Source organism: Melospiza georgiana, chromosome 9 (assembly GCF_028018845.1).
Source record: "Melospiza georgiana isolate bMelGeo1 chromosome 9, bMelGeo1.pri, whole genome shotgun sequence".
NCBI lineage: Eukaryota > Metazoa > Chordata > Aves > Passeriformes > Passerellidae > Melospiza > Melospiza georgiana.
This window is the reverse complement of record NC_080438.1, coordinates 30,213,451-30,355,148: the sequence shown is the minus strand read 5'-3', so window position 1 is coordinate 30,355,148 and position 141,698 is coordinate 30,213,451. Positions and strand designations below refer to the sequence as shown.

The 141,698-nt window shown below is 48.2% G+C and overlaps 4 protein-coding genes across 6 annotated transcripts in view; 1 reads left to right on the top strand and 3 right to left on the bottom strand.

The window, feature by feature from the left end:
• The window catches only part of DNAJC6 (DnaJ heat shock protein family (Hsp40) member C6), a 41,532-nt gene extending 18,235 nt beyond the window's left edge, over positions 1–23,297 (bottom strand). Inside the window, exons 1-4 of one of the 2 annotated variants that reach the window (XM_058029745.1) lie at positions 23,199–23,297; positions 3,886–4,036; positions 3,105–3,154; positions 2,866–3,014 (exon numbers count right to left, since the gene is read on the bottom strand). In XM_058029745.1, the coding sequence (XP_057885728.1) occupies positions 2,866–3,014; positions 3,105–3,154; positions 3,886–4,036; positions 23,199–23,220 (372 nt within the window). In that variant the 5' untranslated portion in view covers positions 23,221–23,297. Of the gene's footprint in view, positions 1–2,865; positions 3,015–3,104; positions 3,155–3,885; positions 4,037–14,378; positions 14,595–23,198 lie in introns of those variants that run through there. The other variant, XM_058029744.1, reaches the window with a different exon arrangement.
• A 2,178-nt stretch (positions 23,298–25,475) lies between these two features.
• AK4 (adenylate kinase 4) lies at positions 25,476–40,249 on the bottom strand. Of its 2 annotated transcripts, none has more exons than XM_058030109.1 (5): positions 39,889–40,249; positions 31,067–31,186; positions 29,723–29,895; positions 28,701–28,819; positions 25,476–27,957 (listed from the first exon to the last, which is right to left on the bottom strand). In XM_058030109.1, the coding sequence occupies exons 1-5, from the start codon at positions 40,046–40,048 to the stop codon at positions 27,843–27,845; spliced, it is 687 nt and encodes a 228-aa protein (XP_057886092.1). In that variant the 5' UTR covers positions 40,049–40,249; the 3' UTR covers positions 25,476–27,842. The 2 variants fall into 2 exon arrangements, with proteins under 2 accessions (XP_057886092.1, XP_057886093.1); XM_058030110.1 differs by lacking the exon at positions 39,889–40,249 and adding an exon at positions 39,233–39,427.
• A 14,342-nt stretch (positions 40,250–54,591) lies between these two features.
• Positions 54,592–108,811, top strand: JAK1 (Janus kinase 1). The gene is made up of 25 exons (XM_058030261.1): positions 54,592–54,671; positions 79,464–79,540; positions 80,314–80,512; positions 81,856–81,979; positions 85,674–85,824; positions 86,835–86,998; positions 87,124–87,457; positions 88,825–88,998; positions 91,575–91,732; positions 93,813–93,936; positions 95,088–95,274; positions 96,732–96,838; positions 98,845–98,991; positions 99,735–99,822; positions 100,805–100,932; positions 101,168–101,303; positions 101,598–101,749; positions 102,523–102,673; positions 102,968–103,062; positions 103,951–104,143; positions 104,347–104,471; positions 104,884–105,056; positions 105,404–105,521; positions 105,777–105,887; positions 107,733–108,811. Exons 2-25 carry the CDS (start codon positions 79,535–79,537, stop codon positions 107,832–107,834), a joined length of 3,447 nt encoding a protein of 1,148 aa, XP_057886244.1. The 5' UTR covers positions 54,592–54,671; positions 79,464–79,534; the 3' UTR covers positions 107,835–108,811.
• A 1,524-nt stretch (positions 108,812–110,335) lies between these two features.
• RAVER2 (ribonucleoprotein, PTB binding 2) lies at positions 110,336–140,971 on the bottom strand. The gene is given in 13 exon segments (XM_058029729.1): positions 110,336–111,681; positions 114,874–115,022; positions 115,334–115,445; positions 117,346–117,554; positions 118,744–118,855; positions 119,087–119,137; positions 119,139–119,192; positions 121,767–121,849; positions 122,712–122,838; positions 124,612–124,803; positions 128,852–129,321; positions 131,619–131,685; positions 140,816–140,971. Coding segments are annotated over 13 exon segments (1,899 nt in total). The 3' UTR covers positions 110,336–111,564.
• Positions 140,972–141,698: the final 727 nt, after the last annotated feature.

Here is a 141,698-nt window from a genome sequence, read left to right as displayed (position 1 = left end):
AAAAATGAATGGCTCCTTAGAGCAGAAACCCCACAAATCTTAAAGTCTGTCTGGTTCCTATTCCTCATTGTGCTGCTTCTGAGTCAGTCCTTGCAGTCCCAAGCAGCACATCAAATAGCCCTAAACTGACATCTCCCTTTCATCTGGTTATAATTGAAACATCTCTGTTTTAAAAGGCATTTCTGGCCAGAAGAAATTTAAGGGAGGAATGTCCTGAGGCCTGTCCTCAGCTGAAGAATTGGTTCTCTCTCTCAGCTGACATTTGGCTGCTGCTCAGTGGGAATGGGGAAGGAAGGAGATGATTTGCCCAGATGTTCTGAAACAGCCACATGATCCCCAGAACTGTTTCATCTCTCAGAGGAAGGAAATGCTCCAGGTTTTATAAAACTGGCACTGCAGGTTCTGTCTGACACCTGCACAACATCTTGGAGCAGAAACAGGCACCCAGATTCCAGCCAGAGCCCTGCCAGGCTGTGCTGTGTCCAGCAAGGATCCCAAAGGCTCCCATGGGATGCAGGGCCAGGCCAAGCTGGCCAACTCCATTTTTGTCTTACAGAAAGTTGGATATTTATCTGATTGTCTTTTAGATTTGTGAAAGTTTTGGCCTCCAGAATATCCAGATGTGGCTTTGTGTTGTAGAAATCACTGAACAGATCCAGCAGTGCTCAAAGTTTGGAGAGCAGGGAGTGACCATCCTATTTACCCTCTCACATTCTCCTATCTCCAGAGTTTCTTTCATTCCTTCTGTTGTACATCCTTGATTTTCCCTGTTAGAATTCCTACAGTGACCCTTCCACTGACAGTCCTCAGAGCAGCCCTCCCTGCCAAGCATCTGGAAAAGCCATTATCACTTCTCTAGTAAATAACACACATTTCCCCCCAGTCCATAATTACATATTTACATTGCCTCTAATTACACATCTGCCTGATGGTTCACAATTAGGAAATTAAATGTGTGCTTGGTGTTTCCATCAAACAGAACCTCACCAGCACTCAGCACAGACAACCTTGGGGAAAAGCAGCTGGGATTCTCCAGCTCTGGGAATCAGCACTCAGCACTTGTTTGACTTTAGCAGCAGGGACGTGACCCACGAGGGGCTGTGAGGTTTGGGTTTGGTTCATGCCAGGTTTGAGTTCTGTGGTTTGAAACTCCTCTCCTCTTGGGGACAGCCAGGTCTCTGCTCAGAGTCACACTCTGGGTGGATGGAAGGGATCCTGAAGATCATCTTGTTCACACCCTGCTGCCTCCCACTATCCCAGGGTGCTCCCAGCTCTGTCCTTGGACCCTTCCAGGTTTGGGGAGAACCTTTCCCAGTGGCTCAGCACCCTCCCAGTGCCCTCTCCTCCTCAACAGACTGGGCACCTGGGGCTTGCTGACCCACTCAGGCACAGCTGGGCAGGGAAATGGCCCAGCAGGACAGGAATTCACCTCCCTCCTGTGCCACCACGCAGCACAGGGACCCACTCGGATCTTAGGAGCAGAAAGCTTTAAAGAAAGCAGGGACTGAAAAGCTTTTCCTGTCAAAGAACCAGTGTGTATCTCAGTGCAGCTCAGCTGACATCCTCATCCCAGCAGGAAACTCACTGAGGTTTCACCTCCTTGAGAGCCCTTTAGTGTTTTTTATACAAAGCTCAGCCTGGTAATTATTTCATGTATTGTGTTGTTCACACTTTCTCATGAAAAATACTTGGAATCAGAATTTCCCAGCCCATAAACTGAAACCACAATATTTTATTAAAAGGTAATTTTATTTTCTTCCTATGTGAGTCAAAGTAATGGTTCCAAAGCACCAAGCTGTCCTTTGGGAGTATTATTAAAAGTCTCTTGTTAAAGTGTTGGGCAGGGTGGGAGATAATTCCAGGGATTCAGGAATTATGGCCAGCTCACACAGCAATAGATCTTTAATGCTGGGCTTTCAGAAGTAGATAAATTTTTCTCCGCCCACAAACAGCATCAGTGGTGCACCAAAATCAATCAAGACTGAAGATTCTGAGCTCTTAATATCTCTTAATTAGTCTTCCCTGTTCATTTACTCATGTTTGAAGTCTGGTTACTGATGGCCACAGAGAAATTTGCTTTAAGTGCCAGTGAGTGGTTTCTGGTGATCAGAATTACTGAAGGTAAATTCAGCTACACCTCAAATTAAAACTAAATTAGCCTTAGATTAGATTCATTTACCCTGACTGAGAGTTAAGCCTGCCTTTTGGGTTGAAGGCACCAAAAAGTTAGAAATTTTAAAAAAGCAGAACACAACACCAAAACACAGCACTCCCTCATGGGAGAGGGAAAGAACAGGAAGTTTTCAGAAAGATTAAATCTAATCTTGCATTTCAGCAGCAGTATTTCAGAGATTTCCTCTAAAAGCCATTAATGAAGCAGAGCCTCGCAGTGCTCCCTGATGCTGCTCTGGTTTTAGAGAGGGAAACTGGGCCAGGCCGTGCAGGTGGCTTTTTAAAGTCACAAGAGCCAAAATGCCCCTCAGATCCCCTTTCCATCCCGAGCTTTGCCTGCTTGATTAAAGCCCAACTGCAAGAAAATCATCTCCTTCCTTCTATTGGTAATTTCTTCCAAAGGCTTTTCATTTTATTCTTTCCCTGCAGCAGCTCCAACACTCTGTAGGAACAGAATAAACTCTGGTTTATCTTTATTTCCCTGCAGCCACTCCATGCAATGCCTTTCACTCTCCAGGCTCCTCACATGAGCATTATCCCTGAACTTTCCAGCTCTTTCATCCTAGCTAAAACTCCCAAACTCACCCCAGCAGCTTAAAAACACCTCTAGGTCCTAAATCCCCTCAAACTGTGGGTCCAAGAGGAGCTGCTGTCCCTTTCCCTGGGGAATCTGCCCCCGTGGAAGGCACTCACCCTGTTGTGGAACTTGGCACTGCGATAATATTTGGGTGACAAGTTGAACACGGTGTAGTGGTCGGGGTGCCTGGAGTCCAGGAACGTCCTGACATCCTCAATGTGGTTCCTGAATCCCAGCTCCACACCCTCAGCAGGAAAGGACATCACTGCCAAGGCAAGGAGAGGCCAGCATCATTGGGGTGCCTGCAATTCTGGGCTTTGGAATTCTGGGCATTGTGTTTCTCCATGGTGCTTACCTATGATCCTTGAGGTAATGTAGGAAATATCCAGCTCTCCCTTGGTGTAACTAAGAGACAAAGCAGGGGACAGAATTTAGGCACTTCAGCAGCACGTTAGGAGTGTTTGCCCAGAAAAAAATCTACTTATCACACAAGGAAAATTCATCTTAAAATTAATTCTTGAGATGCAGACAGTGACCCAGCCTCCCCCTCTCCACATGCAATTAACTGGATACAAAACCTGCAAGAAAGGTCCCTTTTCCCTTCTGTCATTAATTTTTAGTGCCAGTTTCCAAGAGAAATCTCCAGCAGTTTGCACTTTGCAGATCCCTCAAACCCTCTTGGGTCTTGCATTAAATTTCCTTAATTTCTTGTAGCCCTTGATTCCATGGAAGGGGTCAACACCAGGAGAGGCCCCAAAGCAAAGTCACCTCAGTCTGTCTTCCATGCCAAGGTGGATTTAGGGATGGGAACATCAGCAAGCACAGCAGAGAGAGACATCAACACCAGTGACAAAATAAATATTCAGGGGGTGTTTCACTGGAAGGATCCCACAGGGAATCCTCCGGGAGCTGGAAACCAGGTGCTCCATTTCACTGGCATTTCCCAGATTTCAGGGTGCTGATGCTCACTATGAGTTCACATGGTTTTACTTTGGTTTTCCTTGAGGCCAAACCCCAATTGTGAGACAGAACCAAAGAAATTTTTGGGGATTTCCCCCTTTCCTCAATCCCTGTGAGCTGAGCTCGTTCAGTGGGAGCAGCAGCTCCTGGTTTTTCCTGCTCCTGGTGCACTGTACCTGGCCACAGACTGCATGACCTTGGAGGAGGTGTCCTTCAGGGTGTCCTTCAGGTTGTCCTTCAGGTTGCTGAAGAGCCTCCCTGCTCCTCCCTTCACCATGTCCAGCAGGCCTCCCCCGTAGCTGGACTCCATGTCTGGTGACGAGGCACCTTCAACACAGCAAAACCAAAACTTACAACAAAACCAAAAATTACAACAGAGCAAAGCCAAAAATTACAGCACAACAAAAACAAAAAATTACAACACAACAAACCCAAAGCCAACGTCACTGGTTTGGAACAAACCCCAGCAATCCCCCTGCTCTGTCCACACCAAGCAGGTCCCCATGAGCTGCTGTGTGTCAGGCATGAGGAAAAGTGGTTTTCCTCCTCCAAGGGATGAGGGATGGCTCCTTCCTGCCTGCTGGGCTCACAGCTCACAGCACTGTGTGCAGGTTGTGTTCAGCCTCAGCACAGGGCAAAAGATCTAAATTGGCCACTTCTCCTCTACATTCTGTTTTAGAACACAAGATGGCTCCTCGAGGCACAGGAATATTTCTTTTGCCAAACTTCCTGTGAGCATGATTTAAAAAATAAATAAATAAAAGAGAGAAAGGAAAAAATCAAAGAAGCTTGTTGGCTTCCAAGCATGGTATCTGTTTGATCTCCCCTCAGAAAGTTTGTTTTCATGTTATTCTGTGCTGGGAGAGCCAGGGCTGGAAGGAGGAGATGTTCAAAAGGGGCTTTTAGTTCTGCAGGTCAGCTTTTAAAGGAAAGCAAGGCAGAAAAGTGGCAGCTTGGAACAGGGAAAAGGGGACAAAGGATCAGAGGTTCAACAGCACTGGGCAAATTCTTACATCTGGAAATGCTGTAGGAGAGCAACAGAAGGCTCTGAGAGAATGGAAAACTTAAAATCTTTAGAAATCAATCTGAAGATTTAGAAAGCGGAGAGGAGAAAGAGAGAGAAGGAGACTTTCACTGTATTTCCAGGAGAAGCAGCAGGAATCAATTCCAGGTTTCCTGTGTCCCCTAAAGCAGAGACTCAGAAAGGATGGCTGAGCAAGAAATGGCTCCCACTGCCACGGGGCTGGGGTGGATGGGATGTTGGGAAGGATTTGTCCCCTGGGAGGGTGGGCAGGCCCTGGAATAGAATTCCCAGAGCAGCTGGGGCTGCCCCTGGATCCCTGCAGTGTCCAATGCCAGGTTGGACCATTCTGTGTTTAGAATAAACCTCCAACAGTCACCAAGCCCAGAATCACAGAATCCCAAAAATCACCAGAATCCCAAAATCACTGGGTTGGAAGAGACCTTCAAGATCATCAAGTCCAACCCAGCCCCAACACCTCAATTATCCCATGGCACCAAGTGCCACATCCAGGCTTTTTTTAAACACCATTCCAGAACTTTACCACCCTTTCTGTAAAAAACTTTTTCCTAAATTCCAACCTAAATTCCCCTTGGTGCAGCTCGAGGCTGTGTGCTCTGGTTGTGTCAGTGCTGCTGGAGAAAGAGCCCAGCCCCAGCTGAGCACAGGCACCTTCCAGGAGCTGTGAGAGTGATAAGGAAATACCAAACAGAGCAACAACCTCCTTCCAAAGCTGAAACATGTCAGCTGGGAGCCTTCCTGCCATGGTCCACCCTCAGCAGTGAGAGTTCAGCTGAGGGAGCCCCTGCTGACAGCACCAGCCTGGTGTTGGACAGGATGGGAGCTGGACACTGTGGAAATCCTAATTAAAGCACTTAAGTGCTGATTTTACAGAGGATCAGGAGATGGATGTGCAGCAGAACTTCCACTTCCAAGGCAGAGAGAGCTTTGGAAGAGAACAGTGATCCAGGGGAGCTCAGAGGGATGTGCTCAGTACTGGAGTAGCTGAGGGTGGCAAAACCATCAATGTCTGGATTAGCCAGGCCAGGAAACTCATTCCTACCCAGGGAAAGGGAAAGAAACCACAAATCCAGAAGGGAAACACCCCCTCCCTATCCCCTGCAGTGCCCCGAGCAGTGTTTGTGCTTATTCTCAAAAACCAAACACATTCAGACCAATCCTGCTTTCAGTGTGGGGCTTTGGAGGCAGAAATGGGAGAGTGGGACAGGTGTGACCTGGAGTGATGGGGACATTTTGGCACGTGCAGCCAGAGGTGCCCCAGAGTGACCAGAGCAGAGGGTCACACCCCCTGAGGGAGGTGCTGTGGCTGGAATCCCAGATTTGGAATCTCTCCCAGCAAAATCTGCATGGCTGGAGGCCCTGTCTGCCTGGGGAGGCCCCTGAGCAGCCCCCCAGAACCCCCCCAAGCACAGGACTGAATTCCAGCTCTCCTGAGAGCCCAGGGGGAGCCAGCCGACATTGAGCAGGCATTTCAGACTCTGTCAGTCTGGCTATTTGTGCTGATGAAGCAACTCTGAGCCTCGGAGAGGGGAGGTGCAAGGAGGCTGCCTGGAAATTGAGGCTCAGCAGAGAAGTGCTGCCTTTCCCAGGTCACTTAGCAGGAGTGAACAGACCCTTTCTGCCTGGAAAGGGCAGACAGAAAGCAGACATGAAGCCATGGGAAAGGAAGCAGGTTTCCCTCAGGCTGCCCAGATTTTGTGTAACAATATCTTCAGTGTCAAATGAGGGGGTTTATTTTTGCTCAGGGAGCTGCTGCCTGTGCTTTTGTTAGAGGTGAAGTGAGGAAGGATCTAAATATTCCCTGTTCCTCATCATGGAATCACAGACTGCTTTGGGATCTGAAAGACCATCTCATTCCACATAGAAAAGCATTAAATCCTCATCTCCCATCTTCCCAAAAAAAGAGGTTTGGGAGTTTTAAATCTCCTCTGAATTCTCTTCCAATGGTACCACAAGAGCCTGGCACTACAATGGAAAAATTTTTGTTTGTTCCTGTGTTTGTATCCCAAAATCCCCATTTCTAGATTTTTTTTTCTGCTTGTTGCAGCCTTCTCCTTCCCCACAAGGTATTTTCTGGGGGAAAGAAAGGGTTTTTGCTTGTTTTATCCCCTAAGATAAAGGTGGTGGCTGTCCTGTGCCTGGGCAGAAACGGCCCTTTTAAAGTTCCCTGCACTGAAAGGAGTCAAGCCACTGTTGTTGTGGCTTCAGCAACAAAGCCTGGATTGTTTTTAAGGAACACTCAGCAAAAAAAAAAAAAAAAGCTGTTTTTTGTGCCTCTCCCCCCCAGCAGGCAGCAGAGCTCACGTTCCTCCCCCAGGCAGCTCTCCCAGCACAGCCTGCCTCGTGTGGGACGTGCTTTCCCACCAGGCTGCAGGGAGCAAAGCCAGGCTGCCACAACTCCAGCATCACTCTGACATGGTTCCCACTCTGGGGAGGGTCTGCAGGGCAGGAGGAGCAGCCCTGCAGCAGCAATTCCTGCTACAGCAGGGTTGGAGCATCCTTTGAAGGGTTTCCCATGGCTGGAGGGGTGTTGGGTGCAGAGCAGAGACTCCACATCCCTGGGTACCCTCAGCATCCCCAGCTCCTGCTGTTCTCCACATCTTGCAGAGGATTGCAAAGAGGAATTTCACCTTCCCTGCCTGGGGAAGGGTGACAGGAACTCCTAAAAGCAAATCTCTGGGCAGTGGCTCCTCTGCATCCAGTGATAATCAATAGCTGAAATATTATCAAAATCAATATCAGAGACCTGAGGGCTTCACCTGCCAGCTGGGCTTGGAACAACCTGGCGTGGTGGAATGTGGGCTTGGATTGAGATTGGCTTCACAGTCCCTCCAACCCAAACCATCTGTGATTCTGTGGTTCTAACTGTGTTTTAAGGGCACAAAATCACATCCTGATACCCAAAACTTCCTTCCAGCACTCATCCTTCATCTGGACAGCTGAGCTTGACCACATTTAAGCCAAGACTAAACCATGGATGCTGTTATGGGCACTTGCATCCTGTCTTGGATCAGACACAGCCCAAGTGTCAGAATTACACCAGCGTTTCAACAGTCACTGGGTGATGATTTGGGAGAGAAATCACCACCAGCAGAGGCAACTAAAACAGTGATAAAGGGGCATTCACAGGGAAAACCTGCAGAAATCACTTGGGAAGTTCCTCAGACCCACACAGATCCCAAACACTGATTATTTTTTACCTAATTTTTTGCTACCAGTCCCATCTGTCTCCTCCTCCTCCTCCACTGTCCCAGATTCCTGGTAGAGTTAGGTTCCCTATGAGGCTGAGCACACTTAAAGTGTTATTCCATAAAAATAAGCAGCAAAGCATATGCAGAGCAGAAGAGTCTCTGCTCATTTGATAAAATGAGTGCTGAAACCCCCACGCCCAGGTTTCACTCATCCTGACACTTCCATTGTCCCAGGCTGCTCCAAGCCCCATCCTGGGACACTGCCAGGGATCCAGGACAGCCACAGCTGCTCTGGGCACCCTGTGCCAGGGCCTGCCCACCCTCACAGCCAGGAATTCCTTCCCAAAATCCATCCAACCCTTCCCTCTGGGATTTTCCAGATATTCCCCCTTCTCCTGTCACTCCAGGCCCTCATCCAAAGGGTAGAACCATGATTCTCTCCTAAGCAGACAATCATGAGGCACAGAAGCATCCCCAGCACTAAGATATCTTCAATAATTTATTCAGCTGAGCAGGGAGTTGTTGCTTATGAGGTTGTTGTTTGGGGTTTTTTTACTGCAGCTCTCCAGCAGTTCCATCCAGGCCTTTTGCCTGGAGGAAATGGAAAATGCCTCAAACAGGGGGAGGTTTAGGTTGGATATTGGGAAAATTTCTTCCCCAAAACTGTTGTCCAGCCCTGGCAGGAGACATCCCTGGAAGGAGTTAAAAGACCATTTAAAAGATGGTCTAAGAGGGCTTTTCCAACCTGAGCAAGTCCATAATTCTGTGTTTCTGTTGGACAACAAAGGGTCCCCAGCCTCCTGTGGGAAGCACTCAGAGCCTCTGGCAGCAAACTTTGGGGTAGAGAAATCAAGAACCTCTTTTTTGTTTTGCTGGGATAAAACTCCAGAACTAACATTGCATGAACCCAAGGTTTTTTATCCAAAGGTTTATTTGAGGCTGCTTAAATGCAAGCTTAATGGAAATAATTAAGGTTCTTCATGGAAAGAATTAAGGTTCACTCTTTCTGCTTTTGCTCAAGAAACAGAAACTGAGGAGTGCAGCTGGTACCAAAAACATGGAGGATTTCCATAAAGAGGGGGTTTTACTCCGTGTTTTCTTAGCAGAATAGCAATATTGAGAGGGGAGCGGGGGATTACTACCCAGTGCTTGCTAGATTTGTTTAATTTGTTAAAAATTTCCCCTCATGAAAGTCATCTTCAGGAAGGCCCGACAGCGAGCCACCAGGCCGGAGCGTGAAATGTGTCTGTGGAGTTGAGGGACATTCTCCGTGCTTCTCCCCCCTGTCAAAACAACTGAGAAAAGACAAAACTCCTGCCAACACCCCATCGTTCAAGTGTCCAAAACACACCAAGCAAACAAAGGAGCCATTAAACAGAACCTCCCCATTTGAAAAGGCAGCGAGGGGGGAACACAGGCCAACATTGTCCGGCCAGGCCTTTGTCCCCGTGCCAGTGACATGGAGATGTCTCTCTTCTGACTCAGAGACAAGGAATCACCAGAGCACAAGACATTATGTTTGCAAGTGTAAAACAGCTCAAGAAATCTCAATTTCACCGCTTGCAGTTTCTTTCAGAGGCTTTTTCTTGGTGGTTATTCTGCCTGAGGAAGCACAGAGCACAAGCAAGTCCATGCCCCAACCCTTTAAAAGCTCTTTTCTATCTTATCTAGATCATAAACACCACAGAGCAGCACAGAAAGGGTTTTTTCCTTTCATAACAACTATCCTCACTGTTACTTTTGCATCTTATTTCCTAGAACCTCTTCTTTCAATGCTCAGCCAGCTGCTAAGAAAGCAGAATTGAATGCCACAGCAAAAACCCAAATAAATTGGCTTCTTCAAAATTCTGCCTGGTTCTCATCTTGAGAGCACTTGCAGCAACTTAAAAAAGGAAGAGACAGAAGCAGCTCTGGGTAGATGCCTTTCTTGGAATCTGGTTTTATAACTCGTGGTGTTTTGTGTCCTGTGAGGTTCAGCTCAGGTCTCTCTTTGAACCTCCTCTCATCCATTTCCAAACCTCTATCTCAAGTTGGGGAATTTGCAGGAGGGAATTGGGAATTGTTCCTGTGAGGGTGGGCAGGCCCTGGCACAGGCTGCCCAGAGAAATTAGAAGTGTCCAAGGCCAGGCTGGATGGGGTTTGGAGCACCCTGGGACAGTGGGAGGTGCCCCATGGCAGGGTGACACTGGATGAGTTTTAAGGTCCTTTCCATCCCAAACCATTCCAGGATTCTGTTCAGGACTCAGCTGACCCCTCTGTGCCAGCTCTCTGCCATCCATGAGGAGCTCCAGCCTTCCAGCAGCAACCCTGTGCTTCTGCCTCCTGGCTTTTGCTTCTTTTCACTCTGAGCAACACCAGTCCAAAAAAAAAAATATTAAGCCAATAATCAGGAGCACTTGGGAGTTGGAGCAAAGCTGCAGCCACTGATTATTTTCCTCGCAGAAGGTGTTTATGAGGCTGCAAATCTGCATTAGGAGAGGATGCTTGAAGATCTAATACTTTGCATTAGTCTAAGGAAATTAATAGAAAAACCAAACTGGAGCCCAGTTGCTCAGCTCATGGGAGTTGGTGACAGCAAACACAGACCTGTTAGTGAAACCAGCAGCAATTTGCCCCAGAAGTGCCAGTGCTTTGCCTCCAGCACAAATCCTCAGCCATCCAACATGTGGAATTGCTCACTGGTGACCCACACACAAATATTCCACAGAGCAAAGCGCATTTCCCTGTGCCCAGGTGCAGAAGAAATCCAATATGAGGGGAAAGAAAAGAAAGGTTTGATTGTTCAGCTTTTTAACTTGGTTGGAAAAGCTCTTTAACTGCAGCAGAGCTGTGGCAGCAGGAGCTGGGCAGTGCCTGTCCCAGTCCCCCTGTCCTGGGGGCAATTTGGGCCCCTCAGGATAAGGACATGGAGGGGCTGGAGAGTGTCCAGGGAAGGGAATAGAGCTGGGAAGGGTCTGGAGAACCAGGAGAGGCTGAGGGAGCTGGGCAGGGGCTGCAGAATCCCTGAGGGAGCTGGAAGGGGCTGCAGAATCCCTGAGGGAGCTGGAAGGGGCTGCAGAATCCCTGAGGAGCCGGGCAGGGGCTGCAGAATCCCTGAGGAGCTGGGCAGGGGCTGCAGAATCCCTGAGGAGCCGGGCAGGGGCTGCAGAATCCCTGAGGAGCTGGGCAGGGGCTGCAGAATCCCTGAGGAGCCGGGCAAGGGCTCAGCCTGGAGCAAAGGAGGCTCAGGGGCCCTTGTGGCTCTGCACAGCTCCTGACAGGAGGGGTTTGGGATCTGCTCCAGGGAACAGGGACAGGAGCAGAGGGAACGGCCTCAAGTTACACCAGAGAAGACTTAGGTTGGATATTTCGCAAAATTTCTTCATTGAAAGGTTCTCCAGCCCTGGCACAGCTGCCCAGGGCAGGGGTGGAATCCCCATCCCTGGAGGGATTTAAAATCCCTGTGGCTGTGGCACTTGGGGACATGGACAGTGCTGGCCTCAGTATGGTTGGACTGGGTGACCTGAGAGAACTTTTCCAGACCTAATGATTCCATGGTTGTCTGTTCTGCTCCCCACAAGACAGACAGACAGACAAACCAGTGTCCCAGTGTCCCCCATCACTGGTGGCACTGGGTTCTCCCCCAGACTGTTCCCCTCCCCACTGCAAACAGCAGCTGCTCTGCCCCACAGGAAACCGTCACTGAAAATCAGGGGAAAAAAGAAAAAAGGACATAACGAGCTTGGATATGGCCAAGGCAACTCAAAGGTTTCACCTTCAGGGTCTGACACTGAATTCCACAGACAAGAGATCCCCCTGTCCCACCAAAACCCAGCAGCACAGTCTTTTCCCTAAGATGGATTTTACCCCACCCTTCTCCTTCCTGAGGAATTCAGATCTCTTTTCCCACCTGAATTATTCTCAAGCACTGCCCACCTTGGGAGTTTCAACTCTGGCATCATTGGGAGGAGAGTGAAATATTTATATTACCAGTATTTTCTCTACTTAAACAAAAAAGAAATGCACAGAATGTGAGTGGTGTTTTTTCCTTGTTCCTATTAAGCCAAAATCCCAAGCACCTCATTCTCCTGTCTGTGTCTTACACTGCTCCCTAATCCTTGTCCCCAATTATCCATCTGCAGCCTGTGTGAAAGATAAATCATGTCCCCCAGTCCAGGAGCAACTTCAATCACCAAATCACTCAGAATCACAAGCACACCTGAGGGGTGGATTTGGTTCTTTAAGCTGCTGTAATTTCATAGTTGGCAAAGAAAAATGGCTTTGCAGCGAGCTGGGAGAAATTAGGAATTTATCAGCCTGAAGTGCTCAGATGAACAAGAGAGATACAAGTGTGGGGTTTGGGTTTGGAACAGAGCATCACAAGCAACACACAAAATTTTAAAATTTTGTTTTGGAAAAACCACCAAACAGTCCCTATTAAATAAAGAGGTTATTTAAAAAATAATCTATAAATGCAATTCAAGGGCTACATTAAGACCTGAGGCTTTTTGCTGCTCAAGTGCCAGGTGTGTTGTTCAGAGCACCTGTAAAATTGAGGCAGGGAGAGTGAACTGAAAGGAGAAAACTCTGGCTGAGACAGATCCCTTAAAAATCAGCTCCCAAATCCCAGAGCCAGCCCATGTGTTTGGGAAGAACATCCTGGAAACTGGTAGAGGCCATTAATACAATTTAATGCTCTGGGCTAGAATCAGAGGAGCTGCAGAGTGGAAATGGCTGAATATTGCAGAAAACCTGTAAATAAAGGCATTGTCTGGCTGCCCATGAGCAGGGGTTTTTTGTTTGGTTTTTTTTTTTTTTTTTTTTTTTTTTTTTTTGCTCAGCAAAAGCAGAGAACCAAATTGAGCTGCACTCAAATGACAGCCCAGGACGAGGCTGGAGAGGAGCCCCACACCTGCCTGGAAGCCACCACCACCTCCCACTGCCCCTCTGCCTCTGCTCCCTGGCCTGGCAGGAAATTCATCCAATTCATCCAGGCAAGGGCCTTGATGATAGACATTAACCTGCCTGCAGCATCTCACCATCCCAGCAGCTGCCAGGACCCAAATCACTCCAACACAGCAGCCCACTGTGAGTAAGGATCTGCTGGCACAGCCTGTGATTATGAGCAATTGCAGCAGAGATGTTGTAGCAGCAAATTCAGAGATGTTTCTGAAGTTTGGGAGTAAAGTAAGTTAGAGAAAAACAAACACCAGCCTTAAAGAAGGCTTGGAAGCAAATTCAGAAGGCAAAGGGGAAGAGGAAAACATGACTGAAAGTGTTCAAGGAGGTGGGGCAGGGCTGGAGCAACCTGGGACAGTGGGAGGTGTCCCTGCCCATGGCAGGGGTGGCACTTTAAGGTCCCTTTAACCCAAACCATTCTGGGATTTTATGATTCTTGTTACATCAGAAAAAATGGGGGGAAAAAATCAAGGATAAGGCTCTCCCTGCCCAAGCCCAGCCATGGCTCATTAGGGTTTTTTTCCCTCAAAAAGAGGTTACCAGGTTAAGAAAAGAGGCTGTATCTGAAGTGCTTGTGGGGTGCCTGTGGCCCAGCCCTGTCCCTCCTGGAACAGTGCAGGTGTTTTCCTTGGGAATTACAGTGATGGGCCAAGCAGTAAAGGGTTCAAATGGAAAGAGGGGAAATTTGGGTCAGATTTACAGAAGGAATTGTTCCAGTGAGGGTGGGCAGGCCCTGGCACTGGTGCCCAGAGCAGCTGTGGCTGCCCCTGGATCTCTGGCAGTGCCCAAGGCCAGGCTGGAGCACCCATGGCAGGGTTGGAATGGGATGAGATTTCAGGTCCTTCCAACTCAAACCATTCCATGACTCTGTGATTCCGTGCTGCAAGACCACCCTGTCATGGGTGGCCATGAACGTGGTCCCTCCCGAACACCCAGGGTGTTTCCCTGCACCACTCTGGGCTCCACAAGTTCCTGCAAAGGCTGTGGATGCTCCTGGAGGTGGGCACAGGTGAGGAACCAGAACCAGAGGCGTCCCTTCAAAGCACGGCCACTCTCCCCACTCCTGGTTAGCCAGGCAAATTTGAACCTTTTGAGGTGAAGAGCTCTCTATCCCATTACCAGCCATAAAGACCATCTGCTCCCTTACTCCCTGATTAAAATAAAATGGTGCGCGCCGCACATCATCCATCAGAATTAATCCAACTCACTTTGATGAGTGCCTTTTAGCGGGGTGGGGGGGAGGAAAAAACCCAAAACCTCAGGACAATTCCGGGCATCCAACCCGCGGTGGGGAGGGGGACAGATCCCAGAGAGCGCTCCATCCATTTTCCCTCACGCCTCGCACGCTTCATCCGCGGGCGCGGGGGGCTCAGGAGGCAGCCCCGAGCAGGCTGCGGCGCTGCCCGCCTCCATCCCGGCGCGCCCGGACAAAGGGCCGCTATTGTCCCCGCGGCCCCGGAGCCCCGCCGGCAGCGGCCCCGCGCCCGCCCCGCCGTACCTGAGCTGTCCATGGTGCTGCCGCCGCCGTCGGCGCGGGGCTGCGGCTGCTGCTGCTGCTGCTGCCGCCCGGGGCTCCGGCCGGGCCCCGCGCCGGCCCCGCCGCGCTCAGCGCCGCTGTCCACGAGCTGCAAGGATTCATAGCCGTCACTGCCGGGCTTTTTGCGGTAGCTCCCGAGCAGGCTCATGGGCGAGCCGGGCGGGCGAGCGGCTCCGGCGCCGCGGCCGGGAGGGAGGAGGGATGGAGGAGGGATGGAGGCACGGAGGGAGGGCACGGCGAGCGCTCCGGCCGCCCCGAGGGGAGGGGAAGGGAGGGGAAGGGAGGGGAAGGGCGGGCCCGCCGCCGCCGGAAGCGGGCGGGGAGGACGCGGCGGCGGGAGCGTCCCGGGGCTGCGAGCCCGGCGGCGGCTGCTGCCAGCCCCGAGCGCTGCCGCCGCGCCCGTTCCTCCTCCCGGCCCTGCCTGCTGGCTCGGAGCCCTCTCCTCCCGCCGCCCCGGGGCTGCGTGCGGGCTCCGGCAGCGCCGAGCGACGCCGAGATGTCGGTGGCACGGCTCGGCAAGGCGCGGTCCTGCCAAGGTCACCGCCTCCGGGGCTGAGGCTGCCCGCTCTGCAGCCCGCGGGAGGAGAGGTGGCACAGCACCTCTGCACCGAGCCCCAAAACCCTGAGGAGCATCCCTGGGCCGCTGGAGCGCCCGGCTGGGCGTGGGTGCCGCCCCAGCAGCTGATCCCGGTGGGATGATGGGCCGGCATCCCAAACCTGGCTTGTGCCACCGCTGCTCCGGCTCCCGGCAGTGCCACCGACTGCTAAAGCCGTTTTTGTTGTTGTCACCCGTCTATTTTTAGCTGTTCCCATGAAAACAGACTCGGGAGCAAGCAGAGCGTGGCCCTGAGCGAGTGATGAGCTGTGCCTTGCTCAGTTGCAGTTTTCAGCCAGGCCTTGAACATCCTAATTTCATTTTGCACGGAACAGAGGAACCCAGGGATGCTCCAAAGGAAATGAGCACTATTAAACTCTTCTAAGTGGATTTCTTTGTAATTTAAGGAAAACCAAAGGCAAAAGGAAGCCCTAACAAACAGGCACGAGCGTGCCTTTGATCTCCAGCAGAAAGGAAAGTTCTCTGCTCAGAAATTAGCCCAGCTTTGTTTCTAAAGCAAAGACATCAATAAGCAAGGCCAGGCTGGACAGGGCTTGGAGCCACCTGGGAAGGAGGAAGGTGACCCTGCCATGGCAAGGGGTGGGCCTGGATGAACCCTGAGTTCCCTCCCAACCCAAATAATTCTGGGATTCTCTGATTCCAATAATTTGTGTAGCAACACCCAAACCTTGAGGTATCGCTGGCACCTGGCTGAAATTTCCCTGCTGAACTTTCCTCTGGGGCAGCAGACATCTGCTCCAGCCCTACCTTGTCATGTGCTGTTGTTTATGTAACCCCTGAGATTTCACGGCACGGAGCAGACAAGGTACATCTGTGACCCAGAACTTCCCCAGAAAAACCCCGGCAGATTTACAAGCAGCAAACCAAAACTGAGCTGACCTGACACGAGCAGCTCCCTGCCAGCCGCAGGAACAGCCTGAACTCAGGGCTGGGGTTGTGGTTTCTACCCCCTCCATGCTTTGGTCTGTGTGGAGCAATTCGTGGATTGCAACACGGACCAGCAGGAATGGGCCCCTCCCTCTTGGCACCCACAAGCAGCAGGTTAATAAAATTAAAAATAAACATGTTTTCTGAGCCATTTTGTGTATTCTGAGCAGCCTGGGCTAGTGGGAGGTGTCCCTGCCCATGGCAGAGAGTTGGAACAAGGTGGTTTTGAAGGTTCTTTCCAACCCAAGCCATTCCAGGATTCCATGATCTTCGCTAGGGATCACATCTGTCAACCTCTCCTGCTCAGTCTAGGACAAAATGATTCCTGTGCTCTGGGATAAAAATGGGAAATCTGTGGAGGTGAATTTTCATTTGTTTTGCTTGCTCAGGTAAAGCCCAAACACATCAAAACAGGTGGAGGAGAAACCTGGCATGACACAAACCCTGCAGAGCCTAAAACCCATCACTGTGGTGTCCACCTGTGCCCATCAGCTCCAGAGGCTCAGCTTGGACAAAATTCCATGTTCTCAATAAAAATGAAAATTCCATATTCTCAATAATCCAGCAGCCACTCCCTCACTGCTGAGCAGCCAAGGTCTGGCTGCCTCAGCTATTTTTTTAGGGAAAAAAACCCAAAAATTGCTCCCTCTGGTTGAATCTGTTGTTAATTCCTTTCCTTGTCTGAGGTTTTGGGGGATCACAGAGGAATCACCACCACAGCCTGGAAAAGGGGGTTCTATAAAGCACAAAAGGACAGAGCAGCCACTCCAGGGAATCTTGGGGCACAGAGGGAGGAGGAAACAACCTCAAAGTCCCACCCTTGCTTGTACAAACTCAAGGATTAGGGAATCCTGTGGGTTCAGGTGAAGCTGCACTCTTCCAGCAGGAAGTTTAGCTGAAAAGAGCATATAAAATAATATTCTCCTCTCTCTCCCTTCTCCCTGTAAGCTGGGCTAAAGCAGGGCCATGTGGTTTCTCTGGATTTTGGAGAACTACAGTATAAAAATGCTATAACAACCAAAAAGCCAACCAAAATCGAATAATTTTGAATTGCACATTACTTTCAAAGCTGAAAAGGAAGGGAGTGAGCCCCTCAGAAATATTCATTTATTGAGCAGTGGCTGGTGACAGATCTGAGGGGCAAGGCTGGCAGGGGCCACGAGGGCTGGGGAGGTACTAAGGACATGCTAAGGAGGATTTCATGTTGCTCAAGCCTCAAGAGATACAAACCCTCCCTGTTCCTGACCTTGGGAAAAATTGATTTGCCAAACTCTGACTGTTTTTCTCTGTCTGGGTTTTTTGCAGCCTCTCCTGGATAAAGTCTCTCTTTGTGGCTGTAACCAAGCCCCCACCGTCCTGAGGTGCAATTCCATTTTCTGCCCCTCTCCTCCCATCAGCTGAGCAGCTCAGGTGAAATATTACACCCTGAATTCTCCAGGAGCACAATTCATCTGGGGAGTGCTGTTAGAATTGCAAATAGAGCTTGAAAATTAATTGAACACCTGGAGCGATACCTTTAAAACCCCCCGTACCAAACATTTGTTCTGGAGTTCTCTTCTGGGGATGCTGAATTCCCCCTGCACAAAGGGGAGTTGTGGCCATGCCCAGGTGTGGAGGCACAGAATCACAGGGTCATGGAATGGTTTGGGTTGGGAGGGACCTCAGAGTTCACCTGCCAGGGCAGGGACACTCCCAGCAGTGACCTGCAGAACAGGGATCACCTTTCCTGTCCTCTCACCTGGGCTCGTCCATGCCTTGGGCAGTGCCAGCAGCATCCATCCCTGCCTCAGGTTGGAAATGGGGCTGCGTGTTCTATCTGTCAGAGGTGGGGCAGTTATCTCTGTTCATTGGGCAGTTTTCTTTATTTCTTCCACAACCAATCCTCCCTCCAGGAGATCTCTGTTGTTCATGGGCCATTAATTATTAATTATCTTCTGTCCATGGCCAGTGAGTGTCCCTGCATGGCTGATCCAATCCCATCATCCCATGGGGAGATGCTCCACCCAGGGGAGGAGCCAAGCATTCCTACCTGGGTACAATCTGAGGTTTGGGACAACAGAAACAGCCTTTGCCCCCTGCATTCCCAGAGGAGCCCAGGCCCATCTCCAGCAGCCCTGGAGCTGCAGAGGAAAACTCCCCCCTTGTGCAGGATCCCTGCTGCAGCAGAGCCACAGCTGGCACTGCAGGAGGGCTGAGCCCCCATGGGATGGGACTGTGCCACCACCATGGCATGGGACTGTGCCACCACCATGGCATGGGACTGTGCCACCACCCTGACACAGGGGTCAGCTCCTGTTCTCACTCTGGCAGTGGTTTTTATTCTTTTCTTTTTGTACTATTGCATTTGTATTTTTAATTTTCCTGGTAAATAACTGTTATTCCCATTCCCACATCTTTACTTAAGAGCCCATTATTTTCAAAATCGTAATAATTTGGAGGGTGGGGATTTCCATTCTCCATTTCATGGGAGGCTCCTGCCCTCCTTAGCAGACACCTGTCTGGTCAAACCATGACAATCCCCCTGTGCTGCTCTGGGAATGTGGCAGCAGAACAGCCCCAGGATGTGGCTCCAGAGCCAGGAATTCCATCTCCAACAGTTTCCAGACCTGTGCTGGGATAAACCAGTGGGGTTTGGCCTGGAGCTGGGGATGGCCACGTGGTTCCTCCCTGTGGACCGGGGAATGGTGTCCCAGCCTTGTGACAGCAGAGCGCATTCCCAGGGTGGGATGTGATGTTCCAGGGAAAATCTGGGATGGTTTGTGGGGATCCAGGTGGAGAAAGGGGTATCAAATGATCCAACCCCTTCTTAACCCCCTCGACGTTCAGCAATTCCAAAGTGGCTCTGCCTGTCCCGTTCATCTCTAACAAAAAGCAAAGGGGGTTCTGAGATGGTCTGGGCTGGGTTTAAATGTTAAACTCGATTTAACCTTCAGCAAAGGAAGCCTTGAGCCTTTGCTGCAGTGAAAGCCAGCCCAGTTCTCAGGGCCTGGCTACAGCTGAGTGCTCCCTCTGAGGATGCTCTGGATGACACAGGATGTGACAAAATTTCAACCCTCAATATCTTTTTCCCCCTCCTTTCCTCCCTGTGAGAGCACACCCATTTACCACCCTGCTGTGTCAGCACATCTTTCATTCCTTGCCTTTCAGTCTTGTTAAAAAGCTGTCAGGGATGATCCACAATTTACTCATCCCAGCCCAGGACTTGGTTTGGGAGCGTTCAAGGCTTTGCCTGGCTCCTCAGGCATGCTGAGCTGCAGAGCTGCCTGCCAAGGGCTGCTGTAGCTGCTAAAAACATCCATGGCTCACAAAGGAAGAGGAGAAAGGGATGGGAAGTGGATCTATAAGAGGCCATTAAATAGGAAATGCTGGCTCAGGAAGTCCCCAGCCTGCAAAATGTTGGAAAATCAGAGGCAGCACAGCCATTCACCATCAGGTATTTTGGTAAAAATCAGATATTTTGTGGCCTAACTGTTGTTTGTTCATCATTTCCCATTCACTGTGAGGTAAGTGGTTAAACCCTGAGGAAAATCTGGGCACTGGGTGCTGTCTGCACTGGAAAATGGCTGGTGGGGAAAACAGGGAGGAAAATTATACAACCAAGTGTCATCCTGGGGTTGCATCAGCTGCAGCTGCTGAGCTCAGGGTCAGGCCCCAGCAGCAGAGAACTCCATGGGAATGGCCAGGACATGGTCTCAGGTAGCTCTGAGCCCTCAGGGAAATCAGATTTTCCATGAAAACTCAGGGAGATCACAGCTGGGGCTGCCATCCCTTCCCCAGGAGGGACAGGGTGAGGTTTTCCTGAGGGGGAATGGTGTGTTCTCACTCCAGGCATCACTGGGATGGATTTTCCTGGGTGGATATTTAAGAGAGGCCCTGGGCAGGAAGATACAGAAGGCTCTGGTAGCACAGGAAAGTTGGCCAGAAATAACACAACCCCATTGATGTGGTTCTACCTCCTGCCAGAATTTAGGTTTTTACCTAAAACTAACAGGAAAAATGATATTATTACAGCTTTGCTACTCTGGCTGATATCAAATATTCTGAAATTGTATTTGTCACAGCTTGTGGTGACTTACAGGTTCTGGCTGAGGCAGTTTGGGTTCAGGTTTGTAAATGAGCATCACTTCCAAAGGGTTCCTCCAGCAGACCCCACAGGGCTGCTCGTGCTCCCTGCCACATCCTGGTATTAATCCATGTGTGCTCTGAGCTTTGGGGTGTTGGTCAAGGCACAGACACCCAGTTTGGTGTGGGAATGGATTTCAACTGGCACAGGGTGCCCAGAGCAGCTGTGGCTGCCCCTGCATCACTGGAGTGTCCCAGGCCAGGCTGGAGCAGCCTGGGACAGTGGGAGGTGTCCCTGCCATGGCAGGGGTGGCACTGGGTGGGCTTTGAGCCCTTCCAACCCAAACCATTCCAGAATTCCATGGCTTTGGATGAAAATTCAGCCTGAGGGCATCCTTGGGGACACCCCAGCCAGGGATCAGGCTGGGATTGTCCCTCTCTCTTCTCCTGGGGTCCATTTCCACCAGGACAGGTGACAAACCCCCTCTGAGCACTGGGTGGGTTCCTCAGGGTCATCCCATTGGGAATGCTCTCCTGGCGTGTCCCCAAGACCCAAATCCATGGAAAACCCTGTGGGCACAGAGCTGGAGAGTGCTGACTCAGCTCTGAGCCACAAAACTCTGAAATAACGCACTGGGAGCTCTGTGGGGACCCAAACCCTTCCCAAAGCTGGCAGGGGGGGAAGGAATGCCAGGAGGGAATGGGGGAGAGCCTGGTGCACCCCACCCCTCACAGACACTGGGGAAACATCTGCTGCAGGAGAGCAACCTGCGCTTCCTGCAAAGTTTTCCATGAAAACTCTCACTTGGAAAAGGAACTCAAATGGTTTTTAGGATCTTTTCTTTTTTGCTTCCAATCATGATCTGGAGAAGTGAATAAATTCAAATTTTCCTGCATGGCAAAAGTTCCATTTCAGAGGATTTGGAACAAATCCTGCCCCTGGTCTCAGTCTCCCTGCCTGATTTTGCCCTGCACCCCCAATTTCTCCATCTCTCCCTTTCCCAGCCTTAATTCAGGGATCTAAATTCCCATCCTTATTATTTCTGGCTGCTGAGGACAAGGAGTTATTCAAGAGAAAGAAATCCATATGTTGTTTGTGTCCATCACGCAGGGCCTCATCCACTTTTGGGACTGTGGGAGCTCATAAAATACTGTTTCTAGCTTGGTATAATGATATTTAAAATTGTAATAAATACTAAACCCCTTGTAAAAACATTAACATCATAGAATTATTAGTGGGAACCATTAATTATTTATCATTTCATATAAATTATAAATTTATATTTTATATATAAATATATAATATAAGTATAATTATATTTCCCTATTTATGGCACTTTAATTGGAGAGTTTCCCACGGCTGCTTTATGCACCCCTGAAGAAGCATCTATAATCCCATTTTTATGGGATTTACATCATCTCTGCCTGCTACATCCACAGAAATCTGTATTTCCAGGCTGTGTTCCCAAAAATCTGGGAGCTGGGGGCAGCTCCAGTGGTTTTTAGAGGTTTCCTGATCCCTGGAGCTCGGGCAGGGCTGGATTAATGGTCGGACTCGATGATCTCAGAGGGCTTTTCCCACCTGGATGATTTGGGGATTCTGGGAGAGGGGCAGCCCCCTCTTTGAGTCGGGATGTTTGCCATGGATGATTTGCATCCTTTGGCTCATCCCTGTTGTGGTGCCGATCCCAATTCCCTTCCCAAAGGGAATTCCAGCCCCTGAGCAGGGCCGGGTGTGTGCCTGGGGGGGTTGAGCCCCAAAATCCCAACTCCCACCCCAAAACCTGCCTGGCACCTCCTAGACTCTCCCTGCTACAATCCCCCTTCTCCCAGAGCTTTTCCCAGCGGAGCAGGAGGGATTGGAGCAAATCCTGCCCCAAACCTGCGGCTCCGGGCCGGGATTAGGCTGCGCCGGGGATTAGTTGGGTCAGCAATTCAGAGCCCGGCTCAAGGACAAAGCCGGTGCCTCCTTAAGGGCTGCAGCCTCTCCAAAATGCTGCATCCCTGGGCCCGGAGCGTTCCCGGGATGCAAACAAGGCGGCTGTGCCACGGCTGGCTAAATTTAGCGGCACCGGTGTTGCCGTCACGCCGCCTGTGCCGCCGGAATCGCTCCCAACGCTGCCTTTAAGGGGATTTATTTTATTTTTTTCTCTCTCTCTCTTCTCAGGGAAAGGCTATGACTAAGAGAAATCCACATTTGGAGGGATGGCAGAAGATGGAGGCCCTGGTCCAGCTGCGGAGGGAGAATGAAGTCGGGAGTTTGCAGACCTGAGGGTTCGCCCAAAACATTCCTCACCCTCCTCCTCCTCCTCCTCCTCCTCTCTCTCCCTCTCCTCCTTCCTCCTCTCTCCCCGGCAGTATCCAAAACAAGACTACGATAATGACAGGCACAGGCACAGCAGCCAGACGGGAATGATGGGCTGTTTTCCAGCCGTGGGGGGATCAACACCTACCTGGAGCCGTGGGGAGCCCCGTCCCCTCCGGGAGTGCCCGCCCGGGGCTGCCTCAGCAGCGCCGAAGCCGAGGCGGCGATGCCCGCATTTACCTACGGATCTCGGCTATTTTTTGGCCCGAAATAGGGATTTTTTTTTTAAAGGCAATGCAGCCCTGTGTTTGCCTCGGCACAGCAGAGGGGGGGTTGAAGGTCAGCTTCCCGCGGGATTGGCAGGGAAAGGCCGGGATCAGCATTGGATGGCAGCGTTCGTGCGCTGCCATCGCCGCCGATGCCCCTCCTGCGGCAGGTCCGGCTCCGGCCGCGGAGCAGCCACACTTGTGATTTTAAACGGGAAAATCCCCTTCTCTCCATTCCGTACGCCCGCAGAGCTCCCGGGCAGCCCTGAAAGCGCAACCCCGAATTTTGGGGTGCCGCAGGAGGTGTCCGAGCTCCTGGCGGGCACCGCGGGGCCGGCGCAGCCCGGGGGTGTCCAGCACCCCATTGCCAGGTGCCCATCCCCAAATCCCGGCTCCTCGCCCTCCCTGCCCGGCCGGGCACTTTCGGGTGCCATCCCTTCCCTGTCCCCTGTTACATAACCGGCTGCAAAGCGGGGAACCCTCCCCATCCCGGGATGCCAGCTGCCTTCCCAATTACTCAGCACAAACGGGCCCTGCACAACACCCCCAATTTCCTCGCGTTCCCTCTCCCCGCCGTTGCCCGAGCCCCGGTGCGGTTTCCTTACCTGGCTGCTCGGGGCCGTGCATGCTGCGGGGCTGCGGGAGCGGTGCCGAGCGTGTCCCGTGTCCCGTGTCCCGTGGCCCGGCTCCGGCGGCGGGGCCGCTCCGGCCCGCCCGGGGCGCTGCTGCCGCCGCCGCTGCTGCGAGCTGCGTGCCGCTCCCGGGTTATTTTGGGGATTACAGACACTCAGCGAGGGATGGGGATGGAGGCAGACATATCACACCGTCTAAAATGTGGCCTGGAGTGGGATCTGGAGTCTGCGGCGCAAGCCTCACCAGGGGTTTTTCTGTTTGTTTTCCTTGGGTTTTTTTTTCTTTCCCTTGACTGCGTGCTATTCTATTTTTCTTTTTTTCCCCCCGTTTTCCTTGCTCTTTTTTCCCCCCCTCTTTTCCTCGTTTCTTTTTTTTTCTTTTCCTCATCGTTTTATTTTTTCCCCATTTTCCTGTGTGGTTTCTTTTTCCTTTTCCTTGCTTTTTCTTTTTTTCCCTTGATTTTTTTTTTTTTTTCTGGAGAATGCTAAATGCTGCTGGATTGTCCCCAGCAGGGATGTCACTTGTCCAAGCTTTGAAGCCCCGGGGATGGGGCTGACCCAGGCACACCTGGGGCACTTCCCAGGGCACCAGGCAGACAAACACTTCAGTGATGCTGTAAACAAATATTTGCAGTCACGGAATCATTTGGGCTGGAAAAATCCTCTCAGATCATCGAGCCCAGCCATGCCCAGCACTGCCAAGGCCACCACTGCCCCATGTCCCCAAGTGCCACATCCACAGGGGTTTTAAATCCCTCTAGGGGTTGGGACTCATCCACCCGGGGCTGGACAACCCTTTCCGTGAAGAAATGTTCCCGAATGTCCAACCTGAGCGTCCCCGGTGCAATTTGAGGCCGTTTCCTTTTGCTTTCCGCTCCAGCGGGGCTGGGGTCAGGCTGTGGGGTGGGGACGTGTCCCCTGTGCCCTCCCAGCTCCCCCGGTGGCACTGGGGGAAGCCAAGCCTTTGATCCCAGCTGGATTCTGGCTCACATTCCTCTGCTTTTTCACCTCCCAGCTTTTGTTTTCAGACCGAGTTCATATTCCAGCTTACGCTGATATTTTTCCTCCTCGGGTTTCTCTGCCCGCACGTCCCCGCTCCGCCTGCGGGTTGTCACGACCCTGGATCGCGACATCCGCCCGGCCCGCCGGGGCTCTCCCCCACCTCCCCGGCAGCAGATTCCCGGTTTATCACCTTGTTTTCCCTCTCTCCGAACCTTCCCGAGGCTCTGCTCCCTCCAAACTGGGAGTGCCCCGAGCTGATACTCGAACGACAGCAACGAGCGAACTGGTGGCACTGGGAGGAGGCTCTGCAGCTCTGGGAGCTCAATTCCCAATTCCCTGTTCCCAATTCCCAGTTCCCAATCCCCAGTTCCCAATTCCCAATTCCCTGTTCCCAATTCCCAGTTCCCAATTCCCAGTTCCCTGTTCCCAATCCCCAGTTCCCAATCCCCAGTTCTCAATTCCCAATTCCCAATTCTCAGTTCCCAGCTCCCAATTCCCAGTTCCCAATTCCCAATCCCCAGTTCTCAATTCCCAGTTCCCAATTCCCAGTTCCCAATTCCCAATCCCCAATTCCCAATCCCAGTTCCCAATTCCCAGTTCCCAATTCCTGATTCCCAGTTCCCAGTTCCCAATTCCCAGTTCTCAATTCCCAATTCCCAGTTCCCAGTTCCAAATCCCCAGTTCCCAATCCCCAGTTCCCAATTCCCAGTTTCCAATTCCCAATTCCCAATTCCCAATTCCCAGTTCCCAGTTCCCAATTCCCAGTTCCCAATTCCCAGCACTCGTGATGGATTCCTGGGGCACAGGACATGGCCAGAGCCTCCCTGTCCTGATGCTCCCCGGGATTTTTATCAGGGAGAAGTTAAAAAGGGAATTCAAACCACTTTTCGTGCAGGGGGGTGGATGGAGATGGACTTTAGGACCCTCCCAACCCAAACCAGTCTGGAATTCTGGGATTCCGGGGTTCTGGGACTCCAGGTTAAAGATGGGAGGACTGGAGCAAATGGCTGCATCCAAACTGGCTTTTTAACTAATATTTTGCATTATATCAGATAAAGGACCCAAAGAGCTGTGCTGTGTCCAAACCCAAATCCTGAGGGAAATCAATTCCCACCTTCCTGCAGGGATGCTCTGATTCCTCTTCTTCCCCTCTCCTCCTCCTCAGCTCCCTCAAAGGAACTCCAGGTCAACACTGCCCTGCTGCCTTGGCAAGGCATTGCCCACACAGACTGTGCCAGCACAGGGATCAGCAGGAGAAAATCTTTATTTACATCTCAAGAGAGAGCAGTAGCACAGCTGCAGCGATTCACCGGCAAGAAAACTCTGGCAAGAAAACTCCGGGAAGAAAACTCGGCGCAACATTCCTGGGGGGGAGAGAGGCTCCTCCCTCCACACAGTATCTCGGGTCGGTACAAAATTGCTGTGGCTTTACAAAAGGCTCGGGGTTCACAGTAAAACACCCACGGGGAGCACGGCAGGGGCACAGCCAGGGACAAATTCCCTGCTGGAGTTTGGTCTCGGAAAATGCAACAGGTCTGGTAGAAAATTCCAGCCCGAGGGCCGGAGGCATGCACAGCCACGGGATTTCTACACCAGTTATAGGGCTGGAAGCCTGGAAAAGGCATCTGCAGACCCGTCCTGTGCTGGGCTGCATGGAATTCTCTCTTCAGGAGGAATTTTGCAGCGGGGAAGGACAGGACATAAGGACAGGACAAGGCAAAGCAGGGATCAGCCCCTCTGCCTGGCACTCAGCTGCTTTTACAGCCTAAAAAAACCCCTAAAACCTCCTCCCCTCCTGCCCAAAGCTGCTCCAAAGAAAGCAGCAGACAGGTTTTGGCTGTGTCGGGATTTGTGTCTAAAACCAGCCCAGACCTTCATCCCAGGGTGGTGGGAAAATCCCAAATCTCTCTGAAATAGGCTTTCCCTGCCAGCTGGAAGATTTGCAGCCTCCCAGCACCAGGGCATGGAAAGGCCTCCTGGGCCAGCAGTGAGAGCTGACAATGCCTTTGTTCCCACCTGGAAAATTCCCACCTGGAGCAGGGTGGGAGCACTTTGGCCTCACCCCAGGCAGGGGTGAGCAGGGGGATGTGGGCAGGGATCCCACTCTGGCTCCACCAGGATGAAGCAGATTTTAGGGAATCCTTGGTCAGCACCAGGATGCTCGGCTGGGATAAACAAACTCAGGCAGGAGCTGGAGTTTCACACCTGGAAAAAATCCCTTAAAAATCTGGTCAATCCCCTTGCCCTGCTGTGGGACACAGGGAAAATAAAGGGAAAATAATCCCAGGGACATGCAGGAGCACAAAGGTGCTCTGATTAACCCCAGAGGTGCCAGCAGTGCCAGGATCCTGCCCTCCTGTGAGCCCCCCTGGCAGAAGCAGAATTCCCTGCAGATCCAGCAGCTCCATGCACAATTCCCAAAAGGTGATGCTAAAATTCAGCACTTTCTGTTTGTTTGTTTGCTTTAAACTTTTACAAATACACATCTTGCTTTTATTTTCCTTTTTTTTTCTTAAATATATAGTTTATAAAATAAGGCAACTCGAGGAGACCAGAACTGTCCCCATTGCTCGGGTACTGCCTCCTACAAAAAGAGAGTGACAGTACTTCCAGTTGAGAAAAGCCCAGCCCCACCACAACCCAAGGATGCTGAAAATTGTGGGAGAACACCTGGGCATGGCCCTGGCTGCATCCCAAGGAAGGAAATCTCTGGGGTTTCATGGGGAGGAGTCGCTTTGCTGGGGGACACAGCAGGAGCAGCTGAAGGGACCCCTGGCCAGGGCATCTCGGGGACAAAGGCAGCACAGAAGATGGAATGAGCTGATTCCTCCCCAGAACTGAAGCACAAGTGGAGATAAATCTTTGGGAGAAACTCTTAGGACTTTGCTGTCTTGGAATGTTGAAAGCTATAAACCAGGAAAGCACAGAGGAGTGCAACTCATCCCCAGCCCAGATCGTGCTGAGTGTCACAGCATTCCATAAAAACCTGTACAGCAGCTTTTCCAGCAGGGAACTCAGCTCTCCCCATGGAAGGGGTGCAAGGGAGAGTTTGACCTCCAAGCTTTTCCTCTTTTGTGTGTATTCATGCTGGAAATGTGAGCCCCACATCTCTCAGCTTTGTAGTGCACACACTTTCCATGTTGCTCCCAAAATTCCCACTGGGCTGAGTGTTGCTTTCTAGAGCTTTATTTCTCTGAGAAATACACTTAATAGAAAATAATTTATAGAAAAAACCACCTCAGCCTAGAGAGTCCTCAGCAGTAAATGGTCCTGTGGAGCAGCAGGATGGCACGTGTGGGCTCAGCCAGGGACTGGGGCTGGAAAGGGATGGCAAGGACACCATGGCAAAGCTGTGCAAACCTGGAATGACCAACACCCCTGTCAGCACCACCAATCCAGGATGGACCACGGGCAGGAAAGCTCCACAGCCCCAAAATAGGGAAAAAACCCCTTATTCCAGCAGACTTGACCTTCCAAACAAAGATCTGATCCTGGCTGTAACTGGTACCCACCAATGTCACCCAGCCATGAGCACCCAAGCCCAGCACAGCCCTGGCACTGCACTGGGAACCAAATCCAGGATGGAATGAGATCCTGGTGCTTGGCATGGGCTGGTTAGTGCTCCTCCTCCGAGAGGATGGGTGGGATCCTGCTGGACAGCAGGCTGTACACATAGGGCCAGATCTTGTTGGTCTCTGTGCCAGAGAAGGAGTGAAGGATGCCCCTGCTCCTGGAAAAGAGGTGGGAGAAGTCAGGAGAAGCCATCCCAACCAAGAAAGCTTGGACAGGGGTAGCGGAGGTGTCCTTGCTCATGGCAGGGGATGGAATGGGATGGGCTTTAAGACCCCTTCCAACCCAAACCATTTTGGGATTCTGCTTGGGATTCTGCAGTTCTGTCCCTTCTCCTGCAAGGACAATTTTGGTCCCCACCATGTGCTTAAAAACACCTGGACTTCTACTCCCTTTCAGCAGCAGATTTACCACCCTGCAGCAATCCATCATTCCCAGACTGGCCAGGGGCACAGCAGCCCCACAATTCCAGGGACAGCAGCCCCACAAGGGGAACAGGCCCTGGAACTCCCCTGTTGTCCCAGCAGATCCATCTGAGCCAGTGCTGGGGTCTCTCCCTTCTCCTGCCCTCCTGCCAACCTCCCTGTGCTTCACCCAAACCCCTCGGTGCCCTGGATGGATTTTTCATGGCATGTCCCACTCTGGATTTGGCCAAACTGCCCCTCCCATGTGCTGAGCCCAGCAGGACCAACAGGAGCTGGGAATTTCTCTGGATCATCTTCCTTCCTCCAAGGGAGGCCCCGTCCAGGCTCAGGGCTTGGCCCCAAAAATCTGCCAGGGCTTTTTGGGATGTGGGCAGGACACAAAGAGCCTGGTGGTGGTTCTGAGAGCCCTGCTGGTGGTTCTGAGAGCCCTGCTGGGGTTCTGAGAGTCCTGCTGGGGTTCTGCTCGTGCCCAACTCACTTGTAGAGCTCTATCACGGGCTTGGCAGCATCTTTGTACTTCCTGAGGCGAGCGGCCACAGCCTCGGGCCTGTCCTCATCGCGCTGCACCAGCGGCTCTCCCGTCAGGTCATCCACACCCTGGGGGACACAGAGCACACAGGGACATCAGCACCCATCACTGAGGGGACACAGAGCACACAGGGACATCAGCACCCATCACTGAGGGGACACAGAGCACACAGGGACCTCACCCACCCCATCACCCGCCCTGCAGCTGCCACAGGCCTCATCCTGGTCATGCCTCAGGTTTGGCTTTTCTATTTTCACATTCTGTGCTGCTTTAGTGTGAGGGTCTGGGCTTCATGTTAAGTGTTGGTGAGCTCTGTGCACAGAGCAGGGAGACAAAACAATTCCTGCTCCAGCTGGGCACCAAGGACAAATGATCCAAATCTCAGCCCAGGAGCACAAACCCCGTGGGCTGGAGAGAGAAAAACAAGCAGGGTGGGACTGCCTGGGCTAAAGCTGGGATGGGACAATGAACTGCAAGGTGTAAATGGAGCAGAACTGATCCCAGGGACAGAGCCCGTGCCCGGCCGTGCATTTTGGGGCCATTTTGGTTCATCTTGGGTGCAGCCCTGGCTGGGCTCTGGTGCTGCCCAAGGTGGATCCATGGAGGAGATCCTGTGAATAAATCCCTGCTTTATTCTGGGACTCTGTCCAGCCTCTGCTCCACAGCAGCCTGCACTGTCTGTACAAGTCCTGCTTTCCTCAGGAAAGGGGCAGAATTCCTCAGAACAATTCCTCAGAATATTTAGCGCAATCCCCCAGGAAAGTTTAGCGTAATTTCTCAGAATGTTTAGCACAACTCCTCAGGGAAGTTTAGCACAACCCCTCAGAACATTCAGCCCAATTCCTCACGGCTCCCAGCCCTTCCAACCAGGACCTCACCTCAGAGCTCCCTCAGCACCCCAGCTCCTGCAGGGACAGGCTCCCTGTCCCGTGTTCCCCCCTGTGGGAGGCTGCAGTGCCTCAGGCCCTCACCTGGCTGTGGGGAGGGTTGAAGTCCATGTTGTAGACGCGGCCGCTGCCCGGGTGCACCCAGCGGGCGCTCAGCCGATCCTTCAGCGTCTCGAAGGGGATGTTGAGGCTGATCACCAGGTCCAGCTGGCAGATCCCATCCAGGGCCCGCGCCTGCCCCAGCGTCCGAGGGAAACCTGGGCGGGCACGGGGACACGGGGAGGGGAATGAGCGGCTGGGAAGCAGCGGGATGGAGCCGGAGCCGTCCCCGAGGCAGCTCCGGAGCCGCGGGCCCGGCCCCGCTGCGGCACAGGCGGGGAAAGGCAGACACCGCCATATGGCTCCAGGAAAAAATAGCTCCTGCAGCAGCCACCGCTCCCGAAATGCGACACCCGGGGCTCAGCTGGACCTGCACGGGGGCTGGGGGCAGGCAGGGGGACACGGGCAGCGGCAGAACAGGGATCAGTGATGGAATGATGAGGGGAAATGTGAAGGGACAGCACAGACTGATGAGCACAGACTGGGGACAAACTGCTGGCTGATGTGGGGACATCAGGGAGACTGCAGTGAAATGATCCTGTCCTCCTTGGGACAGCCAGTGAGCAGCTGGAGCAGAGAATTCCAGAATCCCAGATGGTTTGGATAGGAAGGGACTTTAAAGACCTGAAGGGAGCCCACAGGAAAGATGGAGAAAGATCTTTTACAAGGGATGGAGGGACAGCACACAGGGAATGGTTCCCACTGCCAGAGGGCAGGGATGTTGGGATATTGGGATATTGGGAATTGTTCCTGAGAGGGTGGATAGGCCCTGGGATAGAATTCCCAGATTTGCTGTGGCTGCCCCTGGATCCCTGGCAGTGCCCAAGGCCAGGCTGGACACTGGGACAGTGGGGCACCTGGGACAGTGGGAGGTGTCCCTGCCCATGGCAAGGATGAACCTGGATGAGCTTTAAGGTCTCACCCAATCCAAACCACTCTGGATTCTTTGATTCTCCTTCCAGCCATGGCCAGGGAGCCCAGGCCGTGCATGTTTGCCCTCAGCTCCTCCCATCCCTTCACCTCAGGTGGCTTTTGGGCGGGGATCGAGGAGCTGCTGCACACACACGCACGTGAAGGAGGGAAGAAGTTTTTCCTGGCGTGTCTCCAGCCCTGCCCTGCTCTGTGGAACACCCAGCTCCTCTCCCTGCCCTTCCCTTTCCCGGCCGCGAGCCAAGGGCTCAGCTGGACACGCACGTGCCGAGGCCAGCGGGACACGTCCCTGCAGAGCTCAGCTCCTGCCTCTGCTCCCACCTCCTCTCTCCTGGGGCTGCCAAACCATGGGGAACAGGGCAATGTCCCCAAGGGGCTGGGGTCCCCCTCTGCACTCACCGTCGAGCAGCCAGTGCTGCTCCCGCCGCTTCTCCAGCTCGGCCATCATCACGCGGGTGATGACGTGGTCAGGCACCAGCAGCCCTCGCTCCAGGTACTGCTGGGCCAGGGCTCCAGCTTCTGCTCCAGACAAGAAAGAAAAAGAGAGGAAAAAATAAAAAATCATGACATTTCTACTTCAAAAATATCGCACCCCCTCAAATTCTGCCTGGGAGATTGTTGGCAGTGTCGCTGTGCTCACGGTGGAAAGGCCACAGGCTCCTTTTGGGGTAGAATTCCTGAGGTACCTGGGAGCAGCATGCTCCTGCTGGGCCTCAGCCAAGCCACACTGATGGAGAGAGAAGCCCTGGGTGTGCTCCTGTGGTTTGGGACGTGGCTCCCATGTGGGCACAGGTAGGGACTGCCCCAAACACCTGAGCCTGCTTCCCATCCCCAGGGCTGAAGGATTTCCCAGCCTCCACTTAAGATAAGCTCAGGTAAGAAAATTATCCTCAAGATCACATCCTTGAGAACATAATTGTGGTAATTGCAAGGTAAGCGCACATTGCTGGGCTCCTGCCTGGCTCTCCTCAGCCTCAGCTGCTTCTGGAGGCTGGAGAGGGACTGGGGACAAGGGATGGAGGGACAGGACTGAGGGAATGGCTCCCACTGCCAGAGGGCAGGGATGGATGGGAGACTGGGAATTGGGAATTCCTGGCTGGGAGGGTGGAGAAGATTTGGAATAGAATTCCCAGAGCAGCTGTGGCTGCCCCTGGATCCCTGGCAGTGCCCAAGGCCAGGCTGCAGCACCCTGGAACAGTGGGAGGTGTCCCTGCCATGGCAGGGAGTTGAACTGGATGAACTTTAAGGTCCTTTCCAACTCAAACAACTCCATGATGGATGTTTGCCATGATTTTCTTTCAGCCCCTCAGAAACACAAAGAAAACATTTGGAAAATGGAAATATTCTTTGTCCCTGTGTGTGACAAGCCCTGCTCCTGCCCCAGGAGAGCTCCAGCCCCTCTCCCTTCGGACCAGGACCCCACGGACACCCCTTCTGCTGTCTTCCCACTGCAGCTGAAATAGCGTTTGTCACCAGAAATGAACAATCCCCTGATCTATTTTTTGCACCCTTTCTGGTGAGGACAGCACATTTCAGCCCTCTCCAAGTGAGAGTCCTCTCTAAAAATAACCCCAGGATCCTGCACTGGAGGCAGCTCCGGCTCTCCAGCACCTGCACCTGCCGGGGGTGAACTCCTCAGCTGCAGGAGGGCTTTCTGCAAGGTAAGCAATTCTTGGAGAGAATTCATCTGTCCTAAGGAAGAACCAGCCTGGGCAGGGGTCCAGTTTTTGGGCCATCAGTTTGGGAAGGACACTGAGACACTGGAGTTCATCCAGAGGGGGCAACGAGGCTGGAGAGGGGCTGGAACACAAACCCTGTGAGGAAGCCCTGAGGGAGCTGGGGGGGCTCAGCCTGCAGAAAAGGAGACTCAGGGGTGCCCCCATCACTCTCACAGCTCCTGGAAGGTGCCTGTGCTCACCTGGGGCTGGGCTCTGTCTGCAGCAGCACTGACACAGCCAGAGCACACAGCCTCGAGCTGCACCAAGGGAAATACAGGCTGGAGAGCAGGAAAAGCTTTTCACAGAAAGGTGATAAAGCTCTGGAATGGCTGCCCGGGGAGGTGGTGCAGTCCCCATCCCTGGTGTGTTTAACAAAGCCTGGATGTGGCACTGGGTGCCAGGGGTGAGTTGGGGTGTGGGGCTGGGTTGAACTTGATATCTTGAAAGGCTCTTCCAACCCAGCCATTCTGTGATTCTGTGAATTGTGTGAATTCTGTGGCACGCTCCCAGGTTTAACCCAGCATCCAAAGAGTCTGCCTGGAGAACGCTCAGATTTTTCCCTGCTGTGTGTGACGAGTCCTTCTCCCGGCGCAGAAGGAAGGTCCAGCCTCCTTCTCCCTGGAGCAGGGCCAGGAGTGCAGGGTGCTGGAATCCAGCATCCCACCTGCCTGGGAGCGGGGCAGCAGCGCTGACTCACGGCTGAGTCACCGGGATCATCCCCCTGCCTCCGTGCAGCAGGAATTCCAGCTGGCCCCGGGCACAAAACACCTTTTCCCAATGACAGCTTCTTTGTCACCTCCCAGACGTCACCACCTTCCTGGGAAAGCCAAGGACGCGGGGATGGAAAATGCAGCCTGCGGATTGTGCAAACAGCACGGAGCCCTGAGGGCAGCGGCACTACAAAAACAGGATTTGGGATTTTTTTAATATTTATTGGCGTGGTGCGTGCAGTGCCAGAGGCTCGCAGGGAATGAGCTCGCTGAGGGGCTGGGCTGCTCCAGGAGGAGCTGCTGGGCAAGGTGTGACTGTCACCCAAAGGGGGATGGACATCCAGGGGACCAGGGGGTGTCACACAAGGTCTGGCTGTCACCTGTCACAGAGATGTTTTATGAAAAATCCTTTCCTTAGGATTTTTCCTCCTGAGAAGCTGAGAGGCCTCAGGAACAAAATGCAAACAATGGTTATCTGCTGCTGTGGAATGCAACCGGTGCATCTGGGATTGGTCTCATGTGGTTGTTTCTAATTAATGGCCAATCACAGTCAGCTGTGCAGACTGTCTCAGTCAGCCTTTGTTATCATTCCTTTTCTATTCTTAGCCAGCCTTCTGATGAAATAATTTCTTCTATTCTTTTAGTACAGTTTTAATATAATATATGTCATAAAATAATCAATCAAGCCTTCTGAAACATGGAGTCCACATTCTCATGTCTTCCCTCATCCTGGGACCCCTGCGAACACCACCACAGTCACCCAAGGAGGGATGGACATCCAGGGGACCAGGAGGTCTGGCTGTCACCCTGAGCAGGGATGGCCATCCCAGGAGCCTGGAGAGGCCACACAGGGTCTGGCTGTCACCCCAAGGAGAGATGAACATCCCAGGAGCCTGGAGAGGCCACAGCAGGTCTGGCTGTCACCCTGAGCAGGGATGGCCATCCCAGGAGCCTGGAGAGGCCACAGCTGGTCTGGCTGTCACCCTGAGCAGGGATGGCCATCCCAGGAGCCAGGAGAGGCCACAGCAGGTCTGGCTGTCACCCTGAGCAGGGATGGCCATCCCAGGAGCCGGGAGAGGCCACACAGGGTCTGGCTGTCACCCTGAGCAGGGATGGCCATCCCAGGAGCCGGGAGAGGCCACAGCAGGTCTGGCTGTCACCCTGAGCAGGGATGGCCATCCCAGGAGCCGGGAGAGGCCACACAGGGTCTGGCTGTCACCCTGAGCAGGGATGGCCATCCCAGGAGCCGGGAGAGGCCACAGCAGGTCTGGCTGTCACCCTGAGCAGGGATGGCCATCCCAGGAGCCTGGAGAGGCCACACAGGGTCTGGCTGTCACCCTGAGCAGGGATGGCCATCCCAGGAGCCGGGAGAGGCCACACAGGGTCTGGCTGTCACCCTGAGCAGGGATGGCCATCCCAGGAGCCTGGAGAGGCCAAAGCTGGTCTGGCTGTCACCTGAGGCCAGCTGGCCGCCCCAGGGAGCAGCTGTGGCCCAGCAGGGCTGCTGGAGCCAGGCCTGGAGCTGCAGGCCGGAGCAGCCCGAGGCACAGCGGGGCTGGGCAGGGAGTGTGGGAACACAGCAGAGCCCCCCAGCCCCGGGGTGCAGCTTTCCCACGGCCCAGGACAGACGGACAGCTCTCCACGGCTCCACCACGGACATCCCTGCTGCTGCCCTGTCCCCTCTGTGTGTGGAGCTCCTGCAGCTTCTCCCTCCTCCACAGCACTGCCCCATCCCCTCTCTCCAGCAGGAACAGCCCTGGACCTGCAGGAAGGGCTCTCCAGACCCCCGGGATGTGCAGAGAGCATCACCCCATCCCCAATTCCAGCCCTGGGGGTTCCTTCCAGGCAGTTTAAACTCCAAATTTAACATTTGCCATCCCCTTTCCAGCCCCCAGCCCGTGGAAAGCTCCATTCCAAAGGGGAGCAGGGTCTGGGAGCCCTTCCTGAGCAGGGAGGGAGACTCTGGCCCCCCGTAAGGAGCTGGGGCTCACCCTATAGCACCAAACCCCATTGCTGGGCTGGTCACAGGGGTGCAGGCTTTACTCTGCACTTACTCCAGGGAGCAAAGGGCTTTTCAGTGTGCTGAGCTCAAAGCCAGCCTTCCAACTGCAGCTCTAATCCCATTAATCTGATGACTGAGGGTTTAATCTGCCCTGAAACTCACGGGACTCCAGCTCGCTGTGGCTCCCCCCACGTGGCCTTGATCTGTCCCCAGGGATGTGTCCCAGCCCCAGGGGACAACTGATGATAATAACAGGTTATTTCTTTGGGATTGTTGAAGGAGAAAGGAGTTAGGTTGTAGTGGTTTCAAATTTTTAAATTATTTTATTAATTATTTTCGAGATTTTGAAGTAATTTTCAAGAATTTGAATTTTTTTAATGAATGACAAATATTGGATAATTTTAGGGATTGTTTGATGGTTTAATGTGGAGTTTTGTAATTTTTTTAATTAATTTTTTTGGCATTTAGATTTTTTTTTAGGGATTATTGGATTCTTTAGATGGTGTCCTGGGGTGGCTGGGATTGTTTATTTTTTAAGATACTTTTAGAGCTGTGAGTCTATTTGTGGTTTTTATAAAAAATTTTATTTTTAGTTTTATTTTTATTGAGATAATAAGGGGTTTTTTTTAATTGTAATAAGGTTTTTTTTAATTTAATTGTAATTTTTTTTTAATTGTAATAAAAAATTGGGATTTTTTATAATAGAGCATGCATAATTGCTGGGGTTTTATTAGTTTTTTAATTGTAACTATGGTTTTACTTTGTAGTATAGAGTGGTATTTTTTATATTTGTAAGTTGTAAGGTGTTTGTAAGGGATGTGGTATTTGTAAGGGACACGTTCCAGCCCCAGGGGACGTGTCCCAGCCCCAAGGCCACCCGGCAGCCACCCAGGGCCAGGCAGGACAGGCTGGAGGAGAAGCTGTTCCCAAACACAGCCCTGGGCAGCCTCCAGAGCCTGCAGCACAACCCTGGACTTTCTCCCTGTCCAAAGCCTTTTCCAGGAGTTTGTTTTTGGGTTTTTTTTCTCCCATTATTTAGGCTACAGCAGCCCAGTCTGGAGCTGACAGAGGAGGAACCCTGGGGGTGAATGGGGCACCAATGCACCACCACAGTTAAACCACAGCAGGTGTCACCCCAGTTTTGGGACCCTTTTCCTGACACAGATGCTGCACCCACCCTGCCCTCAGCATCAGGAGGTGATTTTAGGGAGCAGGAGCCTGATGGGGCCCCAAATTTGGGCTTGCAGGGTGGGCAGTGGGGTGTGAAAGGTGCCTGTGCTCAGCTGGGGCTGGGCACTGACACAGCCAGAGCACACAGCCTCGAGCTGCACCAAGGGAAATACAGGCTGGAGAGCAGGAAAAGCTTTTTGCAGAAAGGTGATAAAGCTCTGGAATGGCTGCCCGGGGAGGTGGTGCAGTGCCCATCCCTGGGGGTGTTTAACAAAGCCTGGATGTGGCACTGGGTGCCAGTGGTGAGTTGGGGTGTGGGGCTGGGTTGGACTCGATGATCTTGGAGGTCTCTTCCAACCCAGTCATTCCATGAATTCTGTGAATTCTGTGAATTCTGTGAATTCTGTGAATCTGTGAATCTGTGAATTCTGTCTGGAGAGCAACAGCCAGGACTGGGAGAGATCCCAGGGATCAGGGATACAGCAGGGATCTATGGAAAAGCAGGGACTGTCAGGCTGCATCCCTGGGCTCAGCTCTGGCCACCAAGCAGGCCAGTGTGGCCAGCAAAGGCCACAATCCATGGGAAAGGTGTGGAGAAGGGCTGTGGGGCCATGCACAGCCCACATCCCCCAGGGAATTTTGTTTTGTGCACGCTCACAGAGGAAATCTGTCACGAGGAAAGGACAGGAGCCACTCCTGGCTCCAAGAGAGCACCTGACAGGGAGCAGTGGGACAGACACCAGACCCACAGATCCCCAGCCAAAGCCAAGACAAGCAATTCAGTTGTTTGGCAAATGAGCTGAAGGGTCCTGCTAAGACCTGGGGATGCTGCCAACACCAGAGACAACCACCTGGGTTCCGGGGCAAATGCTGGCCAGAAAAATGGCTCACCACCCTCCAGCACCCCTGCCTGGCACCAAAACACAGCCTGAAAGTCTTCCAAGGTGTTTCAAAGGCCTTTCCCTGGAGCAGAGCAGCCATTGCTGACAGGCACTAATTAGGGGACACACGGCTGGGGGCGGATGTGCCTGGAGCACAACTCAAAGCCCTCCAGCAGCAGCAGCAGCCGTGCATTCAGCTGCTTCACCTGCCCCAAAAGTGATCCTTGTTCCCTGTGACCACCACCAGCAGCTCCAGCAGCGTCCTGGAATGCTCTCCATGCTGGAACTCAGCTTTCCTCCAGCAGCAGGAGCCCCCCAAACCCTCAGCTGTGGCCACTTCATGCCTGGCAGTGGCCAGCAGGAAAATCCCTGGAGCACTGACACAGCAGGCCAAGATCCCTGTGAAAACACAGGATTCACAGTTGCCTTTGGGAGGATGAGGCTGTAATGGGTCTGTTGGTTCTGCAGAGCCCCAGCTCCCCACAAGCACAAAGCTGGTGACGCAGCTGAGCTGACAGACTTGGGAAGAGGAGCTGCTTCCACCTCGTTTCCCCCGGAGCACAGTCATGTAACAGCTTGTCCAAAGCAAACAGCAGAAAAAAACAAAAACAAAAACTAAAAAAACCCAAATAACTGGAGCTCACTGAGAGCTGTTACACAGGCTGAGTCAAAGGTGGGACCCAAATGTCACGCCAGATGAACCAAACCACGGCTGGTTTCCTTCTGAGTAATTTTCCCTGCATTTCTCCGTGTTGTTTCCTTCTGAATGTACCCAAGACACCTTCAGCTAACTCTCCTTGGTTCTCAGTGTCCCCGGAGGAGCTCTGTGGCAAGAGCACGGACTGAAAAGTGAAGTTTGGGACAGTTGGTTGTTCAGAGCTTGGGCTGTGGCAGCACCGGCTGCCCCTCTCCACACACTGCACCTCTGCTCGCTTTCCAGCCCAGCTTTCTGTCCTTCAGCCAAAGCCCTCACCGAGATTTTCCAAATTTTCTAAAGAAAACATTATTGTCCTTTTTATTTACAAAAGGAAATCTGGGTATTTTTACATGAGTGACCAGCGCAGAACTGCGTGCAACGCCCTTGTCGGACCACGCACCTCTCCAAAACTTTACCCTGCCTAATTTTCCTCCCTGTTTTTGCCATCCTTCTAAAATAGAAATCACTTCTGAATCCTCTCGGTTTGTTTTGCACCGAGGCCGTTTCACCGTTCCCTGCCCGGTGAGTCAGCTTCCCCCCGGTCGGTGTTTCACACATCAGCGGAGGACAGAAGGAAGCGCTGGGGAAAGAACCGCGCCGGGATTGCCCAATCCCGCCGGGCTGGGGCTCAGCACGGCAGCTCCCGAGCCCAGCCCGGAGCAGGAGCCCCTCACTGCCCGGGGGACACAGCACAGCTCATCCCGGCTCCAGGGCTTTGGGTGTCGGACACGGGATGGGCAGCGCTGCCCAGCCCTACAAGCCGGGAGCGCGGAGGTGCCCGTGCCAGGTGGGTGCTGAGCCCATCTCCTGCCGCTCCCCGCTCCTGGGACCCGGCCAGGGCAGCCGGCGATATTCCCGGCAGGTTTTCCCTCCGGACAGACGCTCCTTCCCAATCCATCCGTGCCGCCGTGGGAATGCCGCAGCATCCCGGCCATCTGCCGTGCATCCCCGGGGCAGGATGGAGTTATTGATAATCACAGGATGGAGTTATTGACAATCACAGCACAGCCCCGAGCCCCGCACAGCGCCCATCTCCCTGGGGTCTGCACCGGGCTCTCCGGAGCCGCGACCACCCCGCACAGCGATAACAGAGCCACGGACATCCCCGGCACCCGCGGCTCCCGATCGCGCTGCTCCCGAGCGGCTCCGAGAGCCCCGGCAGGAGGAGCAGGCGATGAATGAGCTGTGCCAAACGCACGGCAAGAAAACAACCTGTGGTGCACCCGCCGCGGACACGGATCCCATCCATCGCCGTCTCCAGCCCACCCCCATCTCCATCCGCATCCCCGCCGCGTCCCAGCGCTGCCCCGCCGGGGATGCGCGGGCAGGGACCCCCCGGTGCCGCTGCCGGTGCCGGTGCCGACGGGGCGGCCCCGCGGGCACTCACCGCCGCCGCCGCCGAGGCTCTCCCGCAGGAACTGCCCGCTGGAGAGGTGCTGGAGCCCGAAGCTGCGGGCGATCCTCTCGCACACCGTGCCCTTGCCCGAGCCGGGCGGGCCGAGCACCACGGCCCGCAGCAGCTTGGAGGCCATGGCCGGCTGCGGGCGCCGGAGCGCTGCGGGGCAGGACACGCGTCAGCCGCCCCGGCCGCGCTCCCCCCGCGCCGCCCGGACACATCAGCAGGGCGGGGGGACCCCGCGGCCGCTCCCCCGCCCGCCCCCTCGGGCCGCGGCACCCTGGGATTTGTAGTCCCGGAGCCGCCCGCGCATCCCCCGGCCCGACGGGGCCCCCGCGGTCCCGCACGGCCCGGCCCGGCGGGTCCCGGCTCGGCGCGGCCCGGCACGGCGCGCCCCGGCCCGGCACATCCCGGCTCGCCCGAGCCGCGCCGCCCGTGGAAGCGGCTCCCGGGGCACGTCCCGCACGCCCGGCACGGCGGAGCCCGCGGGGAGCCGGGGGGAACCCGCGGGGGACCGCGACCACCGGGGCGGGCACGGCGGCGGCGGCGGGCGGAGGGTGCCCGGCTGCGGACGGGCGGAACACGGGCCGCGGGCGTGCGGGATGGGCATGAACGGCTGGAAAGCGCGGCCGGGGAGCGGGTACAACCTGTGGATGGACAGCTGGAAAGCGCGGCCGGGGAGCGGGTACAACCTGTGGATGCACAGCTGGAAAGCACGGCCGGGGAGCGGGTACAACCTGTGGATACACAGCTGGAAAGCACGGCCGGGGAGCGGGTACAACCTGTGGATGGCACACACACACACATCCACACACACGCGAACACAGACACAGACACACACACACAGAGCCTGGAGGTGGTGCACAGCCCGCCGTGCCCAGGAGCTGCTCGGCGCTGGTGACACCGCGGGGAGTGTCTGTGTCACTGTGGACGTTCGTGTCACTCGCTGTGTGTCTGTGGGTGACTCCCTCTGCGTGTGTGGCTCCGCGGGTGCCGTTCCTTGTGTGTGTCCCTTCCTCAGTGCAGAATGTCACTCTCTCTGTGTCTGTGCGTGTGTCACTGTGCGTGTGTCACGGTCTGTGTCACTGTGTGTGCGTGTGTCACTGTGTCTCTGTGTGAGTGTCTCGCTGTCTGTGTCACTGTGTGTGTCTGTCACTCCGCGTGTGTCACTCCGCGTGTGTCACCGTCCCGGCGGGCGCAGCCCCGTGCCCACACCATGTCTGTACGGTGCCCACACCGTGCCCACACGGTGCCCACACGGTATCCACGCCGTGCCGTTCCCGGTGCGCGCCCCCGCGGCTGCCGCCGTGCCCGCGCTCGGGGGCGCGCGCCGCTCCCCGTCCCTCTCCCCCCGCCCCCCCCACCCGCGCGCGCCCCCGCGCCGCCCCCGGAAGCGGGCGCGGGTCACGTGGGCGCGCGGCGCTGCCATAAACACGGCAAGATGGCGGCGCTCACGCCGCCCGCCCGCCCGTGCTGCGTCATGTCGCGCCCCGGCCCCGCCGCGCCCGCAGGTGGGTCCGGCCCGGCGCGGCCCCGGGCACCGCGGGGTGGGCGGCCGGCGGCGGGGGGCGCGGGGCCGGCGGCGCCGGGCGCGGCGCTGCCCCGTGGCGCACTCGCATTTTCGGGGGCTGCGCGGGCGGGGCCGCCGCCCCCCCCTGCCCCGGGCGGGTCCCGGCGCTGCTGAGGGGCGAGCGGGCGGGGGGCGCTCCGCGGGATCGGGGCTCCCCGTCCTGCCCCGTCCCGTCCCATCCCGTCCCGTCCGCGGCCGCTGCCCGGCTTTCCCCTTCCCCGCTCCAGGTAAGCTCGGGCAGCGCCCCGGCAGCGAAGTTGGGAGGAGCGGCGGTGGCGGCCCGGGCTCCGCCGCCCCTCAGCGCCGCCGTGCCCGCCGCCGGCCGTGTCACCGCCCCGCGCCGCTGCATCCCCGTAACCAGCTGTTTGTTTTCTTCCCTCCTCAGGCTGGCGGGATTCGCGCTCAAACCGCGCCGGGGAAGATGGAGATGAGGTTTGTTCCCCTCAGGAGCCCGCGCGGGGTGAGAGCGGCTCGCAGCGCCCGGAGATCCTCGGCCCGTGCGTAGGGGTGGGGAGGGACCAGCCCCGGGGCTGTGGGCAGGGAATGTCCCCAGCCCCATCGCTGCGATGCCGAAGGAATTTTGGTTCCTATGAAACAACTGCAAAAATGTCACCAGCCCCAAAGGGGCAGGACGTGGGACTGGAGTTTAAAAACCAACCCGGCCAGCTTAAACGGGTTTCAAAGGTGAGAACTGACAGCAAACACTGCAAACTGGAGGGGTTTTTTAAAAAGTTTATGGAAATTTGCAGGGCCTTAGCAATAACAAGAACAAAAATGTATGCTGGACTCCAAAATTAATGTGGGGTTTGCTATAAAAAGGTGGGGTTTTTTCCAGGTAAATGGAGAACCTGCTTGAGCTTTCTGCATCAGGTCTGTGTAGCTTTAGTCTGGCTGAAGCAAAGCAAAAATCAGTGTGTGTGTGTGTGTGTGATGCAACACAACAAACTGTATTTGAACTGGGGGAAGAGCTGGCTCCTCCAGATAAAATGGCATCAGCCCTTGGAATACGGGTGTGACTCCAGCAGCTGCTGTTGCAGAGGGTGCTGGGGAGGAATTGTTCCCCCTCTCCCTTTAAAACCCTGATAAGGAACTGCTGGAGCAGTAAAATCCTGATAGAGTGATCAAAGCACGCTTGAATTGCAAAGCAGTGATTCTTCTCTCATCACCTCAGCCTGTGAGATGTAGAATTCCCAACCCCACACTTAAGCCATGCTGAAATCAGTAGGATTCCTCACCTGGAATACCAATGGTGGTGTGAGAGCACCTGGGAGTGAGAGCCAAGGGCTCGTTGCTCATGCAGCTCCTTTCCTTTTCAAAACCCACCCTTGCACGGACAGAATCCATTAATATTTTTAGCAAGTTTTTGTTGTGCTTTCCTAGCAACAGCCAATTCCTTAATGATTAATCCCCAAACTGTGGCAAATCTGCAAATTTGGGGATGCATGCTGAAGTCATCTGTGCTGCCTGACGTCAGCATTGCATAATCTGTTGACTGTCCCCCTTTTATGTAATGTATGTTTGGAGTTTGTTTTAAAATGTGCAAATGTTTTTTTTTCCCCTGCGTGCTGCTGCTCCCATATTCCACGTTTGCCTCTCCGTTGCCCTCTGGAGTTGCAAACTTGTAAGGCAGCGTTTGCACGGCTGGATCCAGCCCAGCATTTTGTGTTTGTCTCCCAAAAACAGCCTCTGGGACATCTCAGCACCTTCTCTTTGCCAGGTGAGTTATTTAGAGTGTTAAAAACAAAAAAAAAAAAAAAAAAACCACAAACAAGTTTTGGAGTTTCTGCTTCCTGCTGGTGGAAACATGGAAGCTCCTTGTGCTGCTCCATCAACATCATAAATGGACTTTTATTGGAAACTTAGTAACACATTAACTTTGGCAGCATGGAACCCTTGTGTTTTCTTGAAGTCATTTCAGAACTTGATGTATCCAATTCCCTCAGGCAACGTGGGGGTGGTAGAAATAATTTTGTGATGTTTTCAGGAATGCCTGGTTTTAGGAAAGAAAAAAAAAGCCAAGAGGGGGTAAAGTTGCAGACGTGCACAACAAAGTGGTGGGTGGAGAAATAGTTCCATGATCTTTTCAGCAGTGCCTGTTTTTAAGGAAGGGGAAAAAAAAACAATGGAGGGCAGTAAATATAGGTTGATGGAAGCTTGTAATTTAACAAATTGGTGGGATTGTGCATTTCAAATGTTTTTATGTGGATTTGATGAGCTAAAAATGCCAGCTGGGGCACCTGGAGGCTGCTGCCTGCAGTCGCGGTGGGCACGGCAGGATCAGGATCGGCCGTGCTGCCTGTGCAGACACACGTGCCAGGCTCCAAGGAGGGTGAGGGCTGGCCTGGGCAATCCAGGAATGCCTGGAAGGAAGAGCAGGCAGCAGGAGCGTGGCGGGCTCAGGGCACGGCGCCGGTGCCACCCTCGGGGCCGGTGCCGCCGTCGGGGCCGTGCCCGCCGTGATCCCGCTGTGCCAGAGCGGCTCCAGCCGCTCTCCTGGCTGCCTGCCACTGTCCCCACTGCTCCTGACACCCAGCCCTGGCAGCACCAGCCAAGAGCTGCTGCCTGCCTGCATTTGAGGGGGGGGAGGAAGGGCTGTCCCCTGGAGCAGGGGTGGGTGCTCTCTCTCCATTAAAGCCAGCGTGGGTGGATTTGCCCACAAGGAGCTGCCGCTTAAAACCGCTGGGAAGCCGCCGTGGTCATTAAGATTTAACACTAATTATGTGGATGATTTCCTGGAGTGAACCTCAGCTGCAAAGCCGCTTGCGTTGAGGCTCCTGAGGCTTTCACCTGAGGGGTGACGTGGGGTTTTTGGGACACTGAGGGAGGAGGACACCGAGGACTCGGCGGTGCCACGGAGGGGCCCATGACTGCCAGGCTGCCCTGGCTCAGTTATCACAGTGCTGATGCTGTCTCTTGTAAAGGTACAGTACTGTGATAACTGAAGGATGGCAGCCATCTGAGCTTCACGGCACCCTGGGGCCACCAGAGCCACCGCGCACGGCGTCCTGCTCCACTGGAGTGTGCTCCTGTCACCTGGAGCCCTTGGCATAAAGGTCACGTTTGTTCAATAAAATGTTACACACTCTGCCTCGGTATTGGCTGTTTCCTCTGGGGAGGGCTTCCAGAAATGCTGTGCTTTGGAAGTGGTCAGGAATGGTTCCCAAAGCAGGGTCCTGTGCAGCCTGGTGGATATTAAATAACACAGTGGCCCCTCGGGGGGGTTACTTGGTAACAGAACAAATTATTCTGTAGCAATAGAGAAAATGAAGCCCTTTTAAGATACTTTTTAATATTTTTTTTTTGTTAAGATACCACAATCTTGGCTGGTTACTGTAACTCAGAGGTCTCTACGTGGGAATTAGAGGTGGGAAATGGGTTCTCCCCAGCAGTGAGTTACTGGTGGATCGGGGACAGCCCCTTGCAGGGTTTCCTCGGGGCTTCTCTGCTCTGTGAGTGGGAGACTGAATTTCCTGGGTCGTTTTTACAGCGATGTCATCAAAATCGCTGGAAATGAGGCGGTTTTCAGGGGGCCTGTGCTGATCTTTGTGCCGTGTGAGTTAACTCTGCAGTGCTGGGACCCGACAGCAGAGGGGCCCCGCGGGCCGGCTTGTGGTGGGACTGTGAAATCCCAAGATTTTTGCATGAAGTAACCGGAAAGCTGTAGGAATGTCGGTGCAGTGCCCGTTTCCCAGATTCCTGCCCTTCCCCGAGGAGCTGGTGGCATTGAGGCCGCCGAGGCTGATGCAGCACTTTGCAGAGGTCACTATTTACTCTCCATCCTGACATTCGGCGTGGTCATTGACCCAGTGGTGTTTAGAAATTCTTTCTGGGCTGGATAATTCTTGTCCAGCAGGGCTTTGCCCTGTGCTTCCCTGCTGCTCGGGGGCAGGACAGGGATTAGCCCCAAGATGGTAAAAAGATGGTTTTTCATTTCCCTGCTGCTCACTGGAAGTTTTTGGGGCCAGCCTGGTGGGGTCAGGGCTGTGCAGCCACCATGAACTGTTATGCCAGCCTGCGTCACTTAAAGAGGGGAAATTCTTACTGGTGCTGGGACAGAGGCTCGGGGCTGCTTCTGGAGGAGGGCTCTGTCTCACCAGAAACTGCAAACAATGAAAAAAGACATCCTGCTACCAAGAGTTTAAATTCTGGATTAAAATCTGAGCAGAGTCAGCCGTCAGCTTCCACTTTCCGAAGGTTACAGGCACCTCTTCCAGGCAGGAATGTGCTTATCCCAGAAAGGAGCAGTGCTCATCTCTGTGCTGGCTGTCCCACAGCACTGCTGTGCTGCTCCTTCCTGTGCCACCAGCATTCCAGGATGGGCAGGAGAGGGAGGAGCTGGGGGATCCTGGCCATGGGAGCGTTTGAAAGCTGCCCAGGGCTCTCTCTTTACCATTTCAGGTGCTCAGAGAATGTGCAATCCCCTTCCTGGCAGAAAGGCAGTGCATCCAGCCAGGTGCTCATGGTGCTGCCCCAGGCACAGCTCCAGGTGCTCCCTGATAGGAACAGCCTGGTGACTCCCTGTGGAAACCATCAAGTTCTTTCCTGCCCACAGAAAGCAAGATGAATGCTCAAAGGCAGATCCAAGGAGTACAGTTGCTCACCTGCCTGGCCGTGGCTCAGGTTTGAGGTTAATGACCAACCTGTGCTGTTTTTAGGGACGTGCAGCAGAGCTGTGTGTGGGACACTCCTGTGGGGCTGCACAGCCTGCCCCAGTGACTGGTGCCTCTCATTTCCTGTCACAACAGGCACAGCCTCAGCTCTGCCATGGCACAGGAACTGAGCCTGTGCCTCAGAGCAGCCCCTCTCCAGTCACATTCACTGGAATTTATCTCCCTCTCTGGCACAGTGGGCAGAGAGTCCATCTCTTTTTCCTGTAGCTTCCTACTGATAAGGGAATGGGACAGACTGGTGGGATTTGCTGTCCCAAACATTGCAGCACGTGAACAATGCAACTCTCAGAGTCTCTTTTGCCACTGGAGCACTTCCTCCTACCAACGTGTTGAAGCAAGACACAAACAACCTGCATCCAGGGGTACAGAAACAAGGCCCATCCCCTCTCTGTCTGTGATTCCTGGGACTGATCCCAAGGCAGGGCAGTTCCTGGTGCTGTGTCTCAGCTGCCATTCCAGATGGGTCTGTTCTCACCCAGCAGTTCTCAGGCTCTTGCATCAGGAAAGTCCCTTTTCCTGTCTGGACTCTGCTGCCTTCCCACCCACGTTCCACGTGGGGAGAGGAGCATTTCTGCTCCTGGGATGTCTCCTCAGGGCTGTGAGGCTGCACACTGGAATGGCTGCTTTGCTCCTGGCTCCCAGCCCCAGCTCAGCCTTTTAAGGGTGGCAGCTGCTGCTTGGAGCAGCCTGGCCCTTCTGACAGCAGCAGGATTAAAGGCATCCCCTGTCTGCAGCCCTTGAAACCAGATGAAGATGTTGCCTTCCCCCAAAATGCCTTTTCCCCCTCCAAATGTACCTTCTGTTGCTATTGGACTAAAACAAAAATTCTTCCCAACAGAGCTTTAAGCACTCAGCCATTTCAAAGTCCAGTAGTGCCCTGCATGAGTCAGACTGTTTCAATTGCTGCTTATTTAGACCTTCTCCAGCTTAGTGCAGACACTTGAACTTGAACTCTAACCCAGACCTTCGTGATTAAACATCTTTGCAAACCCAGCCGCCTACTTACAATGTCCCCATGCAAATATTAGATGTACCAGAAAGCAACTTGAGTTTATGTCTGATTAAGGAAATCCTCAGTGTGAGCCTGGAGATGCTGCACAATGTGGAATGAACTCTGCTGGAGTCTGTACTGTCCTGTTTTCCCCTGGAACTGGGAAAAGCAGTGTGTGAGCAGAGGGTGACACCATCCCTTCTCCTTTCTCCATGAGATATTTCTGCCTGTATCTCACATTTTGGAAACAGCTGCTTGCTGAGTTGTTGGGTCATGGAAACCCTGCATTTTGTCATTAGCTTGATTCACCAAGGAAAACTGTGACTTTATGTGATGGCTGCTCAGGGACAAAAGTACTCAGCAGGAGCTGAGTGTTCCAGTGTGGTGCAGTGTCAGTTACTGCTGTAATTGCTGCATTTGGGCAGATGAGCAAGCCAAGATTGCAGAGTTTGGTACATAATTTGCTCTTCATAGCATTTCGCAGGAGCAGGAGAGGTGCACAGACCCACATGTGGATTAATATACTCTTATACAAGGTCTTTAATTGATCTTGGGCAAATGTTCTAATTTTTCTGGGAGGGGTGGAACCAGAGGAAAGACCCCTCTGCTCCAAAGGGTTTGGCTCCCAGGTGTGCTTCAGTTTATAGGTGAAATTAAAATTCAAATCTCAAGTTCTCCTTTGACTTCAAGAGGCTGAGAGCTGCACTGTGGGGTTTATGATGGACAGGGATGTGCATCCGCGCCCGGAAAAAGCCTCTTTCAACCAGAGCAGAAAATGGGGGAAAATTTAAAGCTGCTCAGGTTTTTCCTTGGACCTCCTTAAGTCAGGTACTGCAGCCTCACCCACAGCTCAGGACACAGCAGTCCCCAGCTCTGTGCCACACAGGGCCACCTGAAATTAAGGCAAATTTGCTCAGATTAGATGCTGGACAGCGGTGCCAGGAGAGCCCAGAGCTGGGGCAGGAGGGCTGGAGAGGGCAGGGAGTTGTTGGTGCTCCCTCTGGCACCTCCTCTCCACAGTGAGTGTCAGAGCTCTGTGGACTGCCCTCCCTTTGAATGAACTCCAGGAGCAGGCAGAGCACACTGAATTATTCAGCAGAGACGTGTGTTTAAACATTTGCACAAGCCTCAGATTCCTCCTGCCTAAAAATAAGACTGGCAGAGAGCAAATGATTCCTGCTGGAGGTGTGGATGGAGAATGGAGCTGAGGACCCCTTCCAGACAGCCAGGACCCATCCAGGGGTCTCATCCCTGCTGCCTGGACCAGCCTGGGGCTGAGGGTGCTGGGAAGTCCAAGGCCATGAGTCCAGGGCTGCTCACACAAGGGCAGCACCAGCACAGGCAGGGTGGCTCTGGTGGTGGCAAAGAGCCCTGGAGAATGGGCTGCTAGAGGAGCAGGGGGGTCAGTGGTTTAATCAGTGGTTTAATTGGAACAGGGAAAGCTGCTTTCCATGATGGGAGTCTCACCTGCAGCTTATTTTAAATACAGCATGATTTTATGATAACACACAAAAAGGTGTCAGTGTTGGAGCAGCATCTTCCAGAGGGAAGTGGATGAGTTAACCCCTCTCCCACAGAAGCACAGGCTGTGCTGGATGAGATGGACACAAATCACAGAGACAATGTGAGAAGCTCCACGAGGATGTGCCTGGTTTGGTGTGTTCTGTGTGCTCACATTCCCAGAGTGATAACATCATCACGTGGTTGGGCAAAATCTCCTCCCTGTGTAGAACATTCCCATCTCCTGCATCCTGGTTTGAAATGGATCCAGGGGACTCTGAAAATGAAAATTTCCACCTATTTATTGCTAATGAAGCCTAATTAATTTTGGATGTAAATGTGCCAAGCTTCTGCAGATGTGTGCAGCCCCATTAAAGGAAAACTCACAGCAGTTTTATCTGAAAATTATCAGAGGAACAGGGTTTGTTGAGCTCCTTCTTAGACTGTGGACTTCTCCCTTCACCTCTTGAACTCAGCTAAGTTAAATGAAATGTCACAGCCTTTAAAACAGCTGCCTGAAATATAGGAGGAAATGAAGAAAAGAGAGAGATGGGAGAAAATTCCTGCACTGCTCCTCACCTCCATGGCTTTCCTGGACTGGAATGGGAACTTCAGCTATTTCCACCAGATTTTGTGTTGCAATCTGGATGTTCTCAGCAGGTTAGAAACCATATTCAAATGCACTGTGACAATTCTCCTCTTAGTGTGGACTGTGCCATTTAAAGGCCACCCAGGGTGACAGAGACCAGCCAGAACATCACATTTCTCTAAGGTCCCTGATGCTCTCTTTTTTCCCTTCCCACAGCAGCCATGTGGTCCTGCTGACTCCATTCAACCAGCACAGCTGGACTGGGGCACTCAGCTCATCCTTAATGGCAAAAAACTCCACTTTCCTCCAGATCTGGAGCTTGTTTGCAATCCTGCCTGGATTTCTGAACCCTCTGTGCCATTATGAACAACTCCCCTCCTGGAAACACAACCTTAATTCCCAATCTCTTTATGACAGAGGAAGGGAGAATATGTAAACCCCACCTCAAAATGCTGCTTTTTAACCCAGAGTGAGGAATTGTCATTTCCAAAAGTACACATGAGGAAAACAGCAGTAGCAGAGTGAGCTTTGGAATTTGTCCAGGCATTAAAGATTTTAGGAATGCTACGTGCTCTGTGTCATGTGTGTGCCCCTGAATGGGACAGGGAACCTGGACAGTGCTGGGCATGACCTGAGAAATGCCTCAACCAGGTGCACAAACTCTGGGCTGTGTGGACAGAGAGGGACATGATCAATATTGGATCATTTTGGTGACAAACATGACATTTCCCATCTGAAAATATTTAATTATTGGTCAGGTTGAGGTCACTGCTGTGCTTTGTGCCTCCCCACCAGCACACTCCATTTCCAAACTTGCACTTATAAAACCCAGCTGTTGCACATACAACTTTTTCTGGGATATATATATATATATATCTCCCAGGAAAAAAAATCTCCATATATATCCATAAATATCCCCGTGGATGTGGAGCCAGTCCATGAGAGCAGCATTGTCTAGCCCCAGTGGTGTGGCTGGCAGGCAGCCAGGCAGCAAGTGGGTACCTGTGAGATGTGCCAGCAGCAAGCTCATCCTTCTGGAAAGGGCTGTGCTGGGAAGTGGATGAGCTCAAGAAAATGCATTTGAGCTTCTGGGCACTATTGATTTGTCTTGATGTATTTTATTCGTCTGCTTGAAGCACAATAAAAACGTGCTGGTGGAATGAGTCGGAGTTCAGGGGAGGGGGAGCCAGAAGTGGGGTTTGGAGCTGGCCACCATCACCATCTTCCTCCTCTGCAGCTGCTCCAGAACTCTACACAAACCCAGTTTCTGCTTCCCAGCGAGGCAGCAGAAGGGATATTTTTCAGCAGAGAAATCTGGGGAGAAAATGAAAACAAAACTGTTGGTTTGGGGTAAGAACAATGAAGAAGCAGAGAGATGGCAACGGGAAAAGCAGGCAGTGAAGGCAAGCAGCGACACGAACATGCCTGCTGCAGGGCTGGGACACGGCAGCAGCACCTTCACATCCCCAGCTGGGAGCAAAGGGAGTGAACTCATCCCCCCGGGCAGGAAAGCGGGAATTGAGCTCCTGTTCCACCTCCCACCCACGGCTCTGGCAGTGCTGCAGAGGAAATCCTGCCCAGGAAATCCCCTGCAGCCCGCCTGGCACCCGGGAACCAGGGCACCACATCTCATCTCTCTTCTGCCAAGGACCCCTGCGCCGCTGACGTGAAGGGGCTCTCCTTCCCAAACTGAGATTATTAGCTGTAAAATGAAGGGTTGGCACCATGTTTAGAAGTAGATAATTACTCGGAAGCAATTCACACCTTCCCCGGGTCTCAAAATAAATTCTCTGGCTTGCTTTTCCAAGCAGAGCTCTCTGGAAACCGTGTCAGCAGCGGGGTTTCACGCATGTTCCGTGAGCACAGGAAGCTGAAGATAAATTCAGCGACAGATCAGATGTAAAGAACTTGTGCTCTTGGCTGTCTGTTTATACACCCCACGGGCTCTGAGGTGTGCTGTGGGGACGGGGTGCAGGGGTACCCACAAACCCACCTGAAAGGGTGCTTTGGATTTTGGAGCACCCAGGGTTTGGTTGGGTGACCCCCTCCTCCTGCTCCTCCTGGCCTTGCATCCTGGCATGGGGAAAATAAAAAATGTCATTCATAAAATGATTTTTAATTTTCACAGCGCTCTGCAGAAGCGTGTGAGGACACAGAGTTGTTCTCAGAATGCTTTCAAATCCTACTACAGGTTAGGGAATTTTACATCTCCTTTTACTCATCTCTGACTTCATTGCATCCTCCTGAATTTTGCTGATATGAGTGAGGAGAACCAGGCCCCACAGCTACTGCCAGGAACAAATCAATGACAAACTGGAACCACTTAGAGATGTTAAATCACCTTTATATAAAAGTCCTGTCAGTCCCAAGCTGAAGCCATCAGTGATTTAAAGCAATTTACCGTATACCCCTCAGTGTAGTTTGAAATACATTAAAAAAAGAGCTTTAAAAACATTTAAACTGTTTAAAGTGAAGTAGAAATATCCCATTTCAGAGGGAAAGGTGAAGCTTGAAATCAAACTGCAGAGTGGACAAGGAGGGGATAGTCCATGTATCTATCCCCATTCCTTCTTTAAAGAAGGCTACAAGAGAAAATTTGTTGGAATTTAGTTTATTTTTAAATCACAAATACCAAGACAGTCAGAACTCATCCTCTGTATTTTGCCTCTTTCTTTCTTTTTTTTTTTTTTTTTTTTTTTTTTTTTTTTTTTTTTTTTGTGGAGAATATCAGTGCATCCTGGAATTTGGAAAATAAAGAAGGATGTAAGATACAAAATAATTCTTCAGATGTGTCACTGCACCCCAGTACTTAGAGGGGAAAAAAAGGTTTATTTTTCTTTATTTACTTTTCTGCAGCTCTTTGCAAGCTTATTCTCTTTCTAAGCAAGAAACAAAGCCACAATTACAGATGATTAATTCCTTAGAGAAAACCACTTTAAGAGTTTTAATAGAAAATTGCATCCTTCCTATAGGCTGGAATGTTGTGGTAAACACAGACAATTTTGGGTATAGGCTGGAAATGCCCCCCTGTTATTAACATAGTTCTTGGAGGAATTTTTAGAAGCACATTGATTTCATCCCAGTTTCATGTCACAGAACAACCAAAATCAAGGAAAAGAAGGCAAAAGCTCACATAGCAGACAGGACTGGGAGACTGAGCACACAATTTCAGTGAAATCCAAGTGCCAGAGCAGCTCAGTATTTTTTAAAGTGAGGTGTGTGAATTTAATTCTGGCTGAAGGACATGGCCTTTGGCAGCCTGGGTCATTCCTGGACATGGTCCTGGGCTCTGGGCATGGATTTAGATGGAGCAGGGGTAAAGCTGCTCTCCTCCACGAGCAGCCCCAGGCTAAGCCCCTTATGCAATCCTTGGTCACAACCTTGGCTGGGCAGCTCCAGGATTTAAGAACCTTTGCAGCATCAGTTGCTGTGCCTGTAAGGCACAAATAATGCAGATCTGGGGTGGTTTTCAGCATGAAAACCCACCAAGAAAAATGATTTAATCCTTATCAAGGAAAAGCCATGGAAAGGGCTGGTGAGAAGGAAAGAGGATTGTTGGAAGCAGCTGCTGCAGGTAAAATGTGGGGAAAAGGGAACAAGAAGAGGTCAGTGCTGGGAACCATGGCACATCCATACATATCTTAGATGTTAGGTGCTGGAACCCTGGGTGCTGAGAATTTCAGACTTTCTGTGCTGCAGGCACTGACCCCCAAGAGAACACTGAGGCAGTGGAGAAGCTTCCAAAATTAAATGACAGAACTGGGATTGTGGGGGTGGAGTTTGAACAGAAGTGTGTAACATCACTTGGTGGGAAATTAGAGTTTAAAGTTTTAGAGTACAGTAATAGATATAAGGCAAGAGGGAAGTTTTAAGGTGGTGACTGGTTCTTCTTCTTCACCTTCTCCTTCATGACTGTAGGTGGTATTTTGTCATTAGATAGAAAAATCCACATTGCAGAACATGAGTGGTTAGTTATTAGGTTAAAAGTAAAAATAATTTAAGTGTCATTTCTTTATTAGGTAGTTTTTCCTTAAAATACCTTATAAAGATAAATGTGAGGCCATTTTGTGGCTTGACAGTGAATTGCTGTAGAAGTCACAAATTAGACTAAAATATAGATAAGAATTAATAAACATCTGAGTCTGAACATGAAATAGCATCTCTATGCATTTAATCCTGACCCTGACCAAAGCAGAAAAAGATAAAAGTGCAATAGTTAGGGAAAAATTCTTCCCTGGGAGGGAGGTGAGGCCCTGGCACTGGTGCCCAGAGCAGCTCTGGCTGTCCCTGGATCCCTGGCAGTGCCCAAGGCCAGGCTGGACACTGGGGCTGGGAGCACCCTGGCACAGTGGAAAGTGGCAGGGTATGAAATCAGATGATTTTTAATGTCCCTTCCAATCCAGACCCTTCCATGATTCCATGATTTGCATTGTTTAACCTCTCTTCTTCCAGCCTCAGGCTCTTTTCTACTCTTGAGATGACCAAAGTGATGGAAACAGGTTGAGGCTCCAGCGCTTTCCCACAGTGCATGGTTAATCCAGACCCAGTGGCCATGTAGCTGAGGAAAAAGGTTATCATGGTGCAAAATCATCCAAATCCCACACTGCTGGTTCCCTGACAGCTGTGGAAACAGGGCTGGCTGGATTCCTCTCAGGAGACGGGAAAAATGGAATCAGTGTTATTTCTCCAGTTTGTAAATTACAACCACCTGGACATGGGACATGTGCACTCCCGGGCCAGCAGCACCTGACTCCCAGCTGCTCCCAGCTCCATTTCCTGGAGAAAAGGGACAAAACTCGGGATTGCTGAGGCACAAGGTGTGTGTGTAAACACCTCAGAACAGCGAGGGGCCTTTCACACCTGGTGCTGCCACACGCCAGAAAGCCTTGATAAAATGGTGTCAGTGTGCTCAGTCTGAGTTACACCGACGGGAAATATTTATCAGAATGGGTTTTCTAATGACCTATTAATCTTTCAGGACAATTCCCCCAAAAGGCAGCAGCAGATTTCTCTCAGAAGAAAATGCCAGATACGTGTGATGTGTGGGAAGCAGGGGCGAATGATTTCGTTGAACTGAATCATTTTCTTACGCGTTTTACTTCCACTTGTGCTGTTTCCTGTGACTTTGACAAGAGTTTGAAACCGCAGTGAAAAAAACAGTTTCTTTTCTGTGCAGACGGGAGGATTGTGAGCATCTCCCCATTTCAGTGAGTTGTTTACACTGCCTCGCTCGCATCGGCGTGAGAATGGAAACAAGGTTGTGGGTTTGTAAAAGATGATCCACACACACCTGACAGGAGCTTGTAGCCAGGTGAGGGGTGGATTTTTCTGTAAGCAGCAATAGAACAAGAAGACGTGGTCGTAAACTGTGCCAGGGCTGGTTTAGATTGGACAGCAGCAGGGATTTCTCCATGGAAAGGGTGCTCAGGCCTCGGCAGGGGCTGTGCAAGGAGCTTTGGAGTGCCCATCCCTGGACGTGGCACTCAGCGCTCTGGGCCGGGTCACTGGTTGGGCTCGGTGACTTTGGAGGGCTTTTCCCAGCTCAATGATTCTGTGATTCCGTAATTCTCTAGCTCAAACAGCCCCGTGACAAACTCTGGGCATCTGCAGAGGTGACAGCCGCAGCCTCGGCGCTGGGGTGGGGAAGAACCTGCAGCTGCGGCACTGTCCGAGCGGTAACCACAGAACGCTGGTACGGCTCGGGCTGCGAGGGGCCGCTCCCACACGGGCCGTACCCACACAGAGGCCGCTCCCACACAGGGGCCGCTCCCACACAGGGGCCGCTCCCCAACAGGGGCCGCTCCCACACGCGGAGCGTTCCCGCCCCGGCCCGCTCCGCTCCGCTCCGTCCCGCGGTGCCTCAGCCGGGCCCAGGCACCTCCCCGGGGCGGGCCCGGCCCCGCGCATGCTCCGTGCGCGTCCGCCGCCGTGCCGGGACCGCCGCCCTCCGCTCTCCGCCGCCGAGCGCCGCGGGCCGTCCCCGGGCTGAGCCGCTCCCGGCCCGGGCTGTCCGCACCGCACCGCCCGGCCCGGCTCGGCCCGGCCTGCACTGAGCCGCTCCCGGCCCCGCGGGGCCGCGCCGCCCCGTCCCGCCGAGCGCCACGGCAGCGGTGAGTGGAGCCAGCCAGGGCTGCCGCGGCCCCGGGCCGGCCTGGGGGGCACCGGGGAGGGCGGAGCGGGCGGCGGGCGCCTTTCCCGGGGAGAGGAGCGGAGCGGGGGCGGCGTGGGCTTCTCCCGACGGCCGCGTCCCGGACCGAGCGCGGCGGGCGCGCCCGGGCTGCGGAGCGGCTGCGGGCCCTGAGCCCAGAGGGGCCGGTGCCCGTGAGGAACCGCCGCGTCCCCTGTGTCCCAGAGGGAGCGGGGCCGCCGGGTCCCCTGTGTCCCAGAGGGAGCGGGGCCGCCGGGTCCCCTGTGTCCCAGAGGGAGCGGGGCCGCCGGGTCCCCTGTGTCCCAGAGGGAGCGGGGCCGCCGCGTCCCCTGTGTCCCAGAGGGAGCGGGGCCGCCGGGTCCCCTGTGTCCCAGAGGGAGCGGGGCCGCCGGGTCCCCTGTGTCCCAGAGGGAGCGGGGCCGCCGGGTCCCCTGTGTCCCAGAGAGTGCCGATGGAGGTGCCCCTGGTGCTCTGGTGCCCCTCCGGCACGGCTGTCAGAGCCACGTTTCGGCCCCGGGCCGGCGGCAGGGGGAACAGCAGTGAAACTGCTCCGGTTGTGGCCGCCGGTGGGTGTGGAGGAGTTGGGAGCCCCCGGAGCCCCGGGTGAGCCCTGACCCTGAGCTCTCTGTGCTGGGGACGTGCCTGCCTTCCACTGCCGGGCAGCTGATGGTGTCCGGCTGTCTGTCCGGCAGCTGTTTCTCTGTGCACAGGGACACTTGGGGACATCTGCCACCCCTCTGCCCCTTCCCTCCTTCCCAGCCGTGGCTGCATCCATCACCCCAAAGGACGCGCAGGGATGAGGAGCAGGGAGCCCGGCAAGGTGTGCCGGCTCTGCACCTTCTGCAGATGCCTAAACCAGAATTCTGCTCTGTGTGTGTGTGACAGAGTAATTGCTGTGTTGGATGATGGCTGCGAGTCGGAACTAAATCGATCTTTAAGGTCTCTTTAACCCGAACCAATCTATGGTTCTATAACCGTGTTGAATTGGGACTTTTAAAACCCATGAAGGAGGAGAGGAGAACCAGAATAAATCTGAAGCACATCAAGGCTGCTGCTAATAATGCAGATTGAGGGTAAAAGGACAGCTCAGTGTGTCAGGAGAGGATGGATCCAGCTCTATTTAAACAGACCCTGTGCTGAGGAGGGTGCACTGTCTGTTCCAAGGGATTAGCAATGAGAAGTCATAATTTGAGGCATGTCTAGAATGCTAAACGCAAGAAAACTTCGGGATTTGTTTTATTTTGTGATTCATTTATTGGGGGAGGCAGATTGAAATAACTCCAAGTCGTGTCAGTGTTTAAACTGAACTCCAAAGAACCCAACTTTGCTCGGGGAAGATTCCTGCACATTTATTCCCGAGCGGAGCGGATTTCTTTGGGTGCTGCTTTATTCGAGTGCTGCAGCTCGCTATCAAGTTCAGTTTTGCCCTTATAAGGGGACTGGGAGGCATTTCCTCCTGGCACTTGTTTTTAAAACACACAGGAAGTTGCACCTTGATCTGGGTCTGTGTTAGGTGATGGCAACACAGGTGCTTTGAAATGCGGGGCCAGCTCAGGCTGAGCCACAAACCCGCCAGGCTTGAGATGTTCAAGTTTGTCATCGCAGGCAGATGCTACAAATGTTTTTGTCGGTACATTTTGGTGATTCAGTTGTTAAATATGTTACTGATCTGAGTGTCACAGTGTCTGCGAGCTGTCCCAAGGCCTGGTGGCGCGGCATGGCTCTGCCCTTTGGGAAAGGTGATGTGAAAAAGCTTGTAAAAAGCCACGGGGAGTGGCTCTAAACTTAGGATATAATGGAATATGCTGTAGAATATAAACACAAAGCAATAGAATATAAACACAAAACAGGAACGATTTTTAAGCTTGTGAACTCCTGAAGGGCTGTGCACTGCACAGTTAGTTCAGAATTAATTGCAAAGTGGCTTTTTTTTTGAGCGATATCTTCTGTAAATGTTGAGCTGTTTCTGTCTGTTAAATGATTTTAGTTTAAAAAGAATCAGGAATATTTAATGGAAAAACTTTGAAAAGCCGACATGTATCAGCTGCAAAGCAAAAAGTTGAAGTGCACCTGAACAGTCATTCAGGGGGTAAAATCAATATTCCTTTTAAACTCATTTTCCCCTCGGTCAAACAGAGTCTGCAATTTCAAGTTAGTTTTATTCTTTTGCCTGACCTCTTCAGGGCTGGAAGTAAGGCAGGGTTCTTACAAGTGGTATAAATTGAAGAAGTTTAGATGGACATTTATTTAGTTGTTTAGTCTTGCAAATAAAGACAATTCAGAGAGATCAGCTTCCCTTTTTTGTGTGGAGGGGAAAAAAATTCTATTTTCACAGGTAGCATCCTGCCAGCTTCACCCGTTTCCCCCTGCTCCTGGATTTGAAGGTGAAACAAACATTTTTCTTCACCCGAACTTTCCTTGGCACCTTCTGATGCCTGATCTGGCTTGAGGAAGAGGCTGGAAATGAGGAAGGGAGCTCCAGAATCCAGCAGCCAGGTGGATAATCCTCGTGTTGGGTGTGAATCACAGCAGAAAGAGCTGCTCTGATTCCTTACAGACAAAGGTGTTTGCATTGTTTGGAGGGACCAAAGCTCTCACACATAACAGCAAACCCTTAGGACTGCTTTTATCGAGGTGTGAAAAGGGTTCTTGGGAGGATTTCTGACCCAAGAAGGAGAAAAGCCAGATTGTGGAGGGAACATCGAGCTGGGGCTCGGTTCCTGGTTTGTCTGGTGTCCAGCAGCAATTAAAAATTATAAAGTGTTTTCTTCTGGGTGAGAAACTGGCGATATCCACGTTGTTCTCTTTCAGCCTGGCTAACAGGTTGCAATTCAGGCATTATTCCTGTAAACACACTCAGAGTTGCTCCAGACCTTTGAAGCACTTAATATGCAATTAGATTTCAGGTATTGGTGATGGCAAACACTTGCTAAATTGATAGAAAATGGCTTTTACAGCTCAAGCACGTAATTCAGGCAGTTAACGCTGAGAGCCTGCCTGCAATAACACTTTTCATGGCCTGATGCAGCTCGGTTTTGCTGGCAGGGTGAGACAGAAATGCTTCAGCCTCATCAAGAAGGAAAGTGGAGCTTTAAAAAAAAAAATCAGCATTTTGGGGTTTTGGCAGCTCAGTTGCCACTTCCATCTCTTGCTGTAGCTTCTGTGCAGAAGTGACAGATGCAGGCGGGGTTCTTCTCTCATTTGATTTCTTTAGCAGCACTTGGGGGCTCCCATCCAGGGTTCATTTCATATGGATCCTTCCAAAAAACTGGAACAGTGCAGAAAACTGCTGGAAGAAGAAGTTGCTGATGGTTTTCTTGGGCAAAATGGCTGCAAGTTTCTCTTGACTGAAAGTGGAGAGGAGGAAGTATAATTTAGTGGTTTGAATGTCCTGGCCTGTTGCAGGCAGGTGGATTTTTAAGGAACATGCCCTGACCATTTTCTTCATGCTGAAGGGCTTTATAAAAGTGCAAGTAGTTTTGCTGGCTGGAGTAATTATTGGTTTTTTTTTTTTTTTTTTTTTTTTTTCCTTGAGCTAGTTATATAAATGTAACGTAAGTTGCATAACTGACAGAAAAATTGAGCTACAGGAAACTGGGAGAGCAGCCTCCACATGGAAAAGTAAAGTCTGGAGCACTTACTCTGCAAATCGATAATGCCTTTTGCACAGTGTGGGAGGTTTGATAACAGTGATATTAACGTGTGTGATGGGACCATGGTAATGCCTTGAAACTGCTGGCACATTAAATTATTCTGTTTAACTTGGTTTAGGTTTCCTTCTCCTCCCTCTGGGTTGTAAAAGGTAATTTAGGAAATAAAGGAAAAGAGCTGGAAGTTGAGGGAAGAGCAGAGGATTTATGCATTATCCTGAACTGTGGAGGAAGGTAGTGGCGAAAACCTGAGGGAATTAAAAAAAAAAGACTTTTTATATGAGGAGGAAGCAAGCTGCAGAGTCAGGTGGAAATAAGCAGAGAGTAGGAAAATGGTGAAATTGAAATGGTTTGGTGTTGCTGTTGGTCCTGTTTGGATCTGGTGCAGTTTTCTGGAAACAGCAAGAAGGAGCCTTTACAAGGGGATTTGCTTTGGGAAACTCAGCTGTCATGAATCCATTTCCCTGGTAGCTTTGCTTTATGATAGATCTTACTGCTACTCCTTCGAAGCAGGTCTGCTGCATAAGGGAGGCTGTGCTAATAAAGGGAATTAATCCAGTGTTTAATGCAGTATTCTCTGAATTTTGAATTGTGTGGGATTTTCTGTGAGTCAAGAGTTTGGCCCCAGTTCCCAAAGGCATAATTCTCTTTGAACAAAAAATCTGACAATTGCTCTTCCTCCTTCCAGGAGAAAACTCCTAAAGGGAATTTGCACGTTCCTCCCATGTTTATAGAATGGATCTGAGAGGGGCTTTGGCTTGTTGAAGCCCCAGAATATGAATATAGTTCAAACTTGTAGCAGTTTTGGACTCCAAGTGCTGTTTAGATTGTTCCTTGAGTGTTTCCTGTCTCTTCCAGCTATTCCAGGACTGAATGGAATTTGTCTTGCTCATCAGGGGGCCCAGCTGGAGTTTAGCAGGATATTGAAATATTAAATTGTATTAGAGATACTCCTAATAATAACCCTTTAACGTGGTGCATATTCTCTCAAAATGAGTTTATTGGTCTCAGATCTTTGAGACCATTTTCCTGGCTGGGAGCTGGCACTGAGCTAATATTGACTGAAATCATTTGGAACAGGAAAAAATTGTTGTTCAGCTTAGGAAATCTGGGGAAAGCCCTCGACACCTTGTTTGTCAGGAAAAGGACAGATCTCAACCTTCCACTTTTTTTTAGGTAAGGAAAATGGAGCAGACAGTGCTCGTTCCATGACTGGGACAGGAGGGAGGAGGGGGAGCACAATTTGTTTGTGTATGGACTCAGATTTTCAGGAAATCAATTTGGCAGAGACGACTTTTATGTTCGTTTGGAGCCACCAGCAGCACGGAGAGATACAATAAACAAAACAAGCCTTAAAACCTTGGCCCTTGGTGAGTCTGAATGACTTCCTGGTGCTTGCCATCCATAAATACCTGGCTCTGCTCGCCTCTGCATTTTACTAAAGTATGATAACAAATGCAAAGCAGCTTTTTATATTTCTGTGCCTTGTTCTGTTTGATTTTTATCTTTTCGTGGAGATAAATTAGTTGTAAAGCATCACATGTTTAAGGGGGAAAAAAAAAGAATTAAAGGCACCACCTTAAGTACTGCATTAGGCTCAGTCTTTAGTATTTAAATCTGTTTTGCATGGGTTGGTTTTTTACTCCCCAGGATCTCAAACTCTCACCTTTTATCTCAAGCTGGCAGCCTCCTGCATGGAAAAAAGGGGTGGCTGCCCTCGGTGCTGGGGTTTTGAATTCAAAATCCAAGATGCAGCTGCAAGGTGGCATTTGCAGGTCACTTTGTGTGATGTTTTCATGTGCACTCGGTGTTTCGTGTTTACTGAGGATGCACAAGAAATAACCTTTCACTTCCTGGACACTTCTGTATTTCACTTTTCCTCAAAGTACAGCAGAGCAGGCACCAATAATTTTGAAATTGCTGGGGCTGAGAGTTTAAAAGTTCATCAAGCACCAGAGGTCAGGGAGCCTGAGCTGTGTGTATCACACCTTTGTGTGTTGTCACCTTTGACAGCTCTGTCACTCTGTGCTACAGGAATTACCCTCCCTCTGAGAAAAAAAAGGATTACAAATTCATTATGCCTCTTTGCTCTTTCCTGCTCTTGATCTGTGTTGCATTTATATTAAATTATGTATTTTTTTTCTTCTACCTTTCTTTCTTGTTTTTGATGCTGAAGGAAGAGAAAGGTGCATTTGACTTTGGTAATGAAGCTGCAATTCCCGGATTTAGCACTTGCTGCCTTCCAGTGTTCCTGGTGGAAAAGTCTCTTTGGGCTCTGCAGGTTGTAATGGGCACCAGGTGCTTCTGAAATGGAGTTATAACCTTGGAAATTTCTTTAGAAACCTCAGGGCTTGGCTTAAATGTCTTTTACTTGACTTAGGTATTGATTTGTAGGAGTCTCCTAATAACTCCAGGCTCTGGAGACAAGGAATAGCCCAGAGCTCATCCAGACTGGTCAGGGACAAGGAGCCCATGTGATCCCTGATTTTTGGTGGGATCATAGCAATTCATTGCCAATTGTGCTCACTGTCCTGAGGGGAACTTGGGGGTTGTTTCTTGGTGATACAGAGCAAACCCTGATGGATGCATCCCATGGAGATGCAAATTGCTGGCAGAGCTTTGTAGCTGGAATTCTCCCCTGGAAACCTTTGTTTTACCAAGTGGAAAAAATCAACTTGCCTTGTTCTACACCAGCAGTTGTTATGGGAGGAATTCGTGGCCTTGAACAACTTTCTTGTGCTTGTGGGGTTGGTTAACAGAGGAGGGCCTGGGTTTGGTTTGGATGTCAAATGAAAGGACAAGTAGGGATGGCTGGCTCAGAGCTGCATTTTAACCAAAGAACAGCTATCTTCTGCCAAGTTAAAAAAAACAACAACCCTGTGGCTTTTACAGTGCTTTCAGCTTCCTGCACATGTGACTGACAGCTCAGCCAGGCTCCAGATATATCACCAAGATACATCAGCAAACAGGCTGGGCTTGAAAAGGCACCCTTTAAATCCTGCTCACCCCGTGCCTGCGCAGCCTCCAACACCTCAGAGCCGAGGTGCTGATCAGATTAACTGGGCTGTGAGATCAGCTCTTCACCCGTGCTGGGGATTGACTGCTGTTTACCTTGCACTTAGAGTGTGCTGCTGATGCCTCAGGTTTGGCTTTTCTATTTCCACACTCTGTGCTGCTTTAGTGTGTGGGTCTGGGTTCACATTCAGGGATGCTGAGCTCTGTGCACAGAGCAGGGAGACAAAACAATTCCTGCTCCAGCTGGGCACCAAGGACAAATGACCCAAATCTCAGCCCAGGAGCACAAACCCCGTGGGCTGGAGAGAGAAAAACAAGCAGGGTGGGACTGCCTGGGCTAAAGCTGGGATGGGACAATGAACTGCAAGGTGCAAATGGAGCAGAGCTGATCCCAGGGACAGAGCCCGTGCCCGGCCGTGCATTTTGGGGCCATTTTGGTTCATCTTGGGTGCAGCCCTGGCTGGGCTCTGGTGCTGCCCAAGGTGGGTCCATGGAGGAGATGCTGTGAATCAATCCCTGCTTTATTCTGGGACTCTGCTCTAGGGCAGCCTGCACAAGGCATCAGCACCTCCAGGTTTAATCACTCTTAGGAATTTGCTGTTGAATTAAGTGAAAAAAAACCCCAGATTTTCCTTGGCTCATGGTGTGTGGCGGGGCAGCAGAGCTGCTCTGGGGCATCCTTGGAGTTGCAGAAGGTTTCTCCTCATTTCTGTAGAACTTGGCAAAATCCTGTATGAGGAACAGCAAGCTGAGCTGAGGTGGAGCAGTTTAGCTCCATCAGGCACTGAATTGTTCTCCCCATACTTGCACCACAGCCTGGGCTTGCTGCTGTGTCTGTGCCTCATTTCCCTTTCCTATAGCACCACCAACTCTCTCTCTGTATATTAATTTTATGTATTTCAAAATTTTATATTTTAATTTTATATTTTAAATCTGAATTTTATATTAATCTCATATTTATTTTAGATGAATTTATATTCATTTTAGACAAATTTATTTTCATTTTCAATTTCATGTGATATGACTTTTATGTAAATATTAATTTTATTTGATCAAGGCAGGACCTGTCAGCCTATAAATCTGTATCCTGCCTCACCTTCACTCTTGACATGACCCCTCCTTGATTTTGTTTCATGCTTTGCTGAACAAACTCCTCAGGACTTGTTCAGGCTGCTGAGTCCTTGTTACTCAACAGCTTGATGGAGTTTAATTAGCAGTGAAATTGCTGGGCTTGTTTGTGTGCCCACTCTGCTGCTCCCTTTTGGCCCCTGGCTTCTGTGAAAGCTCAGCTTTGCACACACTGTGCCTATCACTGAAATTATTGCATAAAAACTGGATTTCTCCAAGCTTTGTGGCAAGTTCAGCCTTGGAAGTACAGCTGAGGTGCAAACCACTCTTCCTGGTAGTTTTGCTGATATTGCAAAGGTTTTTGTTCAAACCACAACTTTTTCCAGGGAAAAGATTTCCCGCCTGTTTCAGCTGAGCTTTTGGGACTCTTTAATGTGCAGCAGTTCTGCATTTAGGGCAGGCCAGCTGGCAGGAGTGCACAGGATCCCTCAGAATGTCCCATCCCTGCTCTGCTGCCTGGCACAATCCCTTTTTTCACCAATAAACACTGATAACCACCACTGATAGAGCAGTGATGCCTTCTCCAGGCTCTTGTACATCTGCTCACAGCCACAGCAATTTTAGAAATGTTTTAGGGATGTTCTAATCACCAAGTTATCCTTTAATTTAAAAAAATCTCTCTTCAGTATGGTTTAGAAGTTTGCTGAATTAGTGGAATTGAGCAGCTTTCCCAGGCTGTCTCAGGATATTTATTTATTAAACCCTGCTGTTGCTCAGTTCCAGAGACAGGGAAAGTTGGCAGTGGTTAATTAGCAGGGAGCACTGACATCATGATCCCTATCTTCTGAACAAATACACACTTATGTGTACCTATAAACCCTATAAAACTTCTCTGCGTGTCTGTACTCGCTGGGAGGGCACAGCCTGAAGCACAAATGTTTCATTTGTTAAGCCCCAAACAAAGCCTTCAGGAGCAGCTTTGTGTGTTATCTCTCTGTGTTAGTGTAGCTTATTTTTTTAGCATTTAGTTTAGACTCAGACTCTCAAGGATGGGGTTTAGGCCAGGACTCTGCTCCATGAGCATCCCATTATAAAATGGGCCAAAATTGGGTAATTCCCTTTTCCCCCCATCAGTCTCAGCCTCACCCAGAGTCAAGGGTGAGCTAGAAAATGGGGATAGGAGGGAAAAGTTCCTTTTTGGGTGCTGTTCAGCAGGACTGGTGGCTCAGAATTGTGCTGTGGAGTTGGCTCAGTTGGAGTTTTCCTGCTGAGCCTCACATCATTTTCTGCTCCCAGCTCAGGTTTGTTTTCTGCTTTGATTTGCATTTGGTCCTGATTGTTTCCTGGAGCTGGGACCTAAAAATATAAACCAGGATGGGTTTTTATCTGTGAGCATGAGTAATGTGGGGGTCAGAACAATTAATTATGCAATAACTGTGTTCTTTCCTCTTTCACTTTGTAGCTTGGTCTTGTTCTCAGTCAAAGACTCTGGTTTTAGGAAGAGAAAAATGGTGATTTAATCAGGATGTGCTTTTAATAAGACAAAATGTCATTTTATGCTTAAGAAAATAAATACTTAGTACACCAGTCCTGTCATTAAGAGGCTGGAACATCTTTCATGCAGCACTGTAGTAATAAATAATTTTTAATACAATTAACACCTCAGACATCCATTTTTAACTTACAATTTGATTTATTTCCAGATTAAATGTGTGTGTCTCAGTCCTATTGATAACCAGCAAGGAATGGCTGTTCCTGGAATATCTGGAATTCTTCCCTTGCCCCATCTGTTTGTTACAGTAAACAGCAAAGAATTGACAAGATTTTAAAATTGTGGCTTTGGCTTCTGTAATTCTCAATTAAACTGCCATTGTTCCCAGCTGAAATGGCAGGGTGCCTTTTCCAGAGCTTTTATCAAAGGCATTTTTCATTTGGGGACAGTGCCCTTGCCCATGGAATGAGATGGGTCCTTCCCAACCCAAACCATTCCACGGTTCCAGGCCAAGCATGTGATGAGAACTGGCAGAAAACAGAGTTTAAAGCAGCCTGAACGAAGCCCTTTGCCCTGATTTCAGTGACTTCTGCTCACAATCCATTAGCTCTGGCTTTCTTGAGACAAAAATAAGAAGTGGGATGGTATTTCTGGAGTGTTCAGCACTTAATAAATCAAGGCTTTGAATATCATCAAAATAAAAATCTACAGAGCCAGTGTTCTGAGTGGAATTAGATTTCCTTGCTCTGATTGATGAGGAAATAGTGCCATGCAAATTTTGATTCTTGGGAATCCAATTCTCCTCATGCTGATTTTGTAGAACAAGATTATGGGTTTTTTTTCTTTAAATTCAGGTGAATTTGCCCATGGGAATGTTTTCTGCATGTTGTTCCAATAAAATGTCAGATATTAATTGTACACTGAGCATTGAAGGGGGGCAAAAATAGACTGTGCACTGATGGATTTGTTGAGTTTTTTTCCTTTAAGAATGAAGAAAATTACTCCTTTTTTTTCTATTTACATGGAAAGATGTGTCTGGAGTTGTGTGGAGACATGCAGCAGGCAGTTTTTAATTGCAAATAATCTTTTATATAAAGATAACCACTGTGTATGCACAAAAGTTAAATGCATAAAAATAAACATTGGCTTTTTTATTGCTGGTTGAATATAATTTATGTGCATTTCTGTTTGAGAAACGAACCAATTTGGCTTTGTGACATAAATACCAAGGCAGAAATGGTTGTGGTCAGATGTCCAGGTTGTGACACCCAGGGCAATATTTGGATTGGAAATTCAGGTATTTGCCCTCTGGGAGGTGCATATGGAAATTCTCAGATTGCTTAAGAAAAGTGCTGGGGGGTTGATACATCCAGGTTACTGCAGGAATTACAGATATTTTATCCTCAAACTGATTGCTATAAGTTTTGTCTTGTTAAGTCTGTGATTAACTTTTCAACACAGAGATCTGCTTCATGTCCCTAATATTTATTTAATGTGTACTAAAATATTCTCTCAGGTCTTTGAATTCTGAAGCTATTCAAGCATTTTGATTTATTTTTCTTTTTTAATGTGCTGATGCATTTTGAGTCAGCTTTCATGGGATAACAACGCTCTGGGAATCACAGTGGTTTCTGAACCTCCCAAAAATCCAGAGGTTTCTGTCAATTCTGGAAATGCCTGATGTGGGATTGCTTCTTTTTGTAAGGGGTGAACCAACAACAAGAAGAAATTGAAGGTTTTGTTGTTCAGATTCCTGTGTGATAACTTACAGTTCAATTTCTGGGTTGTTTTTAAGGCCAGAAAAAAGGAAGTTCTTGATGGAGAAGAGAATTTAGAGCTGAAAACTTGGGCTGTGGTGTCCTCAGTTTTGTGCATGCACAGGGCACCTTCTGCTTTTATTTCTCCAGGACCTTTGTTATTATAAATACTTTTATATATATATATATATATATAATTATTTTCTCCAGGATCCCATGTGCTTTGCAGGGTGATTTGCTTCCCACAGTGGGGTTTGTAGGAAGTGCTGCCCACTGCAGTGAAATATTTATTGCCAGAATAGCTGCACTGTATTTGCAGCTTTGGGGCCAAGCAGGAAATGTCCAGATGCTTCACAAAAGTTCTTTTTCCATAGATTTTGGGTTGGAAATCCAGGCTTTGGAATTGTGACTGTAAACCAGTTTCATCACAGTGGATAAAAAAGGGGAGAGGTGTGATTTGTGATTTAAATTCCTCAGATTTGTCTCTCTCCTATTTTTAATGTTTTTTTTTTCTTTTCCTCTGTCTTTCCAAATTCCCTGGCTGTGGGATTCACAAATTTCCCTTGGAACTCTTTTCCAGCTGTGTTCACTCCTCTCTTTCCTCATTTGTAGGCATAAAAAAAAAATAAAATCCAGAGGGGGTGTGAAGCTACACTCACAGCCTCAGTTAAAATTAAACCCAAGTTTTTGCAGCAAATAATGAGTTCTAAATTTACCCTCCCCCCTCCAAAAAAAGAAAAAAGAATTCAGAAAATTTCGTGTCTCATGGTGTCTGAGGCACAAAATGTTTTGTTAGTTCTGGTATCAAGTTCAAAAGGGGAAACACAAAACCCCAGTTCCTGTTTTTGTGACTTGACACTTTGAGCTGGGACTTTGCTGCTGCTGGGTTTTCTTAGTTTGGACAAAGGCAAATGGCTTTTAATAGTTTATAAGTGAGTTAGGCTGGGCTTAACATTTATCTGTCCTCTCTTTTTTCTGAGTTAAGGTGAAAACTTCACCCAAATTAGTGATGTTCTGCTTTTTCTGGGGAAAAAAAGAGCAGAAAATGGTAATTTTTTTAAGACTGGCATAGCCTAATGGGGAGAAAAGATTAATAATTCATTCATAGGTACCTAATTGAGGAGTGCAAGTGTAATATTAATATATTAATATCCAGAAGATATTAAGTATTTTTCCTAAAGGTTTGTATTTTTTTCTCTTGATGTCCAGCCTCAAAACAAATTTGTTATTTTGGCATTGAGGGGAAGATGCAATAAAAACTTGAGGTAACTTCTGAAGGGTTTATGTGAGGATTAATTACATGATTACAACATTAACTTTGCCCCCCCGGCTTCTCTCTTCTTCCCTTTGCCATTTATGATCTCTTTTAAGGCATGACTTATTTATTAAATTTAATTTAATTATTGGCTCAATATCACTGCAATTCTGGCAAAGACTTTGGTTTATACAATTTTTAAGCACATAAATAGTTGTGGAGACCTACTTGTGTACATAAAATCTTTGTGTACAAGATCACATATTGCTATCTCTAGTGTCTATATACCACTGATAGCTGATTAGCTTTATTAATCTTTATTAAACTTTACATCTGTCATGAAGATTTTTTTAAAGGCTTTTCTGTTCTCTGTTTTCATGGTAAATGTAGAGTCAAAGTATAAAAATTACCAACGTAACTCTGTGGAAATTCCCTCTATGTGACCATCAGTTCCTGTAAATAAGACAAAGAGGGGTTTTTCTGATTTTTTGTGGGGTTCAAACAATAAAGGGCAGAGATCCTGCATGCAGAAAGTCTGTGATGACAGCTTTGGGATTTCTGGGCATGGTCTGGGATTGAAACTCAGGATTTCAGTGTTTTAGAGGGCAACTCAGGAATTCAGTGTTTTAGAGGGTAACTCAGTTATTCAATATTTTGGAGGGTAACTCAGGTATTCAGTGTTTTAGAGGGTAACTCAAGAATTCAGTGTTTTAGAGGGTAACTCAGTTATTCAATGTTTTGAAGGGTAACTCAGTTATTCAATATTTTGGAGGGTAACTCAGGTATTCAGTGTTTTAGAGGGTAACTCAAGAATTCAGTGTTTTGGAGGGTAACTCAGTTATTCAATATTTTGGAGGGTAACTCAGTTATTCAATGTTTTGGAGGGTAACTCAGGAATTCAATGTTTTGGAGGGTAACTCAGGAATTCAATGTTTTAGAGGGTAACTCAAGAATTCAATATTTTGGAGGGTAACTCAAGAATTCAATGTTTTAGAGGGTAACTCAGTAGTTCATGGTGGCTGCAGTTAAGGGGGAGAAGGTCAGAAATTATTTTCTGAAGCCAAATGTTTGGGAGTTGCCTGTTAAACTTTTGGAGAGTGATTTTAGCGTGACAACCCCTAATTTTAAGTCCTTTTTAATACTGGATTTCAGCAGCGTGAGCCCATAAATGGTATTTCTCAAAGTGATGCTTGAAGGCTGAAAGAAGGAGCAGCAAATCCTGGTGAATTTTTCGTGGTGTTTCCATGACCCCTCCTGTCCTGGAGCTCCTCAGAGTGGCCAGTGGTGTCCAGGGAGTGGAGCAGGAGCTGCTGGGGCCAGGCTGGGACAGAGGCAGGGCAGGAGGGATTTGGGATGAGCCTGGGGATGAGTCACCCCTGTCTGAGTCAGTGCTAAAAGCCATTGAGCAACAGTGGCCCAGCTTAGCTATTTTTAATATTTGCTTACTCACATTTACTGTACTAAGCTCTTTACAGGAAAGGTAGTTAAGAGTTGTAGTAAGCTCTTAAAGCCACTTTCCATGGCAGCAGCTCCTTTAATTAATTAGGAGTGATGTCTTCTGTCCTGTTTTTTTCTGAGCTTTTAAGGTCTGGGCATAATTCTCGTGCTTGATGTTTCCAGCAGTGCTGCAGCGTGGTGCTCACAGCATTGCCTCTGGACCTACAGGGATTAATGGGACTTCAAAAGCAGCAGGAGCAGCTTGGTAGAGCCTAGAGGTGTTTATTGACCTCACCAGGTAGAATTTTGTCTCCAGAGGGCCATGGTTGAATATGTGAATGAAACATTGTAAGGTTTTAGCCACGATGGAATGAACAAATACCAACTTTGCTGTTGGCAGTGCCCACCATCCTTAGGGTGCAACCTTGTGCAGGCTGCCCTGGAGCAGAGTCACAGAATAAAGCAGGGATTTATTCACAGCATCTCCTCCATGGATCCACCTTGGGCAGCACCAGAGCCCAGCCAGGGCTGCACCCAAGATGAACCAAAATGGCCCCAAAATGCACGGCCGGGCACGGGCTCTGTCCCTGGGATCAGCTCTGCTCCATTTGCACCTTGCAGTTCATTGTCCCATCCCAGCTTTAGCCCAGGCAGTCCCACCCTGCTTGTTTTTCTCTCTCCAGCCCACAGGGTTTGTGCTCCTGGGCTGAGATTTGGGTCATTTGTCCTTGGTGCCCAGCTGGAGCAGGAATTGTTTTGTCTCCCTGCTCTGTGCACAGAGCTCAGCATCCCTGAATGTGAACCCAGACCCTCACACTAAAGCAGCACAGAGTGTGGAAATAGAAAAGCCAAACCTGAGGTATCACCCCAGCCAGGCTCTTGCACTGCCCAGGGTGTGAGGGCTTTTAATAAATCCCTTCTTTATCCTTTAGCACTGCCCAGCCCCTGCTCCAGGCAGCCTCTCTAGGGTTGGATGGGGATGAACTGGGACAGCTGGGATCACTCCTGTTATCTCCCTGTGCCTGTGTGGCTGAGATCCTGGGAGAGCAAAGCCCAAAGATCCCTCCAGCAGCAGGGAAATGCTCCTGCATCCCTGAGACAGGGAGGCAGAGCTGCAGCTGGGCAGGGTTTGCTGCTTTGGGCTTCTGGAGAGCTGGAATAAAATCACAGCTGGACTGAAAAATTAACTGGCCCCTAACTTTCTTATGAAACTGCTCTTGGCCAAAGCAAGAAATTGAGCTCCCATCAGTTTTCATAACACTCAGACAGTGCTGGGAATGCAGATAGAGTTCACATTCCTCTCATAATTTTTGACTTTGAATTCTGAAATATAGACTATATGTTCAAAGTTGGGTTTTTTCAGTTTTTCTGCATGGTATAAGACTGATAGGACAATGAATCTGGAGTCAAAGACCACCTGGAGTTAGCAGGCAGCCACTGCAGAAATGGCACAAGCAAATGTTTCCTAAAAAGAGGGAAGCGAGTGAATGGTAAATAAAAATGGGATGATTCAGCCCTTCCAGAAGTGCATAGAAGAGTTTGTTTGGATTGTTAACCTGGAACAGGTGTGAGGCTTTCTAGGGCAGGAAAGTTGTTGGTGCCAGGCTGGAATTGCTGTTGGGGTCAGATCTGTGCCAGGTGTGAAGTGTGGCAGAGTCTGTGATGGGTGCAAAGGCAAATTTGGGCATTCTGGGACAAACCCTCAGTGACAGGAGGAGTGTGCAAGATGCAGGATGAAGTTTCAAATCCATTACAGGAGAAGAGAGGGAAAAGGGAAAGGAAATTTCAAGGAGAGGAAAGGAAATTTCAAGGAGAGGAAAGGAAATTTCAAGGAGAGGAAAGGAAATTTCAAGGAAAGGAAAGGAAAGGAAATTTCAAGGAAAGGAAAGGAAATTTCAAGGAAAGGAAAGGAAATTTCAAGGAAATTTCAAGGAAAGGAAAGGAAAGGGTCCCACTGCTCATCATTGTACTCTGAAGCCACTCATGTCTCACCACCTTTGAACCACTGTTGACACAATTCTCAGGTGCAAACATGTAAAGGTGACTCCTATTTAGGCAGTTAGTTAAAAATAGTGGGGTGTGTTTGTCCAAGGGGTTGAATGAATGGAGGGTAAATATTTGGGTTGCTTGCCAGGGTGATGCTGGGCTGCAGCTCGTGGTTGGCAGAGACTCACACCAGCCAACTCTGAATTGTGGCAGAGCATTCTCAGCTAAATTGGCAGTGGAAGTTCATGGTTGAGAACCATTGGTACAACTTTGGATGGTTGCACAAAGAGCCTGTAATGGTGTGGAGGGTGTCTGGAAGCACTGAGGTTTGTTTGGGGTGGTGCTGGAGGACAGGACTGGATTCGCAGGTTCCTTCCTGCTGCTTGTGGCAGGGCTCTGCTCAAACACGGGATTGTCTCAGAGATAAAGCTGATAGCAGACAAACAACAGGGTGTTCCTCCGGCTGAGGCAGAGAGCAGCTGTTAGATAAGACTTTAACTGCAGCAGCTGGCAGCTGGCTGCTCATGTTCTGCAGGAGAATCCTTAGAAAACCTTGGGAAAAGTGTCCTTGGTGTCCCAGAGGAGCCAGAGTTCTGCTTTTGGCCACCGAAGGGAGCACAGGCATCCTGGCTTTTGGCAGGGCTCGAGTTGTTTACTGAGACAACTTTCTAAAGGCTTTGTTTGGCTCTCACTGATTGGCTTCTTCTGTTTCAAGTGTTTTCTTCCAGTTTCCTTGTGTTTGATTTTTGGAGAAGAAAAGAGCCTTCAGCTGGGAGAAATTAAAAGTGGTATTTTTTCCCAATCTTTGTTGCAGTTGGGATCAGAGAAAATCAATTTAAGGGGAGATCTGAACCACATCATTTCTTTGTCATCTTTCCAGGTGGTATTTAGGGCTTAGCTCCTCTTTTTGAAGGTGGCCATATGAGAATTCAGAGTAGGCAACACGAGCATTCTTTAAAGCCTGAAAATACAAAAGTAATTGCAGGCAAACCAAAGCATGTCCTGGGGGAGGGCTCACTCATCCACATCTGAGCCTGCAGTTTAAAGGGGTGAGCTGAGATGCAGATGTAGGATCCCTTCTCAGTCCCAGGACTTGCAAACCTCATTTTGGTCCAGACAAGTCCATTAACTGTGCCTCTTCCTTCCCCTGACCAAGGGGGATAAATGTCTTTACAGCCAGCCATGAGTGCAGGTGCTCTCTGGTGATTAGATTATCATAAAGAGAAATTGCTGTGTGTGTTTATCCCAACAGATGGGTAATAAATAATTGTATTTTCCACTTATATTAAAAATCATCTCTCAGTGGTATTTGGTTTTTCCTTGGGTTGTCCATTTTTTAGCATGAAGTGCTTGAGCTGCTCATTCTGCACCCACTTTTCTAAACTGAAAACATTTTTTTCTATGCACACCAACCCAGTGCAGCCCAATAACTCCACTTGGGAAGTTTTTGGGTTGGAAAAGTTCATATTGTCCATTTTCCATTGAGCCTCACAATATCTTGTGCACCTTTGTGACTAAATACAGATGAGAGCTACCAGCATTAAAGCAGAATTTTAACTTAATAAAAGAGGAGCACAGAGAGGGGGTTTGAAGATCTAATTTCTCTTGATATCAGTAATAAATCCCAAGTTTATTATGGAATTTCATGGTTTTCAACTCTGTTATAGCAGGAATGTTTATTGGTTAGGGGATATTTTTGGTGGTTGGTGGTTTGCTCTTAACAGGTAAACAAAACTGGTGAAGTTTTGTTTGCTGTTGTTTGGGCCTCGTTTTAAACTTTGATCCCTTCAGAGTGAACTTTAACAATATCTTCTCACCACATTTAAAAAAGAAAAAACCAACCAAACAAAAAAAGAAAAAGGCAAACCATCAAAAAAGTCTTACCGAGGTGCAAAGCCACCACAGGAAGCGCATGACTGCCAGATCTGGGGGTTCGGGGGCCCTGCCCTTCTCACACGAGATGTTGACCACAAAGTCAGAACCTCCTTAGGCCTTTGGAAGGGACCTAAATGGCAGCAGGTGGGTGACATTTATTTTGAGATGTTGAGTGTAAGAGGTGCCACTGTTTCGGTTTGTTCTTCTGAGGGAAAGCTGGGGTTGGTCCTTGCCCTCAGGAATTCCTGCTGTGTGGGAGGAACTGGGATGCCCTCACAGCTTTGGGCAGCTCAGCTCCAGTGCAGGATGGTGGTGCTGTCCTAGAGGAATTTTCTTCTCTGTTCAAAAGGAATTTTGCTGCTGCAAGCCCTCCCCTGTTGCTTGTTCTTTCTCTGAGGCCTGGTGATCTCGTGCATGGTGGCAGGGGCAGCAATGGGATGATGTGTAAGGTCCCTCCAACCCCAAATCTGTGTTTGTGTGCTGGGGGTGTTGTAGGGGGTGAGGAGTTGTGCTCACAGTGATCACTTAGTGCTGCCCAGCAAAGAAGGGCTGGAGGGAACCAGGCTGTGAGTCTCCATTTCGTGCTAAGACATGAAAGTGAAAAAGGTCAGGAAGAGCATCTGGAGCTGCTGTCCAGGAAGTGGCCGGGCAGGAGGGAAGTGACCCTGCGTGGTTTGTGAGCTGGGTGGCCACGAGCCAGCAGGAGGGACCTGTGCAAGCTCTGTGGTCACCCAGCCCAGCCCCTGTGCACGTTTCACACACTCAGAAAGCAGAGCCTGTGAGAAGTTCACCTGCTCGGGCTGGGGGGGTTTGGAGGAGCTGCTTCCAGCTCTGCTAGGGTGGCATGGGGGAGAGCTGGGCATTGCCAGGGCTGGCACTGATATCCTGGGTAAGTCAGCAGCTCCTTCCATTGCTCCTCATTTGCAGAAAGGACACCCTGAGAACGTTTCTCACCAGCCTTGGCTTTGCTGGACCTCAGCTGGTTGCTTGTTCTGGTTTGTTTCTTACAAGATCTGAGGCACCATCAGAAATCTGGGTGCTGATGTAATGAATCTGTGCTTGCCTTTTCCTTAAAAACTGGTGAAATGTGGGATTCCTTTGTTGAGGAGCACCTGTGGGTCATGGAGGTTGTTTTGGAGCAGTGGGGTACAAACAGCTCCTTTGGAATTGTGGAAATGGATTCTTAAAGAATTTCTAAAATTTGAAAGAAAGTTGATACAGTTTTGGACATTTGTATGTAAACACTGAGAGTTTTATATCTCTTGTGTCTCACTATTCCTCGAGACTGTTAATGGAATAAAATCTTTTAAAATGCCTCTCTGTAAAAACTAAGAAAACCAACATGGAATCGTCTAAGGAATTACCCAGTGGAACTGGTGCCAGGATGGCACAGCTGGGACCTGGGGATCATCCCTTCTCCACATGCACACATGGAGTAAATTAATCCTGTTCAATGAGTAAGGTGAGGTGGGATGGACTCTGGCTTATTAAAGCCTGGCTTTTAGGGGAACCTGGAGCTCTGGGAGCCTGTAGGTGCATAACAAGTCCCCAGAGGTTTCCTCATCCTTCATTTCAGCGTGGTGGGATCTCTGAGATCTTAAGGCTCAGGAGAACAGGATGAAGTGACCTCTCTGGCTCCTTCCTGGTTAAAGAGGGGAGGAATTCTCCAGTTACAGACCTGCGCGTGGAAGGTGTGACAATGAAACTGCCTCACCTCCTTCCTGGTGGCTTTTGCTGCTTAGGAAAGCTGCTCCAGCCTGCCCTGGCTGTGTCCACACAGAGTTAGTTCACAGAATCACAGAATCCCTGGGTTGGAAGAGACCTCCAAGATCATCGAGTCCAACCCAGCCCCACACCCCAACTCAACCCTGGCACCCAGTGCCACATCCAGGCTTTGTTAAACACACCAGGGATGGGGACTGCACCACCTCCCCGGGCAGCCATTCCAGAGCTTTATCACCTTTCTGTGAAAAGCTTTTCCTGCTCTCCAGCCTGTATTTCCCTTGGTGCAGCTCGAGGCTGTGTGCTCTGGCCGTGTCAGTGCTGCTGCAGACAGAGCCCAGCCCCAGGTGAGCACAGGCACCTTCCAGGAGCTGTGAGAGTGATGGGGGCACCTCTGAGCCTCCTTTTCTCCCTCAGGGGTTCCTCACAGGGTTTGTGTTCCAGCCCCTCTCCAGCCTCATGGGGCTGGGAACACAAACCCTGTGAGGGCTGCTCCAGTGTCTCCCTGTCCATCTGTGTGGTGATGTTGGCCTGCTCTGGTCTCCCAGTCAGCACAGACATGGCTCCTTTTGGGCTGGGTTTTCTTCCATTCCCCCTTCTTCTCCACTCTTCCCATTCCATGGATCTGCACCCTGACTGCAGCGTGTTCTGCTCTCTTGGAGAAGGCAGAGCCATTCCCTGGATCCAGCTCTTGCTGAGTGTGTGCTGCACTGACGCTCTGGAGCTGCTGCAGTGTGTGAGCAGGGCCGGGGTGTGTGAGCAGGGCTGGGGTGTGCTGAGCCCTCCTCTCTGTGTATGTGAGCAGGGCCGGGGTGTGTGAGCAGGGCCAGGGTGTGTGAGCAGGGCTGGGGTGTGCTGAGCCCTCCTCTCTGTGTGTGACAAGGGCTGGGGTGTGCTGAGCCCTCCTCTCTGTGTATGTGAGCAGGGCCGGGGTGTGTGAGCAGGGCCGGGGTGTGTGAGCAGGGCTGGTGTGTGCTGAGCCCTCCTCTCTGTGTATGAGCAGGGCTGCTGTGCGTGACCCTCCCCGCTCCCAGTGCCTCATTCCCATTAATTTCATCCCATGGAAGTTTAACTTTTCTCCGGAGCGCTGCCACATCCTGCTGCAGTGACCTGCTGGGGTCAGTGCCTCGTCAGGCCTCAGGAAGAAGCCCTGCAGAGCCCTTTACACTTTCTCCTGTGAGGAACCCCTGGGATGTGTGTCAGGATGGTTTCCCTGGAAGCTCTCGCACAGGTCTGCCTGAGGTGCCCTCAGGAAACGCTGGAATCAGCGCCGTGCCAGCGGGAAGGGGCCGCGCTTCCCGGAGCCCTGCTCTGCTCTGCTGGGAAGGGGCCGTGGCTCTTCTCCAGAGAATTCCCATCCCATCTTCAGCCCCAAGCTGCCTGGGCACAGGGAGCAGAGAGGAGAACATCAAGGAAGGAAAAGGATCATTAATGCTGTGTCCCAGGCAGGAATAAAAACAAATTGTCCGTGTAAATCACTTTAGCGCTGGATTGCCCCTTCAGCCCCGTCAGCATCAGCCTGAGCAATAAAGCTGGTTTTAGATAGTTGTGAGGAAAAACTTATCAAAATTAAATTAATTCTCTAATTAAAACTTAATGATAAAAAGATCAGGTTGTTGTTGGAAGGTTTCTGTGAAGGTTTCTTGAGGCTTTCTTTGCCTCATGGAAATTGAACTTCCCTGCTAAACCCAAATAAATTTCCTTTGCCTCCAAGGAAATTGATTTGGGTTTAGCAGAGAAGTGCTTGGGGTTGACTGTACAAAAACAGAATAATTGGTTGTAAACCCCAAGAATTGTATCATTTAAAGTTATTATACCAGAAATTGGGGATGAAAGAGAATTAAGCACACATTTATAAGATATAAAAACATAGCTGAAGATGCCTCTGCTCATTGCAGACAGGTTGTGACCTTTAAACATCACTTCCCACCCGACCAACCATGAAAAATTGGTCATTATAGCAGCCCAGTCTGTATCCAAAGGAAAACCAGGCTGGAAGGAGCAGGTAATACAGAAAAAAAATGGGATTTTGTGTTTTTGTGCCTCCTGCATCTGCCCCAGCCATTGCAGGCAGAACAATAAAGGTGGGAAATGAGCACCCAGCTCTCTGAGAGGGCTGGGAAACCTTTTCCCACATTGGTGACACGTCACGGAGTTCAGAGAAGTGGCTGAAAATGCCTTGGAAAGGAGCAGGGTCAGTCCTCAGGGTGCAGCAGGGCAGGGCTGGGCTTGGGCAGCGCTCAGAGCACACCAGGAGTTGGGCTCTTCTGCTTTCAGGGCTGGAGAGCTAAAAATGGAAATATTTAATAGCTGTTAATAGTAGTGTGACGCTAATGAAGCTGGCTGGTTTTCAGTTCTTGAGAACTTCACTGCACATGGACCACTCCTGGTGAAAATTTCCATTCTGTGCCCTCCTGGCCCTGTTTTAAAACACAATTTTACAGTGTGGATCAGTCATATCACAGCATGGATTGCACAGAAAAACCCAAGGGGAATTGTTAATTCTGGTTTGGGATAAACAGCCTGTGATGTGATCACTCTGAGTAAAAGCATGGAATAAACACAGTAATAAATAATTAATACAAATTAAATGCTCATTTGGTGAGAGAATCCTGTGGAAAACAAATAGCCTGTGCTCATATATCTAACTTTTCAGTCTCTAAGAGGTTAGGAAACCTGAAACTAGATTGGCTGAGAGGGCAAAAAAGAGGAAGAACTTGCAAATGATGCTTCAGAGTGAGTTATGGCTTGGTCACATTTTAGCTGGGATTTTCCTGCATTCGTATTTTAGGGACTTTTGCCCCTGCAATGGACCTTCCATCTTTGCATTTGGCTTCCAGGATATCTTGGGTTATGGTGAACTGTGGGCTTGGGGGAGCAGCATCCTTCTGGCCCAAGGGAGATCTGCGCAGAGTTTCAAAAATATTCAATTTCTGCATCTGCCTTTTCTTAGTCTAAAGGTGGTGTTTAACAAATACTGTTGTACATTTGGTTTTTTCCTTAAAAATGCTGGAGCTGCTGGGTTTCAAAAGTAGCAAATCATAGCCAGGAACTTGAGTTTTTACCAAATATTATTCTCTATCAAATATCCTAATATTAATGGCCAAACTGATTAACAACCCACCTTTAGACTTCCCTCCCCCTATTTCATTTTTCTTTGTGATATCAGAAGTTTTTGAGGGCTCTGGATAATATATAATTCCTCACCTGGCTTCCCTTGGCCAGCCATGGGTGGCTCAGGATTTTAAATAAGCAGGAAAAGCCTTTGCTGGGGGAGTGGGAGCTCAAGAAAAGCCATCCTGCATTCCCAAAAATATTTTGGAGGATGCATCACAAAGAGCTCCTTCCACTGGGAGAAACAGAAATGAAGTGAAATTAAAATATGCCTGAAAAAAGCAAATGCAGCAGGGACTGAGCACATCCCTTGGGGTAGGGAAGAGACAAAAAATACACAAATAACAATTGTGGGGCTCTGAGACAGTGGCAAAGGATAAAAATCACTTTTCAGAGAGGAAGCATTTGACTGTGTAGGTGTGGAGAAGGATGCTCAGACAGAGCAGGAATTTGTGTGGCTCGAAGGAGCCTTTGTGGAAGATGAAAATGCATTTTTGAAAGGTGAATCCCTGACAATGAGCAGGGAATGTCTGGGAAGCCCATTAGGAAATAATAAATCATGGGTTGGATGGTGGTTTGTTTGGTTCAAACCCAGAAGGTTTTGTAAATGAAGCAGCACTTTAAGGTTTCAGCATTCTGGGAATTGCTGTGACTAAAACCAAGAGGAGGAGCTTTTAACCAAAGCAAAGCTGCCCTGTTGAAAAACAAGAAGTTTGATTTATGGATCTGTAAAAGGCAGTGGTTTTATATTCCCCCTCACATCTTAAAACATCTGGACCATCTTTTTAACATTAGGCCCACACAGACATTAAAATCTATTGAGCTTCAGTTATATGTAATTTAAAAGGGGGTTTTAATGAGATTCAGGTTAATATATTTCACCTTTTACATTTCAATTTTATGGTGCTGTGCAGAAATAATATTAATATTAAAATTATTTATAAATATTATTTATTTTATAAATAATATATTGATTCATATTAATATATTTCACATTTTGCATTTCAATTTTATGGTGCTATGCAGAAATAATATTAATATAAAATTATGTATAAATATTATTTATTATATAAATAATATTAATGTAATATTAATTCATGTTAATGATATTAATATATTTCACCTTTTTAATTTCAATTTTACGGTGCTGTGTGGAAATAAAATTAATATAAAATGTTTATAAATATTATTTATTATACAAATAATGTTATTATAATATTGATTCATATTAATATATTTCACCTTTTGCATTTCAGTTTTATGGTGCTGTTCAGAAATAATTCCTGGCTTGTGGGCATATGCCAAAAATCACACTCTCAATTTCTTGTTCCCCATATTATTGCCAAGAAAATGAGTCTGGAACCTCAAATTCAGCATTCAAGTGGCAGAGATGGCAGAAAAATGCAATTTAATTGGGAATGTGTGCCAGGCTCTACAATATCATTTTTTTTCTGGGATGGGATCAGGTTTTTTTGGCTCTTCCCAAGCACCAGGGAAGTTGTGTTGCTCTGTCTGACTTCTCCCAGACTGAGCCTCAGGCTTTTAAAGCAATATTTGCTGAAGTCTGCTAGGTCAGATTAACTCACACTGCTGGAGCAAAAATAATAAACACCCATTTATGTGAAACACATTTTGGCAGGGTTGGGGAGGAGGGAGAGAGGAGGGAGGGAGGCTGGAAGAGGAGGAACCTTCAGCCTCAGATGAGTGATGGGTGAGGGTTCCCAAAGCAGCAGCACTGTCAGGTTTAGTTTGGGCACATTTTAAATGATAATCTGGGAGGGCAGGGAAAAACAGAGAGCAGGGGAGAATTGGAATTAATATCTGATGAAATTGGAATTAATATCTGATGAAAAATGTGAGGAATGAAGGCATGGAGGAGGTGAAGCACAGAGGAAAATGTCCCTGTGGTGTCACAGCTGAGGCTTGTGAGGAGAACAATTCCAGACTGAAAACGGGGAAATCCAGGGAATGACCAAGGTTTCCCTGGCTTTTGGTTGCTCCTCAGGCTGTGCCCCCAAAGTGTCAGAAGGGATCAGTGGGTGTGCCCAAACTCCTCTCCTGGGTGGTTCCTGGGGCTGGCTTGGCTGAGGCCAAATCCAGGTCTCAGTTATTATTATTATTATCATTACTATTATTATTACTGCTATTATTATTATTATCATTACTATTATTATTACTGCTATTATTATTATTATTATTATTATTATTATTATCATCATCATCATCATCATCATCATCATAATTTTCATTATTATTAATTATTATTATTAATCTGTTCCCTAGGATTGCAGGTGGAATTTTATCAGCCTGACCATTTCATTTGTGCCTCCAGCTGTACAAAGCCATTCCTGATAATGTTTATTTTTCCCTTTTTTTTTTTCAGTGAGAGTGAAGCTTCTCCTGGGGAGAGTGAAGACCCATTTCAGTTGTGTAGAGGATCCCACAGGCACATAAATGCAGGTGTGTTGGCTTTAGGGGGTTCATTTTTTATTGTTTTTTTTGGTGGGAGGATTAATTTCATAAACTATAAAATTGGTGGTTTGGGCTTTTTAAAGCTTAGAAAAACATAGAACAAAGAACCCAAATAACTCAAATAACTTTCTGCTCTTTCTATTTAAGCACTGGGTATGAAAACCAATTTTCTTTTGAGTCAGAGCTGCCCTGTTGTGCATCCTTGGCAATCTAAAAGCTCTTGCATTAAACCTACTCAGTGCTACCCTTTCCTCCTGGAGAGACAGAGAAGTAGTAATAAAAAATAAATGCCAATGAATCTTATAAAATACACCATGACTCATAAACCATCAGCAGTTTCAAACACAAAGGGTGAGAGGGGAGAAAACAATGAGAAATATTTTGCTGTTACGGGGCTGTAAAAATAGAAGCTGATTTTTTAAAGAAGGAGACATCAAATGAGCTGTTTAAATCACTCAGGCTCAAGTGTTGTTTTTCAGCCAAGGAGGTGCTGAAGGATGTGGAAGTTATTTCTGCTTTGAGGAGAGAAACCTTGCAGGAAAGCTGTGGCACCACCAGAAGAGGAGGGAATGATTTGGGGCACAGTTCCCAGAACCAGAATAATCACTGACATTTCTTTTTTCCTGTTTTCACCTGGTTTTGGATAAATCCTCACCTGAGGGTTTGGAGGATGGTGGTGCCCAGCCAGCAGTGATGGGTTTGTGTCCTGACAATCCCAACTCCCCTCACGTTTCCCTTTGCTCTTTTCTCTGCACTCCCAGTATCTCAACGTAAAAGAAGATTGCAAAGCCATGGCTTTCTGTGCAAAAATGAGGAGCACCAAGAAAAATGAGCTCAACCTGGAGGCTCAGCACCAGGGGCTGGAAATCCTCTTCTACCTGCAGGACAAAGCCCCGCTCTGTTACTCCAGTGGGGAGTTCACCTCGGAGGAGCTGTGCATTGAGGCTGCCCAGAAGTGCTGTGAGTGTTTGGGCTCATTTCAGCTCCCAGGGGCCTGGCAGCAGCCAGTCAGGCATCCTCTGTGGGGCAGGCAAAGGAGGAGCCTCCCTATCCCAGTAAATCCCCACTAAGCTGCTCTGACCTCGTGTGCATCCCTCACGTGGCAGGGCTGTGCTGTGCTCTTCCCTCTGGGCTGGGGCTCAGCAAACACCTGGAATTCCACAGGAAAAGTGGATTTCATCTCTCTTTGATCTCACAGCCCAGTGGGATTTTGTATTTACAGTTCTGAGGTTCTTTCCCCATGGAACACCAAACCTTACCCAGCTGCTGTGGGGTGAGAATGGGGGAACTGGGCAGGAATTTTCCTGCAGGTCTCAAATGTTTTCTTTGATTCTTGGAATCCCCTTCAGCTCATTTGCCTAATTGCTCCTCTTCCATGGGAATGGGTGAAATGATGGAAATCTGCAGGACAAACCTCACCAAAGGAGTGCTGATATTGTTCTTTAAAAGATTGAAGTGAGGGGTATTTAACACCCACCTATTTATGTTGGTGTGCAGGAGCTGCTCCTTGGGGGCTGTGAACCCACAGCTGCTCCAGAGCTGGGACAAGGAATTCCAGCAGATCTGGGATGGAGGAAACATCCATCCTAAAGAAATCAGGGATGGAGGAAACATCCATCCCAAACAGATCTTGGATGGAGTAACCATCCATCCATCCATCCCAAAGAGATCTGGGATGGAGGAAACATCCATCCCAAAGAGATCTGGGATGGAGGAAACATCCATCCCAAACAGATCTGGGATGGAATAAACATCCATCCCAAAAAGATCTGGGATGGAGGAAACATCCATCCCAAAGAGATCTGGGATGGAGTAAATGCAGAGTTAAATCAGATCAGCCCGTTGGTGTCACAGTCTGTTCCTAGCTGGAACAGACCAAAGCTTTCTCTGTGGAACCACCAAAGCTTTCTGCTGGTTTGCCAAAACCTCCTTTCACCTTTGGGGGTTGAATTTATTAACAAAATAAAATTGAGAACAAAGTTGTGGGTTTGGTAAAACTCTCTTTTCTGTGACCTGAACAAAATGAAGGTTTTAAGTAATTTCTTTGGAGCTTAGACTTTGGGCAAAATCAGGATTTGAGGATCACTTTAAGAGCAGCAATCTCTGTTTTATCCACCCCAAACCCCATGGGTTGAACCTAGGTAACAGCTCCACCTCAACCTTTCCTCCCCAATATGTGTTTCAGGCTGATCCCAGTATCACTTTCTTTTCATGGTCCAATATTTGCTTTATGTTTTTGTGTTTTGGGGCGTGGATGTGCCCTGGAGCTTTGTGATTCATCCATTTGTGTGTTTTTGTGCCAGCTGTGTCCCCTCTGTGCCACAACCTCTTTGCTCTGTATGATGAGAACAAAAAGCTCTGGTATGCACCAAACCAGGTCTTCAAGGTGGAGGAAAAGTCATCCTTCAGGCTCCATTATCGCATGAGGTAAGGGAACACCTGGAAAATGGGATTTATTCCTTCTGAGCTCCCTGGAGAAGCAGGGAGGCAACACCAAAATCAGCAGCTGGGTTTGCACAGCTTAGAGGAGAGATGAGCAGCAGGAGCTTCAAACATCTCCAGATTTCTTTGCATCTTTGGGGTTTAATCTTGAAAAAAAAAGAGTTGGAAAAGCACGAGAAGTTGTTTTCACAAAGCTGGGAGTGAGCAAGGTCAAAGTTAATTGAAAAATTGGCTCTAAACCACTGGGTTTGTGTCAGTGCTTTTATGAATTTCCATTTGAAGTGTTCCAGAGCAGTGGATTAACTGTGCATGAGCATTCAGAAATGAAATTTAAAAAAAAAAAGTTTAAAAATTATTTAAAATGTTTTAATACACTGATGGATTAACTGTACATGATCATTCAGAAAAGAATTTTTAAAATTTTTTAATAAAAAAATTAATTAAAATAATTAATAGAGCAGTGGATTAACTCTACATGATGATTCAGAAGTGAATTTAAAAAAAAATAAATTATAATACAGCAATGGATTAACTGTACATCATCATTCAGAAATGAATTTTTTAAATTTTAAAAATGTTTTTGTTTAAGAGAAAATTTAGTATAAAAAAAGAGCAGTGGATTAACTCTACATGATAATTCAGAAATGAATTTGTAAAAACAAAATTAAATGTTAAACTTAATTTTTTTAATTTGTTTTTTTTTTTTTTAATAGAGCAGTGGATTAACTGTACATCATAATTCAGAAATGAAATTTAATTTTTTTAATTTTTATTTTTTTTTAAATAGAACAATGGGTTAACTATACATGATAATTCAAAAAGGAAATTTTAATTTTTTAAAAATTTAATTTTTTTTTTGAAATAGAGGAGTGGATTAACTGTACATGACAATTCAGAAATGAAATTTTATTTTTGCCTACATTGATAGGTTTTTGTCATGTCCTTTTTAATGAAATCTCTAAAATGAACAATGTGCCTGGGCTGAGATGTTTGTGGGGCTTTGACTTTTCTCCCTCTGCTGAGAACTTTTTGTTTTCTGTGTGAATTTCTCCTCCTCTGCCCTAAATCAGTGCCAGATGCTGCTGCATTTTGGTGATGTTTAAAAGGACTTTTCACAGAAACTCTCTGAGTTCCCTGTGGTTTTCTCACTTGCCTCAAGTTCTATTTATTGCATTTTTTTAAAAATGAGAAACCCCAGGATTTTGTAATATCCTGGAGTCATTGCTCAGAGAGGAGGAGAATTTAACTCTTGCATGGGTGGGTTTGGGTTTTGCTGTGGGAAAGGGATCCAGTTCCTTTCTGGAGGGGTTTTGGAGGCAGATTGTGAGATTTTGTGGGTTTGTGTAGTATTTTTGTGGATTTCTGTAGTATTTTGTGGATCTCTGTAGTATTTTTGTAGTATTTGTGGATTTCCGCAGTACTTTTCTATTATCTGTATAGTATTTCTGTAGCATTTTGTGGATTTCTGTAGTATTTCTGTAGTATTTTGTGGCTTTCTGTAGTATTTCTGTAGTATTTTGTGGGTTTATGTAGTATTTTTGTAGTAGTTTGTGGGTTTCTGTAGTATTTTTGTGGTATTTTGTGGATTTGTGTTTTCTTAGTAAAGAAAGTTTAAATTTTTTAATACCTAGAGTTTTAACATCTCCCCCTCTTGTTTGAATTATGAATACTGTATTGATAACATTGCTAATTATTTGTTGTATATATATTTGACTGAATTTTATATTTTATTTACTTATTATTTTATCAAAAAATTATAATACTACTGGTTTTTATCCTTATAAAGGAACTTCAAGCTTATAAATTTTTATAAAATTTATAAATTATAGAAATAAAATTATAAATGTATATAAACTTTTATAAAAAATTATATAAAATTATATACATTTTATATAACTATATAGGTGGGTGAAATACAAGGGTTGTAATTTTTATGCAATCTATATTTGTGTGGGTGTATTTTTTGTTTGTGGAGTGGTTAGTGTTTTTTTTACTTGACAGAGCTTTATATTTTTTATTGAAATGTGCTTAGATTTTGTATTTGTTAAAATACAGGTAAACTTATGGGTTTTGTAGGGATTGGAGGAATTTTTTTTAAATTTTGGAAGCAAAGAATGGGTTCTGATAGTAAAATATTATATAATATAAAAAAATAATATAATCTATAATAAAATATTATATAATATAATAAATAATGTAATATGTAATACAATATCATATAACATTATATAAGTTATATTATATTATATTATATTATATTATATTATATTATATTATATTATATTATATTTAGAATATTATATTATATTTAGAATATTATATGCAATAATGAAAAATTGATTAAATTTATTTTGTAAAATTTTATAGAGATATCTAAGCTAATGATGAGTGATGATGGAAGATGCTCTGAGGGAGGGCTGGGGCTCAGGGGCACAATTCCCTCCCCAGCTCATTGGGAATGGGGAAATTCATGTTCCTGTTCCTGTTGTGGAAGTGAAATCCCCAAAATGTCTCCCAGGAAGCCCTGGAGCTTTCCAAGGAAAAGATTCTCCTTGATTTCCCCATCCCTCAAACAATGGGGCCCCAATTGTTTTTGTGGTGTTAATCAGAGCAGTTAATTAGGGAAAGGAGCAGAGTCTCCTCTCAGTCCCAAACAATGCACAGACCTTGCCCATGATTATTTTCAGGAAATAACAGAAGAATTGCAGTTGTTAATTCTGACTCCTCTTCTGCAGGAGAACAGGGAAGCAAAGTCATTTCCTCTGGGTTTCAGCAGGGTTTGCTGTGCTCTGCTCTCCAGCCCTCAGCCCCAGCAGTCCTGGAGGCTCCTCTGGTTCTTGTCAGGAGTTTCTGGCTCAGTTTTGGGTTGGAGTTCCTGCCTAAGAAAAACTCAACTAAAAATATTCATTTTATTTTGTTGAAGATCCTGACTTTGCACTGAGGCTGGGCCCCTCCAGCCTTGACACTGGAGATTTGGGGCTTCATAAATGTCAGTCCCAAACTGCTTTGGACTGGGAGGGACCTTAAATCCCATCCCATCCCATCCCATCCCATCCCATCCCATCCCATCCCATCCCATCCCATCCCATCCCATCCCAGGGACACCTCCCACTGTCCCAGGCTGCTCCAGCCTGGCCTTGGGCACTGCCAGGGATCCAGGGGCAGCCACAGCAAATCTGGGGATTCCATCCCAGCCAGGAATTCTCAATTCCCAGTCTCCCACCCATCCCTGCCCTCTGGCAGTGGGAGCCATTCCCTGTGTCCCATCCCTCTGTCCTTGTCCCCAGCCCCTCTGCAGCTCTTCTGGAGCCCCTTCAGGCCCTGAGCTCTCCCTGCATCCTTCTCCTCTCCAGGTGAACATTCCCAAATCTGTATTTCGTCACAGGAGACGTGCTCCATCTCTCTAACCAAAAAAAAAAAAAAAAAAACAAAAAAAAAAAAACAAAAAAAAAAAAAAACCACCAAAAAAAAAACCCCTAATAATTCATAATAACTGTATATTTTCCCCCAGTTCCTCAGGCCAGGAATGTGCTGGAATGTTGCACTACTTAACCTTGAAATTTGGGCAGAAATTTGACCAATTCTTGCTTTGAACTGCTTTATTTTTCAAAACCCAGACAATCTTGTGAAATGGAGGCTTTTCCCAAGGCATTTTTCAGGTTTCTGGCTTTTTTGGCAGATACTATTTCACCAACTGGCACGGGACGAGCGAGAGCGAGCCCTCGGTGTGGAGACACTCCCCCAGGAGGGCCAAGGCCTATGACAAGAAGCTGGCCCCAGAGGGGACCCCCATCCTGGATGCCAATTCCCTGGAATACATGTTTGCACAGGTTGGAATTCTCTCTGATGCTGTATTCCCATAAATCAAAATTTTATGGGATTTTTGTCCCATAAAAACTGTGGGATTCTGCTTTAAAAGGCTCCTAAAATACTCATCATGTATCCTGTTAGTACTGGAAGGGTTTTCTTTCTGCTGCTGCCTGGTGGAGAGGAGAGGATTTGCTGCGTGGAGGAGTAAACACTCTTTCCCAACCCAAAAATGATTTTATTTTTATAGATATTTTCTTCTAAAGTGAATTATTTGTGTTTCTAAATGCTCTCAGTCACCTTTTGTGGGACATTTGCCCAGAGCTGGGGTTGGAGAGGAGCAGCAGCAGAGGGAATCTGGCAGGGCTGGGTCCTTTTAATGAGGATTTTTTACTGGTTGGTGTTAAAGATTGATAAACATTTACTGATAACCCCGTGGTGATAAAGATTGATAACCTCTCTGCAGTTTTGCTCTCCTCTTGTGCTTTCCAAAGGATTTTTCAAACCAGAAGCTGTCAGGTCTCACCAAAAAAATGAGAAAATTCAGGTTGATGAAAGAGCAAATTGAATGCACAGAGGAAATCCCATTTACTGTTGGTTCTGAGTAGAATTCCTGCAGGATTTTCACACTGGGAACCACAAGGAAGGAGAATTCCAGGGAAACATTAAAGCAATGAGGCACAGAAATGTCTTTGCTCTTTGATAACCAAACACTTTCCAGGCTGTCCCAGAGCAGGGCTTGGCTTGGAGATGAATCCAGGACATGCTTTGGTTGGGAAGGGCACGGATAAAGCAGAGGCACAAAGTTGGTTTTGTGGAGCAGAAAATAAATATTGAAGGTACTAAAAGGGGCCAGGATGGTGATTTCTGTAGTTCATTTTTAAAAAAATGAATTTTTGCTGGGCTGATGTATAAAAGAAGGGGAGGAGTTTCCAACTTCTCCTTGCCCAAGGATCCTGGGATGAATTCCTGGCTCAGGGACAAACTCTGGGGAAGACCAACTGGGTAATTTGGGATTTTTTGTTCTGTTCAGGGCCAGTATGACCTAGTGAAGGGCCTGGCACCCATCCGAGACCCCAAAAACGACCAGGAGGTCCATGAGATAGAGAATGAGTGTCTGGGGATGGCTGTCCTGGCCATCTCCCACGATGCCATCAAGAAAAATGTGAAGCTGCCAGAGCTCCCCAAGGACATCAGGTGAGCTGGGATTCACCCTCTGTCCCTGCTGCCTCTGCTACTCTTCCAGGAGGAACTTAATTTAATTTAATTTAATTTAATTTAATTTAATTTAATTTAATTTAATCCCTTGCTTCTCCTCCCAGTTACAAGCATTATATCCCTGAGACTCTGAACAGGACCATCAGGCAGAGGAATTTCCTGACCAGGATTCGGATCAATAACGTTTTCAAGCATTTCCTCAAGGAGTTCAACAACAAAACCATCTGCAACAACAGCGTCTCCCCCCGGGACCTGAAGGTGAAATATTTATCCACCATGGAGGTCCTGACCAAGTATTATGGGGCAGAGATCTTTGAGACCTCGTTCCTGCTGATCTCTGCTGAGAATGAGATGAATAAATTCAACTGTGGGGACAACGAGAAGTACGAAGTGATGGTGACGGGGAACAACGGCATCCAGTGGAGGCTCAAGCCAAGTGTGAGTACCCTGAGGAGTGGGAATTCAGGGGGATGTGGGGACAGGACAGCTGCTGAGAGGTGCCTGTGGGCTTCAGGCACAGCTTTGTGTTGGAGGGGCTTTTACAGGATGGCAGGATTGTCCAGGTTGGAAGAGGATCAGGGAGTTCCAGCCCAACCCCTTCTTAGGCTTAGTTTGGAGACCAGACCAGGCTCAGGACTTTTATCCAAGACTGAGCACTGGACAACCTCTGTGGGCAGCCCTTTCACCAGGAAAATGAAAGACCCCGTGAAAAACATCCCGGAATTAAATAAATTTATTCTAGGCATTAGGATACATTATATTCTATATATTATATTATTATTACATTATTAATATTAATTTTATAATTAATTATTTTATATTATGCTATACATTAATTTTATAATTTATATAATACTTTTATTGTATAATTTTGACTAATAAATCGTGAATTGGTATTACTATTCTAGAATGAATTTTTGGTTTAGAGCAATTGTATTACAATACATTATGTTCTATATTTTATATTGTTATTGTACATATTAATTTTAAAATTTATATAATTATTCTATAATTCCAACTAGTAAATAATTAATATTACTATTCTTGAATGAATTTTTGGTACAGAGTAAATGTATTAGAGTACATTGTAGTCTATATTTTTATAGACTACATATATATATTTTTATATATAATAGTCTATATTATTATATTTACATTATTCTATGATTTATATTATTTTTATAATTTCTATAATATTTCTATTCTAGAATTCTAATTAATAAATAATTCATATCATTATTCTAGAATGGATTTTTGGTTTTGAGTAAATGTATTACAGTACATTATATTCTGTATTTTATACTCTATAATGGAGTTTAATGTTATAATTCTTACAATAATTCTGTTCTAAAATTCTAATTAATAAGTAATTAATTTATATTATTGTTCTAGAATGAATTTTTGGTTTAGAGTAACTGTCTTGCAATACATTATATTATATATTTGACATTATTATTCTATAATTTAGATTAATTTTATAATTTATACAACAACTATATAAATCTAATTAACAAATAATTATTTTCATTATTCTATAATTAAGATTAATTTTATAATTTATATAATAATCATTGTCTATAATTCTAACTGATAAAGATTTTATATTGCTATTCTAGAATGAATTTTTATTTTAGAGCAAAACCACTGTGCTAAGCATGTTTTAACTGAAGCTTTTATCCCAAATAAAATGAATTTTTATTTTAGAGCAAAATGAATTTTAGAGCAAAAATGAATTTTAATTTTAGAGCAAAACCACTGTGCTAAACATGTTTTAACTGAAGCTTTTATCCCAAATACCTTTGCAGCCTGTCCAGACAGAGAAGGAGAAGAAGAAGAAATCCGATGGCAAAGGCAAAAAGGAGGAGGAGAAGCACAAACTGCGCGAGACGTGGAACAGCTTCTCCTACTTCCCTGAGATCACCCACATCGTCATCAAGGAGGCCACAGTCAGCATCAACAAGCAGGACAACAAGAGGATGGTGGGCATGGCCAGGAGGGCTCAGGGAGCATTTCAAACCCTCACACTGACTTTGTGCCTTCCCCTCAGCTGGGGCTGCCTCAGCGTCCCTGGAGCCTGGGCTGCAGTCCCTGCTGGGTCACTTCATTCCCTGCTGGCACATTTAATTTAATTAATTCCCTGCTGGGTCACTTAATTCCCTGCTGGATCACTTAATTCCCTGCTGGGTCACTTAATTCCCTGGTGGACCATTTAATTCCCTGGTAGATCATTTAATTCCCTGCTGGATCATTTAATTCCCTGGTGGATCGCTTAATTCCCCGCTGGATCATTTAATTCCCTGCTGTATCATTTAATTTCCTGCTGGATCATTTAATTAATTCCCTGCTGGATCACTTAATTCCCTGGTGGACCATTTAATTCCCTGGTAGATCATTTAATTCCCTGGTGGGTCACTTAATTCCCTGGTGAGCATTTAATTCCCTGCTGTATCATTTAATTTCCTGCTGGATCATTTAATTAATTCCCTGCTGGATCACGTAATTCCGAGGTGGATCACTTAATTCCCTTTTGGATAATTTAATTCCCTGCTGGATCATTTAATTCCCTGGTGGATCATTTAATTCCCTGGTTGGTCACTTAATTCCCTGGTGAGCATTTAATTTCTGCTGGAACATTTAATTAATTCCCTGGTGGATCACTTCATTAATTCCTTAGTGGATCATTTGATTAATTCCCTGGTGGATCACTTAATTCCCTGGTAATCATTTAATTTCTGCTGGATCATTTAATTAATTCCCTGCTGGATCATTTAATTCCCTGATGGGTCACTTAATTCCCTGGTAGATAATTTAATTCCCAGATGGATCATTTAATTCCCAGGTGGATAATTTAATTCCCTGCTGGATCATTTAATTTCCTGCTGGATCATTTAATTAATTCCCTGCTGGATCATTTAATTCTCTGGTGGATCACTTAATTCCCTGCTGGATCACTTAATTCCCTTTTGGATAATTTAATTCCCTTCTGGATCATTTAATTCCCTGCTGGATCACTTAATTCCGTGCTGGATCCTTTCCCTTCCGTGGGGAGCCAGGCTGAGGTTGGGCACAAGGTGACAATTAAGGGACATTTTGAGTGTAAATAACACCAAATGTGCTGGACTTGACACTGGGCACAGCAAAAATGGTGCTCAAAGTGGGTGAATGCAGCTGTGTCCACACTGGCACAGAATTTTCCCTCACAAATTCCATGAGGAATTCCAGAATTTGTGACAGCGGAGCCAGGACAGGGAGGGCAGGGAATGGCCTCTAAATCCCAACCTCCTGTAGCCAGAAGTGGCTGATGGATATTCCTCATTAATGCAAATATTCCAGGGATGCTGCAGCATTCCTGGTGTCCTGACACCAATATTTTATATTTATTTTTAGTGTATTATTACTAATATCAGTAATAGTGCCTTGTGCACTTCACTGTGTGCAGCCAATGATAAATGAGACCATCAAAAAGTTTTTACAGACCAAAAAAGAGGATGAGACGTGGAAAATGGATTTTAAAGGATTTCAAAACCTGACAGAAAGCTCCCACAGTTTTGTACATTTGTGTGCAAACTCTGAGATAAAGTGTGCTGATTAGGAATGCCATAGAATAAAGATGGCATTGTTGAGAGAGAATGAACTAGAAACAAGTTTCAATAAGTTTCCAAAGATGGCCTTGCAAAAACACCAGATATTATAGAGAATTAGAGCTGTGAAAAATGCATTGTAGCAGGAGAATGTGGGGAAAAAATATAGGTGATTGGTATTAAATATAAGTAAAAATATAGGTAAAATATAGGTGATTTCTGTTCAATATAGATAAAATGTTGGTAAAAATACAGATGATTGGTGTGAAATATAGATAAAAGTATAGGTAAAATGTTGGTAAAAATATATGATTGGTGTTAAATATAGGTTAAAGTATAGGTTAAAATATAGGTGATTGGTGTTAAATATAGGTTAAAATATAGGCAAAATATAGGTGATTGCTGTGAAATATAGGTAAAGTATAGGTAAAAATATAGGTATAAACATAGGTGATTAGTGTTAAATATAGGTAAAAATATAGGTAAAATATGGCTAAAAATACAGGTGATTTGTGTGGAATATAGGTAAAAGTATAGGTAAAATATAGGTAAAAATATTGGTGATTGGTGTTAGAAGTACTAGCAGCATTATGTGGCAAAAGTTAATTTATAAAAACATTTATAAGGTGGTACAACCAGGAAATAGATTCTGATAGAAAGGTGTAGAGTTTTGCATCTATTATGTATCACCCTTCAACGAGACTGATAATGGAATAAAATATTTTTGAACTTTTTAAAAAAACCCTTTTTTTGTTGGATGATAGCATCTTTATGTTGCTGCTCATCCTGGCAGTGAAAATTCCAGGACTTTTAGGCCTTTTTCTGCTTTGTTGCCGTTCAGTTGAAGAACCTTCACATAAGAGCAAGGGATAAGCTGGTCCAACACATCCCCAAGGTTTTGGGAGGAAATTTGAAATGTTTTAAAGCTGAATGGTGCGTGAGGAGCTGTGCTGATGCTGTGGCTGTGCTGGCAGGAGCTGCGGCTGGGCTCGCACGCCGAGGCGCTGTCCTTCACCTCGCTGGTCGACGGCTACTTCAGGCTCACTGCAGACGCCCACCACTACCTGTGCACGGACGTGGCTCCTCCCCTCATCCAGCACAACATCAAGAATGGCTGCCACGGCCCCATCTGGTCAGTCCCTCCTGCATTTTGGGGTTATGGGCACATCTGGTCAGTCCCTCCTGCATTTTGGGGTTTATGGATCCATCTGCTCAGTCCCTTTTGCATTCTGGGGTTATGGGCACATCTGGTCAGTCCTTCCTGCATTTTGGGGTTTATGGACCCATCTGGTCAGTCCCTGTGCATTTTGGGGTTATGGGCCCATCTGGTCAGTCCCTGTGCATTTTGGGGTTATGGACACATCTGGTCAGTCCCTCCTTCATTTTGGGGTTATGGACACATCTGGTCAGTCCCTCCTGCATTTTGGGGTTATGGACACATCTGGTCAGTCCCTCCTGCATTTTGGGGTTTATGGATCCATCTGGTCAGTCCCTGTGCATTTTGGGGTTATGGGCCCATCTGGTCAGTCCTTCCTCCATTTTGGGGGTTTTGGGCCCATCTGGTCACTCCCTCCTTCATCTTGGGGTTCATGGACCCATCTGGTCAGTTCCTCTGCATTTTGGGCCCATCTGCTCAGTCCCTCCTGCATTTTGGGGTTTATGGATCCATCTGCTCAGTCCCTCCTGCATTTTGGCATTATGGGCCCATCTGGTCAGTCCCTCCTGCATTTTGAGGTCATGGGCCCATCTGCTCAGTCCCTTCTGCATTTTGGGCCCATCTGGTCAGTCCCTCCTTCATTTTGGGGTTTATGGATCCATCTGGTCAGTCCCTGTGCATTTTGGGGGTTTTGGGCCCATCTGGTCAGTCCTTCCTGCATTTTGGGGGTTTTGGGCCCATCTGCTCAGTCCCTCCTTCATCTTGGGGTTCATGGACCCATCTGCTCAGTCCCTTCTTCATTTTGGGCCCATCTGGTCAGTCCCTTCTGCATTTTGGGGTTTTGTTTTTGATAATTCCTCTCATGGTGAATCCACTGAGGAAATTTGGGTTTGGGTGAGTGGTGGTTACCAAAATTTCATTTTATTAAAGGAAAAAATGAGTGTTTCTCTCCTTTCTCATCCATAAACTCAGTGTTTCTGCACTAAAGGAGTGTTCTGAGAGTTTTCTCCATGGACACATGGGAATGTTTTAGATAGAGAGTGGAAGTGTCTCTACACTCACCCCAGGAGTCTTTGGATGGATGAACAAAGCCTTGGGTTTTTAAACACCTAAAGGAATTCTCCTCCCTCCACCCACTTTTGTGGCTTTTCCCTTTATTGGGAAAATTTTGATTCTTATTAATTATTTTATTTTAATTTATTATTTTTATTTTATTATTATTCCCTTTATTTTTATTTATTTATTATTCCCTTTATTTCCCTTTATTCCCTTTATTCCCTTTATTCCCTTTATTTAAGCTGCAAACTGTAGAAATCCAGGAGTTCACCTGCGCAGTGTTGGATGCAGAATTCCAACCTTTATGGCTTTCCCCTTTATTGAGAACATTTTGATTCTTATTTATTATTTTATCAATTTTCTTTATTTATTTTTATTTTATTATCATCCCCTTTATTGTTATTTATTTATTATTCCCTTTATTCTCCTTTATTTTCCTTTATTTCCCTTTATTTCCCTTTATTCACTTTATTCACTTTATTCCCTTTATTTAAGCTGCAAACTGTAGAAATCCTGGAGTTCACCTGCACAATGCTGGATGCAGAATTCCAACCTTTATGGCTTTCCCCTTTATTGAGAACATTTTGATTCTTATTTATTATTTTATTTATTTTAATTTGGTTTTTTTTTAAATTTTATTATTATTCTCTTTATTGTTATTTATTTATTATTCCCTTTAATTCACTTTATTCACTTTATTTTCCTTTATTTCCCTTTATTCCCTTTATTCACTTTATTCCCTTTATTTAAGCTACAAACTGTAGAAATCCAGGAGTTCACCTGCACACTGCTGGATGCAGAATTCCCTTTATCAAATCCTTCCTCCCTTGCTCTGTGCAGCCCAATGTGAGCCATGCACCCTTAAATCCCACTTTAATAACAAAATCAACATTTCTAGGTCGCTGTTACCCCCCAAACAGAGGTTTGCTCTCCTGTCCCACCCCAAAATGAGAATTTTGGCTGCTCTTTGCTGTATTTCTCCCTCTCCATTCCCTTCCAGCACGGAATATGCCATCAACAAGCTGAGGCAGGAGGGCAACGAGGTGGGCATGTACGTGCTGAGGTGGAGCTGCACCAACTTCAACCACATCCTGATGACTGTCACCTGCCTGGAGGGCTCAGAGGTACAGGCAGGGATCTCCTCCCAGCAGGAATCTCCTCCCTGGGGATGGGGATTGTCCTCAGGGCACCCACCCTGAGCTCTGGGCAGGGAATTGGCTTTTCCTCCCAGCCCTTTGTGCCTTCTCTCCAAATGGGATTAATTAAATCCAGAGCAGCTCCATTCCTCCCAGTCAGACTGTGCAGGGACATGATAAAAATAGAGAATTTTAAACTCCTGACATGGAGAATTTGTCACTTCACCTTGCCTTGAGCATGGTTCAGCTTCCCTGGAGCCTTTCTGGGCATGGATTTAATTCCTTTCATGGATTTTATTCCCACACCAGCCTCAGCTGGAAGCCTGCAGCTGGCTTGGTGGTTTGGGAGGATATTTAAAGTGTTCACACAAGAATAATAATAAATAATAAATTAAATAATACATAATAAATGAAGAAGTAAATAATAGATAACAAATAATAAATAATAACAAAATAAATCCTTCTCTTAGCAAAAAATGGTCATGCAATCAGTGGTGAGTCAGGAAGGGATATTTGATACTGGGTATATCTCCTGTAGATTTTTTTTTTAAAAAAGATGATCAGCTCTCTGTTTTAACAGTAAAACAAGAAAGGAATTTTGTCTTGGACAAGGGGGAAGGGGGAGGTGACCCAAAGCTGCAGAGGGGAGATCCTGAGAGCTCCTGGGATGGGGAAGTTCAGGAGTTCAGCCCTTCCCCAGCGAAACTGGAGGATCTCAACACCAGCTGAAATCTCGTTGAGCAGTCTGGGGGGGGGGAGAGGGAGTTTTGCTATTTTTAAATTGAGATTTTGAAACCCTGCTCCAGATTCTGCAGTTCTTGACCAAACAAAGAGAAAATTTCTCCAGAAGAGGCAACACTTCTGCATAACCTCAGGCTCTGCAGACAAACGAAAAGAAAAGCTGTAATTTGAGCTTTGATTGCATCTTTATGTTGTTGCTCCTTTTTTGAGCCTTCCTGGGAGTGAAAATTCCAGGAATTTTAGGGTTTTTTCTGCTCTTGCAGTTTGATTAGAGGACCTTGACTTAGGAGCAGGGGATGAGCTGCAGTGATGCCAAAGTTTTGGGAAGCTTTGATGGCTTTACAAACAATCCCTTCACTCCAGTGATCCTATTTCCTTTCTTTTCCCTCCACCCCCAGGTGATGAATAACTCAGGCCCCTACAAGAACTTCCAGATCGAGGTGAAGAAGGGGGGGTACTTCCTCCATGGCTCCAACAAATCCTTTGCATCCCTGAAAGACCTCATGGACCACCTGAAGGGGCAGATCCTGCGCACAGACAACATCAGCTTCACCCTCAAGAGGTGCTGCCAGCCCAGACCCAGAGGTAGCCTGACCTTGCAGGGTTTTCTTGTTGCAAGGGATCAATCTCCAGACTCCTTCAGTGTATTTTTAGTGCTGTATCCTGGTGTGAAGCTCTTAAAAAAAATGTAAAGATTTTTCTTTCTCTGGGGAGGATTTTTGTCAGATGCCGTGGGCAGGTTTGAGGAGGGGAAAAGAGGGTTGGGATCTCCTGGTTTGCTCTCCCTGTGAGCTGCTGTTCAATAACTCATCTGCACCAGGCAGCAGGGAAGGGTTTTGGTCCCTAAACTGATGTCCTGAAGAGCCTGGTGGCAGGAAATCATCTGTGAGGTGCCATCTGAGGGACAATGGGGCAGCTGTTGGGTGCTGCCAGCCCTCTCTGGAGCTGTTTGCTATGAACTCTGAGCCTTGCACTGGGTTTGGTGTGACAGAGGAAGCACAGTGGGGTGATTGTGCTGAGCTGATAATGGTTTCCTGTTAGAGCAGGGGAATAACTGAGCCACATTAATCACCTGCTGCTCTGGGGCTTTGGGAGAGTCCCTGAGCTCTCACTCTGCACCCAGAGCGTGGATCAGGCTCTTGAGCAGGGGCACGCTGCACTTCTGATATTTTGGTTACATTTTGATGGCTGGATTTGGGATAAAATGAAATAAAAAGGGTCAGGGAGTTGACTGTCCACTTCAGCTCCTCCCTGGCTTTGGTTGCAGCAGGATTCAGTGCATGTTCCCTGTTCTGTCCCTTCCCTGGTGGGTTTTTTTTCCTTCTTTTTGAATATTTCATCAGATATTCACAAAGAAGTGCAGGGGATGCAGGACTGAAGCAGGGTGTGGTGATTCCTGGTGACTCCAGAATTCCAGAGGATGATTTAGCCCCAGTGCCAGGTTCTGCTCACAGCAGGAGGAAGGCCAGATGCCCACTCACATCCCAGTCCCAGTAAATAATGCCAGGAGGGCAGAATTCATGTGCAGAACTTGTGCATCTGCCCTGCAGCAGTGGGAAGTGGATTTTTGAGTCTGTTCCTTCTGCCCATTCCCCATCCCCAGCTGAATCCCAGTGCCCTGGGAGCACTGTTGGTGCTTGCCAGAGTAGAGGGAGTTTGGAAGGGGATGAAGAGGAAATGAGATTCCCCCTTGCACGCTGCAGAGGAGATGGCCCTGCTGCATGAGGGGATAGAGGATGTTTTATTCCATTTTATCCCATGTACAGCACAGGTATTTTCTATTTCAGTCTTTGTGCAGAAAAATCTGTTCAGTTGTTCAAAATCACCCTGATCTGGCTGATAATAACTCTGTATTTAAATATAAACATGAAACTGTGCTTTAGTGATTTCTCTGTCAAATGAGGAGCAGAAATCAAGGCCAAGTTTCTCTTTCCTTCCCTTTTTTTGGGATTTTAATGCTATTCCATCCATGTTGGTACTGGGAGGGGGGAATGCAGTTTCTCTGGAAAGCTTTAAGGATATTTTCTGCCCCTGCCTTGCAGAAATCTCCAACCTGCTGGTGGCCACCAAGAAGGCCCAGGAGTGGCAGCCAGTGTATCCCATGGGGCAGCTGAGCTTCCACCGCATCCGCAAGGAGGAGATCGTGCAGGTGGGAGCCTGGGGGCCATGGGGGAGCCCCAGAACCTTGGGGGTCATCTAAAGCTTGGAATCAAACCCAGGGTTTGGCCTGAGACCTTGGGAAAGGCTCCCAAACTGAGGTGCCAGAAGGGAGAATGTGGATTTTTGAAATAAATGTGTATTTTTAAAGCAGAGACATGTTAGGCTAAATAAAAGAAAGTTCAGTTTAAGATATAGGGAAAATAAAAGCAGTTCCAGGTGTAACAAGGAGTTTAGAATGCAGGTTTGCTATTGCAGGTTTGCTATAACATGATTGGCTAAGAAAGCTCACAGGAGTCCATAAGACCATATATTTGAGGATTGGGTCAAAAGCATAAATATCCTTGTGGGCAGTGTTTTATTGGTTAATAAACCCTTAAAAGGATTGTGACAGGAGGGCTTGTGACCCTCTGAGCCATGCAGTGAAGATGTGAGCCCAGCTCACCCTTCCTGCCTGTGGAGAAGATAAGAAAAACAAATCCCATCATCTGAAGCAGCTCAGAGGTCCCATCTCTAACTCATCCACAATCCCCACGAGTGTGGCTGTCCCTGAGCCCTGCAGGGACCCCAAACCAGCCCAGCTGCCTGCCCTGCCCCTCCCAGCTCCCCTCAGCAAACTGCAGCTTGATTTATTTTTTATTGGTTTGTTTGGATTTAGGCCTCTGCTGGCAGAACCCTGCTGCTTGTATGGCTTTGTGTGGACAAAGAGGAGCTCAGGAGTGATGCCTTTCACTGGAAATGAAATTGATATTTAAGTTTTCTAATGGAAAACAGGGGTTTTAAAGGGAGTCTTAAGAGCTGGCTTGTTGTGGGTGTATTTTTTAAAGCCTGACTTACCAGAGAAACAGAGGTTTGAGATAATATTCTACAGTAAAAAAGGTGAAGTATTCAAAAGCTCTGAGCAGTCAGAATTCTGTGTTTAAGCCACCCCAAATTTTCAAATTTCCCCTTGTTTGTAGTTACTTATTCATGAACCTGAATGAACCTCAGCAAACACACAGGGCCTTGAATACACTTAAATCAGATTTAATGTTGCCAAAAGAGCTCTTAAGTCATGCCCTTGGCTGCTTCTGTGAAATAAAAAGATATTGGGGGTTTTTTAGTTGTATCACTGCAGACAGAGATTGGGTTTGGGTTGGTGTTTACAGTCAGCATCCTGCAAAAATATCCCAAGGCAGGATGTTATTTTGGAGGAAATTGCTTCCCCAAACAAAGCCTTGCAGTGAAATATTACTTCCTCTCACTTTTGGAAACACATTAAAGATCACCTCAGCAGCACTTTGTGAATAAGAGCCCCAGCTGTTGTTTATTCTTTTGTTTAGTCTGGGAGTGCTCAATCCCAGGGAACCTGTTGGATGATGTGGAGGTGCAATATCCAAGGGATTCACATAGGGAGGATGCTCAGATACCTCAGGGTTTGGCTTTTCTCTTTTCAGACTGTGTGGGTCTGGGCTTCACATTCAGGGATGCTGAGCTCTGTGCACAGAGCAGGGAGACAAAACAATTCCTGCTCCAGCTGGGCACCAAGGACAAATGACCCAAATCTCAGCCCAGGAGCACAAACCCCGTGGGCTGGAGAGAGAAAAACAAGCAGGGTGGGACTGCCTGGGCTAAAGCTGGGATGGGACAATGAACTGCAAGGTGCAAATGGAGCAGAGCTGATCCCAGGGACAGAGCCCGTGCCCGGCCGTGCATTTTGGGGCCATTTTGGTTCATCTTGGGTGCAGCCCTGGCTGGGCTCTGGTGCTGCCCAAGGTGGGTCCATGGAGGAGATCCTTGGAATCAATCCCTGCTTTACTCTGGGACTCTGCCCAGCCTCTGCTTTGGGGCAGCCTGCAGGAGGCCCCAAGCTCACTGAACAAAAGCAGCTCCAGTCATTGGGTTCTCACAGGAACAATTTCAGCTGTAGCCAGATCAGACAGAAAGAAGTGCAGATTCCAGTAAATATTTGTGTAAATCTTGTTGCTTCCTGCCTGACAAACCCCTGCTGTGTCTCAGGGAGAACACCTGGGGAGAGGCACCAGGACCCAGATTTACTCAGGGATGCTCAGCCTCAAGGATGATGAGAACGAGGGGTATCAGAACGAGAGAGAGATCCGAGTCCTGCTCAAAGTCCTGGACCCCAGCCACAGGGACATTTCCTTGGCAAGTTTTTTCTTTTGTCTGTCTTTTCTTTAATATAAGCCAATAAAATATTGATTTATTTTGTTTTATAAATTATATAGAGATATGTGAGATAATGACATAAGTTGTTATTACTAACATTTTTAATTACAAGTATAAAGAAACGTCAGAGTAAAATAATATGTGTAATAAAGAAGAAACTAATAGTAATTAGGAATTAATTAGATAATACACATAATTGAAAACACACGTGAAATTAAATAATTATCAAGTATTAAAGCATTGTATGTTATCTTAGAGTCTGTAACAGTTGATAAATTTTAAATTAGAGAATTAGAAAATTATAACAATTTTCTAATTGTTATTTTTCTAAATAACAATTTTCTAAGTTCTCTGTAAAAACAAATTCAGTAATTATTTTAATACAGTTAAATTATTAAGCTAAAGTGCCTTAAGTATTATTTTGATTTAGAAAACAACTAGGTTTGTTTTCAGATACCTGATGAAGATTGAACTAAAGTGTTGCTGTTCTGTGTGTGCCTGACCCAGGGCTGTCTGTGCTGCTGTTCTGTGTGTGTGCCTGACCCAGGGCTGTCTGTGCTGCTGTTCTGTGTGTGTGCCTGACCCAGGGCTGTCTGTGCTGCTGTTCTGTGTGTGTGCTGACCCAGGGCTGTCTGTGCTGCTGTTCCTGCTGCTCAGGGTGGGTTGGGCTCACGGGTGCAGCTCAGGAGCAGCAGCTGGAGGTGTTTCTGCCCTTTCCCCAGGCATTCTTTGAGACAGCCAGCATGATGAGACAGGTGTCCCACAAACACATTGTGCTCCTGCACGGCGTCTGCGTGCGCGACCTGGAGAGTGAGTGATGGACCTGCTGGGGACATGGGGACAGGGATGGCACCTGGGGGGGACACAGGGACAGGGGATGGCACCTACCAGGGACACGGGGACAGGGTTAGCACCTGGAGGGAACAGGGAATGGCACCTGGGAGGGACATGGGGACAGGGAATGGCACCTGGGAGGGACACAGGGACATGGCTGGCAGCTGCTGCCTCAGGAACTTCCCAGGGTGGAGCTGGGACAGCAGAGCAGCTCTAAATAATTCTCCCAATGAATTTCCCTTTCCAGTTCTGTGTTTGAGCCTTCCCTAAGGCTGGAATGCCAGAGGGGCAGGGGCAGTGTGCATACAAAGCACCCCGTGAAATTTGCACAATTAAATTTATTACATTTACTGCAAAGATACATTCATTCGTATGAAATAAATGTTTATTTGTGATATTGATGCATATAAAGCATGTACACATTTATATGTATACATTTTGTTTATACATGTAAAATATAAATATGCACATAAAAAATGTAAATGTATACCATAAATACACCTTTATGTGAGTTCTCTAAGCCAAGGCATTCCTAATGTTGTGGGGTGGGCACCAGAAGGAGAGCAAAGCTTTAGAAAATTAAAAGACAAATTGGTTAATGCCCCAGCCTGAGCTCTTCCAGACTCAGGAAAGGAATTGGAGTTACATGTGGGTGTTAAACAGGGCCATGCTGAAGGAATTTTGGTACCAGAGCACGGGGCAGCCTATTGCTGATTTTTCTGAGCTGTTCTGTGCATTAAAATTCCACCTCTGGAATGCCTGGTTCCAGGTTTAGTGTTCATTTGCCACACAAAGCCCCTCAGCCTTTTAATCTGGACTCTGAGCACTGAAAGAAACCTTGGGCAAGGTGAAATAAAAACATTTTCCAACATTTTCCATTGGGCTGGGAGGTGTGAACACAAATTCCATTACTCCAAACAACTCATTGCAGCACTGACTTTCTGCACCTCCTCTGCAGATATCATGGTGGAAGAGTTTGTTGAATGTGGGCCTCTGGATCTGTTCATGCATAAGAAAAGTGAACTTCTCACAACCCCATGGAAATTCAAAGTGGCCAAACAACTTGCAAGTGCCCTGAGCTACCTGGTAAGAAACACATTGGCAGAGGCACTGGGGCCTAGCTGGGAATACATTTCTCCATCAGGAAAAGTCCTATAATGGGAGCATTCCATCTCCCTGCTCCTCCTTTCCTTCTCTTCCTCCAGTTTCTTCCCTATTCTAATTTTGGATTTCAGCTTGGAGCACTTTAGAGATCCCCTGTGGTGTGGAAATCCTGGAGCTCTCACATCCCTCTCACTGTTCTTTCCCTGCTTTTGTGTAGGAGGACAAAGATTTGGTGCATGGCAATGTGTGCACCAAGAACATCCTGCTGGCCAGAGAGGGCATTGACAGCGAGTATGGGCCCTTCATCAAGCTCAGTGACCCAGGAATCCCCATCACGGTGCTCTCCAGGCAAGGTATGGCCAGGAATGGCATTTCATACAAATACACTGTATTTGTGTGTATCAGGAATCATCTTCCATGGATCTGCACATACTCACTGGCTGTTCAGAGCGTTCATTTCTCTTACAAAATGTTGTGTCCAGTGAGATGAGACAGAAGGGATCTGTTTGTGGATGGCTCCAGGCACGAGCCTGTGAAATCCTTCTGCAAACAGGAATTTGAGAATTAAGAAACAGGACAAGTTCTGCAGCTCCAGTTTATTTCAGACAAGGATAATTCAGTGTTTCTCCCTGTGATTTTCACCCCAGAGCGCGTCGAGCGGATCCCCTGGATTGCTCCTGAGTGTGTTGAAGATTCCAAGAACCTCAGCATTGCTGCAGACAAGTGGAGCTTTGGTACAACCCTGTGGGAAATCTGCTATAATGGAGAAACTCCTCTGAAAGAAAAGACCTTAGCAGAGGTAAAGCTGTTACACAAACTTGGGTCCATCCTCTTGAGCCCTTCAGTTTTCCCCTTGTCCTGTCCCTCCATCCCTTGTCCCCAGTTCCCCTCAGCTCTCCTGAGCCCCTTTAGGGCCTGGCAGGGGCTCTGAGCTCTCCCTGGAGCCTTCTCCTCTCCAGACTGGACAATCCCAGTTCTCCCAGCATTTCTAATCCCTGTGTCCAGTTAGAAGCTGAGTGAGATTTTCCCAAACATCTCTTGTTTCTTTTGGATTGATTCCAGAGGGTCTCCCAGGGGACACTGCTGCTGTTCAGTGCAGTTTAAAGAACTGGGGTCCCTCTTGCTGTGCCCTTCCTGCCTGTGGCCACAGCTCTGCAGGGCTGGGAATGCCCATCCCAGCCTTGTCCCTGGAGCTGGGACCTCCCAGGGTTGAGGAGCACCCAGGGTGTCCTTGGCAAACATTTCCTGGTGCATGAATAACTGGGAAAACCTGGCAGAAAATGATTCCTGAAAGTGAATTCAGCACATTTTGAACACTTCATGGGTTAAGTGGTTGCTCCAGACCCAGCACAAGAGGAATTCTCTGAAGATCCAAGTTCCAGCTGAGCAGGGGGATTTCCTTGGCAATGCCCACACTGAAATAAGGATTTCATGGTCACATCCTCTGATGTAGAATCACAGAACTGCTCAGGTCAGAAAAGACCTCAGAGATCCTGGAGCCCAGCCAGTGCCCAGCTCAGAAGTGGGAGCTGTGGAAGTTAAAACTGCTGGGATGTGTGTTTGCTCCCACAGAAGGAGAGGTTCTACGAGGGGCACTTTGTGCTGGCCACGCCGTCCTGCAAGGAGCTGGCAGACCTGATGAAGCAGTGCATGAACTACGACCCCCACCAGAGACCCTTCTTCAGGGCCATCATGAGGGACATCAACAAACTGGAGGAGCAGAGTAAGGCCTGGGACACTGAGGGAGGGATCGTGGAATCCTGGATGGAGGGACTTTGAGGAGCATCTCCTTCCAACCTTGTGGGAGCTGAGGAGCTGCTCCAGGGTGGGAAGGTCACCCAGAGAAATCTGGGTGTGGAAGCAGATGCAGATCCAGACTGGCATGAGGGATGGAGAGTTGCCTGTCAGAAAGCAGGTGGGATCTAAGGAGGGAAAGGTGGGACAGTGGGAATGGAGCAAGGATGCCTTGGAGTGTCAGACCAGGCAGGAATCTGACCTGGGACGTTTTCCCCCCCAGATCCCGATATTGTCTCGGAGAAGAAACCCGTCACCGAGGTGGATCCCACCCTCTTTGAGAAGAGGTTCTTGAAAAGGATCCGGGATTTGGGGGAGGTAAGAGCAGTGTCACCCCCAGACCACAGCCAGTGCTCCTGGCTGTCCCCACAGCCCCTGCTGTGTCACAGACACCCAGATCAGTGCCTGGCTGTCCCCACAGCCCCTGCTGTGTCCCACACACACCCAAATCAGTGCCTGGCTGTCCCCACAGCCCCTGCTGTGTCACAGACACCCAAATCAGTGCCTGGCTGTCCCCACAGCCCCTGCTGTGTCCCACACACACCCAGATCAGTGCCTGGCTGTCCCCACAGCCCCTGCTGTGTCCCACACACACCCAAATCAGTGCCTGGCTGTCCCCACAGCCCCTGCTGTGTCACACACACCCAAATCAGTGCCTGGCTGTCCCCACAGCCCCTGCTGTGTCACAGACACCCAAATCAGTGCCTGGCTGTCCCCACAGCCGCTGCTGTGTCACAGACACTCAAATCAGTGCCTGGCTGTCCCCACAGCCCCTGCTGTGTCACAGACACCCAAATCAGTGCCTGGCTGTCCCCACAGCCCCTGCTGTGTCACAGACACTCAAATCAGTGCCTGGCTGTCCCCACAGCCCCTGATGTGTCACAGACACTCAAATCAGTGCCTGTCTGTCCCCACAGCCCCTGCTGTGTCCCACACACACCCAAATCAGTGCCTGGCTGTCCCCACAGCCCCTGCTGTGTCACAGACACCCAGATCAGTGCCTGGCTGTCCCCACAGCCCCTGCTGTGTCACACACACCCAAATCAGTGCCTGGCTGTCCCCACAGCCCCTGCTGTGTCACACACACACCCAAATCAGTGCCTGGCTGTCCCCACAGCCCCTGCTGTGTCACACACACCCAGATCAGTGCCTGGGTGTCACTGTCTGAGCGTTGTCCTCAAGGATGCTCCTTTCTCTCCCTCCCAGGGCCACTTTGGCAAGGTGGAGCTGTGCAGGTATGACCCAGAAGGTGACAACACTGGGGAGCAGGTGGCAGTGAAATCCCTGAAGCCAGAGAGTGGAGGGAATCACATCGCTGACCTCAAGAAGGAAATTGAAATCCTGAGGAATCTTTATCATGACAACATTGTCAAATACAAAGGGATTTGCACAGAAGATGGTAATTCTTGCAGAATATTAACAATTATATGGGTTTTCCTTTAGAATTTATAAATGTCCTGCCTGGAGCAGGTTTTCCTGTGCATTGGCTCAGGGATGGATGATGGGAATGAGCTGTGGGAGGTTTAAAATGCTGCTGGTGCTCTGGGCTTGTACCAAAGCTGTTGAGAAGGGTCTGCAAACCAAACATGCTCTGTTTTCTAGGAGGAAGTGGGATTAAACTCATCATGGAATTCCTTCCCTCTGGGAGCCTGAAGGAGTATCTCCCACGGAACAAGAACAAGATCAATCTCAAGCAGCTGCTCAGATATGCAGTTCAGATCTGCAAGGTGAGCTGGGCCTGAGCCTGCAGCTCCATCAGCTGGGTGAGGGGGATGGAGAACATCAGCAACAAACCCATTCTCCTGCTCTGTCCCCAAGGATCAGAATCCTAAAGCAATCTCTCCCACGCATTGGGTGCCAGTGGCACAAGGGTAAGCTGGGGAATGATGAGGAGGTTCCAGGTTCCAAAGTTTACTCTGAAATGTTCACTCTGAAATGTTCCTGTGGGAGGCTATGAGGATCAGGAGGGAGGGCAGCACTTGGAAGTTGCTGGCAAGAGGAAAGGAGCGAGGTGAAGTCTAAAGGGATGGAGATGAGAGTGCAGAGCACAGTCAGGAAGCAGTAACTGGAGAAAAAGGGATTAAAGTACTGGAGGAATAAAGGAGAAGGAAATGAAAGGCTTCTTTTCTCCTCTCTCAGGGCATGGACTACCTGGGCTCCTGTCAGTACGTGCACCGTGACCTGGCAGCGAGGAATGTCCTGGTGGAGAGTGAGAACAGGGTGAAGATTGGGGACTTTGGGCTCACCAAGGCCATCGAGACAGACAAGGAATATTACACTGTCAAGGACGACCGCGACAGCCCCGTGTTCTGGTACGGCCTGGGCACAGGGACCCCTCTGCTCCTGCACTCCCCGGGCTTCTCCTGGTTTTATAAAAGGCCTCTTGTGGTGTAAAGATACACCAGGAGAACAGGAAAAGGCACCTGGTGAACTGTTCACTCACCTCTTGTGCTGTTTATTTCTTCCTGCACTTCACATTTCCCCACTATTTTGGGTTGGGTCTCCTTGCTTTCACCGTGCCTCACTGTGGAACACACCTTATGTATTACTGTTTAATTTATGTGCAAGGCTCACCAACACAGCTGTGTCTGTGGAGCTGCTCAGGCTGTGTGGGCAGGGCTGGGCCCCCGGGTGTGACGCTGTCCCCTCGTGTCCCCAGGTACGCCCCGGAGTGTTTGCTGCAGAGCAAGTTCTACATCGCCTCCGACGTGTGGTCCTTCGGGGTGACGCTCTATGAGCTGCTCACCTACTGCGACTCCGAGTGCAGCCCCATGGCCGTGAGTGCCTGCTGGGACAGAAACTGCTCCCACAGCTGCTTCAATCCCTTCATTTAAAATAATGATTACTGGTTTGGGCAACAAGAGCAACAATCGCAGAATAGCGGGCTCATTTGGGGCGGGAGGGACCTTAACGCTCATCTCCTTCCACCCCTTCCCCGGGGAGGACCTTCCTCCAGGATTGCCCTGGGAAACACCCAGGCTTGTCCTGGCACTGGGGTCAGGCACTCCCAGCTGAGCCCGCTGTCCCCACAGGAATTCCTGAAGATGATCGGCCCCACGCAGGGACAGATGACGGTGGCACGGCTGGTGAGGGTCCTGCAGGATGACAAGAGACTGCCACGGCCACCCACCTGTCCTGAGGAGGTGAGGGAGGGATGGGGATGGAGGGATGGATGGATGGATAGAGGGATGGATGGATGGATGGATGGATGGATGGATGGATGGATGGATGGATGGATGGATGATGGATGGTTGATGGATGATGGATGGATGATGGATGGATGGATGGATGGATGGATGGATGATGGATGGATGATGGATGGATGGATGGATGGATGGATGATGGATGGATGATGGATGGATGGATGGATGGATGATGGATGATGGATGGATGGATGGATGGATGGATGATGGATGGCTGATGGATGGATGGATGATGGATGGATGGGTGGATGGATGGATGGATGGATGGATGGATGGATGGATGATGGATGATGGATGGATGGATGGATGATGGATGATGGATGGATGGATGGATGGATGGATGATGGATGGATGGATGGATGGATGATGGATGATGGATGGATGGATGGATGGATGGATGATGGATGGATGGATGATGGATGGATGGATGGATGGATGGATGATGGATGGATGGATGATGGATGGATGGATGGATGGATGGATGGATGGATGGATGGATGGATGGATGGATGGATGGATGATGGATGGATGATGGATGGTTGATGGATGATGGATGGATGATGGATGGATGGATGGATGGATGGATGGATGGATGGATGGATGATGGATGGATGGATGGATGGATGATGGAGGGATGGATGATGGATGGGTGGATGGATGGATGATGGATGGATGGATGGATGGATGGATGGATGGATGGATGATGGATGGATGATGGATGGATGGATGGATGGATGGATGGATGGATGGTGGATGGATGGATGGATGGATGGATGGATGATGGATGGATGGATGGATGGATGGATGGATGGATGATGGATGGATGGATGGATGGATGGATGGATGGATGGATGATGGATGGATGGATGGATGGATGATGGATGGATGGATGGATGGATGATGGATGATGGATGGATGGATGATGGATGGATGGATGGATGGATGGATGGATGGATGGATGGATGGATGGATGATGGATGGATGGATGATGGATGGATGGATGGATGATGGATGGATGGATGGATGATGGATGGATGGATGATGGATGGATGGATGGATGGATGGATGGATGGATGGATGGATGGATGGATGATGGATGGATGATGGATGGATGGATGGATGGATGATGGATGGATGGATGATGGATGGATGGATGGATGGATGGATGGATGGATGGATGGATGGAGGGATGGATGGATGGATGGATGGATGGATGGATGGATGGATGGATGATGGATGGATGGATGGATGATGGATGGATGGATGGATGGATGGATGGATGGATGGATGGATGATGGATGGATGGATGGATGGATGGATGGATGGATGGATGGAGGGATGGAGGGATGGATGGAGGAAGGAAGGTCTGTCCGTCTGTCCCTGCTGGACACAGGTTCAGCCTCAGAGGGGTGACACTTCCCTGCCCACTCAGGTAGGAGAACCTTCAGGAGTGCTGGGAAAGGCACTGCCAAGGTTTTCAAGCATTGTTTTAAGATGTTTTTGATATTAGCATTCCCAAGTCCATGGTGTCCCTTCAGAGGGAGCAGGGACTTGCTGTCGTACCTGGGTCCATGAAAATTCCTTGGGAATCCCCCTGATTTTGGCAATTCCTGGGGTGCAGCTCCCCAGGTGGAACTGCCCAAAGCCCCTGCTCAGGTCCCTGCTGACCCTGCCCAGCACCTGAGGTGTTTCTGTTCATTCAGGGAGATTTTGCTCCACTGTTTTCACTGGCAAACCCCAAGAAATGTTTGATGCCTTTAAAACTGTCCCTGGTTCTGTTGCCAGGTGGATCAGCTGATGAGGAAGTGCTGGATCTACAAACACGACGAGCGCACCACCTTCCACAACCTGATCCAAGGATTTGAAACAATTATGAGTAAAATGTAAATAATTTTTTTAATCCCGTCAGGACTTTAAATGCCCAGCAACCTCTCTATGCCCAAGGCTCTTACTTTTTTTTTTTTTTTTTAACTCCTGTAATTTGTACTCTGGCTGGGCTGATGTGGTTATAAAGGATTCTTTTGCCAACAGATTGAAGAGTTGGATTAAAAGAATTTAAAAAGTTTGGGCAAAATGAGCTCCAGCTCCCTTTGCTGCTGTTCTTGCAGGGCAGTTTTATCCTGCTCTGATTCTGGCTGTGCCACAATTGGAATTGCCCTGCTGGATGATGTGAGCTGGTAAAATCCACTGCATTTCTCAGCTCCAACCTCAGCCAGTGGCTCTAAAAGGGCTCAATTAATAATTATAAAGTTGGCTGAGAAAATATCCTTCACATGCACTTAAATCCTAGTAACAAACAGAACAACTTTGGCATAAAAATACAGGGGAAGTGAAATTTTCAGCTCTTTATAAACCCAGCAGGCCCCAGTCCTGAGCTCTTACAGGTATTTAAAGAAAAGTGTTCATAAAAACCACCCCAGCAGCGTGCAGGGGTGGGCACTGTTGTGCATTTCAGTGAGAAGCCCAATTTTGGGATAAATAATTTGCTTTTCCTAACTCCACTCCCACATTCTTCCCCTGGAGCCCCCAGCCTGGGTGAACCCCTGGAGGGGTGAATGTGCATCCCTGGAGCTGAGGGAAGGAATTCCTGGAGCTGGGAAGGAACCCAGCCCATGCCCAGAACCTGGAGGGGATTATCCCAAAGGAAAAGGCCTGGGCACCCAGGATTATCCCAAAGGAAAAGCCCTGGGCACCCAGGATTACCCTAAAGGAAAAGGCCTGGGCACCCAGGATTACCCTAAAGGAAAAGGTCTGGGCACCCAGGATTATCCCAGAGGAAAAGGCCTGGGCACCCAGGATTATCCCAAAGGAAAAGCCCTGGGCACCCAGGATTACCCTAAAGGAAAAGGCCTGGGCACCCAGGATTATCCCAAAGGAAAAGGCCTGGGCACCCAGAAAATTACCCTAAAGGAAAAGGCCTGGGCACCCAGAATTACCCTAAAGGAAAAGGCCTGGGCACCCAGGATTATCCCAAAGGAAAATCCCTGGGCACCCAGGATTATCCCAAAGGAAAAGGCCTGGGCACCCAGGATTATCCTAAAGGAAAAGGCCTGGGCACCCAGGATTATCCCAGAGGAAAAGGCCTGGGCACCCAGGATTATCCCAAAGGAAAAGGCCTGGGCACCCAGAATTACCCTAAAGGAAAAGGCCTGGGCACCCAGGATTACCCTAAAGGAAAAGGCCTGGGCACCCAGGATTACCCTAAAGGAAAAGGCCTGGGCACCCAGGATTATCCCAAAGGAAAAGGCCTGGGCACCCAGGATTACCCTAAAGGAAAAGGCCTGGGCACCCAGGATTACCCTAAAGGAAAAGGCCTGGGCACCCAGGATTATCCCAGAGGAAAAGGCCTGGGCACCCAGGATTACCCTAAAGGAAAAAGGCCTGGGCACCCAGGATTATCCCAAAGGAAAAGCCCTGGGCACCCAGGATTATCCTAAAGGAAAAGGCCTGGGCACCCAGGATTATCCTAAAGGAAAAGGCCTGGGCACCCAGAATTATCCCAAAGGAAAAGGCCTGGGCACCCAGAATTACCCTAAAGGAAAAGGCCTGGGCACCCAGGATTACCCTAAAGGAAAAGGCCTGGGCACCCAGGATTACCCTAAAGGAAAAGGCCTGGGCACCCAGGATTATCCCAGAGGAAAAGGCCTGGGCACCCAGGATTACCCTAAAGGAAAAGGCCTGGGCACCCAGGATTACCCTAAAGGAAAAGGTCTGGGCACCCAGGATTATCCCAAAGGAAAAGCCCTGGGCACCCAGGATTACCCTAAAGGAAAAGGCCTGGGCACCCAGGATTATCCTAAAGGAAAAGGCCTGGGCACCCAGGATTATCCTAAAGGAAAAGGCCTGGGCACCCAGGATTATCCCAGAGGAAAAGCCCTGGGCACCCTGGGCTGTCCCAGGCACTGGGAACCCCTCCAATCATTTTTTTAAGGAACATTTTGACTCAGCCCATGAGTGATTTAACTGGAACCTTCTGCTACCATCATGTTTCCTACCACACCTGGAGCTGGAAAATGCTCTGAAGAGATCCTCCAGTTTTGGCAATAACAGAAAGAGGTCTATATATATATATATATATATAAATATATATAAAAATGGTAATTATGAGCTCCAAGGAGGTCAGATTTATTTTTACAGTGTTATTGTTTCTGTATGTCACTTAGGAAGCTGAATTTAATCTGTAAGCACTTTGTTACTCTTTATACAAACAAGTCTAATAAATTTTTTTTCTCCATGTGCCTCCCTTTTTAATTATACATTAAACAGAGGAAAAGTTTTTTAAATTGCATTTCCATAGGTATGGTGTTCTTTTAAAACCTTTTCCTACTTTACCTGATTAAAGGAGTCCTGATTAAAGGGGCTGGTTTCCTGTTTCCTCCCACAAAAAATCCACTTGAAGTAAGTACCAACAATTTATTTTCATTGAAAAGTGTAACAAGTTGAGAAAGTTGCATATACAAACAGTTGAAACAAAATATTACAAGTGAATTTATCAATACATACAGGCAGAATCCCAGAAAAGCTCCTGGCTCCTGTTTGTGGAGCACTTCCAGCAGCTGAGGGAAGAGGGAATTTGCTTGGGATTTTTTTAAGCTTTGAAAATGTGGATCCTGGTCACATCCCAAAGCTTGAAAGGCAAAAGTTTAAGACTTTTAATTTAAAAAAATCAGTATTGAAAAATGGCTTCAGTGTTCTCTAGCAAAGAAAAGGGAGAAGGAGGTGGCTCCTGGCCTCAGTGACCTCGGTCAGATGGATTTGCAGCAGGATTCCAGGGAGCACAGCCTTGGAATGAGGGCTGGCCCTCACCTGCTGCCACTGAGGGCAGAAGGAAGGATTGCTGATCTCCAGCTCCAAGGGCAGAAGAGAACAGCTCGAGGCAGAGCTGGTAAGAAGCTAAAAATACAAAAAGTCTTTAAAAGGAAAATACACTCAAAAGTGGGAAACAACGTGGGGTGGCCCAGGAAGAGCTGTCCCACACCTGTGGGAGGAGGAGGCTGCCTCACACTGGGAATTAATTCCTCCAAGGGAAAGCTGTAAAAACAAAGATTTTCCACTGTCCAAGGAGCAGCTCTCCAGATCCCAGGGGATATTCCAAGGCAGCCCAGGACAGCATCTCCCTTTGGACAGGCATTTATTGAGAACGTCACCGAGGCTCTGGGAATCCATTTGGTATCGCTCCATTCCAGGATTAAGAAGAAATATTAAAAACTGAAAGGCTGTAAATGCAGAGCTCTTAATCCTGGAAAAAGGAAAGTTGGAAAAAACCCCCACATTCTGAGTTAAAAAAATACAAAATAATTACTATCACGACTTCCTCTTTTAACTTCCTCAGGCTGAGGACTGGAGAAAGGATCAGCTTTCTTTCCTCTGGGTTTTTATTGCTTTCAGCTGGAGCTGCCCCAGCTCCCCATGTCCTGTGCTCTGTCCACAGGTGACAAAGCCAGCACTGTCCCCTCCTGTCCAAGCGAGAGCAGCCACCCCCCGTGTCACCTCTGTGCTTGCAGTGGCTGCTCGGGGACACTCACCCCGCTCAGCAGGAGCTGCTGGAGGGGAGCTAAGGCAGCAATACCTGCAGAGGGATCCCAGCTGCCCGGGCAGCCCTGGCTCGGGCCGTGGCTCAGTACACGCGCTTCTTCTTCAGCGAGGACTCGGCGTAGCGAGCGGGGCCCGGCAGCTCCGCGGGGCCGGGCTCGGGGCACGACACCAGGAACGAGGAGCTGCGCTTGGGGGCCACCTGCGGGCGACAACGGCACTGTCACTGCTCACCGGCTGCCATTCTAGGGTTGAACTTAGATGTTCGTTAGTGTCAGAACCCCCAAATCCCTCTGGATGCTCTGGAGGGCTCCAGCCCCTGCCCAGGGAGCTCAGAGACATCAGCACAGAGCCCAAGGACACTGTGCCTTTGATTTAGCCCTTGGAAAAACAATTATGAAGAATTACAAGTCAAGAAAGACTTGTTAAGAGTGGAATGATTAAGTAGAATGATAGTGAAGTTATCACAGGGTGAAAAAGAGATTTTTGGGGTTTTTAAAATGGGGGTTCAAAAGGCAAGAAGAAAAATCTGTGTCCAGCCTTTCTCCTTCTTCTTCTTGGCCTCCATCTCCTGCTGTGATGGTGGCACTTTGGGATTGGTTTAGAGTAGAAGCTCAGTGTCTAACACAGGTGATAGGTATTGGAAAGTAATTGTAAATATTTTACAGGTAGTTTTTAATATAAAAAGATAACATTGCCCTGGGGCAGGCAGAGTGCCTCTGTCTGTGCTGAACAGACCTCGGCTGGACAGGAGAGAAAAACAATTATTTTATAGATAAGGAACAATAAACAACCTTGAGACCGAGAACTGAAGAGCTCTGACTCCTTCTTTGACCACTGGGCTGGGAGAAGAGACTTTCTTAATGCATCTCAGGGTGACTCTGACCATCTGAGATATTAGTTTTTACTGATGTTCTAGTTTTACATTATAGTTTATGTTATAGTTTTTATGTTATAGTTGTGAGTTTTGCAGTACTTTATTTCAATAAACTAAAAATGGAGTTGTTTTTGTTTCTTTATAAGATTTTTTAAGGATTAACTAAGAAATGATACTTAAATTATTTTTAACTTAATAACTAACTACTTGTGGCTTGCAATGTGGACATTTTTATCTATACTATTTATACTATTATTTATACTATTATTTATACTATTTAAACTTATGAAGGACTAGTTATCCTTCTAAAACTTTAGATTTATCCTGTGTTTTTTAATTTGCTTCCCAGGCAATTTTGAGCTGCTCTCCCTACTTCAGAGATCCTATCCCAGTGCAAACCATCTGCAAGTCAGGCAAACCCCCATTTCAATCCAGTGCCAACCTCGTCCTCCTCCTCCTCTCTTCCTACTTTATTGTCTCCAAAACCCCAGCCTGGCTCTGCCCGTGGCTTTTGGGGCACAGAGAGGAGCTGATGCTCAGGCTCTGCAGGGCTCTGGGGCTGGCCCAGGCTGTTCTCCCAGTGCAGGAACTGTGTGGAGCAGGGATGCCGAGGGAAGGCTCCACCCGGGGGCAGCAGCAGGCAGCAGAAGCGGCTGCAGGCGCTGCTCCTCCTCCTCTCACCTGCTTTAAGGGATTGGCTGCAGGAGGCTGCAAGCCCGCCTGGGCTCCCGAGGCTCCACTCAAAAAGGAAGGCACCACCTGCAGGCAGGTGCTGTAGTTTGGGAAAGATCCACCTGCAGGTTCCTGAATCCAGAAAGGGATCCATGAAGTAGAAGGAAAAAAGGTTTAATAATTCTTTTCTTTTTCTGCTATTGTGATGAGCTCTCAGCAGGTAAGGAAATACCTCAGTCACAGGTGCAATTCACAGCAGCTCGGGGGTGCAGCAATTCCTGGAGCAAAATGTGGGCTTTGGATGATGCTTTAATTTGTTTCATTCCTTTCAAAAGTGTCTTTTTTTCTCCTTGCTCACAAAACCCTCAGCTTGGGCAAGAACCAGCCCTTCAATGTGGGAGATTCAGCACTAGGAAATGCCATGAATGGTGTGCTGTTCCTGGTGGGAGTGTTTTAACCCACTGCTGAGCATTCCATGCTTTTGGGTGGTGGGATTTTAGAGAGGAGAGTTTTGGGTGTGACTCTGGGGGTGCTGCCCTGCAGCAGTGCCCATGCAGTGCCCTCTGCAGCCCCTCATTCCTGTGCCAACACACAAAGAAGGTGTCCAAAAGCTGATGGCAGCAACAGCCAGTGGAGACAGCAAGAAAATGAAATTATTTCTCACCTCAGAGGCTTCATTTTCCAAGCCATCCACCCTGGCCTGGGTAGAGTGATGTGCCTGAGCATAATGCTGGTACCACTGCTGGACAGCCTCCTAGAGAGGAGCAGAAACCCTCTCCCATGCCTGCCTACAATCCTTACAGCCCAGAGCTGTGCCAGAAGCACCAAAACACCTTCAGCACCAGTGGTGAAGCTCAGATCAAACAGTTAAAATTATGGTAAGTGCTTAAAACACACAGGAGGCACCTCTGGCCTGGCAGAGAGGCAGGGACAACAATTCCTGTTATGGGAACACCTCCAGGGATGTGCAATCAGCTCCTCTGTGCACCCCCACCCTGCCAGGAACAATTCCCAATTCCCATTATCCCATCCATCCCTGCCCTCTGGCAGTGGGAGCCATTCCCTGTGTCCTGTCCCTCCATCCTTGTCCCCGTCCCTCTCAGCTCTCCTGGAGCCCCTTTAGCAGCAGATCTGATCCAAGGCTGTGTGGCCCCTGGCAAAGCCCTGTGCAGTGACCCTGTCCCCCACCCTGTGGCCAGGCTGCTCTCTCTATTTCAGAGATCCCCACCCCAAACCCTTGCTGCCAGGAGTGTGGGCTCTCAGCTGTCCCTGCCAGCAGCCCAGGACAGTGTGTGTGTCCCTGGGGAGAGGCAGCTCTCAGCTCTGACCACAGCCACAGTTTCACAGACTCAGGATGGTTAATGCAAATCTGGGGGTGTTCTCTGCCAGTGTCCTGTGGAACTGGCTCTGAGCACTGAGCACTCTGCAGGGCCTGCAGCTCCTGGCCAGGCTCTGATCTGCACATGGGGAGCACATCCTGTGCCTCAGAGCAGCTGGCAAACATCCCCAAGTGTGCAGCAACTGCAGCTCCCTGCCTGGGATCCAGCCAAAGTTCAGGACTTAAAAACTTCTGGGGAAGACAAAGAGAAAAACCCCTGGTTTTGAAGGGAGACAAAAGCCAAGGCAGAGTGCTGAGAAGTCATTTCTAGTGAGTGTCCACAGTTCAGGCTCTCAGGAAACGATTTTTTCAAGGGTTGTGCTTTCAGCAGGGAATGTTCTTTGTGCTAAATCTGCTCTGGACACTGAAATGATCAGATAAAGTGTCAGTGCAGAGGCTCAGGAAGAACACTCAGAGAAAACAAGGAGCAGCTCTGGGAGAACCCTGAGCTGTGGGATTGTTCCTACCTGTGGGTACTCCCCAGGCTGCTGGGAATAACTGAAATAGTTTTCCATTGCATGTTGTGGTGCAGTTCCCTGAGACACAGCAGCATCCACGACACTGTTTGCAAGGCTGGTCTGCTGTGGAGGACTGGAGGCTTTGCTGGCAATTGCTGCTGGGAACACAAAAACAGAGCTTGGATCAACACCTGGCTTGTAACAAACACTAATTAGGCTCTATTCCAGGATTAAAACTGAGATTTGTGCCCCAAATTATCAGTGCTACTAATAACTGAAAGGCTTCTAGAAGTCTGTGAGCCTCTGCAAATGCACCATCAGGATAAGTGACTTTCAGTTTTGAGAGATACTACAAGATTCCCTTGAGGATAAATGCTGTGGGCACTGGATTTACCAGGCAAACAGGAGAAATGTTTGCCATGCTCTGGCTGTGGAAATTTGCAATGAAATCCATGGAATGTTTGCTTACCTGGCAGACAGATGCCAGGCAAAACACTTGCCAAATTCAAGTAGGGGTTGGTGCTCAGGCGGATTTCTTTTGGGGGCTCCCCAAGCAGAGAAGTCTGTTTCTTCAAGGGAGTCTGAAAAATGGACAGTTTGCATTAAATTCGTATAAAACTGGTCAGAAATAAAGTTCAGTGGCCTAGCAGGGTCTTGGGAAAAGCATAGTCCTATGAAAAAAACCCTTTTGAAATAAAATGAAACTTTTGAAGTCAATCCTTCAAAAGTTCCATTTTATTTCAGCAATCTGGACACATTGCCTACACTTTTTTCTTCCAAATAGTTTTTGTAGGAATGTTTCTCTTCAGACTGCAAGTTCCTAAAGGATGTTACAAAACAAACAAACAAAAGAAAACCTTTTATATGCAAGTGAAGGAATAATAATCACTCGAGCAATTCCAGATGCAGGGAGTGAACATTAAGTACAAGGCCAAGACAAAATCAACTCTTTTCACTTGGAGACACAAGGAAATAAAGGCCAAATGTCAGGACAATCATGAATTAAGCCCATGTTTCCCCAAAATGTTGAAGTCACATTAAAATTATTATTTATTATTTTATAAGAAAATAACATATACTCTATATTATTGTTGTTCTAAATCATTTTAGATTTATATATTAAAAAGGTAAATTTTCTTAAGGGCAGAAAAAAATCTGAAAGAATGAGACCACTTAAATCCCATTCCATCATCGTCTCACGCTTCACCTTCGAGGGAATAAATAATATTTTTAAAACTGGTAATTGAAAGTGGAAAATTTATATACAAACACACAAGCACCTGGAAACCCCACAGGCCCCCAACCACCAGAACTGCTCCTGGTGAATCACAAAATTCGAGCCCAAGTTCAATGTTTGCCCTTTAGAGGAGACAGTGCCCTGAGATAAATGTTCAATTCCATGACCCAGCCCTGTGAGGCAGACACATGGAGAGAGCCCTGCAGCACTGAGGAGCTGCTTTGTTCCTTCAGCTGGACCACCAAGGAGAGACAGCATTGTTCTGTCCCCATCAACACCAGTGCTGAGAGCTCCACGTGTCCCCAGGATGCTCCTGGGAGCAAGGGAATTGAACAGGGGCGACACAGGAGGGGTTAAAATAAAGGGAACTGTACAGGGGGGACACAGGAGGGGTTAAAATAAAGGGAATTGAACAGGGGGGGACACAGGAGGGGTTAAAATGAAGGGAATTGTACAGGGGGACACAGGAGGCTTAAAGGAAAGGAGGAGGAAGGAGAAGGAAGGGGGAGAGGAGAGAAGGAGGGAAAGGAAGAGAGGAAGGAAGTGGCAGAAGGATGAAGAGGAAGGAAAGGAAAGGAAAAGGAAAGGAAAGGAAAGGAAAGGAAAGGAAAGGAAAGGAAAGGAAAGGAAAGGAAAGGAAAGGAAAGGAAGGAAAAGGAAAAGGAAAGGAAAGGAAAAAGGAAAGGAAAGGAAAGGAAAGGAAAGGAAAAGGAAAGGAAAGGAAAGGAAAGGAAAGGAAAGGAAAGGAAAGGAAAGGAAAGGAAAGGAAAGGAAAGGAAAGGAAGAGATAAGGAAAGAGGAGAGGATGGGAGAGGAAGAGAAGAAGACGGGAGAGGGAAGGAGAGGGAAGGGAAGGAGAGGGAAGGGGAGGAGAGGAGAGGAGAGGAGAGGAGAGGAGAGGAGAGGAGAGGAGAGGAGAGGAGAGGAGAGGAGAGGAGAGGAGAGGAGAGGAGAGGAGAGGAGAGGAGAGGAGAGGAGAGGAGAGGAGAGGAGAGGAGAGGAGAGGAGAGGAGAGGAGAGGAGAGGAGAGGAGAGGAGAGGAGAGGAGAGGAGAGGAGAGGAGAGGAGAGGAGAGGAGAGGAGAGGAGAGGAGAGGAGAGGAGAGGAGAGGAGAGGAGGAGAGGAGAGGAGAGGAGAGGAGCTGTGAGAGAGGAGAGGAGAGGAGAGGAGAGGAGAGGGAGGAGAGGAGAGGAGAGAGGAGAGGAGAGGAAAGAGAAGCAGTGTCGTGTGCAGCACGCCCTTACCGCGATGCCGGGCTCGCAGCCCTTGCCCTGCCCCGCAGCCTTGGCGGCCGTGGCAGCGCCCCGGGCAGGCCGGGCAGGGCCGCAGCGAAGGGCGGAGCTGGCTCGGCTTTGTCCGCGGCGGCGGCGTTGGGCCCCGGGCAGGGCCTGTCCGACCATGTGCTGGTTTGGGAAGAATGGCAGCATGCCCATCCCCGCTGCTGCTGCTGCTGCTGGAATGGGAGCGGGGTTAGATGCTGCAGGCAGCCATAAATGGAGAAACTTTGCTGTTACGTGGGATTTATTACACAGGGTTTGTTGTGGGGTTAACGAGGGTGGAGGAGAACAATTCCAGATCTACTGCACTGCTTTTTGTTCCTTCCCATCCCACAGGCAAACAGCTCCATTTCAAGCTGATTCAATAAAACTCTGACTTTTCCTAAACATTCCCTGTGATAACTTTCTTAGTGCTTCATGGCATTTTCAAGAAAAACTGGAACATCCTGGAGGATGCTGGATGGGAGCACAGGGGAAACCCCACCTCAGCTGGCTTTGGGAAGAATTTCTTTCACTGAAAACTGGAAATGTTCTCCAAAATGACAACCTGGGTATTTGGAGGAGCTTTCTGCCCTCCCTGGATGCCTTTTCCCTGCTCCTGGTCACTGCCATGGCTCAGAGCAAGGCCAGGATTGCAGAGCACAGGGAGCAGTGGAAGAAACAAGAGCAGAAAATCCTGCAATGGTTTGGGCTGGAAGCGACCTTAAGGATCATCCATTGCCATGGCAGGGACACCTCCCACTGTCCCAGGGTGTCCAACCTGGCCTGGGACACTGCAGGGATCCAGGGGCAGCCACAGCTGCTCTGGGAATTCTATTCCTCCCTCTCAATCACAAATTCCTTCCCAATATCTCACCTAAATCCCCCCTTTTCCAGCTTAAATCCATTCCTGTGTGGCTGTCCCTCCATCCCTGTCCCCAGCCCCTCTGCAGCTCTCCTGGAGCCCCTTCAGGCCCCTGCCAGGGGCTCTGGGCTCTCCCTGGATCCTTCTCCTCTCCAGGTGAGCACCCCCAGGATCCAACTGATCCTTCCTCATAAATATTGAGGGCATCAGTGGCACAGAAATTTGCATTCCAAATTGACACCTGTCACAGACTGGCTGCTAAAACTCATTTCTTAATAAAATGAAGGCAAAGAGCAAATTTGTGGTGCCTCTCCAGCAACTCCCATTTACCTGCTTTGAAAAACCCCCAAAAAATGCCACCTCTAAATAAAAGCATATTCCAAGTGTACCAAAAAAGGAATAACTGAGCCAGCAGAGTATTTAACCAGCTGCTTTTGCTACACAGGGAGAAATCCAGGTGCAGAATGTGAAGCTGGGCATTTCTAGTGGTGCGGGATGAAATGAAATGAAATGTCATTTACACTTGAGAGCTTCTCCTCGTGCTGCCAGGCCTGAGTTCACTGCTGGCATCACCCCTATGCCCAGCACTGTCTGCAGCAGCATTGCTGGAGGCTCTCCCAGCAAACCTGGTTTCTGAAAGGAAGAAGAGAAAACTGTGTAAATCATTAAAATTATCTGCTCACAGCTACTTTTTTACAACTTCACACTCTCAACCCTCTTCAGCTCCACTGAAGGATCACAGAACCACGAATGGGTTGGGTTGGAAGGGAACTTTAAGATCACAGGCACCTGGTGCTATATATGATTTATTTTAGGGATGATGAGGGTGCTCAGGGAGAGGCAGAGCTGCAGGGATGGCCTTACACTGTTTGCCTGCATGTTCTCCATCTTCAGCAGCTGCTGCTGGGGCAGGGGGCAGGTGGGCAGGGCTCTGCAGCAGCAGGCTGGACGTGCTCCCCAGCAGTGAGCTCTGACAAAGGAGTAAAACAAGGGTTAGCTGCCAGCCCAGAAACATTTCACACAGCACTGCTTGAAGAAATTAAACATTTCGAGTTAAGGACAATAATTTCCTCCACAGAACTCATTTTGCTTCAGCCAAATACCCAGATATGTTTCCCCCCACAACAATCTACATGAAATCCTACCCCAGAGGCATTAAAACCTGACAAATCACAGTGCCTGCACATTGGCAAGTCTATAAAATATTCACATTGCTCATTCAGAATATTCTGGATCAGTTTGCCACCAGAACTGAGCCACTGAATTAATAACTTTGGGGGCACCCTCTCCAGACTCTGCACTGGTATATTCAACACTGTGAGCTCTGGCCAGCTCTGAGGCTTAAAATAAACCTTAAAAGACATCATGATTTATGCTACAGGCCTGGAAGTAAAAATGCAGGTTTATTCTATAGGTTGTTGTACTAAAATAAACAGACAGGACACTGTGATCATGCCAAGTTCACCCCCTTTATTGTTTTTATCACCAAACCCAGGGGATGAAGAGTGCAAAGCATCTCCCAAATATTTCCAAGCCCTGTCTGTGTCTGGGTGGCAGGCTTGAATTCCTTAGAGAAAAAGCCCTTCATGACTGAAATATGATCTTCTGGACTAAAATATGATTTTCTGGGCTCAGAAATGTGGTTTTCCAAACAAAGATGGGCCATATCTAGATCAGTTATGCATCTATTTGAATGTCTCAGTGATTTCCAGGAGAAATGATGCAGGGCTGGTTATTGTCACCAGTGCCAGGGGCTGCTCCTTCTAAACTTGGCTCCAGCAACAAAGCAAAGTGGTTCAATTGCAAAACTTTCAGAAATAGAAGAGTGGAAAAATCAGTTTGGTCAGAATCCTCAGGGGAAAGGCTCTGGATTAATCAAGATTTAACAAATTGCTGGATGACTGAGGAAAACATCCCTGAGGAAGCTGAAAATGCATTATTTTGGGGCAGGATAATTTATAATAAAAGAAATAAAGAGAAACAAATTGAAAATCAGGATACCTCAAGTTGAAAAATTACTGTGTGAATAACTTTCAAACCCTCTCTGTTGAACCCTTTTTAAATGATTATTTTAAAATATTTATTCTCATTCTGTTACTTCACAAAGCCCTGAATATAAAAGAGAAACCTGAGACCTGCAGGGAGCTAAACCAGCGTGACTGGGGAGGGGTTTCAGTGACAACACTGAATTTCAAAATAAATAAATAAATAAACAAATAAACAAACAAATAAATAAAAGAGTGACCTGGTTCTCTGGCTTTAGAGAACACCCCAAAACAAACCACCCAAGAAGAGAAAAATGTGCCTTAGAGAAGAAATTGGGATCATCAAATACTTCTAAAATTCAGGTTTGGAGCTCATGAAATGACAGGAAGCTGCCAGGAAGAGAAGGAGATGAGACTTTTAAATCTCTGGACAGAGAAAACACAGAGTTGTTTGGCTGCAGCTCTCCCAAGGCAAAAACCACTGGAAAAACCTTTGGACCATCATCAATCCCACTGTTAATTGTGGAAAACATCCCTGGCTCCAGCTGGGAGCACCAAACACTCCCAGTGCCTCCCAAGGAAGTACAGGCTGCAGAGAGAGCAGCAGGAACTTAAACAGACCAACTGAAAATGTAATTTCAGTTTAAAAAAACCCAAATAATTATGTATATTTTATATAGGGCAAAATTAAGCAGAATTTATTAAATTTAACATATTAACCTACCAGTTTTTAGAGAAAAAACAGAAGAGCTCAATATATATAACATAGGGAATATTCCTGCATTTTAGTTGGGTCTTTTTAAAGATCTCTAAGCCTGTGTTTGTCCAAAGAGCTGCAGGAATAATTGATGCTGAAGGGATTTTATTTTTAAAATGGAAATTTGCGAAATATCAGAAATAATAAGGCCAAGTGATGGACTCCAGTCCCTTGTAGGTATTTGTGTAAATCCCTACCATGAATATTAAATTCAATTTTTGGCCCCTGAGAGCAGCTGAGCTCAAGGCAGAAATTCTGCCTATGGGTGCATTTTCTCTCTCTCAGTTTCTAGCACAAACCCATCCCAGAGATCCTTCCCATTTTCTCTCAGGAATTCTGGTGCCCATCTGGAGTTACAGGAGAATTTGGGGGATTCATCAGTAAGAAATAACATCAGCAAATCTCTGGTTTTTTATGGCACATGCAGCACATTTGGGTCCCTGCAAGCTTGAAAATGAAGCCAAGGCTGCTGAAATCATTGATTTGAATCAGATAAACCATAAAGTCCCTCCAGGAGTGTGGATGGGCTGCTCCTAGGGAAAGGGATGTGCCAGGCTCCTTGAGAGCTCATTTAAAGAGGGTTTTTCTGCCAGTAATGACAAGTTTTGCCTACATTGGCGGGTTTTAAGTCCAAAATTTAGATAAAATAACTGCATTTTGGACAGTTAGCACTGCCTGCTTCCCCATCTCATAGCTTTCCTTAGAGCTCCAACAAGAACACTTCATTTTAGCTTTAAATTCCTTAAAATTTTAGAATCTCTCCACAGATACCTCTTTTGATGACAGTTTTTTTGTCACATACCTGATGAACTTTATTCAACTGCAAAAAAGGTGGCCCAACTGCTGAATTTATGAGGTGAGGTAAGCCTGCAGATGCTCCAAGAACTGCTTAAGAAACACACAAGAAATTAGTGAATTTTACAAATTAGGCAAGATAAAAGTCTTTAGAATTATCCTGCAGCTTTTAATTTGCTTTCCAGATAATTTTCAATTGTACAAAGGTCACTGCAAGGGAACAAGGGACTCGTTTAGGTTGGGAAAGGTTATGAAACCTTTTGATGTAAAATTACAGAATGTGAGAGCTCCTCCACACCTGAGAGTTTCACTGCTGAGCTGATTGCAGGCTCAGCTTTATCTGAAGTGCTTTTAATTCAGATTTAGCTGGAGTGTTTCTGCCCTGAAGTGGTCACTTCACACCCATTTCTGGGTTTCTTTGTAGCCACACTCTCAGCTCTCCCCATCACCTGCTCCTGCTCTGAGCACTTTCACCGTTTGAACTGTGATTAATTAGGGTTTATGTTTATTCACATCCTAATTAGAACACAGAAATGTTTCTGGCTGATGCTGTAATAAATACTCTGCACAGCTGTGGCAGCAGCCAAAAGAATAAAGATTTACATTGGCAACAGGAGAAGGATTCAGGCTGCAAAATTCAGATCTAAAATCAGATTTAAGTTTAACCAAGCCTTGCAAAAGACATTTCTTTCTAAACCCATTTCTAAGATGAATATTCAGAGCCTACAGAGTTCATACAAGGGTATTTGTAGGAATACTGAATTTTACCCACACACAAGAGTGTAGCAAAGCACCTCTTGCTTTTGCTTTCATAAAAGGTGAAATTACCTGCACAAACACACTGAAACAGGGTCTGCACAGATTTTAAATATTATTTCTACTTGATTACCCTGCAAGAGTCTTGCAGCACTGAGAACAGGGCTTGGTTTTGCATTATTTCAGAGCAGCTTACCAGGTTTAACAGCGTGGCCACGCAGCTGGGGCTGCAGCAGCATCTGCAGCATTGCTGGATTATTAAAACTTTTCATGATCTGCACTGGATTTGGCTCTGGAAGCAAACCTTTCCTATTGTTCCTCATCTCCAATGAAGAGAGAAAAAGTGTTAGAAGCAACAAAAAGCAATGAATACATTTCAAACTCCAATGGCAATGTACACATTTCATCTGACACAGAAAAACCCCATTTCCTTCCCTGATTCCTGCTTTTTTTCCCCTCAAATGAAACACCTAACAAACGATTCCAACAAAATTTCAAGCACATTTCTTTTTTTCCTTTAACCCCAGAGTTATCAGTAGAGGAGAATAAGGAATGTTGCCATGAGCACCATATCATCTTACAGAGCTGTGGCCTGAGCAGGCTGAGGAGAGGGAACTCTGCTGCCTCTCCATGTAACACTGATCACATCCAATTTTCTAGGAAACAATGTGATAAGACATGTGGGTGTAAAGAGCTTTCTTCTACCTCGAGCATGAAATGAACCTATTTCTCCTGCCTTGAAATTTATCTTAAAGCTGACAAATTCTTGCCTCTCTGTTTGAAACCAAGTTTTAGCTCGTCCAATGACTCATTCCCAGTCACTTCTGTTTTGAGCTGGGATGATTTCTCTTACAGGAGATTACATTTAATAAATCCCAGAGCTATGTGGGTGCAACTTTGTGGGATTTTATGGATATTTATTAATCTTCTTCCTGGCCATCTTTGCTTGGGAAGGAGCCTGAACTGGGCTGATTATATGGAATTCCAGAATGGTTTGGGTTGGTTAAAGCCCTCTACCATGGGCAGGGATCCAACAGTGCTGACCCCATGGAATCCCAGAATTCCAGAATGGTTTGGGTTGGTTAAAGCCCTCTACCATGGGCAGGGATCCAACAGTGCTGACCCCATGGAATCCCAGAATTCCAGACTGGTTTGGGTTGGTTAAAGCCCTTTACTATGAGCAGGGCTCCAACAGTGCTGACCCCATGGAATCACAGAATTCCAGAATGGTTTGGGTTGGTTAAAGCCCTCTACCATGGGCAGGAATCCAACAGTGTTGACTTCACAGAATCACAGAATTCCAGAATGGTTTGGTTTGGGTTGGGTAAAGCCCTTTACCATGGGCAGGGCTCCAACAGCACTGACCCCATGGAATCACAGAATTCCAGAATGGTTTGGGTTGGTTAAAGCCCTTTATCATGGGCAGGGATCCAACAGTGCTGACCCCATGGAATCACAGAATTCCAGACTGGTTTGGGTTGGTTAAAGCCCTTTACCATGGGCAGGGCTCCAACAGCACTGACCCATGGAATCCCAGAATTCCAGACTGGTTTGGGTTGGTTAAAGCCTTTACTATGAGAAGGGCTCCAACAGTGCTGACCCCATGGAATCACAGAATTCCAGAATGGTTTGGGTTGGCTAAAGCCCTTTATCATGGGCAGGGCTCCAACAGTGCTGACCCCATGGAATCACAGAATTCCAGACTGGTTTGGGTTTGTTAAAGCCCTTTACTATGAGCAGGGCTCCAACAGTGCTGACCCCACAGAATCACAAAATTCAAGAATGGTTTGGGTTGGTTAAAGCCCTTTACTATGAGCAGGGCTCCAACAGTGCTGACCCCATGGAATCACAGAATTCCAGACTGGTTTGGATTGGTTAAAGCCCTTTATCATGGGCAGGGATCCATGGAATTCCAGACTGGTTTGGCTTGGGAAGGACCTTAAATCCCACCCCATCCTGCCATGGCAGGGACACCTCCCACTGTCCCAGGTGCTCCAAGCTGGCTTTGATAAACCCCAAAATGCTCCCCAAGCCCAGCTCCTTCTCCCAGCTCAGGTGTGAGGAGCCCATCCCAAACATCCTCCCAGGGATCTCACCATCCTCTGTGCTGCTATCAGGGCTGCCAGGGTGCTCCTGCCCGGGGCTCCAGGGGCACAGAAGGACACCTGGAGCCTCCTGCCGTGGATGGTGGCCCCGTCCATGGCGCCCCGCACGCTCTCCGCCTGCTCCGCGCTCTCGTACTCCAGCACCGCAAAGTCCCCGCTGCCGCCGTCCTCGTCCTGGGCAAACTGCAAGGGAACAGCTCAGGAGCCAGGCAATGGGAATTGCAGCAAGGGAACAGCTCAGGAGCCAGGCAATGGGAATTGCAGGAGTAAAGCAGCTCCAGAGCCAGGGAAATGGGAATTGCAGCAAGGGAACAGCTCCGGAGCCAGGCAATGGGAATTGCAGCAAGGGAACAGCTCAGGAGCCAGGCAATGGGAATTGCAGGAGTAAAGCAGCTCCAGAACCAGGGAAATGAGAATTCCAGCAATAAAACAGATCCAGAGCCCATGGAAAATGGGAATTGCAGCAAGGGAACAGCTCAGGAGCCAGGGAATGGGAATTGCAGCAATAAAGCAGCTCCAGAGTCCATGGAAAATGGGAATTGCAGCAAGGGAACAGCTCAGGAGCCAGGCAATGGGAATTGCAGCAAGGGAACAGCTCAGGAGCCAGGGAATGGGAATTGCAGCAAGGGAACAGCTCCAGAGCCCATGGAAAATGGGAATTGCAGCAAGGGAGCAGCTCCAGAGCCAGGGAATGGGAATTGCAGCAATAAAACAGCTCCAGAGGCAGGGAATGGGAATTCCAGCAAGGGAGCAGCTCCAGAGCCAGGGAATGGGAATTCCAGGAGTAAAAACAGCTCCAGAGGCAGGGAATGGGAATTGCAGGAGTAAAACAGCTCCAGATCCCAGGGAAATGGGAATTCCAGTAAAGGAACAGCTCCAGAGGCAGGGAAATGGCAAGTCCAGCAATAACAGGTCCTAGCACTCCATAGAAAATGGGAATTCCAGCAACAACAAATCTTGTGGAAAATGGGAATTCCAGCAGTAACAGCTCCCAGCCCCCATGAAAAATGGGAATTCCAGCAGCTGCCCTGCAATATTGCACCTGTCCCTTGCAAGATCCTGCACAGCTGACACAACCAAGGTCAGCATTTCCCCCAAATGATGAGGTTGTTTTCTATAAACACTGGAAATAAGTTGGAAATCACATCTTCATCTATTTGACACTCATGTTTACAGTCTCATGGTTACCTCTCCATGTTATCTGCTCATCCCTTCCATTATCTCCTCCATTCCCACCTCCACTTCCACCCCACCTCAGCCACGGAGTGCATTTATCACACACTCAAACAACAAAGCAGCAATGAGAAGCAAACTGTAAATACAGCTGGATGCTACAGCCAGTTTTGTTTTGCAGGGTAATTATAAACTCGTTCTTCTTCATTTTTTTCAGGCTGCCATATTCCAAGTGCTGCTCACCAGGGTGCATGACAGCTGCTGAAACATGCAACAATGCAAATTCCAGCAGGATCTGGTGCCTTTTGGGAGCAGGGGAAGGCTGTGCCTGTGGGGAATGCCAAGAGAAGATGCCAGACTGATCAATCAAGCAGACTGGAAAAGGGCTTACGTGGCAAACACTGCCCTGGCCTTTGTGTGCAGACTTTGGGAGAGAATGAGCAGATTTAAATCAAACAAAAAAAACAGGCTGGGAAGGGAGGGATGAAGCTTAGGCAAAAATCTCCAGTGCCCAGATGAATGGGGATGATAAACTGATACCAGCTCTGGTGTGGAAGAGACAAAACCTCCTCCAGATTGCACTGGATAAAAACAAGCTCAGCCCCACAAACCTCCCCTGACAACTGAAATATAAATGTCAAAGATTTGGAAGAAAAAGAGGGTGGTCAGAGCTTTACTGCCTGGCCTCTGGGCGCAGCTCTGCAGAACAGATATTTCATACATAAACACATTTTATTTTCCTATTTTATTTTGATACCAGTTTAGCAAAGACCTGAGGTACTGCTGAAAAGAAGGGATTGAAGCTATGGAACATTTGTATTTTAGTTTCAGCTGCAATGAAACACAGTTCAAAAACTCCCCTAACATGTCCCAAGTGCAGCCACCAATATCCTTGCAAAGAATTCAGGAACTTTTCAACTCCTCAAGTAAACAGCTACTGAAAAAAGCTCTTTACTCCTCTCCAGATCAGGCTGGAGACCTTTTAGTGACAATTTAAAGTTGACAGAAGAAAGCAATGAGGTTTTCTGGTCCATTTTGTTGAAACAAAGGACAAAACACATTTTTCCCAATATCCATGTGCAAGTATTTAGCTTCAGCTCCTCCTGACAGAACATTTCTGTTGTCAGTAGAGGAGAAATCAAAATGATTTAAAAAAAAAAAAGGTAACTTTGGAATAAGATGAAAAAACCCAAAGTTTATTTCATGAGTTCAGGTAAGAATTTTAGGCAAAGGATTGTGATGAAATATTGCATGAGCTCCCAGCAGAACTAAGGCATGGCAGCACCACAAGAGCTGCATTAAAGTTTCCAAAAAAACCCAACTTTTCTCAGTCATTCTCTATAGAAATTCTCCCCAAACTGAGGTTTCTGCTTCCCTGTTCTCTCATTTTTTCTGTCTCTACCAATCACATGCCCCCTCTTTGCTTTTTCCACCTTTTCTTGGGTCTTCCTCCTCCTCCTCCTTTCTTTGCCCTCAATTTTCAGGCTGTCTCACTCACAAACCCCTAATTAATTAGCATCCATTCTCTTCCCTTTTTCACCTATCAAATCTGAACTATTTCTTTCCCTACCTCCACCCTCCTGTATTTTATAGGAACTGACCTAATGCAGACACTCTCCTCACGCACACCAAGTATTACCCAAGATTTATTATGATTTAAAAGGTAAAAAGTCAATTTTTGAGTGCTTCTAACTGCCAGTCAGTGAAACCCATCTTTCCCCAAGAAGTCTGTTGTTCTTTGAAGCTCAGAATTTTTAAAGGATGGTGAAAAATTGGTGGGGGAGCTGATAACAACCCCAGATTATCTGACAGCTGGGAAAAAAAAAAAAAAGCCCTGAAGGAAAAGACTTGAAAGGATCAATCTGTTGAGCTAATGAAACAAAGATTGGGCAGGAGACTTGAGTCCAGCACTTAATACCTTCTTACAGGAGGAAAATAATGGGAGCTAAAACTCCTTAGTTCAGGCATCAGTGAGGTGAGGCTGAAGGCAGACACATTCCCAGGCTCCAGACCAAAACAGGCAGGAATGGGAAGAGTTAATTCCAGTTTATTCATCTCCTGGTGGGTCTGGATCAGGCAGGTGTGAGGATTTCCTGTGGCCAGGTACAGATTGCTGGGGCTGGAGAGAGCCCTAAGGAAGGGAAAGCCTGCAGGAGGTCAGGCTGCAGATCCTGAGGGATTTCTGCTCCCTGGGCTGGGAATCTGGGTGCTCATCCCTCAGGCTGAGCCCTGAGCAGCCTTTCAGAGACTCAAGGGACAAAACCAACACAAAACCAGCCCTGCCACTGAAATCTGTGTGACTACAAGGAAAGGTTTCCTTCTAGTGCTTGTTTATGATGGTCTATCTGGGCCACTTTGATTTGTGGCCTCTTCTCACAAGTCACGGGGATGAGAAGGAAACCTCTGCAAGGATCCACCACCTCTGTGCTTCCCAGCTTTCCACAGGATGTGGCACTTCCATCCCTGACAACAGCCAAGAACCCAAGCCTTCCTCAGTGAGGGAAAAACATGTTAAATACTAATATATTAATTATATGATGTATTTGGCATCATCTGAACTGTTGCACTTGTGGTATTCATACACTCTGGCTGTCTTTAAGCAGTAAAGCTTTCAGTAATATTTACTTTAAAAGCTCTCAAAACCCAAACTATTTTCAGTAATGACACAAGGGGACATAAGTATGACATAAGGGGATGTCTTCCAAACATTCTACTGGCATTTCACTGGAGTGCTATCCTGCAGAATTCCCACAGAACATGGATCACACTGCACACCCAGAGCAGTTCAGCATCACTGCTGGGGTGATATCATATCCTGCAGAAATCCCAGAATTCCCAGAGAACATGGATACACTGCACACCCAGAGCAGTTCAGCATCACTGCTCCCATCACTGTGCAGATGGCACAACAGTTGATAGGAAAAATAATAGGAAAATAAAAATAAATAAGAAAAATAGGAAATTAAATAGGAAAAATAAACTGGAAGACAACAAGAGTGAAGTGAGGCAATGCTGCAATCCCAGCCCTGGTTTTCCATCAGACAGGAAGCCAGCCTACCTGGCAGAAGACAGGTTTGTACTTCAGGGAGAAAGCCTGGAGCAGCTCCTTGGAATCGGCGCAGTCTTTTTGCAGTTTATCCACACAAAGGCACTTGGAGTGAATGAGGTTTGTGGTGAGCTGGTTCACATCCATCCACTGTGCAAACAGAGTGCTCTCCTCCAGCTGCTTGCCCAGGAGCTCCAGCCTGGCCTTGGCAGCAGAGTCCTTCTTCATGTACTCCACGAAGCCGTAGCCCTTGGAGCGGCCGGTGAGCTCGCTGTACACCAGGAAACAGCGCTCCACATTGCCATAGGCACGCACCAGTTCCTCAAACTCCTCCATGCCCAGGGAAGGGGGCAGGTTGGTGATGCACAGCAGAGCATCCGTGGGCTGCAGCTGCACCGAGATCTCCTTGCCACGCAGGCAGTGCTGGTGGAACCTCCTGATGGCGCTCTGCGCCTGCTCCCCGTTCAGCAGTGTGACAAAGGCTGCGGGAGAGAGCACGGGGACATCAGCCACCCCATGGGCTGCAGCCACACCTTCCCTGCCCTGGAACCACAGATTCACCCAAAGATCCAACAGCTAAATGTAGCTGTTACACACAATACCTAAAATCTCAACTGAACATCATGAGCAGTGATTAACTCGGTGACTACGCTGTGATGCTCACAACTTCACAACTTGGAACCCAACCAATTCTGTACCTGGGGAACAAAATTAAATATTCTACCAGCAGACTGTTCTTTACTAAATTAAATATTATACTAGCAGACCTCTCCCTCCCCTGGAACCACAGATTCACCCAAAGATCCAACAGGAAAATGTATCTGTTACACACAATACCTAAAATCTCAACTGAACATCATGAGTAATTAACTCAGTGACCGTGTTGTGATGCTCACAACTTCACTACTTGTAACCCAGTAACACAGTTCTGTATCTGGGGAACAAAATTAAATATTCTACCAGCAGACTGTTCTTTACTAGATTAAATATTATACTAGCAGACCTCTCTCTCCCCTGAAACCACAGATTCACCCCAAAGATCCAACACATAAATATATCTATTATAGATAATACCTAAAATCTCAACTGAACATCATGAGCAGTGATTAACTCAGTGACTGTGTTGTGATGCTCACAACTTCACCACTTGGAACCCAACCAATTCTGTACCTGGGGAACAAAATTAAATATTCTACCAGCAGACTGTTCTTTACTAGATTAAATATTATACTAGCAGACCTCTCCCTCCCCTGGAACCACAGATTCACCCAAAGATCCAGCAGGTAAATGTAGCTGTTACACACAATACCTAAAATCTCAACTGAACATCATGAGTAGTAATTAACTCAGTGACTGTGCTGTGATGCTCACAACTTCACTACTTGGAACCCAACCAATTCTGCATCTGGGGAACAAAATTAAATATTCTACCAGCAGACTGTTCTTTACTAGATTAAATATTATACTAGCAGACCTCTCTCTCCCCTGAAACCACAGATTCACCCCAAAGATCCAACACATAAATATATCTATTATAGATAATACCGAAAATCTCAACTGAGCATCATGAGCAGTGATTAACTCAGTGACTGTGTTGTGATGCTCACAACTTCACTACTTGTAACCCAGTAACACAGTTCTGTATCTGGGGAACAAAATTAAATATTCTACCAGCAGACTGTTCTTTACTAGATTAAATATTATACTAGCAGACCTCTCCCTCCCCTGAAACCACAGATTCACCCAAAGATCCAACAGCTAAATGTAGCTGTTACACACAATACCTAAAATCTCAACTGAACATCATGAGCAGTGATTAACTCAAATTAACTCAGTGACTGTGTTGTGATGCTCACAACTTCACCACTTGGAACCCAACCAATTCTGTATCTGGGGAACAAAATTAAATATTCTACCAGCAGACTGTTCTTTACTAGATTAAATATTATACTAGCAGACCTCTCCCTCCCCTGGAACCACAGACTGACCCCAAAGATCCAACAAATAAATATATCTATTATAGATAATACCTAAAATCTGTTCAATTATCAATTGAACATCATGAGCAATTACCTCAAAAAGTGACTATGTTGTAATGCTCACAACTTCACTACCTGGAACCCAACCAATTCTGTATCTGGGGAACAAAATTAAATATTCTACTAGCAGACTGCTCTTTACCAAATTAAATATTCTACTAGCAGGCTGTTCTTTGCTAAATTAAATATTCCACTGAAGTGCAATACACACATCACAGATTGCATGGAATCTCTTTGATGACAACATCCACAAGTTCTCCCTTTGGGGTTAACAGATCTCTTTTTGTGCTCCTCAAGCAGGGTCACCCAGATGGGGTCCCAGGATCCCAAGGGCTGGGGATCTCTCTGGACACCCTGCAACAGTGCTGGCTGACCCTGGCAGGGCAGAAGTGTTCCCTGATGTGAGCAAACTGCAAATGCAGCTGGGGCTGGGCAGGTTTTCCTCTCAGGCACCTGGGGTTTGTCCCAAGAGAGGCCTCAGGGCCAGTTTTCCAAAGGAATTCAGCCAGCTGGGGTCAGCTCTGTCCCAAAGGGACATTCACTGAGGAATGCTCCTGAGAGAGACCAGAGGGGACCAAAAATCAAATCAACACCACAAAGTTTCCAGCTTTCACTGGCTTCAGTAGCAGGTGACAAAAAAGGCACTGAGGGAGCCAGACAAGCTGTGACAGTCCATGATGTCACACACAGCACTTGATGTCCTTCACAGAATTGAAATAAATGAAGTTTGAAGTTCTCACCTGTTCTTTTATTCCTGTCCACATAACAGTACTTGATTTCATAATCTTTAAACAAGTCATGGATTTCCTGCAAGGGAAGAGTACAAATACCATCACATAAATAAGTCCCCAAACCAAGCAAGTGGATAAATTCATCCTCATTTCAAACAAAACCAAAAACTTTCCCAACAAACAGAAAATTTCACCATAGAAACACTATCAAATATTTGTTTTTAAAGGAGTTGGTTACACATTGCTGCAGCAATGTTTTAATCTCCCATAAAAAACTGGCCTGCAGAATTTGATTAATTTGCTTTTCATTCTCTGGGGTGACATAAACACAAAAGGCTGTCCTGTAACTGCCTTTTGATAAAGACAAATAACATCACAGCTCATTAAATAGCAAAACCCTCTCCATTTCTCTGAAGTACAACTGGCATAGCTAAAATGCCACATGGACAAGGAACACTGGAACACAGCATCACATCACCAAACTCACTGAGGGCACAATGCTGCCCCAAAACCCAACAGTTGCTTTGGTGCCCTGCTCAAGTTCACTTTAATAGATTTTCACCCTTAATAATGGATATTCTTTCACCCAGCAGATAACTGTGGCCAGAGCACCCCCTGGAAAGTATCCTCTATCAATTACTGCACAGCTGCTCAACAGAGAATCAACCCCAAGAGTGTTATTTGCTCCCACTAATTAATGGGAAGAGAGGAGGGGTGGCTGAGAGCAAGTCTAAGAGGAGTTTGCTACAGCTATCTCCAAAAAACCAAGGTGCACATCCCCCAAAAACCCCAAAAATTATTGTCAGTTCAGGCATGAGAAAGCAGAGCTGAGCACTCACCATCCCAAGGAAAAACCAGGAGTAATAACCTGGATATTTACATTATTTTAGCTGGACAAATCCCATACACAAGAGTGCAAGGTGATTTCTGCAAGCAAAATAAGCAAGCAGCTTTGTCTGAAAGTTTAATTGCAGCTGATTTCCAGCAGCTGAGTGGAGCTGCCAGCTTGTTAATTCAATATATGGAGCCTAAAGGTTAATTGGGCTCTCTGTGAGGGGTATCAGGTGCACACCTTTTAGTCAGGAGAGCACCAATCTCTGGTTTCACTGTTTAACAGCTGTCAAATACTGCATTAATAAAATATGGCAGCATTTCTGCAGCCACCACACGTCCTCAAATAAGGTGGGATAAGGATGGGGTTTCTGAAATGCAAGATATGCCCAGAATTCCAGCCAGGCAGGGGGTCTGAGTGTGGACACCTCTCAAACAACAATGAGATGGTTCTGCCTCAGGCACAAGAGACTGAGAAGACACTTTCTGTACACTTCTGGCAGCTCTGTTGTGCTGTGCCCCTGAAGACTCCAAAAAATTGTTTCTGTCCCACTCAGCAAAAGAGGGACATATTTGCCCTTTTGATTTCCTGTATTATTCTACAAGAGCACCACTGCAAGTTTTCTATGATGATTAGGTAGCAGGAAGTCGGATTTCAAACAGTTTTGAACACTCTTTTGAAAGTCATCTGTGTATCAGATGATTCCACATGATTCCCCTGCAACTCTGAGAGGAAAACAGCCCCTACTGAACAGGTCTTAGGGGGATAATTATGAAATGTCATATAAAAACCGATGAGAATGTAAGGGAGATTTAAAATAAAGCCTGATTTAAGCACAGAAATCTGGTAAAGGTTTTAACACCAACTCCCACAGCGGGCTGCAAACACTGCCAGGCTTGTGCAAAGGGCTCTTCCAGGAAGGTTCTGGTTCTTGTGGGCTCCTGGCAGGGCTGAGACCTTCACCTGTGGAGCTGGGGTTGGGCATTGTTTCAGTGAAAGCATTTCTCACATAAACACATTTTGTGAGGATTTACAAAGATCAAACACACCCTGCCAACTCCAGGGAAACGTGTACTCCTTTCCATTAAACAGCTGTAAATATCTGCGTGCTACACTGAGATTTCTCTGCTTGCTAAGCCAGGCACCTCTCTAAACTTCACCTCCAGCATCTCCCAGCACTCAGGTCTGGTGGAAAAGAAGGAACAGAGCTCCCATGGTGCTGCTGTTCCCAGTTTCACTCCCCACAGCTCAGGGCAGAAGTGTCAGGAAGCAATGGCAACGACAGCTCTGATCCTGGTGCTCCAAGCAGCTCCCCAGGCCTGGCCAGGAGGGAATGCTTGCTCTGGAGAAGGGGTCAGCCAAGGCAGGTGGATCCTCTGCAGCTCTCCAGGGGCAGGAGGGAATGTTTGCTCTGGAGAAGGGGTCAGCCAAGGCAGGTAGATCCTCTGCAGCCCTCCAGAGGCAGGAGGGAATGTTTGCTCTGGGGTCAGCCAAGGCAGGTAGATCTCTGCTGTGACCCCGCTCACTTGTGAGGAATGTAAGCACGGGGATGTTTCCGTGAGAACGGCACAAACAAACAGCAGCTGCTGCTCCCACTGCTGCTGCTCGCTCCTGTTCTGCTGTGAGGTTCTGACTGAAATTCAGCCCTAGCAGGCAGTTTTACAGCCCCTCCTACTTTGTACTGTTATGGCACATTTTATTCTCAATGCGTTGCTCCTTCCCCTCTGTGTTGTCAGTTCTGCCCGAGGTGTCCACGTCCCCAAAGACCTTTCCCTGTTCCTCCTCCCACTGAACACCAATCCCTCCCCAAGCCTGCCCCTTTCTCTAGAAACTTCTCCATCCATTTGGTATCCTTCGAGGCCCCATTGGTTTGTTGAAGTTGTTCTCCTCCCCTGTAATCCCCTCTTGGTTTAAACATTGTATTCCCTGCCTGTGTTCCACCCCCAGCTTCTCCCAGCTGGTTACCCAAACCATTCCAGGATTTTGTGCTCCTGGAACAGAAATATAACCAATATATAGAAATAACAGAAGATAGATAGATAGATAGATAGATAGATAGATAGATAGATAGATAGATAGATAGATAGATAGATAGATAGATAGATAGATAGAGATATACAGAATATATAGAAAATAATAGAAATATAACCAATATATAGAAATAACAGAAGATAGATAGATAGACAGACAGACAGATAGAGATATATAGAATATATAGAAAATAACAGAAATATAACCAATATATAGAAATAACAGTAGATAGATAGATAGATAGATATAGAATATATAGAAAATAACAGAAATATAACCAATATATAGAAATAACAGAAGATAGATAGATAGATAGACAGACAGACAGATAAACAGATAGACAGACAGACAGATAGATGTAGATATACAGAATACATAGAAAATAACAGAAATATAACCAATATATAGAAATAACAGAATGGATAGACAGATAGATGTAGATATACAGAATATATAGAAAATAACAGAAATATAACCAATAAAGCATAGCCACTCTACAGCCCCTTAAAACTTTTAAAGCAGATAATCTTGTCATCAATACAAATTAAAATTGTAATTAGGAAATAATTGGTTATACGTGCAAATCAGCAGGAAAAGCAAAATCAAATCTAATAAAGGGAGTTTAAGAGAAATCACCCTTTATCCTTTAAAGAAGTGTATTATTTACTATTGTAAATGTGGTCATGAAATACCACAGTTCTTGCCCTGTCCTCTCTTGGGTAGAAAAACTGGCAACCTGAGTTTTCAGCTTTTATTATCAATTTGAGATCTGCACCTCAAACTTTGTGTTTAGTACCTGCATTGTTTTAAACACAAATTAGAAAGGGACTCATTCACAGGCACATTTATCAAATTAGCAAAGCTCAGTGGTTTATTTCTAATTAAGGCAGCTTGTCCTACCCAGACTGTCACAGTGTAAGGGAAAAGTACTCAAGAAATTCTCAGTACTCACCTGGAACAATACATAAGATATAAATAATAATGTATATACAGCCTACAGCACACCAAATCTAAGCACTGTTCTCTCTCTGGAAGCAAAACTAGACTTGATATGAAATGTAATAATTGTGCTGTTCTGGCAAGAGAATATTTAACAATTCTGAGGGTGCCTGGCCAGATGTCTGCAGTGAGCTTTAGGGAAGTCTCCAATATAAACACTCTCCAAGCCTGGTCCATAACTTGGCTCTCACTGAGCAGCTGAAGGCCTGAACTTCACATGAATATCCTTGAAATGAGAATCAATTAAGTTTAAAGTAGCTACTTGGCTAAGCAAGATGTTTTAAATCATCTCCCAGCTGAAAAAGGCTTTGTTCCATTTGTGCAGGCAGGGTAGGAAAATGAGAGCTTCTCAGAAAAAAAGCTTTGCATTTACAAAATGATATAACAGGGTGTTCGTTTGATTCAGATTTTTGATTCAGATGCTAAATATGTGAGTTCATGACATGACACATGGATTTCACTGCAGATATTAAATAAATCAGTAGTAAAGAAGAAAATTTGGACACAGTTTAAATAATATAAAGGGAAAACCCAGAGCTGTGCTGGAGAGCAAGTGCAGCACTCAGCACCAACAAGAGGTTAATAAAAAACAAAAGGACTGATGCAAAGTGCAATTTTGACCATCAGAGATCAGAGAGGTAGGAGGGCCTCGAAATGTCATTAATTGCTGGATAAATCCCCTAAAAAGTTCCATTTCAGACACTGGGCTCACCACAGCTCTTCCCTCCCAGTTCCCAGGTGGTTTGCAGTGCTGAGGTAAGGAGTTCTCAAGGAGCAAGGCTGGAGGCTCAGGGCTCAAAGCTGCCAGGAACAGCGAGCACTGAGGAGTGTCCCAAAGCTCCTGCCCAGCTCATTCCCTCTTCACCTCCACAATCCCAAACCAGGAAACCTGAAATGCATTCATTCCAGGCCATAAACTGCTTTTGGGGCAAACCTCTGTGTTTGGGAATTGATTCTCACTTTTGTAAGATCAGAGCCCTCAAAGATCTTAGTGAAGTAATGTAAGGAAATGTGAAGACAGGAAAACAACAATTTCTCATGGAATGAAAGACTTTTCCCTCTGATCTTCCAGAGATTTTTGGGAGTGTTGCTAAGAGGATCTTTATGGGACTGGAAATTAATTCCATCATCCTGAGTATACTGGATGGTGTGAGAGCTAAATGAAAGAGGGAAAAGACATAGAAAGAAGTAACTTGAGAGAGCAAGAGCTCAAAGCAAAAGCAAAGTAATAAAGAAAAATTTAAAATTCCATCTTAAGGCATGAGAGCAGCTCCCTCTCCACAATGTGCCTTTCATGTTCAGGCAGTGTGACAGAGGAGGAAAGAGAACACAAAGGCCCCTCTACTTAAAGCTCTGGCATCCAACAGATTGCAGAGAGCACTTCCTCAAACCATCACACCTCATTAGAGGCTTTCCATCTAACAGGGAAAATTATGGCTAATCCAGGGAGAAAGGGGGGAAAATGCCACAACCCCACCAGAAACAGCACCATGCTAAGCAGGGATTTGGCTTTTGACCAGGAACACACAGCAGAGAGAAAACTGAATGGGTCCATGAGGTTCCAAAATGCCAAATAAATCCCTGTCCCAGGTGGACTGCAGCAGGTTTGGATCAACATCTCAGTGCTTCATTGTTCTCTGATTCTGTCCCACCCCAGAACCACGGGGTGTAAAAATAATTACCCAGCCCTACTTGCTGCATGTTCTGCATTAAAGTAGAGCATCCCCTCCACCAGATTTATTTTGTAGAGCTGCAACATGCTTGCATTTAGGGATAATCAACACAATCAACCCAAAAACGGTTGGCAGCAATTGCATCTTCCATAGCATCTTCTCTTCTCTGCAAAAAGGGGAAGCAAAAAGCCAACAGCCCTTGCTGGGCAGCTGATCTTGGCACAGAACACTGGAGATCTGGCTACAAATTAATTATTAATTATTACAATTCATATTAGTTTTATTAGTGTTATACTAATTTTAGATGTGTTTTATTTTGTTTCAATAGTTAAACTGTTCTTAACTCCCAAGTTTTACTTTTGCCCTGATTCTCCCCAGCACCAGGGCAGTGAAGAAGTGAAAAAGTGGCTGCGTGGTGCTTATTTTCTGGCTGGGGTAAAACCAATACAAACTCAAAACCAAACTTCCTGTTCAGTGAGGTACAACTTCACTTCCACTCCAGTCATCCTGATGTTCTTGGCATCTCTTTAGCAGAAAAGGAGAGAAGGAGGTGGTGTTTCCTTCCCTCCCTCTGCTCGGAGCAGTGCCCCTACTGCAGAGCACTGGGAACAGCTTTAGGATCGTTCTGGGACCTTCTGGTTGCAATTTCTGCTCTCACAGCATGGCAGGGGGCCGTGTTCCTTGCTGCTGGAGTGGATGATGGATCAGGGATGTGGCTCAGGGGGATGCACACACAACAAGGCAAGCCAAGAGATGATCCCTGGTGCAGCGGCAGGCGGATCACGATGAAAGCCATCACCACAAGCACGCTCCCTTTAAAGTCTCCTGGCAGAGACTGCTCTGCAAGCACCAGCCTGAGCACAGCACCACATCAGAGGCTGCTAGTGCCACCAGGACAGAGCCAGCATCTGCTGCTCCTCAGAGGACTGACACCCAGGGCTGATCTTGGTGCACAACACCCCACATCCCTGCCCGGCCCTAATGAAGCCAGTAAGGGCCTGCTGCAAGAGCACAGGACACATCCCAGTATTTGTATGACATGAAACATGAAACATCTCCTCTGGCACCAAGAACTGGAGCAGTGGGACCTGCCAAGGCAGCAGAGTGGATCCCTGCTCCGAGCACGGATCCCAGGGAAGCTCCATGCAGAGACAGGGAAGGCTCCCGTGATCCCCCAGTTCTGAATTCTGCCTTTAAGGCGCAGTCACTGCTGCAGGTATCAAAGCCCTGAAGAGTTACAGAGGCCAGCAGCAGCCTGTGGCCATTGCCGGGTCATTAGCACACCACACGTTGGTATCGTGCTGGAGGAATCCCATGAGGGTGAGTTTGGGAACTGGCTGGCAGCCCTGAAGAGTTCAGCATCCACTGACTTGCCAGCTGAACAGCAAATGCAGACTCTGCCCTCAAGAGCAGGGAAGATGGAAAACAGATCTGCCACAAAAAAATCCTTTCTCCACGGCTGTAGTGAGGGAATTGCCTGAAGGAACACTGATCCTGCAGGCATCTATTTGCAGGGTGAGCTCTGGTTTCTAAACCTGTTTCTGCTTCAGAAACCTCACGGCCAAGGGACATTTCTTCTGTGGCCCCAAGGGTAATTTATTTTTTTAAATTTAGTTTAACACAGGTGGGGCTCCAAAGGTAATTGAAGATTACAAGTACAATAATAAAGTTAATATGTAGCTACAACTGGCAGAGGAATCATATTCGTTATGTAACTTCATATTAATAAAATTAGTTTTTTCCTATTTTTCTGGCAAAACTGAGTATCTCCACCAATCTCTCTCTCTATCAGCAAAACAATCATTTTTCATTTCAAAACCATTTTGGTAAATCTTGGCCTCACTCTTCACTTAACAACAAATGGCAGCAAAGCCAACACCCCAACACTCAGAGATGAATAGTTACACTTATGAAAACCTATTTTGGGAGACTTGGCTGCATTTCAGTGATGTTCATCTCCCTCTTGACAGTGAATTAAACTGGCCAGGTCAGAAACAGTTTATCTGATTTTACTTGGCTCACCAGTTACTGCAAGGAGAAGACAAACCCGTGTTTACCACGGGTGTTAACTGGCAACAAAAAAGAAGTTAAATTTCATAGTAATTTTGAAGCCAAACACACAGGTAGACTTAACATGCCTGACCACAAACACCCTTCTTTCCAAAACTGCTCCAGGACAGAAACTTTCTCTCTACAGCACAATTCTTCTGCCTTTGTTACCACCACCAGCAGCTCATCAACGTTAAAAATAAAAATGACAGTTTATAAAGTGCACTTCAGGATCTGTACACGGTGTCCAGGGCAACATTAGAACTTGACACATGGGAGAAAAAGGCATCTAAGCGCTGCTTTGAAGCCCTCAAAACAAAAAGGCAAACTTCCAGAAGACTCCGTGGGTGCCAAACTTGACCTTGAAGTTGGTGTTTCCCTGTAGCACACACGGGCTGAGCAAGGACCGCCAAACCTGAGAGGTGAATTCCCACATGGGAGCCCATGCAGGGGGAGCAGTGACACACCCGGAGTGTCGCGGAGTGTCACAGAGTGCTCCATCCAGGGCGAGCATCTGGTGACACACCAGCAAAGCCTCTCTGTCAACACCGCCGCTTCGTGAAGAGACGAAGATTAGCAGCGCTCGCCAAGCTGCGAGTTTGCTGTAGATCAGCTCATCGGGCTGCTATCAACAGAGGTGCTGCCCAAAGCACCCTAACAAAGCTGTCAGCTCCCAACTTTTAACCTGCTAGAGCCGGGCCAGACACACCGAGAGAGAACAAAACAGCGCGAAGTGCAGCGGCCAGCTGGGCGCTGCGGCTCGGGTTACTGCGAGCGCCCCGGAGCCTCTCCAAAATGAATAGTCCCTTTCTATGCAGAAACTGAGAGTCTGCACGTGCTGCTCTCAGCCGCAGGTACTAACACCACCTGTGCTTCAGACAGGGGGGAGGCACACCATCAGCAGAGCAGAACAAAAGGCGCTGTTACTTTTCTAGTTGGTTTTTTTTTTTTTAATACTCGTGAATCAAGTTGAGCGCTTGGAGCTGCTGAAGTGACTGTGCAGCTAAATCACCTCAGCATCTGACTCACAGCACTCGGTTGAAGAGTTCAGCGATCATCTCCTACCAACAGCAGCAATTTGAGCGGAATTTTCCTAAACCACCGTCAGACTGCGGAAAACCGCTTTCCCTCTCTACGTCTGGCTCACCTCACAATAATAATGAAAAAAAAAAAAAAAAAAAGCCAGTCTGGAAGCTTTTTCTCCCAGATTTCGCACGGAAAGCGGCTGTGCTGCAGTGCCCTACCTGTGCGCACACAGGTGCCGCCTCTCCAGCCCCGCTCCCGTTACCCGCTCACCCCACGCCGAGCCCCGCTCGCTCCCTCACGGCCCGGGCCGCGACCCCGCCGTTCCCCGGGGAGTGCAGCCTGGCCAGCCCGGCGTGGCCCCCGGTGAAGGCGTGGACGGGCGAGCCGGAGCCGCTCTCCGCAGGTAACAAAGCCGCCCCACGCAGCCGGCGCCGTGAGGGGCAGCTCTGAGGGGAGGCAGCGCCCCGCGGCCGCCGAGCCCCGCGGGGGACCCGGGGCTACCCCGCGCCTCCCTCCCCGCTGCCGGCCCCCGCCTGAGGCGCGGGCGGGAGCGCGCCACGCCGCCGGGCGGCTGCGGGCAGCGCTGGCGGCCGTACCTGGCTGCTGCTCTCGGCCGGCAGGTTCCGCAGCAGGATCTTGCGGCGGTTGCCCAGCTCGCGGCGGGTGCTCGCCAGCCGCCTCGCCACCTCCTCGGCGCTCAGCGGCGGCGGCTCCGCGGGCAGCGCCGCGCCGCGCTCGGCTCCCGCCGCCATCTTGCAGCGCGCCGGGGACCGCGGGGGGAGCGCGGCGCTGGGGCCGCCCCCGCCCTGCCCCGCCCGGGGCAGCCTGAGGGAGCCCCCGGGCCCGGCCCCTCACGGCTGCCCGACCCCGGCCCGCCGAGCCCCGGAACGACACGGGGCAGCCCAGCGGGCTGGGGGCGGGCTCGGCGCTGCCCGTAACGGAGCTCCGGGGGGTGTGCGGGATGAACGGGACGCAGCGGCAATTTCACAGAACGGGTCCGAGCGCCGTGCTCAGACAGGGTCATCCCAGAGCACATGGCACAGGATTGTGTCCAGACGGGTCTGGAGTAGCCCCAGTGAGGAGACTCCTGAGCCTCTCTGGACAATCTGTCACCCTTCTTTCAGTGAAGAAATTCTGCCTCCTGTCCAGGGGAACTCCCTGGTGTCGGTTCCTGCCCGCTCCTCTGGTGCCAGCGCTGGGGCCCGGGACAGAACGTGGGCCATGCTCTGCCCCTCCCTGCACACAGGGACAGACAGGGACAGACAGCCAGGGACACACACGGACACACAGGGCTGAGGTCCCTCTCAATGGGGCTCCTCTCCAGGCTGAGCAGCCCCAGCTCCCTCAGCCTCTCCTGGGCACTGAGATGCTCCAGGCCCTTGCTCAGCTCCAGGAGCTCCTGTCCCTGCTGTGCTGAGGATCCAGAGCTGGACACAGCACCCAGAGGTGTCCCCAGGGCTGGACACAGCACCCAGACGT

Coding starts and splice junctions, on each gene's coding strand:
- JAK1 (XM_058030261.1), top strand. Junction 81,980..85,673: donor AGGCTCCATTATCGCATGAG/GTAAGGGAACAC, acceptor CTTTTTTGGCAG/ATACTATTTCACCAACTGGC. Junction 102,674..102,967: donor CAACAAACTGGAGGAGCAGA/GTAAGGCCTGGG, acceptor TTTCCCCCCCAG/ATCCCGATATTGTCTCGGAG.
- AK4 (XM_058030109.1), bottom strand. CDS start 40,048: ATGTGTGTGTGTGTGCCATCCACAGGTTGTACCCGCTCCCCGGCCGTG. Junction 28,820..29,722: donor TCAACCCTCCCCACAGCCAG/GTGAGGGCCTGA, acceptor TGTGTCCCCCAG/GGTGTGGATGACCTGACGGG. Junction 27,958..28,700: donor CCCGTGATAGAGCTCTACAA/GTGAGTTGGGCA, acceptor CCTCTTTTCCAG/GAGCAGGGGCATCCTTCACT.